Source organism: Enhydra lutris, unplaced genomic scaffold, assembly GCF_002288905.1.
Source record: "Enhydra lutris kenyoni isolate GAN:26980312 unplaced genomic scaffold, ASM228890v2 scaffoldscaffold6, whole genome shotgun sequence".
In the NCBI taxonomy this organism is placed as follows: domain Eukaryota; kingdom Metazoa; phylum Chordata; class Mammalia; order Carnivora; family Mustelidae; genus Enhydra; species Enhydra lutris.
Window position 1 is genome coordinate 24,328,480 of NW_019154090.1, and position 123,254 is coordinate 24,451,733.

Genomic DNA, 123,254 nt, shown 5'->3' on the forward strand with positions numbered 1-123,254 from the left:
GAGCTGAAGGTAGCTTAATGACTGAGCCACCCAGGTGCCTCTAGAAAAGGCTTTAAAAAGTGAGTGGCACCTCAAACATTTTTAAAGGGAGGGTTTAAATTATCCAAGAGAAGAGAGGAGAAAATTAATTTATAAATCTCATTTATTCATATATTCTTTCAATAAACATTTACTATGCCAGAAACTGTGCCAGGTGTTGGGGTTACAAAGTCTCTCAAGAGCAAAGGAGTAAGAAATGCAATGAACAGTGACAATCCAAGGTGCTGAGTGTACACATGGTGCACTGAATCACTCTTCTTTAAGAGCCTGCTGATAATGTCAAGAAGACTGGTAATCTCTTTTTATGGTGACTCATAAAGAGGATGTAAAGCACATTTCTTTCCAGACTATGCTCATACTCAATTGTTTCAAATGGAATACAGTTGAGAAATTTCTCATTTTCCCTTGGGAAGGAGACTATGTTTAAGAAGCAAAAGCTATTGCAAGTTCGTTATTAGCACTCATACTTATGGGTTCTTTCTCCATACTCCATATGGGTTCTTTCATTCACAAACATGTGCTAGGCATTGGGAAAGCAAGGAAAGATGAATAAGACATAGATCCTACCTTCCAGGATCTCAAATATAGCTACAATTTGAAAGGGCTGTAGTAGGGTAATGAGAGAAGACAAATAGAAGAAAAGAAATCACTTTCACCCTCTAGAGAAGTCATAAGCTTCTTTTAAAAAGTAACATATAGGGGCGCCTGGGTGGCTCAGTGGGTTAAAGCCTCTTCCTTAGGCTCAGGTCATGATCTTAGGGTCCTGGGATTGAGCATTGGGTTCTCTGCTCAGTGGGGAGCCTGCTTCCTCCTCTCCCTCTCTGCTTACTTGTGATCTCTCTCTGTCAAATAAATAAATAAAATCTTCAAAAAAAAAAAGTAACATATAAGCTGGATCTTAAAGGATGGCAGGAGCTCACCTGGGAAGAGAAGGGATAGATATTCTAGCCAGAGGAATGGCATGTTCAGGAAATATTAAGTAATGTAGCGTGGCTGGAACTTACAATACATGATAGGGAATAGTAAGAAGGGTAGAGACAGAGAATAGAGTGGTAGGTAACTGACTTTTAGGCAGGGGAGAAATATGATTGGATATTTAAAAATTTTATTTTATTTAAACTAACATACAATGTATTATTGGTTTTGGAGGTAGAGTTCAGTGATTCATCAGTTGTATATAAACACAGTGCTCATTACATCACATGCTCTCCTTATGGTCCATCACCCAGTTACCACATCCCCCAACCCCTCCCCTCCAGCAAACCTCAGTTTGTTTCTCTTATGGTTTGTCTCCCTCTCTGAATTCATCTTGTTTTATTTTTCCTTCTCTTCCCCTATGATCCTCTATTTTGTTTCTTAAATTCCATATATATAGTGAAGTCATATAATTGTCTTTCTCTGACTGACTTATTTCGCTTAGCATAATACCTTCTCGTTCATCCACACCACTGCAAAGGGCAAGATTTCTTTTTTGATGGCTGAGTAATATTCCAGTGTGTGTGTGTGTGTGTGTGTGTGTGTGTGTGTGTGTGTGTGTGTGTACATCTTCTTTGTTCATTCATCTGTTGATGGGCCTGTGGGGTCTTTCCATAGTTTGGCTATTGTGGACATTGCTGCTATAAACACTGGGGTGCAGGTGCCCCTTTCCATCAACTACATTCGTATCTCTGTGGTACATACCCAATAGTGCAATTGCTGGGTCATTGGGTAGCTCTATTTTCAACTTTTTGAGGAATCTCCATATTGTTTTCCAGAATGACTGCACTAGTTTGCATCCCAACCAACAGGTTAGGAGAGTTCCCTTTTCTCCACATCCTTGCCAACATCTATCATTTCCTAACTTGTTGATTTTAGCCATTCTGACTGGTGTGAGGTGGTATCTCATTGTGTGTGTGTGCTTTTTTAAGATTTTATTTATTTGGGTGCCTGGGTGGCTCAGTGGGTTAAGCCGCTGCCTTCGGCTCAGGTCATGATCTCAGGGTCCTGGGATCGAGTCCCGCATCGGGCTCTCTGCTCAGCAGGGAGCCTGCTTCCCTCTCTCTCTCTCTCTCTCTCTCTGCCTGCCTCTCTGTCTACTTGTGATCTCTCTCTGTCAAATAAATAAATAAAAATCTTAAAAAAAAAAGATTTTATTTATTTATTTGAGAGAGAGAGAGAGAGAGCACAGAGGGAGAGGGAGAAGCAGAATCTCCGCTGAGCAAGGAGCCCGATGCTGGGGTCGATCCCAGTACTCTGGGATCATAACCCGAGCCAAAGGCAGACACTCAACCAACTGAGCCACCCAGGTGCCCTTCTCATTGTGGTTTTGATTTGTATTTCCTTGAAGTCAAGTGGTGTTGAGCATTTTTTCATATGTCTGTTCACCATTTGGATGTCTTCTTCGGAGAAATGCCTGTTGATGTCTTCTGCCCATTTCTTGACTAGGTTATTTGTTCTTTGTGTGTTCAGTTTGATAAGTTCTTTACAGACTGTGGATACCAGCCCTTTATCTGTTGAGACATTTGCAAATATCTTCTCCCATTCTGTAGGCTATCCTTTGGTTTTGTCAACTGTTTCCTTTGCCTATACAAAAGCTTTTTATCTTGATGAAGTCCCACAAGCTCATTTTTGCCTTTGTTTCCCTTGCCTTTAGAGACAGGTCTAGCCAGAAGTTGCTGTGGGCTAAGGTCACAGAGGTTGCTGCCTGTGTTCTCCTCTAGGATTTTGATGGATTCCTGTCTCACATTTAGATCTTTCATCCATTTTGAGTTGTACTACAGTTGATTTTAATTATGTTAGCTCCAGTAATTTTTTTTATCCTATATGATTAAATAAAGGCTCCTACTTCAACTACATCTCTATAAGCAGCAGTTAAAATTTTAGCACTATTGGATTTTTATCCATTAATTTAACAAATTATCCTCAAAGAATTTATATACATTCTAGAAGTGAAGTGAGATTATGAAAATCACAAGTAAACAACCTACCAAAAAATTAAACAAATTGTGTTAAGTGTTATGGAGGAAAAGGTCAAGAGGAAAATATTGTAGTATCCAAGAAAGACATGACAGTCACCTGGACCAAACTAGTGTGGCAGTGGAGATAGAGAGAAGTGGTTGGATTTGAGATTTATTTAGGACATAGAATCAACAAGACTTGATAATGAATTGGATGAAGAAGGTGACAAAAATGAAGGAATTGAGCTGACTCCTAGGTTTCTGACTTAAGCAACTGAGCAGAGAGCAGTACCCTTAATTTGTGAGATGGGGAAGACATGCAGTAGCATAGACCCAGAATTCTGTTTTAAATACAGTGACTTCGGGGCACCTGGGTGGCTCAGTCATTAAGCGTCTGCCTTTGGCTCAGGTCATGATCCCAGGGTCCTGGGATCGAGCCCCGTGTTGGGCTCTCTGCTCAGCAGGGAGCCTGCTTTCCCCCAACCCCTGCCCGACTCTCTGCCTACTTGTAATCGCTCTCAAATAAATAAATAAAATAGTAAAAAAAAAAATTTTAAAAATAAATACAGTGACTTTGAGATCTCTATGAGATGAGCAAACATAGAGAAGTAGGTACTTGGATATGTGAGGCTGGAACTCAGTGGAGAGGTTTGGGTTGGAAATATGAATTTGGGAATCATTAATATAATGACAGTATATAGAGATAGTATATTCATTAGACTATAGCCTGATCAAATTGCTTAGAGTTGGTAATTCCTAAATCTCCTCAGTGACAATATTATCTCATAAGTCATTTTTATATATGGCTAAATAATTAAGAATTCATTCCTACTAATTTAGATCCTAAAGGTTAACTCTATTTAAAATTTCTTTAGCGGGAGCCTCACTATGCCTTCTGCCTACTATGTCAATCCAAAGATTAATTTAATTTCAGAGTTAACAGATGCTTCATTAATATCTCAGTGACTTTTCCCTTTCTTCACCAAAGCTAACTCTTAAAAGACCCTACATAATGAGGTACAAATAGATGAAAGGGTTGCATAGGCTTGGATTTCTATGTGGATTAGAATATCTTCTATTCTCTGTAAATTAAGTATTACTACAGGGATGCATGGACTTGCTTACCAAGTACAAAGAGTATTGGACTAAGAATCATGAGATCTGGGTTCCAGTTCAAATACTACTACTATTTAATTTTATTTCATTCATGCCCTCTATTTTAATTATTTTAACTCATAGCCTCTACTAAAATAGGCCTGCTATTTTATGGGTCAAGTGAAGAGACTATGGATTATTTTAAAGCCTATGAAAACATAAAATTTAGTATACACTTGAAGGATTATCATTACCTTACTATTGAGTAGTGGGAGATCTGGAGTGGTGCTGAGAATCAGGAATGGCCCAAAGTGAAGATTTCAATAGTCTATTTCTGGATTTCTTACTATTTTTTGTGGACTCCATAATTTGGCTTCTGTATCTATAAAACAGAAAAATTACAATGATTTCTCTCACTGTTATGAGAAGAAAACTAATAAATGCCTATATATTTTGCAGAGATTCCTAGATGAAAGAGGTTAGGAAGATACAGGTGATTATTTGCACTGATGCTCTTATTAGCTTAGTCTAAGTAGGATCGTCTCTTGGAAAACCTGGAAAAGCTTAGCTATCATTGCTTTAGGACTTTTGCCTGCTTTCCAGGGAACCTTGGCTTTCCTGGAAAACAAACTACTTCCTTGGGGGGAATGTTTGAAATCTCTGAAGAGTCTCATGCAAGTAGCCAGTTCAGAGAGGTCAGACCTGGGCCCCAGGAAGGTCAGACCTGGGCCCATGCTGTAAAGGAAAAGAAGTCTTTTCAGAAAAGTGGCCAAGGACTATTTGCTAAGCATAACAGCATTTCCCAAACAGGGAGCAGAGGTACTACGAGGCCTCATTAAGACTTTTCGTGTCTTTGTTATTGTTAACTGAATAACTTAAGGGTGATTTCTACAGAGGTCCTCTCCACTTTCATCACTGGTCTTCTCCCTCTGTTTCTTCCCACTTCATTTGTCTTTGCTTTGTCTCAGTCTTCATTGTTCTAGTTGAACAGGTTTTTCAGAATTCTAGGCCACACAGTTTCTCTCTCTTTTCAAGATCTCTCCAAAGCGGTTTGGGGATTCTCATGTGGCAAATGTTTCTTACTTTCAAAGACCCAGGAGGAGATAAATGGTATATGCCAGTGGCTCCCAAACACGGGTGATTTGGTAATGTTTGGAGACATTTTTGATTGTCACAACGAGAGACAGGGTGCCACTGACATGATGGAGGCCACGGATGCTACTGAAAATCCTAAAATGCACAGAACAGCTCCCAACAACAAAGAATTATCTGGCCCCAAAGGTCAATAATGTTGCTGTTGAGAAACCCAGGTATAAGCAGATATCAGTAGTTGAAGATTACTGAGCAGGTACTGCAGCCTCCTTAGGGATGCAAAGTTTCACAGTGGTAAAGTGACAGCCACCGTCATCAGAATGTTTGGACTTGGATCCCCAGGTTCCCCGTTTTGTTGCCTGTATGATTTTGGACTAATTACTCAATGCCATGAAAGCAGTTTCCTCATTTGGAAAAAGGGGGCGAATAAACTATTCTCATAAACTGTAAGCTTCCTGGAGGCAGGGTCATAATTTTACCTGCCATGCTTAGATTAGGAACTAGTATCCAATGGGGAGTACTACATATCTGGGGATTATCTCACATAGTTGTTTTGAGGTCTAAAGCACAGCACATTTTTAGGCGATAGGAAACAGTGAAAAGGAGAAAAGCAGGCCCTGATAGTGGGAATTAGGCTGGCACCATAACCTGGGATGTGCTGCCCTGTTGAACATAAAATATTTCATGGAACACCAACATCAGACAAAGCCACTCTGACCAGGATAACCAAAATCATTCCAAAACCACGTCTGAATACAAACAAAAAAAAGAACACTGTCGCGATCACACACACACACACACACACACACACACACACACAAAACAAAAATGCCCTGTCCTGGCTAACAGGAGGGACTGCTGGTTCATCATCAATCATAGCTTTAGCTTCTCTCGGTTTCTCTCCTTTTGTAGATAAGAATTAAAGGGGTACCTGGGCGGCTCAGCCGGGTAAGTGCGGACTCTTGATTTCAGCTCAGCTCCTGATCTCAGAGTTCTGACATGGAGCCATGCATTGGGGGCGGGGGTGGGGGAGGGGATGTGTGTCCGTGCTCAGTGGGGAGTCCCTTCTCTCCCTCTGCCCCTCTCACAGGCTCACCCTCTCACTTTCTCTTGAAAATTTAAAAAAAAAATCTTTAAAAAGAATTATTAAAATATCCCATCATTGGGGCGCCTGGGTGGCTCAGTGGGTTGGGCCTCTGCCTTCGGCTTGGGTCATGATCTCAGGGTCCTGGGATCGAGCCCCGCATCTGGCTCTCTGCTCAGCGGGGAGCCTGCTTCCCCCTCTCTCTCTGCCTGCCTCTCTGCCTACTTGTCATCTCTGTCAAGTAAATAAATAAAATCTTTAAAAAAAAAAAAATCTCATCATAGAATTACCTCTACTTCCTAACAGCATCCAGTCCAGACAGACCGCGGGCTTCCTTGAACACTCCTAGAAGTTACCTAACACAAGCCCAAATCCTGTCAGTTCTTCCAGGCACCCTCTTCCTGAAATGTCTCTGTCCTTCATGGTGTGTCTACCTCCTTGTAAGGAGACAAGAAGCCCAACTTTGTTCAACTCTAGTGGTGGTGTTAGTGGTCTTTGGCTGGAGGCCATCCACAGTCGTGACAGCCCCTTCAAAGATAACTGCTGTTATTATGGCTCAGGGGGGACTGCGTGATGCCCCCAGAGCATTCAAGCAGAGATTTCACGAACAAGTATTTTCAGGCTTCCTGACAGACTGGGGGCAGGCCGACTCTTCTCAGGAGACATCTTCTCTCCTCGAAACTACAGAGGAGACTTTTGGTTTCTGACCTCCCAACCTGGAATCCAGCACGTCAGGTTTAAATTTCTCATTAAGTAAAGCCTCTCAGTGAGGTGCGCGCCTCTAGCTCCAACTTTTGAGTTCCTCAAACACTAACATACCTCCAGGGCGCATGGAGTAGGTAGTAGCAAAGAAACTTAAGCCCTACCGGGTTCTTATTACTGGGCGTCCCACCCACCACCCTAACTCAGGAGAAATGGCCCCGAATTCACTCCACAAGCCCTGCAGAACAACGCGGAGACTGAGGTAACAGCCGTCAATTGCAAAAGCCAACCTTCAGTCCGGCTTCCTTAGACGTCGCACAAGCGCACGAACCGCTGGGCGGCTGTCCGGTGAGTGCCCGCCGCTTTTAGGCGGACTACAAGTCCCAGCTTGCCTGCGGCCGCGCCGCGCCGTCGCCTGGTAACTCGCGCCAGACCGAGCGCTCTAGGTCGGCTCCTCCGCGCGCCTGCGCCTTGGCAGGCTCTGCGCAGGCGTATTTCCAACGCTTGGGAGGAGAGGGCGGGGTGTCGTTCCCTTTCGCTGATGCAAGAGTCTAGTGCGGTGGTAGGAGAGGTGTCGGTAGGAGCAGAGCTGCCACCGGGGCCTGGGGCTGACCCGTCCGACTTCCCGTCCGTGCTGAGCCCACTCGAGCAGCAACCATGTCCGGGGACGAGGTGAGGGCCTGAGCCTGGCTCTGAGGCTAAGGACTGAGGCGGAGAGCCTAACCCACCCCGGTGTGGGAGACCGGGCCTGCGGCCTAGCGGCCGGCCTCCGCCATGTGGGGCAGCCGGGCCTAGGCGGCTGGGAGCGGTAGAACCGGTGAGGACTTCGGAGCCGCGGGCCTGGTGGCGCCCGGCTCTTCTCAGGGCGGCGGCGCCGAGGCCTGCTTCCTCCTGTGCCCGGCGTTTCCGGACTTGAGAGCTCGTTGAGTCGCCCTCCCAGAAGGGGGCTTGAATGCCCGGGTAATTCCCCGAAAGAACGAGATTGGGGCTGCCGACCCCTGCATTCCTTTCGATTTGACAGTGCGGCTCCAACTCTCCTCGCTGGGCGCCGGGAGTGCCGAGAGCAGCCTTCCTCAGCTCCGGCGGAGCGCCCTCGTTTAAAACTTTGTAGGCTGGCATGTCCTGGCCGGTGTCCGCCCTTACTCTCATCTCGAGCATTATTTCTTTAAAAGACCGAGGGGTGAGGGAGATAGGACAGAGGAAGAAGACCCTTCAGCCTCAAAAAGTGACTCACCTCGGAAAGTTTTAGGGCGGGAGTCCCTGAGCCTTCCTGAGCAGAGCTCACAGCGACGTGAGCGGGAAGATGGGGCTACGAAGCTGGCTGGATCTTATTCCACCGTCGTGCTTGTACCTCAGCAAATTTTCTCAAATCCTTTTTAGCCAGATTGATTCCAGTTCATGTAAAATCAAACGGCTTAAAATGAAATCTGATTTTAAGTACTGTCAGTAAGTATTGATTGAGGAAAACTACGGCTTACCGGCCAGGTCTCCCCGCCAAAAAACAAAAAGCTCTTGAAATGATAATAATTCACTTCGTAAATATTGGGGTGCTTGGCCTATAGCGCCTTGGAGAGGAGGAGGAGGAAAAAATCAGGGCTTTCTCGAGCGTTGGGTTTTTATTAGGTAGGCCCTGAACGAATTTCCACAGTAGTGGAAAGGCCTGATCATAGAGGAAAGAGAGTGGTTAAGAAGGCAAGTACATGTGCTCACAGAAAGGATATTCTCCAATTTGGTTAGAGTTAATTCGCTTGAAATGTAAGTGGCGGCTAATTCGTGGAGGGATTTGAGGACCAAGTAAGAAATTTGGATTTTTTATTCTGGAGGAGTAGACTTCAATCTCACATATGATTTCACCGCCGTGTAAAATTGGTATTATTGTTATGCCCATTTTAGAGATGAGAGAACTGAAGCTTAGGAGTCGTATGTGTAAGTAAGTAAGTGGTGGATTGAGTAGTAGAATACCAGATCTGTGCAAACAATACTGCCTCCATCTAAGTCACTGGGAGGCTCTTGCTCTGTTAGGAAATAACTGAGAATCTAAATGAAGTCGGCGGTTCTTGCTTGGAGGTCATGCTCTGAACTCCAAGACATTGCTCTGGCTACTGTATTTTTCAAAAGTTCTGAGAGTGGCAATGTTTCATGCTTGTTTTTTTTTTCCTACTCATTTTCTAAAATTTTCATAACCTTTAACAGTGCCTTTTTAGGTACTGTGTGGTACTATTCTGTGTATGGGGTTTTTGGTAAAGCACTCACAAGTGTTGGACTTAAGAGATCTACTACTAGCTACAGTGGGTAGAAGAAATAGGGCCATTTCAACATAGCGATTTGGGGAGCTGGAGGATTCAGTTTTAGCAGTGGGGTCAAGTTTTGAAGGAAGTGGAATGTGAATAAATTATTGAAGGGTGAACAAGATTTTGTCAAGCAAAAATGGCAGAACCAGAATTCCAACAGAGGGCTTTGGAAGCCAATAAAGTGTTAAGTAGCTTAGCACTTCGCTGATCTACCAGTCCAACTTCATTTTATAGGCAGGAAAACTAGGGCCTAGGGAAGTTAACTTGTCCAAGATCACACAGCAAGTTAGTGGGACTAGAAACTCAGCCTTTAGCTTCCACTCTGGAGGTATGTGCAGGATCTGGTTCCTCAGTACTGTTGACTAAATTAGTATTCTTAGGCAAGTCCTTAACTTCTGACTACTTTACAGACTTTAAGGATCAAGTGAAAAGTTGTACGTGGAAAAGATTTATAAACTGCCAGGGTCTCCCCAAGAGACCCTGGGCCTAAGATAGAGGGTTAAAGAACCTACTGTTAGTTTTGGGGTTTTTTTTTTTCCTATTTTCTCACATTTCCTTCTTTCTTTAAGTACTTTATTGATGGATAATTGACATAAAATAAACTGCATACATTTCTTTCTAAACCTGGTAATTAAGCCAGAAACTCACCAAAATATCTTTCTTTAACCTAGTGGAACCATGACCTTTAAAAAGCAGTCTTCTAGAATTATGGAAAAAATACCCTAATCTTCAGGCATTCATTATTTTTCAGACCATTTTTTTTTGAAGTGCTGTTAATAACTAAGATTACCTCTTATTACTAGGCCTCGTTTACAAGTTGTCAGAACTATTGGGTTTTCACACAAGGTGGTAGGTTGTTTTACAAAAGAAGTTTTAAACTAAAAAAAAAGTTCCTGATTAAAAATGGAATGTGTGTTGTACAAAGTTTACAAAACACAAAAGAATACAAAGAAATAAAAATCTTGTCACCCAGAGATGACAGTATTTAGCATTGGTTCTCACCTTTTTTCTCTAGGTTCTTTTGTAACTAACACTTGCTTCCTGGGTGTGGTGTGACCATAAAGTTATCATTTTGGGTAAATTCTGATGGATGAGAGTAGGTTACCACTTTTCATGAAGCATTTTAGCATTCTCCAGCCCAGCCCAACCTGGAAGTTGAAAGTGAGAAGCTGGTTTTGAAAGCTTTGCTGTGGACTTAAAAAAAAAAAAAAAAAATCTCAAGAGATCTGTGGTTTTTTCCTAAGTGTACTGTCAGCAACTATTTGCTTCTCAAATCCAAACTAGTCTCATAAACATTTTGAATGTAATAATTTGTGAGACATGAAAATCTTAAAAAAAATATTTTTTTACTCAGCACTGACATGGCCTTGTATTTTAGGGGAGTCCCCCTCTGGGCACTACTGTGAGATCCCTGGTTTCCTTATTTTTAAACCCTACTTTGCTAGGTGGTGTGAGTATATGAGGGAATGACTATATGTCTTAAGTATCCAGAGATAGTAATGGAGAGAGATGTTAATTATTTCAGTGTATAATTCCTGCATGTTTATTACTCTTTACAAGGCTACAACCAAACTGTTTGCCTATAGATTTAAGTATGAATGTTTTTCAGAGAGTAGGAAGATAGCTGTGAGGCCATCCTCTGTTTGAGAATCCCTCCTATTTTTGGACTGTCTTGCTAAATAATAGTTAAAAGGTAATTAGTATTCCAGGGAACTTGATACTTGGGCGGGGGGGATGCAATACATTGTAAGCCCTGCCAGACAATCAAATTTCTAGTGCCTTGTGTGTTCTCTGTCCTTTTGCCAAATCTCCATATTTCAGGAATGAGGATAAACTGGATACCTCCTTGGAATAGACTGCAACATTCATGTAGAGTGACCCAGGACCTAATAGTTAGCAGTGGGGAACTTCTTCCTGTTTGTTCAGCCTTTATTTTTTATATCCTCTTCTTTAAGTTGCTCAGTAATGTTCTTCAGACTGACTGCATTTCAGAATTACTCATTTGCTACACAATTAAATCTTTGTGAAGGTGGAAGAGGAAATCTTTGAAATGAGGCTGTGTCAGTTTCCAAAATATCTTGCAGATCCTTTTTCATTGGGTGAGGACGATAACTACCCTACCTTAATTACAGACCCTAGTTTGGTTTCAGTGTAGCTCAATTTCTCTGATGTACTTGGATCATAAATTTAAGTTAATTGGGGGTGCCTGGGTGGCTCAGTGGGTTAAAGCCTCTGCCTTCGGCTCAGGTCATGATCCCAGGGTCCTGGGATCGAGCCCCTCATTGGGCTCTCTGCTCAGCAGGAAGCCTGCTTCCCTCTCTCTGCCTGCCTCTCTACCTGCTTGTGATCTCTGTCTGTCAAATAAATAAATGGGATCTTAAAAACAAACAAATAAATAAATAAATAAATTTAAGTTAATTGGAATCAGTTTAAGGAAATTTTTTTGAGAGTTTCATGATATGTCTTGAAATTTGATCACCCCGAGTTGATGAAACTGTAGTGATAGGAATCAAAAGATATCATGCTTTGTGAACTATAAAGCATTATATAAATTATAATAATTGCTAACATTTATTGAGTACTTTTGTTCCAGGCACTGTACCAAGTGTTTTATATTTAATTACTCATTTAATCCTCCCAATAATCTTGTGAGATTTGTTTTTGGTTCTGCTACTGATCTCCATTTTATAAATGAAGCATGCAGAGGGCAAGAACTTATCTGGAGTAACACAAGTAAGTGCGTGCCAGAGTCAGGATTTGAATTCAGTCAGTTGGGCTCCAGACCTTTGCTTTCAAATACTTCTCCGTCACAGCAGATCATTGGGCAAAATCCTAAATTGAAGCATGGTAGAATTTGGACAAAGATTGGTAAGGGCTTAAAGAGAAATATTTGAGAGTTGAACCCAATTCTGCTTGACTTCAAAGACCTCTTTCCATTTTACCAGGCATCTACTCTAAATGTTGTTAAACTCTTGTGTCTAAAATAATGATCTAGTCTTTTTTTTCCAAGTGATCAGTGTACACAAGTTGCCAAAAACAAGTTATAAATTAGTTTTTCACTTACTCTCTAGTGGACATTAGATTTAGAATGCTAAGAAAACTTAATGTTCCCAAAACAAAAAGCAAAGTAAAAGCTTATGGAACTTTCTCTCATTTAGAGATTTGCTATAGGAAGGGGGGCTGATGGATTTTCTTAAAGATTTGTCTGAGCTTGGGGAGGAGTGTCGGGATGGGATGAGAGAAGTTTTTGTTTTAATTATTTATCAGGTCAAGTCTCTCGGCATAGCAAACCCAGATTACCAGCCGTAAATAAAACTTGCGTAAGCTGCCGAGGCATTGGTTTTCTCATCCATAAAATGGGGTCATAGCATAAGTTGTTGCTAAGGTCCCTTCCCAAGTTCCATGATACATTTATAAAGTCTCCAAATTTGTTCATGAAATTTAAAAGTGAAGTTGCTGTATCTTGTGAGGATTTACAAATTTAAAGGCATGTGCACGTGTTCCTGAACCATACCCCTCCCCCACCCCTTTACTAATAAAGGTAGGTTGTTAGATGGACTTCCTGTGTGTGTTTGTAAAATCCTTTTTGGTACTTTAATGCACCATATATTGTATTTTCAAGCGCATACTTTCTGAGTATACAATATTTGGAATGTGAGTATCTTTAAACACAATCACTTGGTTCTTTTTTTCCTTTCTTTAAACAGATGATTTTTGATCCTACTATGAGCAAGAAGAAAAAGAAGAAGAAGAAGCCTTTTATGTTAGATGAGGAAGGGGATGCCCAGACAGAAGAAACCCAGCCCTCAGAAACAAAAGAAGTAGAACCAGAGCCAACTGAGGACAAAGATGTTGAAGCCGATGAAGAGGACAGTAGGAAAAAAGGTGAGTTGTAGATATGAAAGAGTCACTGTTGTCCTGTGAGACCTGGTTCTCTTCTGTGAGTGTTTTGGATTTTGTGCCTACAGTGACCTCTCAGCCTGGTAAGTGAAGTTGAGGCTATTAACATGTTGTAGGCACTGGATCTTGTCAGATTTCTGATAGATTTATTCCAGAGAAATTCCTACCAATCCCCAAGTTGCAGAGATGACAAAACCTCATCATCTCAGGCCTGGTTTTTCCAGTCTAACCCGTCAGGTCTCTATTTTCCAGTTTCCAGTTGTAGTTGTATTTGAGTGTAGGCAGAAAGACATTGGAGCAAAATAGGCATTTTTGTATCTTAGCAAATCTGAGAATCTATAGAAAAGATTAAAATTATAGCTTAGGGACGCCTGGGTGGCTCAGTTGGTTAAGCAGCTGCCTTCGGCTCAGGTCATGATCCCAGCGTCCTGGGATCGAGTCCCACATCGGGCTCCTTGCTCATCAGGGAGCCTGCTTCTCCCTCTGCCTCTGCCTGCCATTCTGTCTGCCTGTGCTTGCTCTCTCTCCCTCTCTCTCTAAAAAAAAAAAAAAAAAAAATTATAGCTTAAAATGTTTGGATTTAGACACCAGTGTTTTAGTCCCTCTTGTGCTCTAACATAGACACCATTTGATTACTAGAAATAAATGATACGGTAAACATGATTTATGTCTGTTGAACATACTACACTGCTGGCGATGGGGAGAACTGACATTCATTGAGCATCTAGCATGTGCTAAGCATCTTTTACATGTTTACATGTTTAAAACAAACTTGAAAAGTAAGACAGGGGCTCCTGAGTGGCTCAGTGGGTTAAAGCCTCTGTCTTCGGCTCAGGTCATGGTCCCAGGGTTCTGGGATTGAGCCCCGCACTGGGGGCTCTGTTCAGCGGGGAGCCTGCTTCCTCCTCTCTCTCTGCCTGCCTCTCTACCTGCTTGTGATCTCTGTCTGTCAAATAAATAAAAAAAATAAAATTAAAAAAATAAAAATCTTAAAAAATGAAAAAAAGTCCACTTCCTTTAAAAAAAAAAAAAGAAAAGAAAAGTAAGACATTTTTGTAATAGGACAAATGAATTCATAAGTAGCTCCTTGAAAAACTGTAGCAGAGGGATCCTAAAGTATTCTTAGTGTACAATAGGGCAGGACAAACGGAAGACTTATTGAATAAACCCATTATTACTAATGGTGGATAAAGTTTCAAATTGTAGGCTTAATGAATGTTATATACTTTATAAGGCCTTTTGTTGATGGATTGATTTTAGTAACAATGAGCTAACCTCTAGGATTTAGATGAAAAAAATATAGCACCTTAGTAGCCAATAGGGAGGTAGATAAGCCGTTAAGTATCTCTGTTGGAGTAACAGAAGGTTCTGTCAGGGCACTTAGGAGGCATCTAAAACCCAGTTGGGGGATAGGGTTAGAGAAGGCTTCTTGGTGGAAGTTACTTGTAACCAAGATCCAGTGAGATGAAGTTAAGTGCCACATGAGAGGGCCAATGGGAGGCTTAGGTAAGAGACTATACACACGACACTAAGAAGTAGAAGTAGTTTAGCTGGACTGGAACCAACAATGAAGGGTTGGTAGATGAGAGTATAGCCAGAAATGGAGAGAGAAAGCTAGAGAACCTTGGAAATTGTGTTAGAACTCTGACTTTGCCATAAGAAAAATGAGGCATTGTATGGTCAGATTACTAAAATATTCCCAACATGGGTCCCCTGGCCAGGTTTTTCCTACAAAGCTTTGACTTGACCTGCTATTGAGTTTTTCAGAACTGTGATCTTGGGTTGTAGAGAGACCACTGTACTAATTAATACCAAATCTGTCTATTCTGGTCACTTGACTAATTAATAGCTGAAATGTTGGTTTAACTCGGTTTGTGCTATACCTTCTGCTAGTTGTTAATAATTTTTACCCCTAATTATCTGTCTTTTTAGATGCTTCTGATGATTTAGATGACTTGAACTTCTTTAATCAGAAGAAAAAGAAGAAAAAAACAAAAAAGATATTTGATATTGATGAAGCTGAAGAAGGTGTAAAGGTAGTATTGCTTTCTTATTGAAGGTAAAATTTGACCTCTCGAAGGTTGTTAATGGCTGATGTTTCTTTTGCCTCAACAGCTTTGCTTTTGTTATTAAGTACTTGATCAGTGTTAAGGTCATTTTCTTGGGATTGTGTCTGACTAGGTATCTTAAAGGAATTATGGTTTAAAGGAATATCAATTGAGTTTTACATATTGTATTGCAGGTGCCATTAAAATGATTACAAAATGGTCATTAACCACACTGAGACTGGATGAGGAGAGGTATTTGTATAAGTGAGAAATCCTGTGGAGCATATATTCATATGGTTTCTTCTTTTAGACTTTTGGTAGCATGTTGAAGATACACAAACTTATGCATGTTCCTCTGAGCAGCAAAAAATGAACCCTAGCTTGTGATGGTTGGTGGCTGATGATTTTATGGTCTATAGGAGAATGGGAGCACTTGGTTTTGTGGGGTTCTCTAGTCTTGTAGGGACATGAGGCCCTGTGATTATCTTGTTACTCTATCAGTTTCCAATATAAATATCTCAAAATTCTTTTTAACAAGGATAGATTAAGAGGTGGGTAGGTGGGTAAATAGAAGGATGGATGAGGAAGGAGATGAAAGTCTGTTATTCCCTGATGAGGAAGGAGATGAAAGTCTGTTATTCCCTTACTTAGAGCTATTATTTTAAAGACCCTGTCCAGGAATCTTGAGCAGAGCCCATACATCTGTTTTAAAAATCCAGGATAATAGCAATTTTATGTATATACAAGTGAGAAGGATTAAGCATGAGAACACACATACACATGTACTAAGTGTCCCATTTTATGCTCTTTACCCCAATTTTTTTTTTGTAAGAATTGGTTCCCTTTTTTTTTAAATTAACATACAATGTATTATTTGCTTTGGGGGTACATATCTGTGAATCATCAGTCTTAGACAATTCACAGCACTCACCATAGCACATGCCCTCCCCAGTGTCCATAACCCAGCCACCCTGTCCTTCCCCTCCCCCCCACCCTCCAGCAACCCTCAGTTTGTTTCCTGAGATTAAGATCTCTTATGGTTTGTCTCCCTCCCCAGTCCCATCTTGTTTCATTTTTCCTCCCTACCCCCCACAACCCCCTCCCTGCCTCTCAGATTCCTCATATCAGAGAGATCATATGATAACTCTTTCTTTGATTGACGTATTTTGCTTAGCATAATACGCTCTAGTTCTATCCACATTGTTGCAAATGGCAGGATTTCATGTTTTTTGATGGCTGCGTAATATTCTATTGTATATATGTACCACATCTTCTTTATCCATTCATCTGTTGTTGGACATCTAGGTTCTTTGCATAGTTTGGCTGTTGTGGACATTGCTGCTATAAACATTTGGGTGCAGGTGCCCCTTTGGATCACTACATTTGTATCTTTAGGGTAAATACCCAGTAGTGTGATTGCTGGGTCATAGGGTAGCTCTATTTTCAACTTGTCGAGGAATCTCCATACTGCACCAACTTGCATTCCCACCAACAGTGTAGAAATTTTCCCCTTGCTCTGCATCCTTGCCAACATCTGTCCTTTCCTGACTTAACTTGAGCCATTCTGACTGGTTGTACCCCAATTAGTTTATTTGCTCAAACTCAAGAAAATAAAGTGTATCCCACATGTAATAGGAAATAGATACAGTAATTCGTTCAGTTTTGGAAATGGTCACAATTTTGATAATTTGGTTAATTCAGCAAAGATGTATTGGTAATTACAGTGAGTCAGGCATTGTGTGCTAATTGCTAAGGAACAGAAATGAATAAGATATTTTTCCTTTTAAGAGATTATTTTAGGGCACCTGGGTGGCTCAGTGGGTTAATCTTTGCCTTTGGCTCAGGTCATGATCTCAGCGTCCTGGGATCAAGGCCCATATTGGGCTCTCTGCTTGGCGGGTAGCCTGCTTCCCCCTCTCTCTTTACCTGCCTCTCTGCCTACTTGTTCTCTCTCTTTCTCTCTCTCTCTCTCTCTCTGTCTGTCAAATAAATAAATAAATAAATCTTTTTTCTTTTTTTTTTTTTTAAAGATTATTTTAGTTCAGGAATAATTTAGACTCCTTTAGAACAAGATGGCTTTTTGTGTTTGTTTGTTTTAAAAATTTTATTTATTTGACAGAGACATAGCAAGAGAGGGAGCACAAGCAGCGGGGAGAGGGGAGAGGCAGAAGCAGGCTTCCTGCTGAGCAGGGAGCCCAGTGGTGGGGCTCAATCCGAGGACCCTGGGATCATGACCTGAGCTGAAGGCAGATGCTTAACGACTGAGCCACCCAGGTGCCCCAGAACAGGATGATTTTACCTGGATTTATCTTATTGTCTCCCTGTTTGGGGATTCTCTTCTCTTCCTACTATTGTAGGGAAACTGAGAAAGAAATGTTCAGATTATACTTAACAAATGAGGTTTAAATATCCTAGGTAACAAAGTGACATATCAGATGTGCTATAGAAGGTCTTGGTTAACAAGGTTTTGTTGGTCAGTTCCTTTAGTAGCTTTTGTCCTAAAGAGTCATGTTATAAGCTCTCCTCTTACTAAGTGCTTAAATACTTTTTTCCTGCTATTGAAGGTATAACATAGCTTGTTACTACAAGTATCCTCATCAGGTAAGGCATGAAGTTTAACTTGAAACTGAAGTGTTTTTAACGTACTGGGTATTGGGTTACTCATCCACCTGAATTTTCAGACCATCACAGGGCTTTTGAAAAATCTTGGAAAAGCACTGCTATTTTCTGTGTTTCACTGGGTCTTTGTTTCAGTTTGGAAGTAGATCTTACTGGAATGAAGTCAATAAATAGTATAGGACTAGAAATTAGTTGTGTGCTAATTTATATAAGCATTATCTAAGTTTCTCGTTTGATGACTGTCATCTTAGAGACTAAGTTAATATCCTTTTTCTTGTTTATGTGTTATCCAGCTAATACACATGAGCGGATTGGTTTTTGATGGCCAAATGTGGCATTGCGACTACATACTTGGATTTGGGATCTCAAGGCTGAGCGTCATTTACTCCCAGCTATTCCAAATTTTTCTGCTAAGATTTATGAAATTACAGTGGCCAATGTCAGAGTACTTCAGGATGTAGGCTTGCAAAAATAGACCTTGATAGGTAATATTGACAACATACTTCAGGGTGGGAAGCCAGATAAGCTGGTCAAAGGATGGAGAGATTAGAAGACTAGAGACTGAGACTGGCCCTTTCTGATCTTCTGGGGGTGTGTCTGACTCATTTCTAGTGCCCTATTTACATCCGTAACTACAGCAGCTAATCTTGGGATCCAGGTTTACCTTGTCTCCATCCATTCATCGGGTGACTGTAATTCTCTGGGTTCTGCCTTTTCCCCTCTTTCATGATGTCATTTATTGAAATGATGCCTAAAGACCTTTTCACAGTCTATGCCAGGCTGACTGTGATATAATAAGAAAACAAATATTTGGTCTTTGTCCCCAGTTTCTGGCATAAGACTTCTAAAACCCTTGGCATCTCTGGAGTGATAAAAGTATCTTTTGAGAGATGACTAGTGGCTGGGAGCTCCTGGATAGTTTTAGGGTGGGGGCTGGTTGTCAGAAAGATTAAGCCGTGATTGAAGGATTGGAACTTTGACATACACACTCCTCCAGGGAAAGGGGCTGGAGACTGAGTTCAGTCACCAATGGGCAATGATTTAATTAATCTGTCAGCATAATGAAACCTACATAAAAGCCCTTCAATGGCGGTGAACACGTTGGGCGAGTGGTATAACCAGAGAAGGCTCTGCAGCTGCCTCACCATGTATTTGGTGTCAGGAGGGAAAAAAACACTTCCATTGATTGCATCAGAATACTTAGAAACTCTTTAAAATACTCCTGAATGCTATTGCTGCTGAAGATTGTCAGTCAAGATACAAGAATTTTTTTTAAAGATTTTATTTATTTATTGTAAAGAGAGCCCACATGAGCCCGAGGGACAGAGGGAGAGGGAGAAAGAATCTTAGGCAGACTCTGCATTGAGTGCGAAGTCCAGTGCAGGGCTCGATCTCATGACCCCAAGATCACAACCTGAGCCAAAACCAAGAGTCAGATGCTCAACTGACTATGTAACCCAGCTGCCCTAATACAGGAATCTTTTAAAGATTTTAGGTGATTTTGACAGTGGCCTGGTTTGGAAACATGGGCAATAATTATAAGATCTCAAGGCTGATAGATAAAAGAAAGGAAAATATGCCACAAAAGTGTCTTAAGGAGAGATGCCTCTCTGGCTCAGTCAGAAGAGCATGTGACTCTCTGATCTCAGGGTTGTGAGTTCAAGCCCCCACATTGGATGTAGAGCCTACTTTAAAAAAAAAAAAAAAAAGGTGTCTTAAAGAACTTCCAGTTTAAATGACAGACTTTATTTATTAAAATTTTATTTATTCTGAGAGAGAGCACAGAGGGAGAAGGAGAAACAGACCCACTGAGCAGGGATCCCAGCACGGGGCCCAATCCCAGGACCCTGAGATCATGACCTGAGCCAAAGGCAGAAAGATTTTATGTATTTATTTATTTGAGAGAGGGAGGGAGGGGCAGAGGGAGAGGGGAGATAGGCAGACTCACCACTGAGCACAGAGGATGACACAGAGCTCATGACTTGAGCTGAAGTCAGATGCTTAACTGACACAGCCATCCAGGTGCCCCTAAATGGCAGACTTTCTGAGCCAGTTTGGTTCACCTGTGAGAGACATTGCTTATCTATAACTTCAGTTGTGAATATTTGTTTTCCTCCAAAATGATGTCAGCCCATGTAATTTAAAAAAAAAAAAAAAAAAAAAAGTCTTGGTATCAAAATGTTGATTCTTATCTCAATTTCTTAGGATCTTAAGATTGAAAGTGATATCCAGGAACCAGCTGAACCAGAAGATGACCTTGACATTATGCTTGGCAATAAAAAGAAGAAAAAGAAGAATGTTAAGTTCCCAGATGAGGATGAAATACTAGAGAAAGATGAAGGTAATACTGGGGCTCAGCAGCTCATTTCTAGGTTACACAAGACTTTGGCCTAGTCTCTTTGATGACTTACTTTTCTCTTCTCCTTATTTGCACTGCCTGATAATAGAAACTGAAAGTTAGAAGAATTTAACTTGATAAGGAGACTTCAAGATTTCATGGGGGGAGAATTTGGCACTTGGGATTACATTAACTGTAACTGGATTTTAAATAATCAGAAATTTTTTTCATTTTTTTGTTAAAAGTGCTGTTTTATTAGCTCTAAGTGCCAAAGTTCTTTAGAGAACTTCAGTGTAGGTAGCAGGTGGATTTTTATGGATGTGGATATTTCTTAAGTGCTTCAAAACAGCTGGACTTTTCCCCTCTACTTATCCCATTGCATTATGTTATCTTGTGTTTGTTAAATCAAGAAATAATTTGGTGTGTCTATTATCACAAATTCCTAATAGAGATGTTTCTGGTAAGGATTATTCATGAAAGTTGTAACATTGTTGTCTTGAAGGAATAACAGGTTGGTTTTGAGCCTTGATGCTTTTGTGTGGGAGGAAGACAAATGTCTTAGAAGCTTTGATTTCTCTAGATCTGACTCCCCCCACTTTGTTACTGCCCACCCCTCATTCTTATGATCTTTATTATCTGTAGCTTTAGAAGATGAAGACAGCAAAAAAGATGATGGTATCTCATTCAGTAACCAGACAGGTCCTGCTTGGGCAGGCTCAGAAAGAGACTACACATACGAGGAGGTAAGATAAATTCTGTTATGAAAAAGGGCTAAGATGTTCACTAGAATTCAGAGAAGAGCAAGATCTTTTATTTACTTTTTAATAATTACTTGAGAGTGAGAGAGAACGTGTGCTGTGTGGTGGGGAGGGACAGAGGGAAAGAGAATCTCCAGCAGACTCCTGACTGTGGAGCCTAGGTTCCATCTCATGACCCCTGAGATTATAATCTGAGCTGAAGTTAAGAGTTAGATACTTAACCAATGGAACCACCCAGGGACCCCTGACGAGCAAGATTTTTATACTGAATTGGAAGGGTCATTGAAGAACAACAGATCATGAAACAGACCCAGAGAGGTCACAGTCAGTGCACAGTGTTGCCTGATACCCTCAGATGCCCAGAGTTCAGCAATCATTATGGTATTCACTGTTCCATCTGAATCCATGAACTTCTGAGGACATGGAGCCCCTTAATGGGGAGAGCAGTAGAGGAAGGGGGTGAGACTAATTTAGGGCCAAGGGTGAGTCGAGTTCATTTCTTTGGGTTTTCCTGAATCTTACTTTCCCATGTATCCTATACTTTCCCAAAGAAACAGCAAAATTAGTAGGGCTTATTCATTCATTCATTCAACTTTGAACTCAGTATTGCTCAGCATCCCTAATAGACCAGATCCTGGTTGAGGATTGAGTCCTGCTGTTAAGACGCTGCCAGAACATGTAGTGATAAATGTGTGTGTTTAGTAAAAAGTGTGTATGTGCTGCTGAAGTGAGCACTGTTTAGTACAAAGTGATGTTTGCTTTGAAGGTAAAACAGTGACTCAAGTGGGAATTTTAAACTTCTGCTATTTATACAAATGTATGTGAATATCATTTGTTTCTCTATAGCTACTGAATCGAGTGTTCAACATTATGAGGGAAAAGAATCCAGATATGGTTGCTGGAGAGAAAAGGAAATTTGTCATGAAACCTCCACAGGTTGTCCGAGTAGGAACAAAGAAAACTTCTTTTGTCAACTTTACAGATATCTGTAAACTGTAAGTTGGTTAATGGGGAGTCCTTCATCCCAAATACTGGATACTTAGTGGAGGATATGTTAAAAATCCTTATTGGGTACTTTGTTGCAGATAGAAGGAAAGAATGCACAAGTGTCAGGGTTGGTTTGAGTAAGGTCACAGTTTAAGCCTGTCAGTTCTTCCTAAGGTGAGAAAAGCCAACTCATGCTGACCCATGAGAATGGATCCTAACCAGATGGAGTGAAGGGGGAGGAGGTTGGATGTAGTCCTCAGACAGGAGCCTGGGGAGCCCAGCTGGGGAGGTGGAAAAGCGCATTAGGCTGGGTGGGCCTGCCACACAACTGGAAGAGTGAGTGCCAGGACAGCAGCTGAATTTGGAGTGCCTCCTCTTTGGATGGTCGTTACCAAGACATGGTCGATGGGATTGCAGTTTTCTTAATGACCATCACATTCCATATGTATCTCACCCCCAGGTCACTCCCTGGGCCTGTCACTTCTCCTACCTCAGCTACATCTTTTCTGACAGGCTCTTAAGGGCAGCTGACCTTATCTACTGTTTGTTGCTTAGTTTCATAAATGATACATGCTTACTGCAGATAAAAGGCAAAACAGTGATGAACACAAAATAATTACTAAAATTCTACCACCCTGAGGTAATCATTTGGTTTCATTATAGCCATTACTCAAAAGGTTTTAGACTTTTTGCTGATAACAGCAGTAGTATATTCTTATTTTAGAAAAACTAGAAAATACAGACATGCTGAAGAAAATAAAAAAATCATCTGTAAGTCTACCATTAAAGATAATCAAAACTTAATACTTCTATGTTTAGCTAGTATTGTGCATGTAGATATTTTAAAATAGATTGGTATCATACTGGGGTTTAACAGACTTTTCTCAATATATCACAAAACTTGTACCCATGTCATTAAATAGTCTTCAGAAATGTTTTGAATAGCAACACAACATATTCTAACAGTTCCTTAGCTGGATATGGTTGCTTCGGAGTTTTCATGATCAGTGGCAAAGCTTCAGGAAACATCCTGATACGTGTATCTTGACGGTAACTCGGAATAGAGTCTTAGGGCAAAGTACTGCCGAACTGAAAGGATTGGGTTATTTTTGTGGCAAATGTTAGCAGATTGCTTTCCAACAATCTTGTACTAATTTATATCCCACTAGCAATGTAGGAGCTTGCTTGTTCTATTATATTTTCACCAACCCTTACTACACTTTGGGAAGGAGTAACTTAAAAATTTTAATAATACCTGGTTACTGGAACAAGTTCAGACAATGCCAAGTGAAGAGAATGATTTTTTAGAAAAGAATTATTTATTTTAGAGAGTGCACAAGCTGTGGGGGTTGGGGCAGGGAGCAGAGGGGGAGGAAGCAGACTCCCCTGCATACGGGGCTTGATCCTGTCAGGACCCTGACATCATGACCTGAGCTGAAAGCAAGATTCAGACACTTTTAACTAAGCCACCCAGATGCCCCCCCCCCCACCAATGAGTAGAATTAAGTTTAAATACTGAATAGCATTGCTCTCTATTTGCTTTTTCCTATTTGGGTAGGGAGGGGGTTTGTAATAGACATATCTGCCTTGTTCTAAAAGCAGGCTACCATAACTTAACTGCTCTTCAGTTGCATATTTAAGCTGTTTTCAATTTTTCTGCCCTTGTGCTACCATGAAGTGTGTGTGTGTGTGTGTATGTATAAATGAAGATTTTTCAAAAAGGAAATAACACAGGGATTAGCACAACAGCCAAGTGTCCCATTGCCTGGGTTTCATATATTTTGACCTTTGACATTTGTGCATCAGATCTTTTTCTTCTTTAAAGGTTTTTGTGTTTTTTGTTTTGTTTTTTTCTTAGAAAGAGAATCCCATGCAGGTTCCACGCCTAGCACAGAGCCCAGTGAGAGGCTTGATCTCACAACCTTGAGATCGTGACCTGAGCCAAAATCAAGAGTCAGACACAACCAGCTGAAACACCCAGACACCCCTAGATCTTTTTCTTCTTTAAAAAGAGGGTTTTACAGTTACAATCAAGGACATCTGTGTATCTCTTTCTGATCCCTTTATCTTCCTTCTCAGAAAAAGAGGTTAACCTGTAATGTTGGTGTTATTATTTTTTTTTTTTAAAGGATTTTATTTGACAGAGAGTACAAGCAGGTAGGGTAGCAGGTAGAGAGGGAGAAGCAGGCTCCCTGCTGAGCAAGGAGTCCAATGTGGGGCTCTATCCCAGGACCTGAAGGCAGTCGAGTAACCTAGCCATCCAAGCACCCAAGTTGGTGTTATTTCAGGATTTGATGAACTAAACACTAAAATTCACCAAATAGTTGAGTACAGATAAAAACAGCGAATAGGATGGTTTTTTAAAAGAGATTTGGTAAGATTTCCAGTGAAAGATAAAGTTTATATATTCCACTTTCTTTTTAGATTACATCGTCAGCCCAAACATCTCCTTGCATTTTTATTGGCTGAATTGGGTACAAGGTAAGAAACTGTATTCACATTTATATACAGTGAGAGCAGTACTAGATGTTTCAAAGGAACTTCTCGTAATTTGAAAGGGATACATAACATACTTAGAAAAAATATTCACATGATGATAATCAGAGGAACTTTTAGGCCAGGGAGGGAAGGAAACTGTTTGAGAGTTTAGCTGCTTAGGAATAGGGAATAGAGTTAAAGTGGCTCATCCATACAGGCCTGCTGGTGTTCCTGTCATTAATTAGAATTTTTGGGTGTTCTTAGCAAATGCATAGACTTTTAGGCCAGAATTTATTTTCTGAATTGTTAATAGGCTATCGAAGAAATAGACTGATGAGTGGCACAGGAGAAAACACTGAAACAGAGATCCATAATTAGTTATTTCCCAGTCTTCAGGGCTCACATGTTGAAGGCACTAAGCCAGTCCATTCCCATTCAGGGAGATCATTACCCCATGGGGCCCATCCCAATGAATATGACCATAAGTACTAGGAATCCCAAAAGTTCCTTTAAAAATAAGTAACATAGACTTAAAGCATGATAATGATGACTAACACATACTGAGTGCCTACTATATGCCAGGTACTATGCGAAGCACATTTTGGGGCACTGTCTCAGTTAAAATAGTCCTATGAACTGTAAGTGGAAATTAATATTACCCCTCTTACAGGCTTGGAAACAGGTTCGTGTGAGTTGCTCACATAGCTAGTTAATAGCATAATCAAGATAGTAAACTCAACTCTGCCTGTCTCTAGAGCTTGAGCTCTTAAAAGGCTTACAAGGATTAATTCAGCTTGTTAGAACGGACTACACTTGCTGTGGAGTTAAGGGGTTAATTTGACTAGTGGTAGATAGGTAAGCTCTGTTGTAGAATTGTTTTAAATGTAAATTTGTTACATTATTTTTAACGTATAAACTAATGAAGGAATAAAAACTAGCGGTGTTCTATTCTCAGAATAATTTACAATTTTTGTAGAGGTGGGGTATTATAACAAGTTGTGACCAGTGAACTTGTGGTCAGTGGGCTAAATATTATGGGGTTGTTGAGAAAATTCAATTTCTTTTGACAGTAATGAAAAAAATTTCCTACATCAAGCAGTGGAATCACCATAGCCTGGAAATTAAGGGTTATAGTACACGGAGGATGATCATAAAGCCTTATAGTTAAAGGAGAATCACAGGAAGGGTTCTTAAAAAGTCAGTTTTATGAGATACAAAACAAATATAAAATTAATGCTACCTGGCTGAATTTTGTTTCACTTTGTGATTTGTAACAAATGATAATGTCTATCACACAGCTTTACCTTATCAAAGTGCTTGTCAGCATCTTCTTTTTTTAAAAGCACCATTGACAAAATGTGACCTGTGATTTCAACTGTACTTTATTGGTAACAGCTTTAGAGATACAATTCACACATGTAAATGTACAAATGGCTTTTAATATGTTGACAGAGTTGAACAACCATTACCACAACCCATTTTAGGATATTTTCTTCACTCAGTGACTGAATCAAAACATTGGGTGCTTAGAATTTTTAGAGACAGCTCCCTTCCTATTTTTATATTTATAGACTCCTCACTGTCTTGTCCATGGCATACACTCAGTAGAAGCGTCCTTCCTTTACCTTGGTTGAATAAGCCATCACACAGTTAAGGAATCAATTTGTTAGACTTAATCATAAATTTGTCACTGGAGATTTAATTGGTTGAAACTGGACTTAACGGTAGGAAAAAGGAGTAGGTCATCAGGCACCAACTACTTAAATTTTGAAAAATCACGTAGTACAGCACTGCTCCTAGAACTTGCCTATGCCATTGAATATATTTTAAATAGGCCCTGGAATTTGGTTTCTTACAGGAAACAAAAATAATGGAGATACTTTTCTTTTCTCTTATAGTGGTTCTATAGATGGTAATAATCAACTTGTAATCAAAGGAAGATTCCAACAGAAACAGATAGAAAATGTTTTGAGAAGATATATCAGTAAGTGTGTATTTAATTATATTACTCTGAAATGTTCTCAGTCAGGCTGTAATATTTTAGGGGAGATCCACTGTTTCCTTAACGAAGCTAGAATGGGGGACCTTCTAAGAGGAGGGAAAATGATGGGAAGATGGGACAGCCCAAGGGGACTCTTGGCTGCTGCTTAGGGGTACGAGAAGGGTTTGGATTTCTTAAGGCCCATCAGATCAAGGCTGTTGGTTGGTTCTAGGCTGAAGGCCAGGTTAGGGAAATCAGCCTGGCCTGCCTTTATCATCTTCCTAAGCACTTGAAATTGGCAGGTGGTATTCCCATCTAGGAAAGCTCTTGTGTTCTGACTGGCTCTCCTGCAGACAGAACCAGGAATGGCATCTGGCAAGCATTCCTCCTCCTCGGACATTTGGAGTCCTTGGTTTAGTACCTGAACCATCACAGCAGATAGCTTGTCTTTTTATCCCTAGAATGTCTAAGTAAGGCTAAAGCCTTCCCTGGTCTGGGTGCCAGCCTGGGCTTGTGGAGTCCATTGTAGATGTTTCAGAGGGAAAGAAACCTCAGGCTCACTGCAGCCGCCAGGTAATTTTGAATGTTGCTTTTCCTGCAGAGGAATACGTTACCTGTCACACGTGCCGATCACCGGACACGATCCTGCAAAAGGACACCCGACTCTATTTCTTACAGTGCGAAACTTGTCATTCTCGATGCTCTGTTGCCAGCATCAAAACCGGCTTCCAGGCTGTCACAGGCAAGCGAGCACAGCTCCGTGCCAAAGCTAACTAATTGGCTAACCACCACTGATTTTGCAAAGTGTGTTGTGGAGATTTGGCTGGACAGGTTTACCATCAGAGTGGATATACCACTGTATTAAAAACAAGATAGAAAAGCTGCCAGGTTCTTTGGCGTGTGGCTGGTTGGTCTGAAATCCTTGTGAGATGCCGATGCTCAAGCTGTTGACATACTCATTGCCACTTTAACAACTGTCAGAAAAACGTGATGGGGTAAGGCGGTGCTTTTTTAAAATCGTTCATAGACTTATGTAAAATGCAAGATAAATTAAAGTTATTATAACAGTGATTCTTTCAATTTGGTTTGTCAGTTTTCTATAAAAGTTGTGCTTAATGAATTCAGCAAAAATAGTTTGTGCCTGGGCTCTGGTGAGGTCTATCTTTATCCTGAGAAACTGGACACTGGAGGTCGTTTTTCTCGTCAGCTCCTTTTGGGATAAAGCTTCACATGAGAGGGTGGTTGGAACAGGAGATCTGTGAGGACAGCCTGTTGTCAGTGTCCAGGGATTGATTACATAGATTTGAATTCTTTTCATTAGGTGAGGAGTTGTTGCTACTACCTCACTACTAAGTCATCCGGCTGTTAGCACATGAGGAGAATACAAGGTGCTGGGTACCCTCCTCCCCTCCCTCAAAATTATTTCTTGCTGGCACTAAGAAAATCTCAAACAGCCTTTAATGTCTTCTAAACAGCACATGAGAAAAACCCTACTTGGGCAACTACTGGTGAGGAAGGCATTGTGGCATGTGATTATACCATACAGAGAACTGAATCCAAACCATGATGCTAGAGAAAACTTCTTTTTCCCAACTTCTGTTCTGGGTTTGAAAAAGACCCACCACAAATGCTTTTACTTTCTGTATTAAAAGTAGCTTTTTGGTGTGACCATGAGAAACTGAAGAGGCAATGGTGCCTGTTTGGTGCTTTAGGTGCCTCCAGTTCTGCTCCTGAGGATTTGGCTGAAAGCTATTTCTCCATTCAGCACAGGGGGGAAAGATCATTTCATGTGTCTACTGGGATCTGCCTTGCACATACCTGACGATAAGGGCATAATGCTGCTCTCATGGTCTCACTGCCAGATTCCTAAGTGGCCCCAGGAGCATTCGCTCAGCCCTGAATGTCTTAACCCTGTTTTTAATCACTGTGACCTTTAAAGTACAGGCCAGAAACACCTTGGCCATGAAATGGTGGAGGGAGCAGAGTAATCCCTTGACAACAGGTCCCAGGGAGACCACATACACTGGCTGAGCTGCCACCACTGCCCTGATGAACTCAGCTGTTTATGATGCCATCTTCCTTCTTTTGTATCTACGCCCACACAATTCCCAATGTCTGATGTTACTGCGTGAATAAAGCAAGGATTAGTGCCTCTTGTGTAATTAGCGCTCCATTGCTTTTGTGTGTATCTATTGTGTTTCATTCATTTTTTACTTTAGTGGGACCCCCCTAGGGGAGACAGGATTTTACTATTTTATCTGTGTGACAGGTTGGCACACAGTTGTTGCAATTTCAACCCAATTGTAACTTCATTCTCAAAATGATTTCTGGACTGATAACACCCTTTAAGACTGTTTGATTAAAACTGAATTAACTCTTCATTAACCCACTCAGTTTTGGCCTGCCCTAAATTACCCATTCATAGTAGCCTCAATGCAGGTCTCTACTACACCTCATACCAACCAGCTTAGCTGCAAGGAATCTTCTGTAGGGTGACAAAAAAGGCAACTAGAGGGTTTGTGATCAAGAGCCAGGTTTTGGTTGTAAGAAAGGAACAAGACCTTTTCCAAGTTAAGACCATTTTGAAAGTGTCTTAGGAGACAGTCCTGAGGAATGTTCGTAATTATACAAAGGGGGAAAAAAGAAGGGTTCCGTTGGTGGTTTAAAAAAGTTTGAGACTAGAAAAACAGGTTACATGACTGCTTCAGTCTTTAGTATGCTCATGCACATGTTCTTTCTGACCCCATCCTGGCTCACTCCCACATTTCCACTGCCCACTGCATGTAAAATAGCCCACCATAACATAGGCACCAAGAACAAGGGGTTTTGTTAACTCAGGCACCCCTAAGTACTGAGAGCAACCAGTTGCTAGCAAGTTGTAGGTGTTCAGTACTTGAGTTTTATCAAAGATTTTTGAGACAGAGCACAAGCGGGTGGGCAGAAGGATAAGCAGACTCCCCGCTAAGTGGAGCCTAATGTGGGGCTCAATCCCAGGACCCCAAGATTACAACCTGAGCTGAAGTCAAGACACCTAATGGACTGAACTACCCAAATGTCCCTTGAATGAGTTTCTTTAAAAGAAAGAAAGAATGGGGGCACCGGGTGGCTCAGTTGGTTAAGCGTCCAACTCTTGATTTCGGGTTAGTCCTGACGCTAAGCCCTGTGTCAGCCTCCATGATGGGCACGGAGCCTGCTTAAGAGTCTCTCTTCCTCCTCCACGCACCACCCCCCATGCTCATGCTTATTCTCTTATACTTTAAAAATGGTGGGGGGGGGGCAAGAATATGTAGACTTTTATAGCCCCTTCTCCCCTGACATCTTGCAGTGTAAATGCTCTGCAGAAAAACTTTGGCTGGACATCTTAAAAGAAATGCTATTTTATGTGAGGCCCAGTTCTGACCTGACCTTCCCCCATCCAGATCCTTTGCCTTGGCAGTTCTAAGGTTTCACATTTCAACAGAACATTAGATTTTTGCAATGTGTTTTTAGAGTTTGGGCTTTGTAGCATTTGGTCTTTTTCAAATGAAAAAAAATGGCTTTATAATTAAAAACTTAATCCCCATAATCCTATCAACATTTTAGTATCAAAAACATTTTTCCAAGTTAGTACAGTCTTCATAATTTTTTAAAACTGCAAAGAAGTCCATGTTATACCATAGTTTATTAAATCAGTGCTTGGATGGATATTTGCTAATTCTTAAGACTGCTAGGAGTATGGACTCTGAACAGTCTAAAATGGCTTCCCATTGAAGATTGCTCTTGGGTTGGTCATCTTGTCTCAGAACCTGATAAACCCTGCCACCCTTGGCCATCGGGGCATCAAACTCCCCCAACAAAAGCATAGTCCTTGGAGCTTTGTCACATTAATGGTGCTTTTTGAGAAGAAAGGACCAAACACTTGCTGGGTCCCCTGTGGCCCCCATGGCTCTTGTCCTTTCAAACCTTCCCTGATAACAAATTTCCCTGAACCCTTTTCATCACTGCCCTTTGATTTAAGCTTAGGTTCTGTTTTATTAATACGACATTGGAAATTACTGGAGGACAAGCTGTTATAAAGGATAAGTATTAATGGATAGCCTTCATATTAAATACTAACATTTTAATAGCCATCTTTTTAATTTATCCTCATCAGCTACAGATTTTCATGAGCTTTTTAAATGGACCAGAAATAAGATGAAAGCCAAAATCTTACAGGGGAAGCTGGCCAAACCTCATCATATAGTGAGCCAATAGCTTCAGTATCATAACTGTTTTGGCCTCTGAGAATTGAGTGATTTTTCAGTCCCATATATATCCATGCATTCAATATGACTACTGTGGCGCAGAATCTGGGGTATTACTAATTTTTTAAACACTTTTTTTTTTAAAGTAGGCTCCATGCCCAACATAGAGCTTGACCTCATGACCCTAGGACTAAGAGTCACATGCTCTACCCACTAAGTCAGCCAGGCCAGGCACCCCTATTCTTTTTTAAGTGTTTTATTAGGGGCGCCTGGGTGGCTCAGTGGGTTAAAGCCTCTGCCTTCGGCTCAGGTCATGATCCCAGGGTCCTGGGATCGAGCCCCGCATCGGGCTCTCTGCTCAGCAGGAAGCCTGCTTCCCCCTCTCTCTGACTGCCTCTCTGCCTACTTGTAATCTCTGTCAAATAAATAAAATCTTAAAAAAAAAAAAAGTGTTTTATTATATTCTTAAATAATTGTGAGCTATTCCTAAATATTCTTAAAATAATCCTTCAGGTAAGTGGCTAGTACTACCAAAGTCCCAACTTTGTGCCAGGCCCCGTTCTAGTGTTCTTCACAGCAGCCCTTTGAGGAAGGTATACTATTCTCCCCATTATGGAGATGAGGAAGTAGACTCAGAAGGGATAAGCAACTTGCCCAAGACCCCACAGCTGGTAAGTGGGGAGCCATGTTGCAGGTCCTGGCATTTCTGGACCTCTGCCTCTCAGGGACAGTGTCATATGTTTAAAAGTATTACCTGAGTGTGTGCAGCAAAAGGCAGTCAGTCCCCTATCCCTCCAGGAGCTTAGAGTTCAGTGAAGAGGACAGATGAGCAAACCAGTTGTAAATGTAATCTGGTTAAGAGGGGTGGTGATAGAACTAGCATTACGGGAAGGGCCAATGCTAACTCAGATCAGGAAGGTGTGTGAACTACAGATAATGAACCCAGTGGAGAAGACAAAGCGTACTGCAGGAGGAGGTAATGGCGGCAGCTGTAAAGGCACAGAAGTCAGATAATTCTAATTCTTTTCCACCACTGGTTCCGTGTGCCTTGACAGTAGGGGTCAGATTGGGAGATGGGAGATGTTGAGCTGGAAAGAGAAAGGAAGGGGTCCAGAATCTATTGACTGGGCAGTGAATAACTGATGGTGGTAAAGAATGGCGTGGGAGGGGTGCCTGGCTCAGTCTGACTTCAGCTCAGGTCGTGATCCTACGGTCCTGGGATTGGGCCCTGCATTGGGCTCTCTGCTCAGCAGAGAGCCTGCTTCTCCCTCGGCCTCTGCCTGTCACTCTGCCTACTTGTGTTCTTTCTCTCTGTCAAATAAATAAAATCTTTAAATTAAAAAAAAAAAAAAAAAAAAAGAATGACCTGGGAAATAAGCATCAGGGAGGCTAGTTTGGAGGTTATAGATAAGAGATAAAGTAAGAGTAAAGGGCCTAATCTAAGGCAGTGGGATAGAAAATGAACATGACCTGACCAGTAGAAGATGCTGGCATGGGAAGTAGGTGGACAGTGGTGCCATTCCCCAAGATGAGGACTCATGAAGAAAAAGATTGGTGGCCTCACAGGGCAGGGCTTGACTAAAATCCTTATGGACATCCAAGTACAGCTATCAGGTGGGCAAATATATGTATCCCCTGGTGCTCCTGGGAGGACTAAGTTAAAGTTGGAGATGGGGACACACTACTGTAGAGTTGGTTAGCCGGGAAGCTGTACAGAAGAAGGTGGTGGTGAGGCACTGACCTACAAGGAAGAATCAGCAAAGGAACAGTGTACAGAGGCAAAGAAAGGGCCAGGAGAGATCGTTGTCCCAAGAAGGAGGAGTGGAATTTCAGGGTCAGTTTGTGACAGGCATATGGGAAAGGGCTGCCCAGGTTTGCATCCTGCCATCCAACTCTTCCAAGACAAGATTCACAGTCAAGACATCATCTTGGGCAAACTGTTCCACCAAAGGTCTCAATTTCCCAACCTGTAATCTGGGATGAGTATCTCCAACTCTGGGGAGTTATTGTGGGAGTTAAATAAGATAATGCAATCCCGGTTAAAGAACTTAGCAGAGCACCCAGGAAATGCTAACACAGACGTGTTCAATCTCTCTACAGAGTCAAATGCTGCAGGAAGGGTGGGGGGGGCACATAATTAAGAACACAAAATTAGCGGTGCCTGCCTGGCTCAGAAGAACACATACCTCCTGATTTCGGGGTCATAACTTTAAGCCCCACGTTGGATGTGGAGATTACTAAAACCACCACCACCACCCACAAAGGTAGATACAGAATTAAATTGTTTACATATGCTTCATAGTTATTTAACTGACCAAGTCACACACTGCTTTTTAAAACCCATATGGAAAAGAACTAATGAGACAGTCTCTGGCCTTAGCTCCCTGTGTGGTCAAGGAACTGGACACGGCTGTGCAGGGGGTAGAGAAACATTGCAGGTAGGTTTTACAGGTAAGAGGAGACTAGAGGATGGACAAGAAATGGGGTCCAAGTCAGAAAGTGGGAATGGGTAGCCCTGTCCGTTTCTGTTCTGTGCACCTGTAAAAGCCAAACCCATGCGCTTGCCAAACAAAACTTGGCTGCTACACCTTTATAGGAGGACACCCTGATCACCTCGGTTCCCTCAGGAGGTAGACTGAGGCAGGGGTACAGGGAGGAGGACATGTGCACCAGGGGCCCACTCACCGGTCAGAGGAGGCAGGTGTCCATTCACTCGTATATACAGGAGGGCCGGCTGGGCTTGCTCCACAGGTTTAATGACCAGATGGACACATTACTCTTGACTGCAGTTAATTCTTAGATGTAGGGGAAAAAAGCTTGCTAATGTTTTCCCTTTGCCTCCTTTTTATAATATTCTATTTTAAAATACTCTATTGATTTTCTCTCTGTAAGCTGTCTGAAACTATTTTGGAACAAAGTGGATATTGGGGGGGGGGAATGGAAAGAAAATTATAGTCTGTTAGTTTTTAAAGAGAAAACCACCTGAATCTCCATTAGATTATAATAAATGAACTCATTAAGTACTGTCATAACAACGTTCTCTTTTCTGCTTTTCAGATGAGAAAGAGGTGACTCAGAGAGGTTAACTGACTTTCCTAAGATCATACAACAAATTGTGTTCTAGTTATCTACTGATAGGGAACAAATTAGTCCAAAACTCTGTAGCTTAAAACAATGACAGTCACTGATTATTCCCCCTCATGGTGCTGGGCTTTAACTGAGCTCAGCCAGGCAATTCTTACTTGGTTTTCAGCCAGTGGCTGCGATGGACTCGTCTTGAAGGCTTCCTCACTCACATCTGACAGCTAATGCTGGCTGTCAGCTGGAACATTCCACAGAAGTGGAACTTGCTAGTTCTTAAGAACAGAACTGTGAGACTGGCACATCATCACCATCACTGTATTCTGCTGATCACAAACAGCATGCCAGAGTCCAGATAAAGGGGAGAGGGTATAGATACCAACTGTCAATGGGGCCAGGTTTTAGAACCCTCATGCCTATAAAATCTGCAAAATGGGCACAACTACACAATGAAGACCTGTTGTTTTTGTCAGCCCAAACCTCCCTTCTTCTAGCAAGAGAATTCCTATCTTCCTTCTGGAGGTTCTCCCCTCCCCCTCCACACTCAGACCCTGTGGCCATGCTCTGCCACCACGGAGAACGAGGCCCATAGAGGAAGCAAAGCTGAGGAATAGAGAAAAAGATTCCTGATGACTCCTGAACTCCCTCCACCCATGGAGTCTGAAAGACTATCCTCAACCTTTAAACCTGTGAAACAATAAACTTCCTCCTGCTTAAGCCCGGAAGCTGTAGCTCAGTTCTAAAACGTGTAACCGAAAGTTCACATTACATAGACCTAAAAGGTGGTTACAGAGATTAAATAAATATGAAATGTGCCTTTTACACAGCAGATACACAGGAAGTGGTTTACTGTTGTATGGCCATAGCTGTAAGGATCTGTATTAGCCCAAAGTTAATCAGTGGCCCACCTGGAATTCAAACCCAGGATGTCTGTCTGAATCTTTTGCCCAGCTCTACCTTCCATTTTCTGTGGTCTTGCCAGATGGTTCACTATAATGCTACTAAATATTCTGAATGGCAAACGAAATAAAACCTGAGAGGGATTAAAAGCAAACTGTGGCCCTATTTTTGAAGCTCCTCAATTTAAGAGGAGTTCAGGCTTAGCCGTGTGACTTGCTTTGGCCCATAAAAGCTGACAAACATGACCCAAGTAGGAACTTGAAGAGCTCTTGGGTCTCAGGGCTTACCTGGTCTTGCCTGCTAGATGCCGGGAACATACGTCCTGTTGTCCCGCCAACCACTTGGCAAGTAGGTGAGATTATCTCTCCAGCCGATTACCACTTCAGCCACATCGAAGCCCAGATGAGGTAAGTAGAAGAAGCCCAGCTGAGCACAACCCAAATTGCCAAGCCACTCAATCAGAAGCTAATAAATGTTATTAAGGGTACTAAATTTTGGAGTGGGTTTGTTATACAAGTTAATAACTGATGTAAGGCCCATTTACTATCCCCGATCTAGGCCAACCCCTCATACAGATGAGGAAACAGAGACCTAGCAAGGAACAAGACTTGCCCAGGGTCACAAAGCTTACTGGCAGCAGTACAGGGAGGAAAGCCTTGACTCACAATCCAGTAAACCCACTGATTATGAATATTCCGTCAACACAGCTGCCAGGATCACAAATGAAGCCTCAGATCTTCAGAACACCTAGCAAATACAAATCTTTTGGGCAGAATCTGGTATCACATTCCTTCATCTCCTTTTGGTTTTCAGAGATTGAACAGATAAACAAAAACTGATGAGCAATGGAAAGGGAGAGATGTTCCCCTGCTCCAAACGTGGGGAGGATGGGCAGGGGTATGCAGGGTTTTGTGGATGTGAGTTTCCCACTCAAGTTCTCCCATGGATTATGTAGTTCTGGAGCTTTTCTGGGGCACCAGGATGGGGATCTCAATCTGTCTAGGATATGTTCTGATGCCAGGGGGATTAGGCAGGGCCTCTGGGTAGGACAGATGCTTCCTGCCCTGGAAGTGATCTTCCCTGCTTTTCTGCCTAACATACTATAGAAGCCCACAGCCCCTCCTGTTCTACCTGTTCCCCAAGCACTGCAAAGTGAGTGCCTTGGTCAAGCACTACTGAGTAAAGCATTATAGAGTCTGACAATGTTATTACAGTGCAACAGGCACAGAGCACTGGGCTCTGGGGACACAAGAACCTGGTGCCACCTCTCAGTGTGAAGTCCACAAAGGTCCAAAACCCCTTCTTTGCACTCTGCCCAAGTTCCAGTCCAGGGCAGTGTACAGGTAGGGACATGAAGACCTGTTATGTGTATGCAAGTGGGTCACTAGAACTTGGCTCTGGCCTTCTGAGCAGCAAGGACAGACTGAGTTCAGGACTGGATGGGTATGTCCCACTGAGGCCGCTTCAAAAGAGATGGGACACTCCCTGTAGACCTAGCCCCTTCCACTGGACACCTTCCTTAGCTCTCCAGACTGAAACCTTTTGGTCTAAGTTCCAGGGGCTATTTTTCACCCCAAGTCTGAATCTCTCAGATTGCAGGCCACAGCCTCTATCCTCTCTTTCCTTGCTGCCCAGGGTCCCTGGCAGGCACACATAAGGGGACTGAGATCGCACCGGGCAGCTAAAGCTCCAAAAAGGCAGAAACACTGCTCCACATCATGCTAAGAGGCAATGGCCAGCAGCGATGGGAGCATTTGACACAGCTGTGGGTCCAGAACTCTGGCTGCCTTGTGGGCTGGCTAGTCAGGACCCTGCCCAGCTTGGGAACACAGAGCCGCACTCAGGCTTCAGAATGCTAGCCTGCCAATGGCAAGCAGGAGGGCTGCCCAGGGAGGGCGCCAGGAGACAACAAAGACTTTCCTGGGTGACTCCATACCCAGGGTAACCTAGCCCAAGCACGGTCTCAAGCCCAGCCTCTATCCTCCACCAAAACCTGGAGCCAATTCCAGGGGAGGTTTGATGGAGACGATGCTGGAGAACTGCTAGTGTGAGAAGGATTTTCAGTAAGGACTCCGGCATGCCTCAGACTCTGAGGAACATATAAAGATGAGGGAGAGCCCAAATCCCAAATTTGTGATAAAGGGACCAAATTTCCTGTTTTGGGCAACTGCCTGGAAAAAAGAATGAACAATTTCTGAAGAACAGTAAGCCAATCAGAAATACTTCTCAAAGATGCCAGCACTAGAAGAGCAGTTTGAGGAGGAGTGGGTATTTCTCAGGTGGAGAAAGTAGAAACAAGAAGAGTACATGCCAGACTTTGGAACAAAGCTCCAGACCAGAGAGACCAGTCCAAGTGGCCACACCTTTATGACCCAGTTCAGAGGGGAAGGTACTCATAACCTAGGAGTGACTCAGAAAGATCCCCCGCAGCAGGTGATCTCTCCTGGAAATCTGAACAAAGGGAATTCGCTCAACCTGTGGGGGTGAAGTTAGGACAGAAGTGGAAATCTGAAGGAACATCACCAGTTGTCAGAGAACAGAGCAAACACCTAGACAGGTGACCCAAGACAGGTAGAGGGAGGCACAGCTCTTCTGATGGCAACCTCCTATTGCTTGAGGTCAACTGGACTGGGGCTCCATTCCTTGCTGCCTAGGAGAGTGAGGGACCTGTTCTCAGTGGGCCAGAAAAGAGAGGTGGTAACAAGGGAGAGGAGAGGCCAGGGAATATAGCTCATGTACGGGAGTTGGGGTTTTGTCCTGATGGTGAGCAGTCAGGTAAGGGTTTTACAGGGAAGATACATGACTCAGATAAAGCACTGGGAAATGGGGCAGGGAGAAGCTAGGGACTGGGAAGCCGGTGAGAGGACAAAGCCCGAGTGAAAAAAAATACTGTCCTAAACTAGAACAGGGAAGGAGAAGAAGAGGTGGACTCTAGAACCATCTCAGAGCTGGGAAAAACAGACTTGAGTGAGAAGCTGAAACCTGGACCTACCGCTGCCTAACCAAAGTGGGTCACAACTGCCTGACACTTAAGCCAATTGGGGACAGGGACATCTGACCCTCCCCAACAACCTTACTGGCCATTTTTATCCCCATTTTAGCTGTGGAAACTAAGGCCCAGACACACAAGTATTAGGCACCCTAGCCAAAGCTCCCTAGCCAGGAGGAGTGAGGGAGGGAAAAGAATGGGGTGAAACAGACTAGACCAGACTATGGCTGGGCAGGAAGGCCCAGGTACCATAAGAAAACACAAACCATCCCATCTCAGAGCAAGTTGGGATCCAATCTCTTTATTGTCAGGGTACCCTCCCTGTGACCCTCCCCTCTCCAAACCTATAGAAAAACCCCAAGCCTGGGAGTGTCCTGGGAGGGGAGGTAGAGTGTAGGGAAACCTCTGTGCTCTGCCCTCTGGCCTGGACAGTGCCAAAAGGGAGGGCACTTGGGAAGGGGAGGCCAATAACTCCACCTGCAGAGGATGTGGCACTGGCTGGGATGTGTGGGGGAGGAGGTGCCTGCTGCCAGCTCTCCTGGGACCCGCTGGGGGCAGTTTCCAGGGGTGGGTGCCCAGCTTTAGGCCTGGTACAGTGCATGCCCTTCTCCTGCCGGTGGCCATCACTCCTGCCAGGCTGAGAAAGAGAAAGACAAAGGAGAGACTGAGGCTGAGAGGAAGAGCCCCCAGTACTCTTGATAACTAGGGTTGGGAAGACAAAGGGGAGAATGGTGTTTGCTGTTAGCAGACAGACACATGCCTGCACTCTGGCTCTGGTCTTCTAATTTTCTGGACATGCAACTTTGGGTGAGTCCCTCCCTCTCCCTGAGCCTCCATTTCCTGACCTGAGCCCTGCATCTCATCTGTGAACTGGCTTCACGAAGTCCAAGTTAGCCTCTTTGGCAAAACAAACCAGGAAGCTCCCGAGAGGATAGACTACAGATACAGAATTTCCTAAACTGTCTGCTGGTGGAGCATCTTACAGCATGATGTGTCTTATGCAAAGACACCTATGCTGCTTTGAGGCCTTCCGCCACCCAAACCTGTGTTACCGTGAACATGGCCCCCAAAGGAATGGAGCAGAGCAAGGTGGTGGACACTGCCCGAGAGCAGGCTGCGAGGCCACACACCCCTGGACTCAAATCTAGGCTCCACCAGATTAACACCTTGGGACTGGTGAGACACGTTACCGGCCTGCCCCTCTCAGTGCCTCAGACCCCACATCTGGTACACCGGCCCCATCACAACCTTTCCTCCCAGCAAGATTAAGTCCCGGCCCTTAGCCCAGCACAACCAACCCTCTCTGATGATGAAGAGCTGATAAGGAACTCGCCCTGACCATGCAGAGCCAAGACTACCGCTGCAGGAGGCTCCTGGCTGACTCCCGCATACTGAGGACCACCAGAGCCCCTGAGCTTGGCTAAAGCTGTTCCCTCAGATGCCTCTCCCTCAACCCTCAACAGGCTCAACTACGTATTATCAGCTCTTCCACCGCATCCCTCTCTGACCTCCTGGCTCTCTAGCCCCTCATGAGGCTCACACTGGTAACGGTTTGTGTCTTCCCTCAGACTCAGAGCTCTTCAAGGGCAGAGGAGATGGGCAACACACCCGGAGTGCACCGAGGGAACCCCTGCAGGGCTGGACCGGCTAGCCCATCCACGGCTGCTGCTCCCACAGCCTACCAAGCTCCCACCACAAAGGAGCACAGTAGAATGGCTGAGGATGGGGGAGCCTTCCTCAATGGGCATAGCACGACCCTGACAGGTCTGTCTGACTTCACCCCCATCCACCTGGACCCCCGTACCTGCTTACTGCAAGGCCCCATCCTCCGCGTCTGTGTCCTGGCTGTGCTCCTGATAGGGAGGAGGCAACAAGAAACCACTCATCACTCACTCCCAACTCTGAGTCGTCCCTGGGGGCCCAGAGCACATCTGGAGGCCAAACTCCAAAGAGGGACAGAAAGCCAAGGGGAATGATTATGAACAGTCTCAACACAGCTGGCTTGGAATTCCGACAGGATGGTCTGGGGACCCCCCAGAAGAGAGAAGGGACCAGTCAAGGATGTTCTAGCTGCAGCAGAGGACACATTTCTGCATAGAAAGGCCTTCTCAGACTGCAGCAGGCTGAAAGCCTAGTAGACTGGTGAGCTCCCCATCTTTGGGGCACCTAAGCCTTTGTTAGGGTCTTTATAGAGACTGCTATACCTAAGAGAGTAACTGGGTCAAAAAAAGAGAGATGAGGTAGGGGCATGAGGAGGAGGGCCTCCTAAGTATGGTGGCTTCTGTCCTCCTGCCAGGACCCAGCACTGATGAAAGGATAAAGTTCCAGACCTGGTGAAGAAGTCTGGGCTTTAATTCTGGCTCAGCCCTTATTATTTATAAGGCCCTGAGCAAGTTACTCTACTCTTCTGAGTCTCAGTTTCCTCACTGGGTAAAAGCTGGGAAGAGTAATACTTTGCAAAGCGAAAGGCTGTTGTTAAGGTTAAATGAAGTCAGAAACTACAGGGCCTGGTGCTCACTGAGTGCCTTTAGGTAAATGGGCAGTAAGCACACAACAATTGTCTTACACACTCTGAATCTGGTCTACCTTGCTACTTTATATAATAATAAAGCTTCTTGCCAATGGCTTCCCAGTCTCACTCTGAAGAGTTCCAGTAACGGAGAGCTCCCTCCATGACTCCATGCCTCCCTGCCCTTCTTTCATACTTGGGCAGTAATGGCTTTTAGAAAATCCTCAGGTAGGGTGGATACCCAACCTTCCAGTGGCTTCCCTAGGCAATCCCAGTCCTGCCCTCTGGAGCTCTGCAGACCATGTGCACTCCCTTGAGCCCGATTCCTCCCTCCTCCAACCTGTTCAGAAACCGAATCTAGAATGGGCCCTGGACCGAAGAGAGGTCTACCTCAGGCCTCAGTGGGACTTTGGACTGGCAGCTGAAATAGGCATTCCCCTGCTCTTCTTCACAGGGCTAGAACCCCAGGGAAAGAGGAAGGAGGGAGCTCACAGGGCCACCAACCAGCTCAGAGGCTCTGCTCTCCACTTCCCCCACCCGCTGCCCTCCTGCAAGCCCCTCTTCTCCGTGCCCTCACCAGTTCTTCCTCACTGTGTGTCAGCAGCCCCTCCTCATCGCCGTCGTCTCGAGTCTGTGCTTCTCCCTGGGGCGTGCCTGCCTCAGAAGCCGTGTCCTCTTGGGGGGCTGGTGGCCGGCTGCTGCCACCACTACTACCCCCACCACTGCCACTGCTGCTTTCGCCCTTCTTCTTGCCATCTTGAGGGGAAAGGGGAGGGAAGAAGGGAATAAAACTCAGCCTGGGGCAGCTGCCCAGGGCAGTATCTTACTAGAAGCTAGGCCTCATTACAGTGGATCCAGGTGGCACTGACAGCCACAGCTCCTCTCTCTGCCCTATGCACTGTCCTCCCCACACTCTGCCCTCCGCTCACTGAGCTGGGCAAAGACCCTTGGAAGCTGACCTGGGTTGGCCTTCTGCTCCTCAGCAATCTGCTCCAAGCGGCCCAGCAGAGCGTCGATGTTGGACTTGATCTGTGTCAGCTCTGTCTTGATGGTCTGCAGCTCACTGCTCTTTACTGGGAGTGAAGGGAGTAAAGGGTTGTCACCCAGGGGCTGGGAGCTTGACACTAACGTAAGACCCCAGCCCCATTCAATCAACTAGGAAGGCAGGCCAAGGCAGGAACTGTCCTCACCTGCATTTCTTTGGCCAGGGAAAAGGCTAGAGCCGTCTGAGGCTATGCCTACAGTAACCAGCTAGCCTTTCTGAACTTGGGACCTTTCCCCTGAAAGGGACTGGAAATGGAGAAGAGTGCAGGTGTGGTGTGCACCTGAGCAAGCTTATGTGTTTGTCTTCGTGTTATAGGATGATGCCCAGATTTCAGGTGTATAAACGCAGGTCTTTTACCATCAGATTTTCTGGGTGCCTGACTACGGCCATGTGTACACCAGAATGAATGTGGAGTAGGGGGCCTGTGCAAACTTGTCCTTACTAGAGGAAAGATGACAGCTTCTCCTCACTGGGTTCCATGTCACAGCACTGGACATTTCTGTGTCCAACCCAAGCCCCTCCTCCTCAAAAGTCAGCCTTTTCCTCTTAGAAATGCATAAAAATACTCACTTGGTTGTGTCAGAGCAGCAGAACTGTGGGAGATTTGTTCCTTCATCTATTTTCCAATGTAAAAATATGTGATTCTGTTATTTTGCTAATAAGAAAAACAAAAAAGATCTAGGAAGATCTAGTCACTCACACTTGATCTTGGCTGAGCTGGCAGTAATGGCTGTGGAGCGGGCAAAGAGCTTGACAGGTATGGTGGTTTTGACGCGCCGGACCAAGGGGACTGTGACCCGGGGTCGCTTCACAGGGACGGCCCTGGGCACTGGCACAGGTGACAGGCGGCCCCGATAGTCGAAGAGCCTGTAGGGGCAAACGGGCCAGAGGCTGCAGCATGGCCTGTGGCCACCAGAGGGCACTGCGACTCTAGACCAACATGGGGCCGGTGGGCAACCTGTGCTACACTCTTCTGCCTGCTCTCACCAAGTCCTGGGGGGTTAAAAGGAAAGGCTTTTCGGACCTTAAAAGCTGCTGGGAGTCTCATTCCATCCACCTTTCCTGCCAGTCAGGTAGGGTAAGGGCATGTGGGTGGTAATGGTTATAGCCCCAGTTCAAGAAAGGAGCCAACTGAGATGACCCCCAGAAAGAAGCCTTCCCCAGATCTCCTGTATTACCTGACCCGGCTTCTGCTCAGTCAACTGCCACCTCAACCTCTGGTCAGAGTTTGCAAATGTCCCTAAACCAATGCAAATTGCCAGCTGGGAACAGAAAGATATGGGAATGGGGAATCCCTAAGTCTGCCAGAGCCTCAGTTTTCCCATCTGCTTCATGAGGATGGCTCCAAATTCTGTGCCAAGCCCCCATCCCTCCCAAAGGCTGCTGTGAGGGCAGAGAATGAGAACACTTGGTTAAAAACACATGTTAAAAGGTGTGATAGGTGGAAGGCCAGGGTACTGAGACTCAAACCAGGAGCCTATGATCTCAGGGGCATGAGAATGGAGTCCAAGCCCTCATCCTCATTCTGGGCTCCCTTAATCACCCCATCCCTCTAGTCTACTTCAGAGATGGAGGGGAAGAGATCGGCAGAATATCAAGGTTCGGCAGCTCAAATCAGAGCCCTGGGCTCCAAGACTATAGACTGGCCCCATGTCAACACACAGCCCTCTCCAAGAGGGTTCTTAATCCTGCCCATCAGGCAGAAGCTTGTAGGCTGAGGTGGGGGCGGGGGGTGTCTCTCGCACCACATCTGCTACTATTACCTTTCTGCAGGGAACAAGTAGCCTTAGGGGTACACTATGGGCTCACTTTTGAGACAGCCAGAAAACATGCCATCCCTAGGCAATTCAATGTCCCATGGCTTGGCACTCATTTATTGAGAGAGCCCCTGCCTTGGGGTGGTGATGGCTGGAGATGAAGAGTCTCTGGGAATGGATCCAGTCCCGGACCCTGCATTTCTGCCCTAAGGGGAGGGGGCGGCTCTGGCCTTGGTCAGAATCACTGAACCACAGAATCCCAGAGCTGCAGGAGCCCTGAGGGATCACTTGGTGCAAAAGCCCATTTCAAGACTGGGAGGGCATCTGCCCAAAGTCACACAATCCATTCAGTGGCAGAGCTGAGATTAGCACCCAGGTCTTCTGACTCCCAGGCTAGGGCATGTTCCACTACACCATACTATCTCCTGAAACCATTCAGAGGTGAGAAAACCAAGGCTCTGAGAGGTTCTGTTCTTCCTTCCCATGGGCCAAGCAGGAGAGAGGAAGAGAGGGAGGGAGGAAGAAGTTTGGAACAGCCTCATCATGATTCAAGATCAGCCTCAAGAATGTGGCTGGTGCTATGGAATGGAGCCCACAGCTCAAGGCTGGGGTCTGATGAAGGGTGGGACATAGGCTGCCGGGGACTAATTCAGACCTCCACAGGACCGCTGGCCTCTTCGCTATAAATGAAAGGCCAGGGGCTTACACTGAGCTCTGAGGTCCCTTCCACCTGGCTGAGCACCTCCAGTAGGTAAGGAGAGTAAACAGCAGGAGCATGAGGGCTCAAACTCCCTGCACCTACTCCTGTAACCTGTTCTGTAATCCAACGTGCTATGTTTACATGTCCCTTGCTATCGAGTCCCACCCTAGGATTAGGAGGAAGAAGGGCAGCCAGAAAGTGGGAAACAGCGTGAGGTGGGGGAAAGCTCTGACCTGGGCACCTGCAGAACTAGACCCTAGTCCCAGCTCTGCCACCCATTTGTGAAGCAGACTTGGGCAGATGCCTGTCCACACCTGTGGGCTCTGGTTCCCACTTGGAGGACTGAATGGGCTGCACCAGCAATCTCTCAGGACCCTTCCAGCTTGGCTGTTTCATGCCTGGGCACGCCCCTCCCCTGCTCACCTGTCGTAGAAGTCGTCCCGGTAGTAATCATAGTCAAAGCTGTAGCCACTGGGGAAACAAAGGGGAGAGGGCCAGGGCTTAGGGACAGCCATTCAGCCCACTCTCCACAGGCCCTCATCTCCAAACGCCTCCCCAAATTCTAGGCTCAGCACACTGTCGCCAACCAGTGTTTTCTCCCTCTGTGCGAAGAGGAACCAATCCCACCCAGATGGAGACAGACAAGACAGAGCGCCCCACCTGTATATGGCAGATGCCGCTCTCTTTAGCCCCTTAGGTCTGTTGGGCTTGGGCTCTCCAGCCATGTTGATATCTGTGTGGAGGGAGGAGGCACAGTCAGGCGCTGGCAGCACATGAGCAGCGATTTCTATGTGCTTATGTGAGGTACACGTGGACTGTCCTAACTAAACGGCCAACAGAGGTCTTCACACATTATTCACACCCACACATCACAGAGACAGGCCTATTTACAAATCAATATACATTCAGACACCCGCATGCATGCTCACAAGCTTATCATTCACACGCATGCCATGGACATCACATGCACTCTCAGGTACACTCGTGCACATAAAGACTTCAAATATATATCTTCATGTATATCTTCACACGTTCATGTATCCAGGTAATCAAGTCACACACAAAAATAACAACTATACTCTCAAGTACGTGGAGACTTGACTCCAACATCTATATAGATATATAGATATAGATACAGATATAGGTATGTATATGTATGTATATATAGGTATGGAAATCTGTATCTATATGGATATCACATATACGTATGTATCACCAAGGCCAAAGGCACATACTTCACCTTGTGCTCCCAGCCCCTCCTCCCAGCTCTCATGAAAAGTTCTAACCTATGCTATCTATAGCCCAACGTTATAGGTTATGCTAGTCCACTCTGTTCCCTTTTTCTTAGGAATCTGCATTTTAACTGGAACCATAAGAGACAACACAGAAGCAATTCTGAGAAGCTCCGAAATACTCCCCTCTAGGCAGATTTTATGACTACCTAATTTATAACTTACATGTAATTTACAACTATTTAAAAGTTGTAACATTTCAGATAAAGGCAGTGGGTAGTAGCAAGGGAAACAGAAAAGGGCCTAAGAGAGAAGCTAGAAAGTCAACGGTGGAACCTGCTCAGGAGAACACCAGGAGCAAGGCCAAGGAGAGACGCTTACCCAGGGTCTGCCCGGCCAGCACCCGCCCATTCTCTCCCAGCACAGCTGCCCGGGCATGACGCTCGTTGGCATACTGGACAAAGGCATAGCCTTTGTGCACAGAACAGCCGGCCACACGGCCATACTTGGAGAAAATGGTCTCCACATCTGACTTCTTCACCACAGCTGTGTTGAGGTTTCCGATGAAGACCCGAGAGTTGATAGACTTGGGGTCATTCTTGTTAGTTACGTTGCTTGTCTGGATCTTCAAGGACATGGTAGCCACCTGAAGAGAGAGAGCCACTGTGAAGCTGGGTCCCCCAGTTAGGCTCAAGGGCCACCCATAGCCCACATCCTGGCTAAACTGGAAGGCTTTGTGCCCTGCTACACATACACGCCTATAGCACCCAGCCTCCCCTTTTTATAACTTACTGGACTGCTGACCTCATGGTCCCTCATTTGGTACTGGCAGAAGCAGAACCAGACCAATTCACAAAGGAGAAAATGCACATTCAGAGGACACAATGTCAGTGAGCAACAGGGCTAGGATTTGAACCCTGGTCTCCTGAGTCTAATTCTTTTAAACCCATTCCTTCTTTAATGCTTATTGGAAATGTTACCCCTTGCAGGATCTAAATTTGAAGACCTTCCATCATTTTTCTTCTGTTCCTTTAATGTAGAACCATGGCAAAGAAGTCACAGGGAAATTGCAAGTAAAACCTGCTCTGAGTTTGAGCAGGTTTGAGTGCTCAGTACTACATTATGAAAATTGCTCAGTCTGATCCAGACATTGACCTAGCTTTGGCCGTCTTTACTGTCACCAGTCATTTTTTTAAAAGGTGAGCTAAACAAGCCTCCCTGAGCACTCACTGCAGGCTAAGGGTGGCACGCAATATTGAGTAATCAGAAAACCCTATAAACAGTATTACTATTGTTGTATTTTGTTAGAAATAGACCCCAGTAAGTTCTTAAACTTGCCAGGAATGAGCACTCAAACCCAGGTCAGTTGGTCCCTATAGCCCATTTTTTTTTCCCAGCTCTATCACTTTCCTTCCCAGAGCTAAAGCCAATTTAAATACTATAATATTTACCAAAGAACTGTTTTTAATAAATTAATTTTTTAAAGTTACCCATTTTTACACTGACTCATTCAAATTTTGTTGTTTGCTTAGGTATCATATCGTACCTACTCTTTGCTCTCTACACCCTGGCAATGTCTTTTCCCCAAAGGACTCTACAAATCTCTCCTACCCATGACACAGGTTACATCAGAGGACAAGCTCCAGAAGGGAAGAAGAGGCTTGAAGACAGTAGGAAAAGCCTAACATTAAGTACTGGTATTTATACTTCCTGGACCAGCCTTCCGCTCACTGGCACGGTACAACTCCCTTTTGGAACACTCCTATTTAAATACTCCTGCTGCTGAGCTACTACAGAAGGTGCTAAAGACCCCAAGCGGTAGGGGTCTTTAGCACCAGCCCAAGCTAACCGTAAACACCTACCTACTAAGCTAATCTTTTTGGGCAGAGGGAGCTTCTTTTCAGAGAATTAGAGCATAGTACAAGTTGGGAAAGCCGTATTTATTGCTCCACTAGGATAAGAGACCCTTTTCTTCCATCCTTCCTGCCTGGAAGCTGGCATGTTCTGACCAGCAGATGGCAATGACTGCAAGGAAACCACAGGCTGGCCCTGAGAAGAATTCTGAAGAAACCTATTCCTATGGTGGGCTTGCAGTAGCTCCACGGATATACTAGGGTCACGTGTGCACCATCCTAAGTAAAAGACAGGGGCTGAGAGGGCACTGCTATTGATGAAAGGGTTGCTGCCAGCTTTGGAAAGGGCCTGGAAGGGACAGACTCTTTTTTTGTTACTCAGTATACTTCTGCATCCAATCACCATTTATTAAGCAGTGAAGAACACAAAAGACCTCACCCATGAAAACACTTAATACTTACTGTCCATGTGCAGTAGAAAATGCTCAATGTACGTGGGTTCCCCTGGGGACCCCATTGCTCAGTCCTAATAATCCCTCTCCTACTTGGATGACAAGGCATTCCAATGTTAATTCCTTGTCCATCCATGGACATACACAGAAGTTTGTGGGGCTCCTCCATGGCCATCAGATAACTCTCCTGGCTGGTTCAGCTCAGAGCCATGAGGGGAGGTGTCACCTACTTTGGCTGGAAGGAACCAACCACTGGCCTGGGGTGTAGACCAAGATAGAAGGAGAGGGTGATGATGGTTTAGACCTGTTGGTGACTACTACCTCTGCACTGTCCTGGCAGGGACATGACAGGTGCTAGGTTCCCCAAGACCTCTGTCAGGAGCCTGTAATACCACCAAGCTGTAAGCATTTGTTAAACACCTGTGTTTAGTGATACAGCAGGATCAGCACTCACTCCTTGGCTGGTGAGTAAAGTTGAGGTTTGGCCATACTCCGTTTTTTCTCTTGTCACCTGGGGTTTGGGACCATGTACAGAAAAGGACTTTGCAAGTAGTTAAAGCTCTTTATGGGATCTAATAAATGACTAGCTGAACTTCTCTGTTCTAGTAACACTGCCACCAGTAAGGTGGATTCTAAATGAGGGTCAAAATCAGACTGGAGCATTCTGCATAATGCCAAGAAAAGGCAGCCAGAAGCCATGTCACACAAAGGCTACGAAAGAGTATGCCTGTGGCCATTCTGGGTGAGGCATCTGCAGGACCATGAAGAAATGCCCTCCCAAAGCATGCTCCAGGAACCAACCCCTCCCTATCTAATCAGCCCTCTACTGCTTTCAAAGACAGTCTCCAAGGGCTGTGTGTGCTGCTATTATGCATACTTCCTAAGCCCAAAGGGACAGCTGTCTGTGGGGATATGAGAAACCTTCTGTGTTTAAACATGTTTATGAGATTCCTGCAAGTGAGGGAACAACTTGGGGGTAGGAAATGAAGAGCATGCCCAGACCAGCTCTTCTGGAACTGCTACGTTCAGGTACAGAATCCCGAAGAGTCAAGAATTCTAAATTTGGACACGGTCTTCCAGGTTGTTATGAACCTTAAAATCTGTTAGCTTCACTTACAACCTTCAAATATTTAGACATATAGTATCTAAGTCTCCATCTGTACTCTTTGTTCTGCCCTGCAACTGTTAGAGGCAAGCCTGATGAAGCCTGGGACACACACAGTAAGTGCCCAATAAATATTAGGAAGAAAGCAGTAACAATAGTGTCCCAGGAGCATAGCCCTACCTAAAGGGGGCGTGGTGCACAGACCACTGGGGTCGGAGGTCCCAGACATTTCTTAATGAGACTTAATGAGACTAGAGTCTGACCCAAACACCCTCTACCCCCCAACAGACCAACCACCCCCAATTCAATCTTCCCCACACAATTCTTTCTTGGTTTTCCCAGGCTTCCCCGTAGCTTAAGAGTAGGAATCCTAGAAAATACTGACATCCTATTCAGCAGCAGCAGCTTGATTTGATAAGCTATTTCCCCGTGGGCCAAGCTCTGCCTCACAGATTAGCTGTGTAATTGAGAGCAAGGTGTCTACAGCCCCTAGAGGCCCCATGCTTAGCACTGAACCAAGAAAAGGTGGGTAGAGAGACTGTTCTTGATGGTGGTGGAGAGAGGAAGAAAGAACCAGACTAATCTCCAGAGACTTCTGCAATGTCAGATTAGCAGGGACTTCAGTGAACAAGGAGTTTATAGGCCCTCGCTCTGAGGAACAGAGGGGAATGGCCTTGGCCACAATGCCCCAAGCCCATGAGTAGCAGGGCCAAGAATCCAACTGTTCCTTTAAGTCTAGGGTTCTTATATTCCATTTCTTCTTCTGGGAGGGCGAGAGACAACCCTCAGGACAGTGAGGGGCTGGGAGGGGGCAATCCAGATATGCTATTTTTTTTTTTTTTTGAAGATTTTACTTATTTATTTGACAGAGAGAGAGTGAGGTCACAAGGAGGCAGAGGGGCAGGCAGAGAGAGAGGGGGAAGCAGGCTCCCCGCCGAGCAGAGAGAGCCCAATGCGGGGCTCGATCCCAGGACCTGAGACCATGACCCAAGCCGAAGGCAGATGCTTAGCCCACTGAGCCACCCAGGCGCCCCCAGATATGCTATTTTTAAGGAAAACTAGGGACTGGCTCCCAAGTATGTGTCTCTACCTTTACCTGCTGGAGACACAATTGCTGCATAAAAGCTGGGCCCTTAAGCTAATTAAAACCCACCAGAGACGCAGGCTTTGAAATGCAATTTACAGCTAGAAGGGATGGGCTCACTTCTCCAAGCTAATAAGAAACAGAGGAAATCTGGCAAAAACAAATCGTTTTTCTCAGCTGAAACTTTTAGATGGAAGCTATGTTTTAGAAACCAAGAGCCAGCCTGAACATGTGGTAAAGTGACAAGACTTTCTAAAGGTAGAAAAACCCTAAAAGGTATGACTGCCCCTGAACTCTGGGTAAATGAGACCCCTCAGAGAACCATCAAGGTTAAGAAGAGCCTCTAATTACTCAGTGTCAGACTTTATATATCCAACCTTATCTAATACTCACAACAGCCCTGTGAGGAGGTATTTTAAATATGGGAAGGAAGACTCAGAGAGGCCAAGTAATGGGTTAATAGAGCAAAGCCAGAACTGGAACCCAGGTCGGTCTGACTTCTGACCATAGTGCCTATTCATAGAGATGCCTTGGGTACTGATTGCCAAGGTGAGAGAATACTTCATCCTGATTAAATAACAGCCTCTCCTTCGTCCTCATCCTTTTCCCTTTCTACTACAACATCTCATGTCTGCACAGGATTTTATTTTTAAAGATTGTATTTGTTTACTTGACAGAGAGATCACAAGTAGGCAGAGGCAGGGGAAGAGAGAGGAGGAAGCAGGACCCCTGCTGAGCAGAGAGCCCAATGTGGGGCTCAATCCCAGGACCCTGAGATCATGACCTGAGTTGAAGGAAGAGGCTTAACCCACTGAGCCACCCAGGTGCCCCTGAACAGGATTTTCGTGAACAAAACCAGTTTATATTCTTGATCCAGACACTGTCAGTCTCATCTAATAGATGAAAAGCTGAGGGATCAGCAAGGTAAGTGACTTACTTCAGGCTATCCAACCTAGTAAAGGGAGTAGCTAAGGGACTTGAATCCAGGCTTCTACACACCATTTCAGCAACTGTCCCAGGTCTCTGGCTCTGCCATGTCAATCCTTTCACCCTCCCAGTTCTGGCTATCAGGTTCGAGTCTAGTCTTCAGCATGACCTCGGAGGCACTTAGCCATCAGAATGCCCACTGCCCCAACTCTAGTTCCTCCCTGACACTGGATCTCTTCTTTTTTTTTTTTTTTAAAGATTTTATTTATTTATTTGACAGACAGAGATCACAAGCAGGCAGATAGGCAGGCAGAGAGAGAGGAGGAAGCAGGCTCCCCGCTGAGCAGAGAGCCCGATGTGGGGCTCGATCCCAGGACCCCGGGATCACGACCTGAGCCGAAGGCAGACACTTAACGACTGAGCCACCCAGGCGCCCCCTGGATCTCTTCTTCTTAAAAACACCAATTTCAAAAGAAGAGCAGCTGCTCTTAGTCCTGATGCACCCCAGTGACTATTTAAAGCCTCTGTCTAGGCCAGTCCTGCTCAAAAGCTCTGGCCTTATTCTCTAACGTGCAGATGAGGATCACACGAGCTTGTGGCCAGACCTCTGCCCTTAGTTAACTCTAGAGATATTGGGTGGTTTTGAAGGAAAATAAATACCAGTGGTGGTGAGGCTATTTCTGGAGAAAGCCAAACAATTAGACTGATCAGTGCCCAGGGCCTCCTTGGTCCAGAGGCTCCTGGTTAACAGGCGGCCAAGGATGACAGAACATCTATTAATCTCATTAAACTCACCAGGCCCCAGCTCATTAGCATTGCCCAAATGATCATTACTGGCCAGACAGGACTAATTTCCCAAGGAATGCTCTTTAGTTCCTGACAATTCCCACTTCCCTGAGAAACCCTAGCCCCCAATATGTGAATAGTGGGGAGGAGGGGTGTAGGGGTGAGGGGTCCAGGCTACAGGTTCAGCAGGCCTGGCCTGAGCTCTGATGTGTGACCTGCAACAAGTCACACCATTTCTGAGACTTATCATGCTGCTTCTGAAAACAGGAATAATCTTTGTCCTGATTACCTTTCAGATTGGATATAAAATCAAATGGGCTAATCAATGTGAAAGTGCTCTGTTGCCTCTGCAACATACTCTAAAAGGATAGAGGACTGTAGTTATTACTACCCAATTCCTATCCCCTTCACTCAGTCAACAAACATTTCCTAAATATTGCCCTCTGTGCTGGCACTGAGGAGATGCTGGGAAAGAATACTCACAGGCCTTGTCTTCTACTTCCTTTTCAACAAAGCCCACTTTCCAGGAACCTGTTTCTTAACTGTTTCCTAACAGCAAAGGGGGAAATGCACCTCAAACAGTGGAAAATAGGAGATGTAAACTTGGGACATGTCCCTTAAACTAAGTCTCAGATTCTTCAATTGCAAAATGGGAATTATACCAATGCCCACGATTAGGATTAGAGATAACGGCTATAAAGTGCCTGATACAATGGCTGGGACCAGTAGGTATTTACATAAGAAACTCAAATGCCCTGGGCCCAATGAAAACTCTAGATCATTCACATTTCAGTCCTCTGTTCTTTATCCTAATCATCTTCCAGTGCTCCATACTCTGCCTGAGAATAGGGGAGTCAGGGGTAGAGGGCCTACACACACTCTCTCCCTTGTCCTAGTGTCTGGAACCAAATCTAGAAATTTCATAAAGGTGCCCCCAACCCATGCCTGATTTGACAGGCACTACTCTAAGGAGCTGGGCGGGGTGTCAGGCCTTCTCAGCCAGTGACTCACTCCTCAGCTGTACCATGAGATTTCGATTCCCATACTGTATCATTGGTACCAGCATCTGATAGGCACTGAGGGGAGACCCCAAAGCAGAAGCAGGGCTGGGGCCTCTTTCACCTCTCCCGACAGAGTACCTGGGTATATATCCTATCTTCCCTCTATCTTGCACCTTAACTCTACCCGACTGTAGCCTCAGGCTGAGGCTTAGTTAACACTGATGACAAGCAGCCCTTCTAGCTATGGAGGAACAGGCAGCAAGCACCGGGTAAATACAACCCTGAGCCTTCAACCCCCCATACTAAATTACAGTTAGGGACCCAAAAACAACTGTCAACCTCTTTTTGTCAAAGGAAGTCATCCAAACACTACCTACCCATTCAATCATAATTATAGCTATCCAAATACTCACTGGGCCAACTCATTCATCTAGCAACTGGTCGAGTACCTGATCTCAAAAACTCCCAGGACATCAAGGGGACATCCACCAGGACCACAAAGCACATGTGCCCTGGGCTCTGGAATCCACTGCCCCAGAAGCCGCCAATCCAGGATATCAGTGAATGGGAAGGAGCACTATAGAAGGCTCGACAAAAAGGGACTATGTTTAAGGTGAATTCCAACTGGGTGGTGATGTGGGGAGAGGCTATGCCTGACAGGAGGAACTGTGTGTGGTAGCAATGTACAAAACATGCCCCCCCTTTCTCCTTTCTGCTCCCTGCTCTGCCCTCCCTCCTCCAAGTATATGCAGGGTAGGGCTGGAAATAAATGTTTAAAGTAAGAGAATTTCTTCAGTGCTGCCTCCTCTTCCTTGATAGCTGCATACTAATTCCTGTCTTGAGAAAGAACAAAAAGGGAATACACAATTCAATATGCAGCAGCTTTATACTAGGCACTGGGTTGGAAGTTTTATAGGCATAATCTCTCATAATCCTGACCAAAACCCAATCATTCTTCAGATGAAGAAACTGAAGCTCAGAGAGAGCTTAAATAATTTGTCCACAGTTAAGTGGCATGATTAGGAATGAAAAGACCCTAAAGCTTATCTGGTTCTAAAGCCTGTGCTCTTCCTACTCCACTAGATTGCTCCCACTGACCTGCCCTCTTCCCATAGAAGACTGAACTGGCTTTACTGCTGCTGGGCTACATGACCTCAGGCTCTGGAGCACCTGACCACAAAGGGCCCTTTCAGGGCTAACCATGTGACTGTGATAATCATTACCAACACTTGCTGAGCACTTTTCTTCTGCTGTGGGGTAGGTGATGGTGTGTATTGTGCTCATTTCACAGATTAGGAGCCTAAGGGTCAGAGCTTTGTCTTACACAAGCCAGGAAATGGCAGAGCTGCAGATCAGTCTATTTGAGACTAGAGCTGGTGCTCTGACCTTGGCCGAAAATGGCTTCCATGCTAAGCATACCCTGTACCTGCCAGAAGGTCAGCTTTTAACACTTTCTGATCCTTTGGGCATAAATGCATGGGGTCTTGCTGAGGGCATACTCTCACGTCCAAGAGCCAATAAGCACTTGCTGTGAGCTTGGAGAATGGCCCCCCACCCCCTTGCTACTGCTTAAGGGGCCGGCTCCTCACAGTGATAATGTGGCAAGATTAGTCACTGCTTGCTGTTGGTTGATTATAGCTATTCTTTTCTGTAAATGAAGTTTAAAAGTCATCAAAGGGTCTGTCAGCTGTGACTTATGAGCCTCTTTCCCGCAGGGAAGTCAGGCAGTGACAAATGCCCCTCTCGTTCTGCCATCCATTATGAGTCGGAAGGTGCCATGTTCCAATTACTGGAGATCCCGGTGGAGCTCATGGAAAACCCTGTTCCAAGCTGCGGCCATTATTCAGCCCTGGCAGCGCTGCCAGCAGGGTTACCCTCGGCCCAGGCCCCATTGGTAAGAATGGAGAAGAGCATGTTTCTGATTTTGTGAGCCAGCCCTTACTATCCCTCACTTGTGTTATCCCCGGTGGGTTTATCCTAGACATATTTCACAAACAAGTAAAAATATGGGTACCATGTGGGTGGTCTCAAAGTACCCAGGATCAAGAATGCCCAGACAAACAGACACAAGGAAATAAGGTCATGCTGCCGGGTGGAGAAGGTGCGGAATACAAGGATGCTCAGGCGGGACAGAAGAGAAGATACGTAGGGTGTTCAAAGAAAGGAGTGACTGAAGGGGCCCTTTCAGATCATGTAGTGTCATCAACTACCTCAGTTCTCAATACTCGTTATATGCCAAGCCCCGTCCAGCAAATGCTGAGGGACCAAAGATGAATGAAAGATAATCCCTGCTACTGAAGGTGGAGGAGATAATTCAGGTCTAAAGAAGTGACTTGCCCGAGGTCACAAAAATAAGGGTCAGGGATGGAGTGAGGAAGTAGTCTCCAGACGTCTTGTGAAATAGAGAAATTGGTGACAGCGAGCCTGGCGTGGAGACGGGGAACCTTATGTGCCAGGCTCTTCATGAAGAACATGGCACAATAGTTCAGAGTGTCAGCTCCTGGAGCACCTGGCCGGCTTGGTCAGAGGAGCATGTGACTCCCGATCCTGGGGTTGTTTCAGCCCCCTGTGGGGTATAGAGATTACTTAAATTAATTAAAAAAAAAAAAAAAAAAAAAAAAGAGTGCCAGCTCCTATCCCAGTCCCATCTACACAATTCCTAGAGGTTTGACTTCTGGCAAGCCCCTGAGTTTAACCAAGTCTCAGAAAAATGGGGATTTAGAGTTGTGGTGAGGATTAAACAGGATAATACAAGTTACAATGGCAGGCACATATTAAGTATCCCAAAATGTTCTTTATCATCAGGTAATTCCTGAAACAACTCTTTGAGGTAGGCATTATTCATCTCATTTTTATGTACAAGAAGACTGAAGCTCTTTTTCACTTTGTCACACTAAATAAGCCAGCGCTTCTCTAAACTACGTGGTGAAGAACCACTTTGTTTGTTTTGCTTTTTATACTTCCAATCCATTACAGACAAACACATTTGTAAAATACAATAAAAATGTCAAATTATTGGTTTCTGGGCACTTACTCTCAAGTTCTAGACTTACCATGACCCCCAACAGTTGCGGACTCGCATCCATTCGGTGGGCTATACTCTAGAAGCACAGCTCTAAGCAACTCTTATTACCCACCCCCATCAACCTCTATGAAAATCAAAGAAAGAACGGGTTATTTTATTTCATTTCTTTCAAGTCCTTTTAGCCCAATTCTTTTAGACTTTGGTGTTAGACCGATTTACAAAACGATCCTAATCTTTGTCCTTTTTGCTTCTCTCAAGAAAGAGAGAACAGGGTAAGCAGGCCAAGGATAGTAAGTTCAGGGACTTGCCACCGAACACTTCAGGAGGTGATTTATCTTGGTCATGCTATATCCTGCAAGGGAAGATGATCTAGGCTGTCTGAGAATGCCAGGAAGTACCTTCCTGAGGCCTGGGATCTGAGAGGAGAGTATATTCCTGAAGAGGCTGGTACTTCTGGAGCTTCTCTCCCTGATACTAGATGACATTAGGAAACTAGCCAGGAAGGGGAGGCATGTTGTACCTTTCACAGTCTTATTATCATGGCAGCTACAGAGCAGTCTTCCCTACCCTAGGGAGTTTCTTAAAAATAAGACGGAAAGATTCATTCTCCCAATGCCACCATATACCCAAGAGTATGACTGGTTGAAGCAGGTAACCAGCCAAGACACCACGGTATACCTTGAAATTTTCCAGTTGTATGGCCAAACTCTCATCACCGTACAAAACTTTCTGTTCTGAGCCTATGTCGTGCTACCTTTCAGCATAAACCAAAGTAGAGTAGCTCATAGGATATGGTGTACAGAGGAGTATTAACCTGCTGCTGTGAGGAGGGGCTTGTCACCAAGCAGGAGCCAAAACCTGCATGTTTATTCCCACATAAGAAGCCATGTAATCTGGTCAAGAGAGCAGCCTCTGAGGCCAAAACGCCTTCATTCTGTCATTGAACTAGCTGTGTGACATGACCTTTGGGTAGTGTCTTAAGTTCTTAATGCTTCAGTTATTTCATCTGTAAAACGGGGACAGCAATAAGTATCTCTGGGGTTGCTGAAGAGTAAAATTTAATGTGCTAAGAACAGTGTCTGGCACATTACAAAGTATGCAAATATTAGCTACTGCTGCCACTGTTGTTATTGCTAGAACCTGCAAGAACTCCTCCTTGTGAGTATTAAAGCAAGATGGTAGAGTCTGCTGTGATAATGTCACCCAGAATAGAATTGTGATGAAGAACACTAGCACTGTAGATACAATAATCTCTTCAGGTGTGTCACCAAAACACTAGTATTTGGAAACGTGTCTTGAACTTAAAAGGAATTATAGGAGTAGGCACTCATTAAGTGCTGAATGAGGGGCACTTGGGTGGCACAGTTGCTTAAGGATCAGACTCTGATACTGGCTAAGGTCATGATCTTGGGGTCTTGGAGTCTTGGGATCAAGTCCCAAGTCAGGCTCTGTGCTCAGTGTGGTCTGCTTGAGATTCTCTCTCCCACTCCCTCTGCCCCTCCCATTCATGCGCACTCTCTCTCAAATAAATCTTTAAAAAAAAAAAAAAAAGGTGTTGTATGAATAAATGAGTAAAGCAGCATCCCTCCCACCCCCACGCCCTGCAAGAGAATACAACTTGAGAAGCGGGTCAGGAAGAAGCCCCTCCCTAAGCAAAGATTTCAAAAGGCCTCTCTGTACCTTAAGGACCCAGAAGGCAGGTTAAGCTTCTCTTCTGGGCAACAGGGCCCCAGGGCCCGATATGCAAGAAACCTCTACTTGCTGCTCATTGTTCTGTGTCTCTAATGTAACCTCCACATCCTGTGGCTACTCTATTCTGAATGAGGCTGCAGAAGGCTGTGCCATGGTAATGCATGTATATTATCCCCATTTTCCAGCCTACCTCAGAAGTAGTAAGGGATATGAGGAACACGGAGAGGGAGGGCTAACACATCTCAAGACAGGGCCTGCAATAAGTTAAAACAGCAATAGGGGATTACCAGCACTGGATTTCTGTTTGCCTGTGGAGCCCTGGGTCCTGAATTCCACCTCCACTAGCTGTGTGAACTCGGGAAGGCACTTCACCTCTCTGAGGTTCAAGGTTCCCCATATGCAAAATGGGATAAAAATCCCTGCTCTACACACTTGCAATGCAGGCTGTTGTGAGGGTCAACAGAGATAACATATGGAAGTGTACTCTTTTACATGAGATGTGCTACATAACTATGGACAGGAGTACTGCATGGATGGACTGCTGCTGCAGGTCTTCCTAGACAGAGGGACCTGGGCAGGAAGCCAGGCGGCTGGAGGCAGGGTGTAGATGGTGCACAACCTGGCACTTCAGCCAAGCACTGTGCCCCTCAGGTGTAAGGACAGTTGATTAAAATCCTTTCATGTGGAATCAGTATTTTGCTCATTACAACAATCTTTCCTTGAAATACTGAATTCTACCCCTCATGGCCCCCAAAAAGCTTGATCCTGAAGACAGCACACGAACTGACATATGTATGTTTTTCTAATTTCCTACATTCAGACAGAAGGGAAGAAACCTGACCTCTCTCCAAGATGCCGATCTAAACGCATCTTAGAGCTCACTCTAAGCATGACCCCACAGTTCCATATGTTTGGACCAAAGGGGACCACTGAGAGTGATGTCACAGTCATAGTCACTCTGCCTTTGTCCCTCTGGTAACAAATTAACTCTATAAACATCACTAAGCATCCGTCTCTTGAGTGATAAAGCAAGTGTGTTCCTGCCACCTCCTGTTTAAAACTCTTCTGTGCCTTCCCACCACCAAGATTCAAGTTCAACTCCTTTCATGTGGCTTAGAAGCCCCTTCATGAGTTAAGGTTATCAAATCCAAACACAACAATAGGTCATATTGTTGTATGACCTATTGTAGGTCATACAATATGTGTGTGACCTACAATAACTTATTGTAGGTCATACACACACTTTACAAATGAGTAAACCCCACTTTAGAAAGGCAAAGTCAATTGCCCATGGTCATACAGTGAGCAAGTCGACATGAACTAGGTACTTCTGAAGGGCTGGGTATCAGACTTCAAAGTACAGAAAGTCTAAAACCACCTTTTCTTGGACAAGGCTATATGGGACAAGTATGGGGACAGGGCATCATTTAGCTCAGACAAACCCTTCCTTTCAGGGAGCTGCTTAGATGGTGTCCCCTGCTGGAGGCTGTCAATCTGACCGCTTACACCCTCACAGCAGCACCATCATTAATAAACTAGGCCTAATGATCACGGTGTTTGTTTGCATGTAATATGGCACACATTTTCATACCTAAGCTCAAGAGGGACTGATGCCACCACGTACATCAAGCACAAGCCAACCAAGGAACCACAAGAACTTGGGGTGGGAGGGGAAGCCCCCAAGACAGCAAGCATAATATGCCAACACCTAACGAACTTCTAAACTAGTCTGTTCAACTCATGATGACAGAAGCAACTGTGGTATCTGTAGTCTTTTCCCCTGTCATCACCTTAGAAAGAATTAACTAACCCTTTCTGGTCCCTTTCTCCTCAAAAAAGAGATACTACACTAAAGAAGTTTCTACACTCCAATAGCTGGTTTAAAAAAAAAAAAACACAACAAAAACAAGTTTACCCAAAACATTAATAGAGGTCTCAGCTGTGGAGTAAAAGCATGGGCAATGGAACAGAAAGACCAGGATTTAAATTCAGGTAGTGCATGTATATTATAACCTACTTATTAGCCCTGTAACCTTGGACAAGTCATGAAACTCCCTGAGCCAATGTTCTGTACTAGGCATATACTGCACCCATATACTGAATCATCCATCCTCTCATTCACATAGTAAACCAAGGTATGCTAATTTGGCCTCCTAAAGATTTTTAGAATGTAGCCCTGCTTCCACTCTTATTACCACTCCCTGAATTCATCCTCCACACAGTCACTGGCATAATATCACCATATCACTCCTTTGCTTAAAACTGAAATTAAAGTTTTGCTTTATTATTTTAAAATTCTTAGCCAATAATTTGGATATTTGTACTATTTAGTGTGTTTATTTTTTGAAAATTACCATAAGAAATCACCTAAACCCCTATTCCTCTCTAGGATGGAACTCCTATCAGAATCTTGGTGTAGTTCCTTCCAGTGTTTTTCCTTTTGCATTATATTTGGAATTCAGAGTTAAACCATTTATCCAATTTTGTAGCCTAATTTTTCAATTAACATTATAACATATAGAGGTTATAACATATTTGTCTTCATTGCTGCATAGTTTTCAATAAGCCCCATTTTTTAGGACTACTGTTTTTAGTAACTCATAGTTTTCTCCTGAGTGAACTTATTATAGTTTAGACTGGTTGTAGTCAGGTGATCATTTATGCTTCTCCCAATTTCTCATGATTATAAAAATAACATTATCAAAGGTAAAGTTTATTCTATATATTTGATTATTTCCTTAGGACAGATTCCCAGAAGCGGAATTACTGTGTCAAAATGTATGAACACTTTTAAGGCTCTTGAGATACACTGCCTAATTGCTTTCCAAAAATGCTGTACCAATTTATACTGCTATCGCCAATGAATGCCACTTTCTCTTTTTCCTTTTTTTAAAAAGATTTTATTAGAGAAAGAGAGAGAGGGAAAGCAAGACAGCGTAAGGGGGGTGAAGGTCAGAGGAAGAAGCAGACCTCCCACTGAGCAGGAAGCTGACTCCTGGCTCGATCCCAGGACCCTAAGATCAGAACCCGACCTGAAGGCGGATGCTTTACTGACTGAGCCACCCAGGCACCGTGTGAATGCCACTTTCAGGGCAACCTTACCAGAACTGTGTATTACAATGTGGGGGCAGTGGGAGGATGGAGAAGTGGGGGTTAATTAGGAAGAAAAAGGCAAATCCTCATTGTTGTTTTCATGTATATGTGAAGATAACAATGTCCTGTGTTTATTAGTTTTTGAGTCTATAGGGTTTTAAATGCCACAAAGAAGTTATATAGGTTCCTAGGCAGACGTATAATATGCTGAAAGTTATTTATCTGCTCATTTATCAGAAAACCATTTATTTTGCACATATTCTGCCAGACACTATACAAAGTATAGATGAACAAAGTATAGAGAATTCACAGTCCAGTGGTAGAGATCTCAGAAAAACCAGAACTTAAATTTCATCTTGATAAGGGCTATGACAAGAAGATTTAGGAACTCAAAGGACAGGAGAGAAGGGAGAGAAGTCCGAAAAGACTCATCAGGAGTTCTGATCCTGAGGCGCCTGGGTGACTCAGCTGTTAAGCATCTGCCTTTGGCTCAGGTCATGATCCTAGAGTCCTGGGATCCAGCCTCACATCAGGATCCCTGCTCAGCGGGAAGCCTGCTTCTCTCTCCCCCACTCCCTGTTTGTGTTCCCTCTCTTTGGCTCTCTCTGTCAAACACATAAATAAAAAATCTTTTAAAAAAGGAAGTTCTGGGGGCACCTGGGTGGCTCAGTGGGTTAAGCCTCTGCCTTCAGCTCAGGTCATGGTCTCAAGGTCCTGGGATCAAGCCCCGCATCGGGCTCTCTGCTCAGCAGAGAGGAGCAGAGAGGAGCCTGCTTCCCTTCCTCCCTCTCTGCCTACTTGTGATCTCCTTCTGTCAAATAAATAAATAAAATCTTTAAAAAAAAAAAAAAAAAAAAAAAAAACCAAAAAAAAGGGAAGTTCTGATCCTGTCCAGAGGGATGAGGTAAAGTCAGCCCATACAAAAATGAGAGAGAGAACATTTAGGAAAGAGGAACATGAGCAAAGCTGGTAGCTAAACAGAGTTTCCAAATTCAGGGAACAATAATATGTACTGTGGTTTAGCTGGAAGGCAAAGAAAGCAGAGGGCCTGGCAGAGGCCAGGTTAGAAACGGCCTTGCAAGCCCCCGAAGAACCTAGACTTCAGGAAGCCACCACCCACTCCTATGTCACATGCAGGACAGTGTTCAGTAAGGAGGCACTCCTGAGTCCCTACAGCTCTTGAGAGTCTGAGCCACATAAGTCAACCCCCTGAACATCCCATCAGTGTTGACTCCTTTTTGTCTCATGTATCTCTCTTCTCTCACCAAGCACCATAAAACTTTTGGGGTACTTTTCACATCACCTACCATATTATTAGATACATGGCAGGAACTCCAATAATGCTCATGGATAGATTAAGTAGAGGTACCTCATGCAATAATACACACAACTCATAGTGCCCTTGCTGCCCTGGCACAGCCCCTGCCAGCCTCAGCAGATGCTCGGTCACTGCCTCTCTTGGCAGATGTCCTGCCTCAGAAAGCTACCTCCCCCTTCTTGCTCATTCTGCCAAACAAAAAAAATGTGCCCGGGTATAAGAAGCTATAAAGTCTGTGATAACTAAGGAGCACACAGGGTGGCTGGGGGGAGGCCTGAGGAACATAAATCCTTCCCCACTGTACATTCCTCAAGCCAAGGACTCCCTCAGCTCTGCTGGCAGTTTTGGAACACCATCTCCCCCCTCCCCCCCCCACCATAAAAAATAAAATAGGTTTTTCCAATTGAGCATGTTAAAAGTCTCCTTTGAGCAGCTGCTGACCTTTCTCTAAGGTATTACCTACTTTCTACATTAATAACAGCTGCTTTAATGAAGACAAGGATATTAATAGGATGATTATTTCAACAATTAATGTAATAGTCATTCTTACCCTGCTAGTTGTGGTATGAGCCATGGGCAGTGGGATCTGATGTGCTGGCTAACATCCATCTTACAAAACTGTATTAAAATGGTCTGTTTCTGTGTTATCTCCTCTCCTACACTGACTGAATTACTGATAGCAGGACCACACTCTTTCATTTCTGCATCCCCTCTGCCTTTCAGGATAGGCCCTGGCCCAGAGTGGGAGCTCAGGGAGTATCTGCTGAAGTGAACTTCATGTACCACTGCCCCTGCCACCCCCATCGTCCATGCCTCTTAAAGAAGCAGGCAGTAGAGAGAACACAGCCAAAAGAGTCCGGAGAAAGAGAAAGGTGGCCTTTCTGTAAGGGCCTAATCCACCCCAGCCTTTAGAAAAGTCTGTTATATAATGTAATAAATAAATGATCATTATGATATATTAATTGATTATGTAACAGATGCACTGCTAAGTATTTAACTTCTCATTTGTACAAGTCTTTGAGGTAAGAATTACAGGAAGGTCACAAGAACCCTTTCTGAGGCCCTTCAGAAGAATGACTTTGTGGAGTTAGACAACCTTGGCTCACATCCTAGCTTTGCCATATGATCCTGGATAAATGACTTAACCTCTCTGGGTCTTAATTTTCACATTTATAAATGGAAGTAATATTACAGTATCTTCCCCAAAAGGTTGTTGTGAGAATTCAATGAGATCATGCACCATTGAGTTCAGCATTCAGGAATTTCCTAAATTAAAGTACTATTGGCCCCACTGTTCCAAATATCATACTCTTCTTGGTGAGTAAGGTTAAGAAAGAGATTGCTTCATCAGTAAAGCAGGACCAGAGCCAATTTCTGATTTGGTGACAAAGGCTAGGGCAAGGAGGAGTTCTCTGAGCACAAATCCACTGATGTGATGCCCCTGATGAAAACTCCTCAGAAAAGCCTTTGTTTCCCATCCCCCAAGCAGATCCAGTCATTTCCTCCTCTGGAACCCAATATCCTCTACAGATCTCTGCTGCAGCAACATTTGCTGCACTTTTGTATTCACACACCTGTCTCTCTCCAGGAGACTCTGAATTCCCTGAAGACAGAGACTCTTCCATTAATCTTTGCAATCCAAGCCTCTGGCACTGCCCTGGCAGCCAGTAGATGCCCAGTGAATTTCTGCTAATAAAGAGGTAAAAGAATCCTAGATGAATGCTGTTTCAGTAAATGGTTTCCCAGTGCTCCCGACAGGGCAAAAGTAAACTGTACAGGGCCCCTGAGTGGTTCAGCTGATGAAGCGGCTGTCTTTGGCTCAGACCATAATCCCAGGGTCCTGGGACTGAGTCTCACATCTCACCTCTGGCTCTCTCTGGCTCTCATGAATAAATAAGTAAAATCTTAAAAATTAAAAAAATAAAAGTAAACTGTACAGCTGGTGTTCACGAGATGAGCCCAAGTTCCTCACCCACCCGGAAGGCAGAAAAACAGGTAAGACAGTGATGGGAGCGAAAACAAAGGAGAGACAGAGCAAGAAGCTGGGGACCACTGTGTTCAGCAGACTACAGGTAGCAGAGGCTCTAAAGAGAGGTTGACGGGCGTCTGGCTGGCTCAGTCAGTAGAGCATCCAACTCTTAATCTCAGGGTCATGAGTTTGAGCCCCACCATTAGGTGCAGAGATTAATTTTAAAAAGGGGTGGGGGTGGGGAAGTTGAAGCTGCGGCCCAGAGCCTGCTGAATCTGGGATTTCCACGGGGAAATATGTAGAAGTTCCTCATCAAGTGAAGAGTAGCAAAGGCTAGAAACCTCCATCCCTGTCACCAATGAACACAGCAAGGGACACTCAGCCCTCCCTCTCTGAATTATCTGGCAACACTGAGTAAGCCCAACTACTGAGTCCTACCATGCTGGCTTGCTGGAAAGAACACTGATCAAAGAGTTTGAAGACGGAAAGTTCATTCCTGAGAATATACTAATTTTTCATCTAATAAATACTTCTTGAGTATCTACTATGTCAGACTTGCACTAGGGACCTATAATACAACCATGAATATATCACTAATTCACTGTCAAACATTAGACAAGTCACTATCCCTTCTGAGTCTTAGCATACTTATACACAGGTAGAAGATAACCTCCGTCACAGAATTGTTTTGAGTATCAGATGTGGTCTGAAAAGTCTACTGCACAACTTTGCAAATGCAAAGGCGATGTTTTTAACTAGATCTTAACTACAAAGCTTAGCAAAACGCAAGGATAGTGCCCGCTAAATGTCAAGGACAACTCCCTCTGCCACGGTCTAGACAGAAACCCAGCAGCAGATTTCTACTGCTAAACTCTGTGGTGGAGATTGCGATGGAGGAACAGAAATTTGGCACATTCTCTTCAAACCTGTCTCGAAATCTTCCCCATAGTTACTGGTGTCAGTGGGCTCATCACTGAGAACTCAACTGTGAGCCTCTCAAATGAGCCCTTGGATGCAATGGAAACTTCTTAAAGAATAGACTTTAAGGGGCGCCTCGGTGGCTAAGTTGGTTAAGCGACTGCCTTCAGCTCAGGTCATTACTCCGGAGAGCCAGGATCAAGTCCCACATCAGGCTCCCAGATCCATGGGGAGTCTGCTTCTCCCTGACCTTCTCCCCTCTCATGCTCTCTCTCTCTTCCTCAAATAAATAAATAAATAAATATTTTTTGAAGGAAGGAAGGAAGGAAGGAAGGAAGGAAGGAAGGAAGGAAGGAAGGAACAGACTTTAAAACGTTTTGGATTTGGGGCACCTGGGTGGCTCAGTGGGTTAAGCCTCTGCCTTCGGCTCAGGTCATGATCCCAGGGTCCTAGGAACAAGCCCCATGTCGGGCTCTCTGCTCAGCAGGGAGCCTGCTTCCTCCTCTCTCTGCCCGCCTCTCTGCCTACTTGTCATCTCTGTCTGTCAAATAAATAAAAATTAAAGATCTTTTAAAAATAAATAAATAAATAAAATAAAACGTTTTGGATTAGAGTAACCTTTCCAGACATTGAGCTAGTGACCCAGCCCCTGGTCTGTTTGGAAACATTTGTTGGCTATTAAGCCTGTTGTTTCCTAATCTTTCTGTTTACTGGGATAAATACATCAAAACCAAAAGCTTTACGCTCTGACAAGACTCTGATTACTGGTCTGCAGAATCCTCCATAATCTTATGATTTGTTGGCCAGAAGAGGAAGAATGGTGGACTACAAATAGTAGTGTGGCCCAAAAGGGAGTCAGGAATCCTGAACTTGATTCCACTGTGGAGTGGCTCTGGAAACTTGGTTACAGACCTCAGTTACCTCAGCCAGAAAACAGAGGAATTAGATCAACTCAGTGATGCATGAACTCTTCCATGGAAGAGCAGTGTTCCTCAAGATGTTAATGACAGTTCCTCACAAAAGGGGCTCCGAGGTCAAATACAAATAGGAAAGCTGGTGTAGTCCATCTCCCCCCAACACACTGCTCTGCCAAGTCTCATGCACACTAGGGCTGTAAGAAGTCAGCAGGAAAGAAATGTGCTTTGCCTTTTTTGGTCTGACTTCTCCCAGCTTATTAATATCTCCTCTGAGAAAGACACACTAGGACAGACCTCTGGTTATCTCTATCCACTCTAACCCACTATGGTTTGTATCAGAGGTACTTAGCCAGTATGCCCCAGCACCCCTGCTTCCCATTAATTCAGTTCTCTTTCTTAACCCAGTAAGGCACTTAAATGAAACCTTGGTTAATAGAAATGTATGACATATAGCTCATTTTGCTGTAAAGAGAGTACTAATTTTCAAAAACTCAGAATACAAGAACTTAAAACACTGAGATGGAAAACCTGCAGTTACTGAGCTTCTAATACTTGTTCTATACGCTCTTGGTATTTTCTCATTCATTACACCATTTAATCCTTAGATAACCATAAGACATAAATACTATTATCCTATTACAGAGAAGGAAACGGAGGACTGGAGAGGCTAAGTAACCTGCTTGGTTATGCAGCTAGCAAATGGTGAGCACCAGATTTCAAACCCAGCACTACTGGTCTCTCAAGTCTTCGTTCTGTTTAGTGACTATCAGTCACAAACCTTCCCTGGTCTCAACTATCAAGTGGGAATGGTAATCCTTGCACTGCTTCCCTCACAGAGTTTCTCTAAGACTCAAAAGCAGTAACATGCATGAAAGAGCTCTGTAATGTATAAAGACATGAATCTGAGGGGCACTTGAAACACTGTGAATAAATGTTGGTATTTCCCTCTATGATCTGTAAGGTACCTGAGGTTATTATATGCTTTCCATCATGGAAGTCAACCGCCCTAATCCCAGTCACTCACGACCCCACAGTGCTCCTTAGAATTTTCCAGTTAAGATTTTGGATAATGATATAATAATAATAATAAAATTTAAAAATAAAAAATAAATCAAGACTTCAGATAAATAGGAAACATGTTATTTCTCAGTAATGACTAATGATTTAGTGTTTGTCGAAGTCACATCAAGCAGCGAATCTGCTTAAGGAGTCAATAGTAAAGGCAGCAGCGTAGGTAGGAGGCCTATGGACAGAGGAGAAGCCAAAATAGCTGTGGGACAAGACTCCTTAACCTCATTTTAGAACATTCTGGGGGAAAAATAGGTATACAGGGTCATTTGGAATGGCAGGTCCTAGAAGCCTTTGTATGAAATATATCCAGGAGACCAACAAGTATGTGTGTGTATGAGAAAGGGAGGTGGTGGGGTGAAGGGAGATGGGAGCTTCACTTTGGGCTGGGATAGAAAACTACCTTGGGCAGGGGCCTAGGGACACATGCAGCTGTATACGGATGTAGGGCTCTCAACTCATCCTCTAGCCCTGCCTGGGATCACACCCTCATGATCCACATTGCTATGGCCATCTGCTCCCTCCAGCTTCTGGTGGACTAAGGCCAAAACCAATAGCAAAGCATTCTTGGCACTGGGCCCTGGCTGGGGACAGAGAAATAAATAACAGAAGTCCCTACTCTTAAGGAAAGCACTGGACCAAGATGTTTTGAGCCTAACCAGAGGTTCCCCTGTATAGTGAAGTCTCTGGCTCATGGGGTATATTCAAGAATTATATGAAATTAATGGGGCACCTGGGTGGCTCAGTTGTTAAGCATCTGCCTTCAATTCAGGTCATGATCCTGGGGTCCTGGGATCAAGCCCCACATCAGGCTCCCTGCTTGGAGGGAAGCCTGCTTCTCCCTCTCCCACTTCCCCTGCTTGTGTTCCCCACTCTTGCTGTCTCTGTCAAATAAGTAAATAAAAATCTTTAAAAAAATAAAATAAAAGAACTGTATGAAATGAATCAAAGGAGCCTACCTTCTATAATTTAAGAGTACCTGTTTGGTGTCAGGAGCCCTGGATTCCAGTCCTTGTGAATAATTCAATAAACTCTTAACTTCTATGGCCTTCAGTTTACCCATCCGTAGAGCAGGCTCTATCTACCCCCATAAGATGGTATGTGCAGCTAATTAGATAATGGTTGAGACACATTCTGTAAATGGCATGACATGGAACAGCAGAAACTGACACTGGGAAATAAGGTCCTAAAAATTCAGAGCCCAATCTGGGAAAGACCTGAAATAAGCTCCCTTTCTTTCTCCCCAACCAACTTAGTCTGCCTTTCTCACAATGGAGATGTTCTTTGCATTTCTTGTGATGGAAGAGGGAAATGTGCTAAACAAACAGCGGATAGAAAGGTTGCCATCTTTCTACTTTCAAAGTTTATTCAGATTTACTGTAATAATAATTATTAATATTCATAATTCATAATTCATAATCCTAGCTTTTGTTAAACAAAAGCTGTGAAACCATGAATAGGCCTTAATATCTGTTTTAGTTTCCTCATCTGTAAATCAGGGGGAAGTTTCCAAAGTGATGATTATAGTTAAGATTAATTAATTAATGGTGGAAAAGTATTTTGTAACCCACAAACTGCCACACAAATGCCAGTTATTACAAAGTTGTCTTCCCATCAGCTCATGAGCCACACAGAACAGTGGTTATCACCGCTTGACAGGTGAGATAATCAAAGCCCAGAGAAAATATTGACAGTAACATTCAGCTCTACTCCAGCTTCCTGCAGCAGAGGAATAAATTCTTTTCATTTATTATAATAATATTATATTATTATAATAAATTCCTTGGATTATAGGAGTTGTTTATTAGTCTGTTTGCCTCAAACTGACGTATCTCTGAGACAGGGGACTACAACCATCTCATGCACTTTCATATTTCGATGGTCAGCATGGCACACCTAAAAGATGTTAAATGTTGCCTTAAAGATAAACAACAATGGTAGCAGAAACACATCCAGAACCCAGGATGCCTAATCTAGGGTTCTTATAACCAAAGAGAAAGTGGCCTAAGCCTCACAGATTTGACTCAACAATTCCTCTCGTCTTCAATTCTCCCATTCTAGCAAGACTCAACTTTCCATTCCTGGAGAGTCTTTGGGCCTTTGTATGTGCTAGTCTCCCAGCTTTAAAATACTCTTCATCTGCTTCTTTGCTAAGCTAATTCCCAGTCACCCCTCAGATTTGGAGGCCTTTCTAATCTAATACTGGGTCAGGTTTTCCTCCTGTGACTCTTTTGTTTATCACAGAATCCTGGCACACAGATGTGTCAAAAATACCTCCTCAAAGTAAGTACCAGAATGAATCTAATATTGGCTCTAGAAATCCAAAGGTGATGCAGGGAAAGCTTGCTGGCCTGGAGGTCAGGAAACCTAACCGACTCTTAATTCTAGCTCTACCACTACTGTGTTCAGTGATCTTGAGCAAGCCCCAGTCCTTCTTTGGATGATCCATAGTAAGCTATTATTATCTATTAATTATCTCAAAAGGTCCTTTCAGCACCGACAGCATACCAGCCTTAGACTCATGCTAAATCCTAGGTGTGAGGAAATTTGGAGGCCAACTGTGTGCTCCATAATATGGGAAGCCCAACATCCCCCTTCCACAAGCAGACTTCACTGTCAGCAGCCTCCAGCCCGTTGGTTTACTTAATTCCTCCTGATGAAGTGCCAAGAATAAATCGTGTGTAAGCAGCAGAGCATTTTAATGAGTCCAGAGCCTAATGAATCTTTCCCTTCCTGTGTCAATTAGAATTTCAAAGCTAGGATCCCCAAGGACCAATTTATTGGGAACAGAGAGAAGCCTTTTTGTTCATCAGCTGCCACCTGAGCTACCTGCCCTCATCTCTGTCTGCTCTGTAACAATCCTGCTTACTCAGCTATACTGCCTGGGGAGTCAGAGACTAGCCTAAGAGGCTCCTTCTTGCCCAATATCTCTGGGGCCAGAAACTGAGGAAGGAAAGGAGGGATCCAGGGCATTTCTGGGGGGGCACGTGGGGATGGGGAGGTGGTCAGAGAATCAGAGCCACCCTGGATTTTAAAGCCACCGCCTGAAGACACTGGTCTTCACAGAGGTAATCGCAACAGATCAACTTGCCATTTGCTCAGTATCAGGTATTGTGGGACACCTATCTACCTAAGTATTCTGAATCCTCACACCACCAAAACTGTATCATTAGCACTATTTTACAGACAGGGAAACTGATGCTCTGAAGGTAAAGTAAGAATTAGACTAAAAAACACAATTAGCAATTGGCAGACAGGAATCTGAACTCGTATCTATGTGACTCCAGAGACTGGGCTCTTTCTATCAAACTACAGCAACCTTTTCCAAGGGGAAAAGTCAGGGGCTGATGTCATGAATGGCAGAAATGAATCTGTGGGCAGCCACAGCCATGCTGGGATGCTTGCCACCAATACACTGTCTTTTGCCTAGGCACAAGCAAGGGTGGCTAGGCATTGCTGGTCCTCTCAGTCAATGAAACCGGCAATCCCCTTATCCTCAGAACATAATCCAAGCACAGTCACCACCACCAAGGCTCCTACTCTAGAAATCTTTTGATTTATTTGATTTGAGAGGAGTTGCCAATCCTTGATCTAATGGCTCCCAGGCACCCAGTTCTCTGCCTCCCCATCTAGTCCTCTTCAAGTCATATAGGGCCAGCCCAGTTACTACTGCTCCATCATCAACACATTTTCCAAGGTGAGCAGGTAAGCACGTCAGGTTTCCAAATGGTTACAGGAGGAAATCTTAGAGCTCTCGTGAAAGAAACATTTAAGAATGAGGTCAAGAGTCTTATCCAAGTTTACACAGATAGAAAACAGCAACACCAGAACACAGGCATACACTGAATCTTAACCTGACCATCTATCTATACACACAAAAAGAATACAAATAGAAAAAAATGAGATTAATGCTTTCTACAATTTTTTTTTACTTTGAGAGAATTATAGATTCATGTACTATAATTATTTTTTTAAAGTACTTAGGACAGTGCCTGGCACCAGAAAACCCCTGAGTGTTAGCTATTAGGTAACAGAAAAAAGGGAGAGCATACAGGATGCACCATAGAGGAAGAGTAAGTTTCTCTTTACAGAATCCTTGAGGGGTACACATATAATACCGTAAATAATCTTTCTAATGACTCCATTAAGCAGATATTAACATCCCCATTTTATAGATAAGAAAACTGCTCTCAAGGGTCAAGTAACTTATCCAAGATTACTTTGTCCCAGTGTGTGCCAAGCTGGGATTCAAATCCATATATACCCAACTCCAAACCCTATGCTCTTTCCACATTGCTTCTCTGGAGATAAGACTAGGGCTGGACTTCAAAGACAAGCCTGGATAAAGACTGAAGGGTAAGAGCAGGCTGCTTGCTTATTCAAGCGTGGGGATATCATGAACAAGGGTGCAGAATTCAGCAACATGCTGTCTTTGCAAAGTGTGGTAGTTCAAAGACACTGGCCAGAATAGTAAATTCACATGACAAAGACCAAATAAAAAAGCTAAGGTAAGAGCACACAGCAGAGAGCGATTAAATGCTAGCTGCTCTTGCCAACTACATGGGTCACAACCTGATTCCCTTTTGTTCGACACTAAGAAAGAGAGGCAGCATGCAGAAAATAAAAAGCCAGGGACTGAGTGGCAAAGGAAATCAAGCTCTGCCACTAACTAGATAGGTGGCCTTAGGCAAATCACCTGTCTTCTCTGGGTTTTTAATATTAGGCGGTTGAAATAAAAAAGGGGAGCACCAGGGTGGCTCAGTTGTTAAGCCTCTGCCTTCAGCTCAGGTCATGATCTCAGGGTCCTGGGATCAAGCCCCGCATCAGACTCTGCTTTCCCCTCTGCCTGCCTCTCTGCCTACTTATGATCTCTGTCAAACAAACAAACAAATAAATAAATATCTTTTTAAAAGTGTCCAAGGACCTCCCTAGCTTTGATTTCCAGGAATCATGCTATTAACATGCTATTACCATGTCACATGTGCAAAGGTGGGCCTGGGAAATGCTTATTATGTGATAAAGAAAAGTAGCCTGAAATGAAACACCACAATGGTGTGACAGGAACCCCAGGCACAAGAGGAGAGAAAGAGAGCTGAGTGAGGGAAGGGAGAAGAAAGGGATTACATGAGATCCAAATTAATCTTGGTCAAAACCAGAAGATAGCAGAGAGGCAAAGGCAGGAAAGCTGAACGAGGATGGGAGCAATCCTGGCCTGGCTGATAACTTGCTGTATGGCCTTGGCTATTGATTAGTCAGCCTCATTTTCTCACTGGACAAATGCACCTCAGGGCCCTGTATGTTCTGGCCTCAGGTGTTCCCTCTCCAACCTGATGATCTGCTTCTCTCCCCTTCAGGGTGCTGCTCCAGCCATACTGTGTGCCTTCTAGTTTTTCTACAAACATGCTCTTACCTTGGGGACTTTCCACTTGCTCTTCTATCAGCTAAAAATGATCTTCCTCAAAAAAGGATTCCTGGCCATTTTCTAACCCTTTACTCCTGCTTATCTTTCTTCATAACACATACAAAATGAGAGACTAACTAATGATTTACTCATTTTCTGTCTCCCCCACTATGACAAGATCCATGAAGGCAATCTGTTTTGTTCACTACTATATCCCAGCTCCAAGAGTATAATCAGGCATCTGATGAATAGAGAACTGAATGGATGGATGAACCACTGGTCCTGAAAGTCCAATTCTGGCATACAATGATTAACATATGGGCCTGTGAACTGGAGAACATCTCAGAAGTTCAAACCCAAGTAAGCTTAGGTCTAATCTGTCCTTCTGGGTCCATTTTTTAACGTTCACTTTGCCTCAGTGGATCTTCACAAATTATCTCCAAATGTAATACACACACCCTAACACACAGCTACACACATGCACAAATAGACAAATGCATATCACCTAATTCAAAGATAATTATCACATGCTATGTATGAAACAACACACACACACACACACACACACACACTTCCTTAACTGGAATGTAAGACTTCACACAGTTTAGCCAATTTATTGTTAACTTTAACCCTAATCACACTCCATTCCTGAAATCCTCTAATCTGGTTACACTGGACCGTTTACCCTTCTCTTACCCTTCTCTGAGATATACATGTAAGTATCTGTGTCTTTGTCCTCAATGTCTCATTGCTTAGAAGCTGCAGACGCCTGTTCACAATTACCAATACTTCTTTCACAACTGTCAAAGACCTCATCTTTGAAGTCCTCCTGCAAAACCTCCATTGATCTCTCAGGCAGTTAGTGTCCTCCCTCTCCATCTTCCCAAAGCACTGCACAGTAAGAGCTCTACAAGAATATGCTTCCATTACAGTGGTCGTCACTATAGTCTATTTACCTTACCTGCCTGTCCTCTTTAATCATTTATGGGCTCCAAAGACCCTGACCATGCATCTAACTTCTCCTGAGGACCTGTATGCCTGTGCCCACCACAAATGTTTATCAAACTGGGTGTTTACATGGCACCACAACTAAGAACACTTTCAAACCTTCTTCGGTAGACTCTATCAGGCTTCCTTCACACTGTCCAAAAGTTGGTTTCCTTAAGATTTCTACTCACTAGTATGAACTCCTTTGGAACAAAGAGCCTGAGGAAGAGGGGGATAGAGAAGCGGCTGGAAAGAAAGAAAGAGTCTTTGCAGAGCCTTGAATGACAGTCTAAGGAGATTGGATTTATTCTACTAGAGGTTTTAGGAGCAGAAGTGATAGGAATAAGAAATGTATTTTGAAACCTATGGAGAGGGAAAGGAATTTAGACTTCAGAGGCAAAGACTGGAGGTGGGAAGAGGAGTTAATTGACAATTAAAATAGTCCCAGTGAGAGAGGATTAAGATTTGGCCTTGGTTGGTAACAATGAGAAGATGGGCAACATGTTCAGAGACAAAACCACATAATGAAAGCAGTTCCTTACTTTACCCAAATAGAACTCGGTGCTCAAAACTTCCTCCAGATGGAACTATGTAACCTCTTTGCATCCAAGATGGCCCTAAGGGAAACCAGAAGCAAGGTAAGAGCCTCCTTGACCAGAGGAAGAAGCAAATCTAGGAACAGCAAAGGCCAAGCTCCAAGCCAGTAAGTAGAATTTTAGGAGAGAATTCAAGATCTTGCTGATGGCTGCTACCAGAAGCTTCAGCAAGGAAGTAGGGTCTGTGCCCTGAGCAGAAAGGTGCCTTCCTGGGTTGGGACAGCTCTAACTAGCTTTAATACAAGAGGCTCTGGTAATTTTCAGTGGTGGTAGGTTAAGGAAAATTATCCAAAACTTAGAAACAAGGCAAAAAGATGACTGTGTCCTGTCAGAACATTTTTTATTTTTATTTTTTAAAGATTTTATTTATTTATTCGACAGACAGAGATTACAAGTAGGTGGAGAGGCCAGCAGAGAGAGAGAGGAGGAAGCAGGCTCCCTGCTGAGCAGAGAGCCTGATGCAGGGCTCCATCCCAGGACCTGAGATCACGACCTGGGCCAAAGACAGAGGCTTAACCCGCTGAGCCACCCAGGCGCCCCAGTACATTTTTTAATATATATCTCAGAGTCATCTAATGCTCATCTGATACTTTTGGAGAATGGAATTTTGTTTGACTTAACATTCCACAAATGGATAGAGCCCAAATGTTTTGAAACTGCAAAGTTAGAGGTTAACATGTACAAAACAGAGAAGATGCACTTCTAAGCAGAGAAGATAATGCCAAACTTTACATTTTCATTAGGACATTAATCAATTTTGAATCTAATTTAGCAATCTAATTTCAGCAATCCTTTTATCCACTAACACGAAATCCCGTTTCTCAGCTATTCTCCTTCTAGTTTCCATACTCATGAGTTAAACAAAACTTGACACAAGCTCACCTTATGTATGAAAATTATACCCTGACAAAGTACAAACACACATAGGTCTGCCTATCTCAAAAGAACGAGATACAAGGAGGCACAAGAAGCCTGACATCCAGGTACGGAATGTTAGTCAAGTGGAACAGGTGGTCACTTATGAAACAACATAAAGCTCAGTAGAAAGGACACCAAGCTGAGAGTCAGGAGACCTGCTAATTCACTGTGTGACCCTGGGCATATTACTTACTGACCCTTGCTGGGCCTCAATTTCACAATTATAAAGGGTTTCTCTGTAAACTTGATGTCTGTTAAGGACTCTTCTCACTCTGACATCTTAAAAGTCCATCATTTTATGGCAAATGATCCTGGGGAAAATGCAGAGCCAAAAATATATCCTCTTACCCTATTCCTAAAAAATATATGAGAAGGGAGTCTCATTAAGAAGCCCTAGCAGTTGAGTAGCAACAGGTGAGGAAGGGCACAAATAGCAAAGGGCTGAGAAAAGGGCAGAGACTTAGGGTCTGCACCTTTAGCAACTGAAGACTGGGTGGGACCCAAGGCCAGGGACAGAACCCTTTCAGGAAGGGCTCAGACACACTGACCTTATCAAGACTAAGGATTTGGATTCTAGCTACTGGCTCTGTGACATAAAGGCAGGTGGCTTCAGTTTCCTCACAGTAAGATCTCTACAAATCAAGTGCTTTGCAACTGAAAAGCCAGTAGAGACTGGAGGACTTATTAGAACAATCTTATTCCTAAATCTCTCTTATGTATGTCTCTTCTCCTGCCAGGTCCCCTGAAGGAGACCTATCAAACTTGAGATGTATAGACCCTCTTTCTTCCTTCCCTGCATGTCCAAGCTGCTGTTACAAATGCTTGAAATAGTGCCCTCATTCAATTCTGAAAATGACAAGTACATCTTTATGAGGGATTTAGTGTCCCACGTTGAAGATAGAAACTTGGTCTCTTGCTTAGTGCTTGGATCTCTAGGCCACACACCTGGGTCCTGGAGGCAGGCAAAGAAAACTCATGGGAAAATGGCACTGAAGGCACGGAAGATATTCCCATTATGCTAAAGCCACTCCTGAATAGTCTGGATAGTCCTGAATAGTCTACCCTCGGGGAGGGCTGACACTAGAGAGGCAGTATGGTACTCAGGGAAAAGCTTACAGTGGGATCTATGGGGTTAGGAGGACCTGAGTTCAAACCCAGCTCTTTCACAGACTAGGTATGTGATCTCGAGCAAATTCATGTACTTCCCTGAGCCTCAGCCTTTCCCTCTGGAGCTATTAGTAACTTAAGAATTACAAAGACTAAGGGAGATAACCACAGTATCTAGCACATAGTAGACACCTCAATAAATGTTACTTCCATCAAGAGGGAAAGGGCAAACAGCAAGACAACTGAATGTGATTCAAATGACAAGTAGGGAGGACGTGGGGACAAACCCCAGTAAGCAGCAGATCAGAGCTGGAAGTTCCGAATGGGAATGGGCTGATTTGGAGAGTCTCATGTGCTATTCTAAGAGCATCTGGATCCTATACCAGCCAAAGCAAATCAAAGAGAAGTGCTTATGGAGTGCTGGTTTCTAAAACAAGTGCGGGCTGTGTTACTGACACAAGCCACAGGGGAGCTGAGAAGGCTGCTGGGGAATATGTTAAGAAAGCTGACATGCTTTTGGTTCTAATCTCTGCTACAACATACACACAAGTACAAGTGACCCTGGCTCTAGAGAAAACTCTGGACGGAGACACAAGAGACCTAGGTTCTGGTCTCAGCTCAACCCAGAGCAGGTGACTTTCTCTCTCTCTCCTTTGTTTTTTCTTTCCTCCTCCAAATAATGGTAATTCTCTTGTGCCTCATACTCTATTGTCATCATTTTCAGAAGATGATACCATGGCTTGTGAGATTAAGCTAGTATTGATTGGAATTTGAATTCAAAGTCTGCTGTCAAAGCCTGTAGTCTTTCTACTCTGCTGCATTACCTCCCAATGTTAAATGAGGGGTTGGACCAGGTGGACCAAGGCATTCCTCAGCTTGAAAATTTATGATTCTTAGTGGACTGAAATCATGGTTTCAAGAGCCTTCTAAACACTCTAGGGCTAGACAAAGCTTGGCTTGTAAAGCCTTTGCATATAAATGAAATCAACACCAAGGAGAGCCAGAAGAAAGTAAACAATGAAATTTTAGAGAGCCCTAAAGAAGCCCTTGGAGAATACATCACCTAATTCGTTTTATAGATGGGGATAAGAAGGCTGCAGAAAGAAAAATAATTTGACTGGGAACACAAAGAGACAGGTAACAGAGCACAAACTGGGTCCTATGCTTAACAGTCTGTCTCATACTAGGTATGTACTTGGTCTCCAACCTGGGCCGTTCATATTTGCTCTGGTATTTCTTTTCCGTGTGCTGGGCAACAAGCAGGTCACTGCCCCTATAGCAGACTCCTAGATACTTCCAATACCTGCTCAATGCAGATAATGGCTCTTTCTCTGTAACCGTCCTTGCTGTAGCCTTGAGGATGACTGAACAGAGGCTTCTTTGACCCCCCTCTTGACTCTCTGTTTCATCTTGACTCTGATGCCTCTGAACCACAGGTCCATGTACCTTTAGAGGCACAGAACTAGAAGGGACATCAGCAATTAAAAGGTCAACTTTCAATCTTTCTTTCTTTTTAGAGCAGAAGAAACTGAGGCCCAGAAAGATAAAATGTTTTCCCAAGATGGAGTTAGTAAAACAGGGTTAAGGGCCTGGGGCAGGATATTCACCTTCTATTGTAATCGGACCCTGAACACATGGTATCAGAATTTTAGTCACGAATGACTTAACACCACTCCAGGCCAGGCATGGTTTTCATATTTCCTAATAGCATCCCAATAACCATACAGGCAATTTTGTTCCCCATTTTGCAGATGAGGAAACTACAGTTCAGGGGTACACAGGAAAGGTGTATACTGTAGGTAACTTTTGTCTTCTGCCCTATGCATTTAGTGCATAATCTGACATATTATCCTAATTGGGAAGATGGGGTAGGGGGAGGCAATGGGGGAAGGGAAGCAGTGGAGATTCAGACAATACAAAAGGACAAATAATTCAAAAGAAGCAATTTCTGCTTTGGTGTTAACATGGGTCTTCAGTAGGATAGTTTTATTATTTTTCTTTATCTGCCCCATTAAATCATAAATCCACTCAATTCATGCCCTACTCATCTCAGGGTTCTAACACCACGGTTGGTGATAGACCTTGGATTCCTGATCTATTGTTTCCCAGTTTCACAGTTTGGATTGTTGATCTCTTGTCCTTATTCTTAGGCTCAGGACCCTGCTTCTCTGCCACATCCTTAGAACTGCCCTGTAGCTGATCTGACTGACCTATAGGATCTGTCAGTCCCTCTTCTGTCTGGCTGTTGCTCCAGTGGGACAGAAAGATCTTTTTTAGTTTTAATGAAAACTGGGGAAGGAAGAAGGGAAACACAGGGCCCAAATATAGCTCAGAGCCCTTTACATAGTATTCCTTCCCCACAAGTGAGCTGGACCTTATTGCTTTACTATGACAGAAACCTTCAAGAAAGCCGGCTGTTTCTGGAACCAGAGTAATAGAATACGGGCAAAATTCCTGGGTGGGGAAAAGAACAGGGACAGCTGCTTCTTACACGAGTTGTTCTGGTGGCCTCCCTCAGATTTTCTCCACAGAATTCTCTAGCTGCCATCTGATTATTACACTGACAGACAAGGAACCTCCTGCCTTACTAAGCTACAAAGACCATTTTAGTCAGACATTCATCCCACAACTTGAAGGATAATAATGCACTGCTTTTACCCCTGGACCTTCTCAGACTCTGTTCCTGGTCCCTATCACCAGAATTACTAACATGAACAGTCCCTTACATTTGTATAGTATCTAGCAGTTTTCTATAGCTCTTAGTTGACATATGCCCGACACAGTTCAATGGTAGAAACTGTTACTCGTTGTTTGTAGATGAGGGAACTAAAGATCACAAATAAGTAACCAACAAGCCCAGGTGTTGTTCAGAGCAACACCTCAATGTTACCTAAGGGATCTGCATTTAAGCCTTATTTAATAGAATTAAATTTCTGCTTAGAATCTCAGTCATTAACTGGAAATAGAGGTATTCTGCAAGGTCTCAAAAGCCATCCTGAAGCTTCTGAAGTCTGTGAGGTATGCAACTATCTTGGCCAGCTCTGTGCATCATGCAAAAAATCCTCAGAAGCCTGGGGGAGCTCTGGCTTTCCATGCATCACCTGCCCTCCTACTGCACCACCCCCATCTCCTACATGAAGTTCAGGCCTGACCCAAATCCTGACTTGGGACAGGCAGGGCTGAGGCTGCCTGGCACTATGGGCCCAGCACTATGGGTCTAGCTCTAGCCCCTTTCCTCCCAGTGGGTAACATAAAATGCAGACAAGCTTCCCACCCCACTGTTTCTGAGTCAGGCCCTCTTGGAAGCTCCACATACTGAAAACCACTCGTTTGGGCTGCAAAGCACCTTAAAACACCACACACACACACACACACACACACGCACGCACGCACGCACACACACACACCCAAGTCTTAAGAAACTAGAAAAAGAAAAGCAAACCAGCCACCAAGAAAGTCGAAGTTAGGAAATAATCAAGATTATAGAAAGAAATTAGGGAACAGAAAAACAATGCAACCAAAAGTTGGTTCTTTGGGAAAAGATAACAAAACTGGCAAACATTTAGCAAGACTGACCAAGAAAAACAGACAAGATACAAACTGCCAAAACTAGGAACTAAAATTAAAAATAGAGTGGGGTGCCTGGGTGGCTCAGTGGGTTAAATAAGCCTCTGCCTTCGGCTCAGTTCACGATCCCAGGATCTTGGGATCGAGTCCCACATCAGGCTCCCTGCTCAAAGAGAGCCTGCTTTTCCCTCTCCCTGCCGCTCTGCCTACTTGTGCTCCCTATCTCCCTGTCAAATAAATAAATAAAATCTTTAAAAAAAAAAAAAAAAGAAGAAGAAGAAGAAGAAGAAGACTGTATTTACTCATTTCAAGACAGAAAGAACACAAGCAGGGGGTTAGGAAGAGGGAGAGGGGAGAAGCAGACTCCCTGCCAGGAGCTGGATGTGGGGCTCAATCCCAGGATCTGGAGGTCACAACCTGAACCAAAGGCAGGCACTTAACCATCTGAGCCACCGAGGCAACCCCATGAACAACTTTAAACCAAGAAACTAGTCAATTTAGATGAAATGAAAACATTTCAAGAAAGGTACAAATTATCAAACGTGACTCAAAAAGAAACAAAATCTGAGCAGACCTAACAGAAAACAAAAATTAACCTAGTAATTAAAAATCTCCAACAGAGAAAGCCCAGGCCCACATTGGTCTCCCTGATAAACTGTATCACACAATCAAAAAGGAAATAATACCTATCCATCACAAACTCTTCCAGGAAACAGAGGAGGGAAACACTCTCCAATTCAATCTATGAGACCATATTACTATGATACCAAACCAAAGACATCGCTAAACAAACAAAAACACAAAAAACAACTAATATCCCTCAGAAATACAGATGAAAAATCTTTTGCCAAACAGCAATACAAATCCAACACCATCTAAAAAGAATCATACACTCTGACCAAGTGGGATTTACTCTGGAATACAAGGTTGGTTTGATATCCAAAAATCAATTAATGTAATGCCATGTTAGTAGAATAAAGACCAAAAAACATATAATCTACAAAATCAACATCATTCATAATAAAACCTCAGTTAATTAGGAATAGAAGGAAATTTCCTTAGCCTGGTAAAAGTCATCTACAAAAAACTCTACAGCTAATACCATACTTCACAGTAAAAGACAATGCTTTCTTCCTAAAACTGGGAACAAGCTAAGAGCGTCTGCTCTAACCAATTCTATTCAACATTGTGCTGGGCAACGGAGGTCTTAACTTGTACTATCAGGCACAGGGATTTTTTTTTTTTTTTTTTTTTTTAAACTGGATGTCAGATTTTATCATTCCTCTACTGAAAACAAACCAACGGCTTCTTGTTTCGCTCAGAATAAAGCCCTGCATGACCTGGGTCCCTGTCTACCCTACGACTTCTCCATACTCTACTCTCCCTCTTGCTCACTCCATTTCCAGCCACCTGGCTTCCTTTTGCTCCTCAAACACAATAAGCATGCGATGGTTTCAGGGTTTCTGAACTTGCTGAACTCTATGCCCGTAATGCTATTCCCCAAGATACACCAGAGCTCACTATTTCAGTTCCTGCATATTTCTGCACAGATTTATTTTCTCACAGAAGCCTTTTTTCATCGCAAAGTCCCTCTCTGTTCCCTTACCCTGCTTTTTCTACATACATATTCATTTGTTTATCTGTTTTCCTCCACTAGAACGTAAACTACAAAAGAGAAAACTATTTTCTTCACTGCTATATTTCAAAGCTGTGCCTGGCACATGGTTGACACTCAATAAATACTCACTGATGAATGTCTTAAAAATAAAGTTTTATATAGGAGAATGAATACAAAGAAGGTAGGGGGAAACCAGTGGCTCAAGAAGCTGAGAAAGACCAGGGTTTCAGGTAACGGGAAAGAGCCAATATAAGCTAATAGAAAAAACCTGGTTGTCCAGAGCTGGATTCTTCTGGGTTCTAAGCTTAGCTCTTCCAATCACTGCCTGTTTGTCTCTCTCGGAGTCTTAGTAATTTCTAAAATGAGAATATCACCACCTACCTCCCAAGCTGCTATGGAAATGAAATCAACTTATGTAGAGCATTCAGTATAGCATCTGATAATATAGTAGACATTATAAATCATTTAGCATTTTCTGATAGTGCTGGCCTCAACAAGAATCTAAAACTACCTTAAAAATTACCAACTCCATTCAACTGAAGCACACAGATGTCTGTAGAGCTGCTGCCCCTAAACTGAATGGCCTCCATACTTGTTTTAACTTATCATTCTTCTTTCATCCTTCCCTTACTGTTAGGTCTCAGCTCTCACCTCTCGCTGCTGTTAATATAGCAGCTCCTCGTCCTTTTCTGATATGCTGCTTTGAATCCTATGAGGGTTTAGAAACCAGACTGTTAAACCTGTTACAACAACATATAAAAATAGGAATAAATTACTGCTGTGCAAGGGCTTAAGGATGACAATGCTTTGTTTCCTTTTTAGTTGAAATTTGTTTTTAGTAGAAACTTGAGCATGTCAGATAAATAAGCAAGATACTTTTTTTACATGGAATCATTCATATTTCTAAACAATCAATACTGGAACTTCTTCAGGGGGCAGCTAGTACAAAAACAGTAAGGTCCAAGCTTGGGACCCAGGCCATGGAAAGCCAGAAGCTTTCCATGTAAGTGCCTTTTCCACTAGTAGTTGGAGGGTAAGGGGTGGGGATGGGCAGGGTACTTAAGGCCAAAACAGGAACAGCCTTCCCCTTCTGAGAGGACAGTAGGAGACAAGGCAAAATCTATGTGGAATTGTCAGTGAGTGCAGACACATGCTGGGGATGGGCCCTTGAAAAGTGCTTTAACATCCGTGCTAGGAGTAGCCTTGGAGCCAGGCTGTGTGAGTGCATTTAAACCTGCACTCTGCAGCCCACCTGCTGCAAACCAGGCTGCTGATGCTGCCTGGCTTTGTCTCTGTACCTTGGAATCCCTTCCCTTGTGGAAAGATTGAGCCTCAGATAAAATCTGCGTAAGAAGAAGAGCAAGAAAAAGGCAGAAGATTAGCAGCACAAATTTCCAAAGGAAAATCTTCCCTTTTCCCTCTGGGGAGTGGAGTAGAAATAGGTCAGGGACTAAGGTGCCAAGAATACTTATAATGCTTTCTTCTCACTTTCTCTCATTTCAGTCATGCTGCTTTACAATTCACAGAGCCTTCCAACTTGCATTTTTCATTTGGTTCTCTACAACATCCTGCAGGCTGGTATACACACAACAGACATAAGGGGGTGCAGGGAAGCACCCCGATTTTACAAATAAGGGAGGGAAGATGTTGAGAGAGAAGTTAAAAACCCAGGTTTCCCAACCCCAATCCAGCTGTCCAGTTCCCTATCTCAGAGCTGGCATTTACAGTAAATCATGTGTTACAGGTGTTTTCTTCTCCTTCCAATTATATTGAGCCTGGGCCTCTAACTGCTAGATTCTATCTTTTAGCCTCTTGGCTCCCTCACTGGAAATGCCACTGCATCAGAAGACACCCCCAACTCCTGCCTGCCTGCTGCCTGCTGGGCCCCTCAAAGAACTAGACCTTCTTCCTGAATCCCTAAGGAGGTCTGTCTTCTTGAACTTTGTAAGAAAAATCAGGATTCCAGGGAGATTAGCAGTCCAAGGAAAGCCTGCCAAGTCAGGAAGAGCAATGTTATTTACAATCAGACTGACTGATTCTAACATCAGCTTTATAGATTCTCAGATGTGAACCCCCGGCAAATTATGTGAGCCTCTAGAGCCTCAATTCCCTCATCCATAAAATGGGGTTTGTTTAGATTAAATGAGACCCGTAACAAAATTGGTTCTTAATGTGCAGATCCCCCTTCCCATCTCACCATCTGTGATTTTTCCAAGTTTCCTCTGACTTTCCCTTTACATGGCCCCAATTCTTTCACTCCATCCTCACCACCATTCATAATCACATTTTCCAGGACTGATAAAACTAGTTTCTGACGCTGACCTATGGGCTTGGTAGGTCACATTAAAGACTGCCATCAGTAAAGTTTCTAAGGGCTATATGGTCAAGTTAAGAGAGCTTATAGGAGAATAGGCTTAGCTCCCAGGTCCAGGATAACTTCCAAAACAAAGCAGCTGGCAGAAGCCAGAAGGAATTGAGCCTGGTTTGCCTTATTCACCACAAATGATCCCAAACCATCTCATGGCAGTTCCACAAAGTCAGTTTCAAACCTCCTCCCATTGGGCGCCTAGGTGGCTCAGTGGGTTAAAGCCTCTGGTCATGATCTCAGGATCCTGGGAAATCTCTGCTCCGCAGGGAGCCTGCTTCTCCCCCCACCCCATTGCCTGCTGCTCTGCCTACTTAAGATCTCTGTCAAATAAATAAATAAAATCTTAAAAAAAAATAAAATAAAATCTCCTCCCAGTACAGAAGCCTGCCTATGCCAATCTCTCAGACATAGAGTAGGAGAATAACTGCCTAGAAGTTACCTGTACTAAAGATAAAATAAGCTCTATTTACATTATTAATTCCCTGTATCTTGGCCCAAACTTGCCCAGAGTTTGCCCAAGACCCTCACTCACCAGTACCAAGACTCAGCTCAGCCCACAATTTTCTCTTTTGTGTCACAGGGTCAGCACCAGCTGCCTCTGAGAACAGGGTTCACCTAAAACAGAAAAAGAAGTCAGTCAGGGTCCTGCTCAGAACAGGCATGAACTTAGGTCAGCACAGGTATTCCAAGTTCCTGCTCTCACATATCTTGCATCTTTGTAAAAGACAGGCTGATAATTAAATACATTATTTCAGGCTATGCTAAATGCTATGAAGAAAAATAAACCAGAGTAAGGGAGAAAGAATGACAAGGAGGAGAATGAGGCTTACTTTAGATAAAATGGCTAGGGAAACCCAGGGCACCTGGGTGGCTGAGTCGGTTAAGCATCTATTTGGCTCAGGTCATGCTCTCAGGGTTCTGGGATCAAGCCCCACAAGCGGTTCCCTGTTAAGCAGGGAGTCTGCTTCTTCCTCTCCTTCTGCCCCTCCTCCCCATTCGTGCTCTCTAATAAATAAATAAAATCATTAAAAACAAACAAACAAAAAAGGTCAGAGAAACCTTCTCCACCAGAAAGAGACCTGAATGAAGTGAGGGAGTAAGCTCTGCAAAGATATGAAGGAAGACTGTTTCAGAGAGGGAGAATACCAAGTGCAAAGACGCTACAGCAATAATGGGCAAGGATAAGCTTGTTATGCTTAAAGGAAATAAGAAAGTCAATATAACTAGAATGCAGTGATGGAAAGAATGAGATACTAAATATATGAAGAGGAATTAATTATGCTCCCTATTTTACACATGAGAAAACTGAGGCTCAGAAGTTATGGGACTTGCCCAAGATCAAAGTAAACCAGAGGCAGAACTGGGAATGGAGAAGCACCTGGCTGGCTTAGTAGAATATACAACTCTTGATCTTGGGGTTCTGAGTTCAAGCCCCATATTGGGCATAGAGATTATTTAAAAATAAAATCTTAACAAAAAAGAATGGGAATGGAATTCAGGTCACCTAGACAGCTCTGTTTCTCAATCTTGGGCCAGGTTCCTCCAGCTTAGATAACCTAGACCCCAGTTGGGACAAACTTAAAAGCACTCTTAAAACTGGTTTCAGGTTTCTTTCTTTGTCCCCTCCTCTGTTGGGTAAGGATGGTTAAAAAACAGAGAAATGGTTAAATTTACCTGGAATGTGGAATAGAGGAGACTCTGGGGTTAAGGAGAACAGAAGCACATGCCAAGCAAGCACTGTTGTAAACCCTTTCTTTGTATTAACTCATTTAATCTGCACAAAATCTTGTAAGGTTGCTCTTATTTTCCGATTTCACTACTAAGGAAATTGAGGCACAGGTAAGTAAATTTGCCCAAGTCACATAGCTAACAGAAAGTAGAGCTGAGACTTGAACCCAGAATCCAACCTCCGAGGCCTGCCCTGTCCTCTTAACCATACTATAACAACTTCTGAAATACCAACTTCTGAAAAACTAAAGAAAAAAGACAGGAAACATTCTCTAGTCCTAACCAATATGGCTCAGAGCTTCATTTACCCCCAGCCTGAAATCCTCTCCATTTACTTGCAGCCCAGCTTCTTACTGAATACCAGATGAAGGACTCTTGAGTCCTTCAGTCAGGTGGTTCCAGACACTTCTCTAATCTCTACCTACTGTGAGCATAAAGTGATAACCACAACAATAACCATTTAATAGCCACTAACATTGAACGTACCCTTTGAAATAGACTAGGTACTAAGAATCTTACATGCACTATTGTATTTCAGACAAGAGAGTGACAGTTGTTCCAAGACATGGGTGAAGGGATCTCTGGGGGGCTCCAGGCCTGGAGGCAAAGCAGCAAATACAGGGAACCAAAGGATCTCTGTAGGCCCAGGTCAAAGGACAAAGGCAGAGATACTAGGAGGTGGGCAGTAAGGGGAATAGACTATTAGTACCTCCAATTCAACATGTCAACAAACTGAACTCATCTTCTCCTCTACAGTTCAGCAAATGGTATAACCATTCTTCCAAGTACTGAGACCAAATGTTCATGCTCTCCAATCTCTCCTTTCCTCATGCCCCATTCCCAAAACTGTGAAGTTCTCATGGGTTTTTTGTTGTTGTTCTAAGAACTCTATATCCAAACCGTTCTTCTTTATTCCCTACTGTGACAACTTCCTCTTGGTTCAGGATCCCATTAGCTCTTGCCTGCAAGGCTGGAATATTTCTTAGAATTTATTGACATAAGGACAGACTGTTACTGTAGCCTCTTCTCTGGTCTTCCAGTAGTCTCCCCCTATCCCTTCCTTCTCTAACCACTGGGTCCACACCACCAGACTAATGTTCCCAATGCCAAATCCCATACTCAGAAAAGAAAAAGGAAAAAAGTTGTGGCTTCCAATCACTTCAGCTTTGCTAAGTATGACTTCATCTGGTCATCAAGTATGCCTTACCTCTATCATGGGCTTTCCAGCTCTCATCCTTTTGTCCATGCTGTTCTCTCACTTAGAATGCCTGTCTACATTGGTATATATTCAAAAACTTCTTAATCTTCAAGTCCTAGCAAATCTATGGTTACCCTGAACCCTTTTTCCCACCACTCCTTGTCATGTTCTTGAATCATCACTTACTGTGACTATACCTGGCTCTGGCCTCATCATCAACTAAAGCCTCAAAACCAGTTCCTCTGTTCCTTCTTCCACGTAAAGATTCTTGGTGGTTCCAGAGAATGAAGACCTAGTTGGTTAAGATTTCTGTTCTCATTCCTGCTACACTGGATCTATCACCTAACAAGGGACCTGGGTTCTAATCTGAGCCTCAGATTTCTATAAAAATGGAGATACAATCTCCATTCTGATTATAGGACGAAGATTTCATGAGAATTATTGCAGTAACAGAAGAGGAGGTGGGGAAGAGTTAGGAGGAGAGATTCCAGGCCAGGTCTTTAATAGCTTTTTCTTTTGGGGGACCTGGGTGGCTCAATCGTTAAGCATCTGCCTTCAGCTCAGGTCATGATGCCAGCGTCTTGGGATCAAGTCCTGCATCAGGCTCCCTGCTTGGCAGAGAGTTTGCTTCTGCCTCTCCCTCTCTCTGTTGTTCTGCCTGCTTATGCTCTGTCAAATAAATAAATAAATCTTTAAAAAAAAAAAAAAAAAACAGCTCTTTCTTTCACTGCAAAAACACTGAACATATTTATAGAAGCCTTCTAGCCAATCAATCAAAATATACTTCCTGGACCTGGCTGGTCATGGTTATAGCTCTAAGTCAGGGGTTATAGATGACACAGGGATGAATGACAACACTTCTTATCCTTAGGATTCCTTGCATTCCAGGGTGGGACTATGTGACCTTCCTTCAAAAGGACACTACTATTAGGCAGGATCCAATAGTTTGTAGAGTATTCCATGTATTATAAAAATGAAGAAATCAGGCTGACTGGAGGTGGCCTCCCAAGTTTCATAGGGACAAGGACTTAAGCTAGGCCTTGATGCAGGATGACAGAAAGACACAGGCTACTACTATGCACCAAGCACTGGACTAGGTATTATGAGTATAGCCCTCATAAAACGGGCATGCCATCACTCTTCACAGGGTAGTATATCAAAAGTGACTGAATAATGGGCAAGGTTAAGTGTGCCATTTAAGGTCAAACAGCTAGTAAGTAGCAGAGCTAGGATTTGAACCCAAAACTGCTTTACTTTATTCCAAAGCCTGTATGTGTTTACTTATTTACTTCATCATTCTACCTTAAAAATCCAATGGGGGATCTGGGTGGCTCAGTCATTAAGTGTCTGCCTTCAGCTCAGATCCCAGGGTCCTGAGATCAAGCCCCACATCGGGCTCTCTGCTCAGTGGTTAGGCTGCTTCTCCCTCTCCCACTCCCCCTGCTTGTGTTCCCTCTCTCACTCTCTGTCAAATAAATAAATAAATCTTGGAAAAAAAAAAAAAATCCAATGATTTGGGACACCCAGCTGGCCCAGACGAAAGAGCGTGAGACTTGAGTTCGAGCCCCACGCTGGGTATAGAGAATACTTAAATAAATACAACTTAAAAAAAAAAAAAATCCAATGATTTGAATGGGGGAGGAGGGGAGGAGGTCTGTCTGATGTCCTCCCCATAGGACTGTAATTTTATTGGCAGGTTTAGGTTCTTATTAACTGGAATACCTTAAGTATCTGACACAGAGCCTGGCAGGTTATACTTAGGAGACATTGTGAGTGAATGAATGAATAAGCACCTTCCCCATGAACTTTTGTTCTGAAGTCTAGAAGGTCTAGAAGGTCCAAAATCTCAAGCTCCATGTTATGACTCTCAGCCCCTTTAATACCAACTATCTACCAATCTGTTGTCTGAAGGTTCCCTTTTCCCATTCTTGTTTTCAGGAGTTAAGGGAGAGGGGAAGACAGAAAAGAGTAAGAAGGAAAGCTGGGTGGCTAAGAGAAAAGAGAGGGAGAGAAAAAGGGTGAAAGCAGAGAAGGTAAGGAAGGAGACAAAAAGGAAGGAATTATCTGAGGCCCAGACTTTGGGAAAGGTTTCTTTTCTGGTACCAGAACCAAGGACTCATTTATTTGTTTTGTTTTTTTTAAAGCACACCTGTAGGAATTCCTCTTTTTAAATATCAAATGAAGGGAACTCGCTTATCCAAAACCCCAGACTAAATCTAGCAGCAGGAGGTACAATGAAACTCCTGAGTTTCCATCCACAGTTCTTACCACCATCCTACCCCAGCCCAACTGTCATCTGCTTTAGGCTAAAGCCTGCAGAGACGAGAAGACATACAGGTTCTTCTGCTCCTTCTCCAAGAGTTATTCCAGGCTAGTAAGCCTTGGGAATCCAATCTTCCTTATGAATGAGGGAAACTGACATCCTCTGGATGCTTCCCCACAGTTCCCTGTCATGAAAGCTTTGCTGAACCCTAAGGGGAAAGCACTACTCCCTCTCTGCTGAGTTCCTCAAATGGAAGAACTGAGGTGAAGACGTGGATGAAGGAGACAAGGTCCCTTCAGAACTCTATATCCAAGGTCCTAACACAACTTAACCTTCTTTGCTCTCATCTGCAAATTATACAAACATACCTCTCCCTCTCCCTAAATTAGTAGAGAAAGCACTGGGCTGAGAGTCAGAAAACCTAAGACCTAGTTCCAGCTAAATCACTGTGTGACTTTGGACAAATCCTTTCACCTTCCTGGAGCTTAGTTGCTGTATCTGTAAAATGAGGGAGCCAGCATCTGCTCTTCTGAAGGACCTTCTGAGGGATCAAAAAGACTGGCAAGAACAGTAAATTTACTTGGCTTTATATGAATGGTAAAAAAGGAAGGAGGGGATGGTCTCTTAAGAAAGGAAAAAAAAGGGCTATACCACCTTTCAGTTGAAGGGCCTGCTCTGAGTGAAAGGATTAGGAAGAACTGTGGCAGACTGTCACTATCTGTACCTCCATCAAAAGACAGGCACCAGTCAAGACATAAAACAACTTATGAACCACATGCATGCAAATCCCAATAGGTCCAAGTGGAGAGAAACAAGAACCACTAAAATCACATAATGCTCACGAAAAGTAATAATAGTAATAATCAATTCAGTGATGAAGAGCTCAAACTCTAGAATCAGACACCTGGATCTGAATCCTAGCTCTGTCTCAACTACTTTGTGACCTTAGGGAAGGTACTGACCTTCTGTGCCTCTGTTTCCTACATTTATTAAAAATGGTTCCTGCTTTGGGGTGCCTGGGTGGCTCAGCAGGTTAAGTGTCTGTCTTCAGCTCAGGTCATGATCCCAGGGTCCTGGGATTGAGACCCACGTCGGCTCTCTGCTCAGCGGGGAGCCTGCTTCTCCCTCTCCCTCTCCCTGCTGCTCCCCCTGATTGTGCTCTGTCAAATAAAAAATAAAATAACTTTTTTAAAAAAAGGTTTCTGCTTCATAAATGTTTTATTGGAAAAAATAAATGAGACAGCATGAGAAAGCCCATACCTCAGAGTCTGGCTCAATGATAGGGATTGTTATTCCATTTAAGTACCACAAAAGGATGAATCAGAAGCAATAAAAAGGCTTTAGAGGAAAAAGAAAAGAAATGCACGTTTGCCATTACCTATTATGTATCATGTCCTATGCCCAAAGCCTTAATTATTTTTATTTATTCCTAATCACCTTTTGAGGTCTGTAAAATCCCTATCTTAGTAGGAAACTGAGCCTCAGAGAAATAACTTACCTAATACCACACAGCTAGGAAACAGAACTTACTGGAACCAAGGTCTGACTTCAAAGACTATTCTTTCTACTATATACCTTGTACTTTCTCATGCTCAAAAATAAGCAGCCCCCGCCACTACATACAGACACCAATAATAAAGTTTTAGGAAGTGGACGAAATTCTCCCATTTTGTTTGTTTGTTTATCAGAGAGGGAAAGAGCATAAGCAGACTGAGAAGCAGGCAGAGGGAGAAGTAGGCTCCCTGCTGAGCAAGGAGCCTGATGCAGGACTCAATCCCAGGACCCTGAGATCATGACCTGAGCCAAAGGCAGAAGCTTAACAAACTGAGCCGCCCAAGCATCCCCAAATTCTCCCATTTTGTACTTGAGGAAGCAACTACTGGTTTTGCATGCCTGGGGAAAAGATGGGCAAGGGTGGAATGCAAGTGTACCATCAAGATCCAGACTTGTAGGACTTACCAGGCCTTCCCAAGGGGTTCTCAGCCGGTTGTTGCAGTAAGAGAGGAGAGAGGGACTATTCCCAAACTGGATAAGGTATTTTAAGACTGTATCAAACAGTCAAGAAGCCCAGGCTGAACTCAAATACCTGATCAAAACACCTAATACTGGTAAGGAATACAGTGCTATGAATACCTTTGCAAAACTCAGTATATACTGTGTCCTGGATGTGCATATTGTCTCTATTTCTAGGAAGCACTTTATTATGGTCCAGATGACCACAACTTAGTCTGAAAAGAAGCACTCTTTCCCTTGAGCCAGGTCATTATTTTGGAGCATGCCACCAGAAAAAAAAGAAAAGAGAAAGAGAGAGAGAGAATCCAGAAACTACAGCTGGTAAGTAGGGGAAAGGCAGCAGGAAGTGAATTAAGAGAAGATTTGGGGAAGAACGGCGTCCTGGACATCAAAGGCTTTTGGGAGGGTGGGGAACAAAGCAAAAGGCCAGGGACAAGAAAAAGGAGTGCTTCAGGGAGCTAAGGAAAGATTTTGATAGAAGAAATCATCTTCCACATTTGTAAAACAATTTTCTTTTTTTTTTTAAATAGCATGTCCCTATCAAACCCTTGCTGTTTAGAGAAGAAGAATCTCCAGGGCCTACAGGAAGACTGACTGAAAAAGGTATTGCTGAAGTGTTATTTTCTTCTGGAGAGGGGAAGGAAAATAGAAGCTGGGTTCTCTTGGCCTCTGAAGTGGCAACCAAGGCAAGAATGAGCAACCCTAGGAAATAATCATAGCATTAACAGCTCCAAGCGCAATCAGAAAGGGCTCACCTGCAGGTGGCCTCAGACCCACTTCTGCTCCGATCAGCACTTGAGGGTGTACAACTGCCCACATCCAGCAGAGAATATAAGACTGGCCACTAAGCAAAGAGCCCTTGTCCTAGGAGCCATGCTTGCCAATCTATTTGTTAGTTCTTTTCCAGCTGCACCCTAACCTCTTAGTTTCAAAACTAACCTCTGAGCCTCAAAACTAACTGCCTCAATCCTTGTGAGGCCTGCTTTTCCCAGCCTTGACCAAATCCCTTAGTTGGGCAGTTCTACCAGACTCCTCCCACTCACAAGGATACCTGACCTTGACTCTTGTGACTGACTCTATTGTGTGGCTGCCTATGCCTAGGCATAATAAACCAACTGGCTGTGGTTTGCCATGGGGGCTAAAAAGATGACTCACAACATCATAAAAATGCAGCCAGGTCACAAAATAGCTCAGTAAAACCCTCCTCTCCTCCCCAACAAAGACAGGTGTCAGGATGCCCAACATATCACAGAAGGAGGCCCTCGACGGCAGCTGGTTTCTTATTGACAGGTGATGTTAGGGCTCTTGAGCCTAATCCATGTCCATGTACGAGAACATTATTTATGCCATAAATAGATGAAACTCAATCCAGGCAGTCCCTAGGCTGCCTGGAGGAATGTCCAGAGGATACAACAGATGTGCAGGACAATCATTCTTGCCTCTGAATTTTCTGAACAGCTAATAACACTTCTCCTTCCTTAGCTGAAGCTGTCTCCAGTTTCCCCCTCCTCCTTCCCTAGAAGTACCAACCCTGCAGGAATCATCAAGGGAGGCACCAGTAATTATTGTTTTCTTTTCTCCATGCTAATAAGACAGTTGGATGGTTCCCCTTCCCCCTCCCTAGCTGGAAGGGAGAAATCTATGGCTTTATAAACTGGTAACCCACACACCAAAGCTTGGGCCAGACAGTCCTCTGCAACTGAACTGTGTAGACGCCGACTTAGCTGGAAGTGGCCCTACCATTTTATGAAGGACAGAACAGAGTGGGGAAAGGATCTGTCCAAAGTCACAGAAGGAAGTCAATTTAAGGGCCAGACTCCTACTCCTAAAGAGGATAGTTCCCACATCATCCAGACTTCCTACAACACAGAATGACTTTGGAGGTGTCCTTGGTGTAGAGCCAGGAACTGCAAGTTTCAAGTTCACATACTGGTTTGGTTTTGTTTTGCTTTGTGTTTTGTTTTTACAGAAAGAGGGCACACAATAATGGGGGTGGGGGGTGGAGAGGAGCACAGGGAGAGAAAGAGAAAGAATCTTAAGCATGGGGCCATGCCCAGCGCAGAACCAGACACAGGGCTCAATCTCCAACCATGACATGATGACCTGAGCAGAAATCAAGAGTCAGATGCTTAACCAACTGAGGCACCCCAACCAGTTACATGAAGACTATAGGGTGGGATCCAGAGTCAGCCTTAAAAATGAACTTCAGGTCTGATGACTAAAGGAGGTCCTGAGGGTAGTATACTTGGACCTCAGTCTCCTAGACCAATCCTTGTATGTCACAGATGAAGAAACTGAATCTAGCACTATTGGGAGCTTCAAAGGAGAGGACCCTAGGTGAAGCAGCAGGAGTAAAGGATGTTACAGCCTAGAGCTAGCCACAGCCTGCCTGGATAGCCACAGTCAGAAAAAAAGAAGACAGGGTCTCTGGGAAAAGCAGCCAGCATTTACAACAGCTGCACTGAGAAGAAAATGGATCAAGTTTTTAAGCTGGAATAATATGTAGAAACTAACAAGGGTTATTTTTTTAGCCTGAAGACCAGCTCCTGTCAGTCTCTAAAACCTCTTTCCTTTCCCTCTCACTGTCTATCCTAACTCTATGATTTCAGGTAGGAATCAGCAACTCCAATCCAGTCCATGAACTAACTCTGACTCTAAGCAGGAAATATTTAAATCAGTCTTAGCTGCAACCACCATTCCCTACCCACAGGGCCTGGATATCAACGCTTCCTCATTTGCTACCACAGAGTTAAAGGTGGGCTCCCTGTGGTATTCTAGGATACTGCCAGTACTGACCACCAGACTTCACCTTCTAGAGGTCACAAAATCATGTGCTCTATTCTATAAATGGGCCTAAGTCCATGTGATAACCCCTGCCTTAGTCACCTGCCTAGCAACTCAGGCCCTCCAAGGACTAAAGCCTAGCTTGGAATCCAAGGCCAGATTTCCTCATCAGTGGTCATTCTCCAGGGATTACCTAGGAACGTGAACTTGCACTTGAGTCTGCTGCCCTCCCCACTCTTCAGCAGGGAAGGGACCATGGTACAGTAGAAAACAGCATGCAGATAGGCCTGGGTCTGAGCTCTGACTCTGTTACCTAAACTGCGTATCCTCAGGCACTGTTCCTTAAATGCACTTCTGTATCCTCTTAGAGCTCTCATCACTATTGACCTGTCTCTGTCCTCTATCACTCTCCCCTACTTGGGAAAAAGAAATATTTGTTTCCCCATGTATTCAATGAGTCAGTCACTGTCTACTGAATGATCCCCTAAAACTAAGTTCCCACTGTCTATGATAGAGATAACATCACCTATCTCAGAATTGTGAGATAAATAGGAAAAAGTCCATAAATTGCCTCGATCTACTGTGTAAGGATGCCCAGGGCCAAATGTTTGTCTGTACTGAAGTAGACTGCCCATGCCTTGCTGAACCTCTAGGATCACATGGACCTGAACTCCAGAGTCTGTTCCATTCTGGTAATTAGACTGAGTGCCAGTTCTTGGAACCTGCCAGTAAAAACAGCTAGAGATAGGACTACTCTCCTCACAGTCAAAAGCAGTGAATCTCAAGTAGATGAAGTGTCGAAATATGCTAATATTTTAGACTGAAAGGAAGGAGCAAACACGGAGGGGGGGGGGCCTCTACTCTGAAGTCAGGGTCTCAGAGAAGAAATCTCAAATTCTAAGAAGTGGCTAAAGTCATTTGTACTGGAGCCTACAGAAGGATCAGAGACAAAGGGGCTAAGGTCACACAGTAAGCTAAAGGGAAGTAAATTCAGAACCCACCCCTGCAGTCTCCCCATCTAGTGTTTTTTTCCTATCCTACAGGACAGATGCACAATGTCCTAGGAAAAGGGAAGGCATAGGGGGTTCAGTGTAGTGACAGGGAGCAACTCATAAGGCATGTCAAGTGGTACATATGCAGCTTCTGGCTGGGAGAGGTGATGGGAGAAATAAATCCAGCCTTTGGTTTTACAGAGGCCTAGTATGCTCTGGAAGCTGAAGGGTAGAAGTTCAATGTGGCCAGAGTAAGTGTGAGCAGTTAAGGAAGAAAAAGGGTACACAGAGTCCTCAAAGATCATGAGCCCTCTCCCACGACACCAGCTGCTCTGGGTGATCAAAACCCTCTTGCCCACCCATCCCCAATTTCTCAACTCAAACTATGTTGCAGATTTGAGGATATTTGTCTTTTCTACCAGAGGGCACTCAGACTTATAAACTGGAAGTGAAGCACAGAGAAGTGGCAGAGTAAGAGCTCTGCACCAAGTGGAAGAATCTGAATGAGTCTTTTCTTCATCCTATTTATCATAGTCACTGGAACTTTCGACAAGTTAGGTGATTTGTCCAAGGTCACACAGCTAATAAGGAATAAGTAATAAGCTAATAATAAGCAATAGGCTAATAAGTAAATCGGACTTGGAATCCTGTGTCCTTTTGTGACCATGGTAATTTTCAGCAAATTTGACCTTTATAAAGTTTTGAGAGGTAGGCAGGGCTAGTGTCCTCTGCTAAATCATGCTGTCACTTCTGGAAAGTCTCATTTGATACCTCCGATTCATTTCAGTCCAGTCTCTTAAGGAACTTCGGTAACTGCCTTCTAACTCAGGAGGCCAGCAAACTTTTTCTGTATAGGGCCAGAGAGTAAATATTTTAGGTTTTATGGGCTATAGCAGTCTCTGTAGTATTCAACTTTACCACTATAATATGAAAACACTCATAGAGAACAAACATGTGTGACTGAACCCCAGTACAATTTTATGAAAACAAGCAGATTGGATTTAGCCCACAGGCCACAGTTTGCGGACACCTGCTCTAACTAATCTACTGTCTCTAATCACCCCATCTCCCAATCCATCATACACACTCAAATGAGAAGCCCCATACCCTCATGGATCCCCTTTGTCTACAAGATAAAGTTTAAACTCTACCCCCACCCTCTACTATCCTTCCCCTGCACACTATTCTCCAATCACAGCAGGCTATCACCTGGCAACTTCCTACCTTTCACTTGTTATTCCCTAACACCTGCAATGCACTCCATTCCTCTCCCAATAATGTCTATTCAGGGACAAGTTCAAATGGCAACACCTGTGAAAAGTCCTTGTGAGCCTTACATAATTAGTCATCTATATATGGCTGTCCCTCACCCACCACTGCCTCTCCATTCCCCCACAATTGCCAGCTTCACAGGGGCAAGCACTGTGTCATATTTAACTCTGTATTCCTTGTAGTACCTAACATAGCAACCAGTGTCCACTGACTGAACAGGTTTGGCTTTTAAGCTAAAAGGAGGTCACTAGAACATGGAGAACTTTGTTTCTAACAGAACCATGAAATGACTCACAGCATCAACAGAGCCTTCAAGAGCTGCCCCCTCCCTTCTGTGTTCCTCGGGACTGGCCAAGTAACTGGTTAAGACCAAGCATTTTGCTAGGTGGTTCTAGCCTTTGCTGAGATATGTGAAAAGAGGGATCTTATTTTCAAACCTCTATCCCTGACCTCAAACTGTATTCTTAATATCAGCCATAAAATGATCCCAGGCCCATATTTAGCCCTAGATCAGCAGACAGCCTTCTAACAAGCACAGATCCCTGGTCCCTGAAGGCGGGGGATTTCACCCAGGGAAAGGCTCAGGGCATGCAGTCCAACCTCAAATGAAGAGGAAACTCAAAAGTATGTGCTAAGAATCATCAGAAGCATCACCTCTGCAAAGGGATCTCTATGGAGTGTTAAAGGTCCTGGGCAAGCCTATAGCCCACGAGTATGGCTATCCTAGCCTGGGGAAGCTATGAGGCCAAACACTAAACTGCTGATGGGAAAAAACGAAACAAACACACAGAAGAATTTTTCTCCTAAGCCCACAACACAACAACATTCCATCTGGGTAAGTGAGCTTGTCACAGGCATGGGGTACTTAGCATATCTGCCATTCCAGGATTACGGCTGTCAAATTTTAATTAGGGTAATTAGAGTTAAAAATGTAATTTCATTTCAGGGGTATTTTGAACAGATTCCATTAATTTCCTTTTTTGAAAGAATATAGAAAGGAGGGGCGGGATGAGCGGAGCAAAGGATATTGCCATGGGAGAAGCAAAGCCATGCGCCTGGGCCAGATGAGCTTTCAAACCACCGCCTAGAAGCCCGGCACACACCTCTGCAGGCTTGGCCCAGAGGACAGAGGACAGCTGTTCTTTAGTCTTCTTCCTTAGTTCTCTCCCTGAAACTAAGTCTCAGTCAGTATCTGCTAATAAATCTACCTCCTTCTCCCCACCTCCTGTTCCTGTATTACTGCCACTCAGTAGCTCCTATTACAGCCCCAAGTCTGGCAAGGGGCAAGGGCTTAGGGCTGACAATCTGATTTGCTACATGTTAGGGAGTGCATTAATGACAATCCCTCTGTCAGGAGCTCCTGGTCACATTTTTATGGGTTTCTCTGTACTAATTCCCTAGTCTAGAGTGACCCTCCTTGCCTTGCCTGCCTCAACTCTCCCTCTTCCTTCAAAGCACAAATCAAACTTCTCCTCCCCAGGAAAGCCCACCTTCATGCCTGTAAACCCAGGATCCCTTGCGCATGCCTCCATTAAGACACACAAAGAATAGTGTGGTTGTTTCCTGTTTGACTCTGATGCTAGATCATAAGGTCTTTTCATGGCAGGAACTGGGTCTTCATATGGGAATTCTTAGCACTAGCACAAGCCCTGACACATTTGAAATACTCCGTAAGTACTTATTTTGTTTTGAAGATTTTATTTATTTGACAGAGATCACAAGTAGGCAAGAGAGGCGGGGGGGGGGGGGGGGAGAAGCAGGCTTCCTGCTGAGCAGAGAGCCTGATGTGGGGCTCGATCCCAGAACCCTGGGATCATGACCTGAGCTGAACGCAGAGGCTTAATCCACTAAGCTACTCAGGTACCACTCAATAAATACTTGTTGAATGACCAACTACAGGGGCAATTTGGTCTGACCAAAACTGGTAGCTAAGCACATTATGCCCTCAGGTACTACAATCCCTACAAATACCCAGTCATGAGTCCCTTCCCCCTCCTTGCACAGGGCCAGTTCAGAAACCTGACTCTACACTCCATGCAGGAGGAAGTCCTCCCATTGATCCCAAATGATGATTGATATCTCCCATTACAGCCTGCTCATTCCTCAGGGACCTTGGAAAGGAGATGAGAAAGCAAAACCAAGCAGAGCATCTCCCCCCACCCTCTTCATCAATGATTTTAAAGAATTTCCTCCAGTCTTTGAAGGGCTCCAGGGAGAGGGCCTGACCTCCAGTTCAATCTGGAGAAAGATAAAGGATCGCCCTGGTAGAAAACACTTCATCAGCTTGGAATCAGTGCTGCAAATGCTCAGAAATCTAATGTAGTACAATACAGAACACGCTATGTGACATAGGACAGCCAAGTCATTTCACTTCTCTGAGCTGCAGCTTCCTTTTCAAACCTATCCCAGTAGGTTGTTACAGTAGAAGAAATAAACATACAAATGGGCTTTAAACCAGTATTTAACACTTAGTAGGTATTCAATAAACAATTTTTCCATCCGAAGAGGGCAGCTATACTATGTAGCATATTATGTTTAAGTTTACAGAGATGAGGAAAACATATCAAAGGGGGATACAAGTTAACCATTTCTCTGCTGGGGTAGCCCTGCCTGCTGGTCCCAGGGAAGAAGGCTACACCAGAATTGTGCTGACAAGTATAACCAAAGCCACTTCATGGTAATCAGATTCTCCCCAGCTAGGAGCACTCCAACCTCCTCCCAGGATTCCCCTGGCCTGGCTACAGGCCCATTATTGATCCATTTCTAATCAGGACCTGTGTCACTGCTTCTGACAGAAGGTCAGGGCCTAGGCTGCCTCTGCTGGTCTCTGGCCAAAGCCTGAAATGCTCTGCCCAGGGTAGACCCAGAGAGCCACCACTTCTTTGGTAAAAAAGGATACCAGACTGAATTCATCATAAAGCAGCATAAAATTTTAAGAGATGAAAGGGTCCTTGGGGCACCTGGATGGCTCAGTTGGCTAAGTGACTGCCTTCAGTTCAGGTCTTGATCCCACGGTCCTGGAATTGAGCCCCACATCAGGCTCCCTGCTCAGTGGGGAGCCTGCTTCTCCCTTCCCCTCCATCTGCCGCTCCCCCTGCTTATGCACTCTGTCAAATAAATAAAATCTTAAAGAAAGGAAGGAAGGAAGGGTGGGTCAGTCCTTTATGAGCATGAGCTTTGTTACATTACAGGGGAGAAAGCAGAAGTCCAGAAAAGATAATTTGTCCAAAGTGGCACAAAAAAGATAATGCACGTTACCTCTATTTCTTTCTTCTTGATAACTGCTTCCCAACCTGGCTACACAACAAAAGACTCTGGGAACTTGTTAAAAATATAGTTATCTGGGTCCCGCCCCAGAGAATGGGATATGGAACATATGCAGTGGCTCTCTTTTCCTAAATATGATCATGTTCCAATAAAAGTGAACCCTGAAATCACAGGACCAGTTTGCACCTAAGTTCAAATCTACCTTGGGTCATAATAGTGCCATTTATTTTTTTTTTTAAAGATTTTATTTATTTATTTGATAGACAGAGATCACAAGTAGGCAAAGAAGCAGGCAGAGATAGAGGAAGGAAAGCAGGCTCCTGGCTGAGCAGAGAGCCCGATGCGGGGCTCAATCCCAGGACCCTGGGATCATGACCTGAGCGGAAGGCAGAGGCTTTAACCCACTGAGCCACCCAGGCATCCCAATAGTGCCATTTAGAAGTAATCCTCTATTGTCTGTTCCAGCCTTCCCTCGCCCCAACCATAACAAGGTTATTCTAGGGGCTTCAGAAGTATCTGTCATAAATGGTTCAGACTTCTAACAGTCCACTAGTGTGGCTGTCAGCAAAGACATTTCCTTTCAAAACTATAATGTCTCTTATGATGAAGATTAGAAATACCCAAGGAGAGGCTATGTAAAGAATAGCAGGAGATGGTGTGGTATTGAGTGTGAGACACAGAGCATGGGGAGATGTGTCTGTATATAGGGAAGGACTTGTGTGGATATGTAAGGAAACGGTGTGGTGTCTATAAAGCTTGCAGATACCTCCGTAACACATACAATTCTGAATAGTTGGTTAGAGAACAGTGGGATGGGGGTATTGGAGGATAAATGTGTGGGTACATGGCAAGAGGAGGGAGTAGGTAACTTGAAAATGTAAGGTAGAGAAGCAATGTGTGCACCTTTGTGACTCAATTTTGTGTCTATGTATTGCAAAGCATATGAACTTGTAGGGACAGGAGAGGGAGTATGTGTGGCCTAGACACTTGATACATGAGAAAACAGATCCCTGAGCATCTCTGACTCATCCAGCCCTAGCTTTGCCTGAAGGCTCATACCACTCAAGGGCAGGCCTGTCTGCAGAAATTCCTCATTAAAAATGACATTATGACAGCTACTAAAAAAAAGAAAAATGATAACACCCCCAGCATCGTGGGAGGTTAAATAAAGTCAATGCCAATAAAAAACAACAGACACATAAGAAGCAATTATGCCACGATTATTTTTCAGCTTCACAAGGGGAGGTGCTTATTTGAAGTTAAATATTGTATAGCTGATTCACATCTCAACCCAAAGGACTGGATTTCCTGGGTAACTTGGGAAAGAGGGCAAGAAAGAATAAAGTAGGTAGAGAAAAGTAAAAAGTAAAGAAAAAAAATTTTTTTAAATGTAGGAGGACTGGAGAAACGAGAAGATGAAAGAAAGGGGAAAGGTTGGGGGGAAAAAAACAAAAATAAAAGGCAAGCAGTTTGTAAGAGATAGGAAGAAGAGAAGGAAAGAAGAAAGAAAAAAGGTAGAAAAGACAGGAAAAGACAATTTCCTTTAGGCTGGCCTAGAAACAGCACACACTCTAGCAGGAATTCTGGCTAAAGGGATGGGTGGTGTAGGTGGTGAGGCCTCATCTCTACACTTCCTCATTGCTTTTAGTCCAACCACTGCCTCCATCTGGAATGTTCTTCCCACCATCTTTGCCAAGCTTTTCAACTTCTAAATCTTCAAGGACATTTTCAAAGGCTACCAGCTTTTAGAAGCTTCCAAGATTTCTCCCAGTTAGAAGTTAGCTCTCAAGAAGTCCCATAAACTTCCACAGCACTTTGTCATATTTGACCTGTAGCATTTAACATTCAACTTTACACCAAGGTATCAGTACACATACGTTTCTGTTATTCATTCTCCAAGTACTATTTATGCCAGGACTATTACAAAGACACAAAGAAAAAAGATAAGTACTATACTGTTCCCCGGCCCATAAGATCTTAATTTCATGAATGAGAGATTTGGGTGTGATACAACAGCAGAGTACAACTACAGAACTAGAAGCAAAGTGTAAAGAACTCTGCTTATGGAATGACCATGGAAAGCTTCATTGAGAAGATGGCATTTGAAATGCTTTGAAAAAATGAGCAGGAGCTTGTCTGGTTAAGGGGGCAGGGAGCTGAGAGCTTTCTACTCAGAGACAGTCAAACAACAAAGTCATTCTGAACTGAGCAGGAACACAGGGAATAGTGGGTGTTACCATGCTGCTGACAAAGGCAGCATAGTAAGGTGGCATGAGACTGTATGAGCCTTGCAGCCAAACCCAGAGTTGAGATTTTATCCTTTCCAACCTGGGGTGAGGTGGAGAATGGGGACAGTTTCAAAATGTTTAATCTCCTTTATTTAGTTGCCCTACTTTAGAGCAAGTCCCCTCAAAAACCCTGCAAACAGGTCCAATCCCAGGCTCTGCCTATTACAGAGGCATTATAAGAATTTCCCATGGAGGAGAAGGGCAGGCAACAGTCAGAAAAACAAGGAATAAAAGGGTGGGGATTAGGGGTTGGGGGGAAGTGATGCACAAAGTAGGGCAGTAGGGTCAAGGAGAAAGTAGCTGGAGGAGAGGAAACAGAAGAAGCAGGAAAGCACGAGGAGAGAAAAATCTTGGCACTGAGGTTTCTTGTTGCTCAGCTGTCCTGTATATCTTTCTAGGTAGAAAAAATAAGGTCAATCTGATGCCAGTGACAGAAATAGACCCTCTGTGCTAAGACGGAGCACATTACTAACCGCCACCTCAACCCTCCTTTGCACAAAATGACAGTTATGCCAAGAAACGGAGTTTGCCCCAGCTCTACTAACCACTCTAAAGTAGCCAAAACACTTTGCATGCCCTGAAAGTGTGTGAGGCAGAAACACCAAATAAAGGTCTGGAGTTTGACGCAGGGCCTGCCCAAGACCTCAGAAAAGTTCTGCTTCCTTCCCTGGACCTCAATTCCATCCGCAAAACAAGGGTAATAAAGGTGAAGCTCTCTTAGGGGTTAAGATAGCCTATGAATTTACAGAATGTGTTTCCCACAGAGGGTGATATGCAATATGGGAATTTTCCTAACCTACCAAGGCATAACTTCATTCTTTCCACTCTGAGCTATGACCAGTATGAAGCCAAGGAGAAGTCAAACCCAGAATGGCAGCTGTCCCTGACACTATCATCCATTTGGCCCTGTCCAAAGTCTAGCTCCTTGCTCAGACCTGTTTATCTCCTAGGTCACAAACAGATGCTCAGGCCCAAAGATGTGTTTTGTCTGACCCACATAAATTTGTTTAAAAAACCTTTCAATTAATTGCTAACATTCCAATCAGATCTCGTGTTTTTGGTTTGTTTTTTAAGACTTTTATTTATATGACAGAGATCACAAGTAGGCAGAGGCAGGCAGAGAGAGAAAAGGGGAAGCAGCCTCGCTGCTGAGCAGGGAGCCCGATGTGGGGCTTGATCCCAGGACCCTGGGATCATGACCTGAGCCGAAGGCAGAGGCTTTAACCCACTGAACCACTTAGGCACCCCAGATCTCGTTTTTAAAAAGTTAGTTTTCTTGCTTCTCAAAAATATCAGAGTTCTTAGGGCACCTGGGTGTCTCAGTCGGTTGAGCATCTGACTCTGGGTCTCGGCTCAGGTTGTGATATTGGGCTCCTAGCTTCAGGTTCCTCGATCAGCAAGAAGTCTGCTGGAGATTTCTCTCCCTCTGTCCCTCCCCACACTGTGTGTGCTCTCTCTCTCTCTCTAAAATAAATAAATAAATAAAATCAGAGTTGTGGCAACCCTAGACCCCGTGGGGTAAAAGTCAAAGAGCCTACTGTAATCCTGTAATTTATCTAATGCCTTCTCATCTTTAAAAAAAAAAAAAAAATCCATACCAACATGATTTAATGAGTAAACTTTTCAATTACCAATTATATTTACACTAATTCACCTTCAAAAAATCTGAGTACATTGACACTTCAGGAAGTATGTTTTATCCCATGATTTCATGTATCACCCAATATGCACCCATGTGTCCCATTTTGAGAAACTCCAACATAGTTTATCTACTCACTCAAAACATACTTAGGTCCTATGGTAGGGACCAGGAAAACAGTAATTAACAAGACAGGCATGGTTCCCGCCTTTGTGGAGCTCATGGTCCAGTAGGATATAATCGAAAAAAGCCATAGAGTAGGGAGCACAAAGGAACACTAAGCTAAGGATCTCAAACAGGGACCCGTCTATAAAAGGAAAAGGTTTAATTAAGACTTTGCTCCTGAAAAGTCCTTTCCAGTTCAAAATTCTACTAGCATCACAAGAACTTAGCCCAATATCCTTTTTGAGTTCCTAACACTTATTAGCTTCCTCCCTTTATCTGGGAAATCATGACCAGTTGTCATGGAAATTACCATGATGCTCCACATACAAGATGATGTTACAGTAATTGCAAGAAGCCAAAGGGAACAGGCAACAAGAAGTCACTCAGAAAAAGTCACCTACTTTCAACACACAGGAGTTGCTGCTCATTACAGCTAGGTGGGATAAAGACCAGGGACTAATTCCTAAGTAAAACAATTCTGTATTAGAGGTCATGGTTTCTTTCATGAGGCACTGGGACCCAGCTTCCATACCCCATCCACCCCTGCCACACAAACTTGTGAGTTTCAGAGATTGCAAAAAAAAAAATGCTAATTTTACAAGGACATGGTTCACTGAGCCTTGACTAGTTTGCTGTCCTTGTGAAATCCTAAGACAAGCCAAGAGACAGACTTACTAGCCTGTAGGGATACCAAAGTTTCTAATAAAATGAAGATAATTCATCTAGTCCCAGGGGACTAAGAAGCACGGTAACTTGGCTAAGTCCCTCCAATATTACAGAGTTCCATCTAGAGCAGGGTTGGCCCAAAAGGACCAAGCAGGTAGCAAAAATAAGCACAGCTGATTGAGAGTTTTGAAGAAAAAAGTTCTAGTCTGGTGGTAAATGGCAATTGGCACTGGACTTGGGTATCGTAGAAACAAAAGGAAATGGTGAGAGCTTTGACAAACTTGAGAACAAATATGCCCTATCTAAAGAAGCCAAGCCAAGGGGCGCCTGGATGGCTCAGTGGGTTAAGCCTCTGCCTTCAGCTCAGGTCACGATCTCAGGGTCCTGGGGCAGAGCCCTGCATCAGGCTCTCTGCTCAGCAGGAGCCTGCTTCCCCCTCTCTCTCTGCTTGCTGCTCTGCCTACCTGTGATCTCTGTTTGTCAAATAAATAAATAAAATCTTTTAAAAAAAGTAAGTAAGCAAGCCAGCCAATAAGACGACAGGATGTGAAATAAACAGAAATGAAGAACGTATCTCTTTAACAAAAGCATTTTTGCCAAACTAAGCTGGTAATGCAGACTTACCCAAAGATCAGAATCACATCCTTGTGCCAAAAAATAAAAAAAGCCAAGCTACAAGCTTCTTAAACATGGAAAAGACAGTGCACAAGGAGTCACAATACAATGAGTCCCTGGTAGTGGGCTCAAGGAGTGAACTCTTCCATAAAATAGCAGGGTGCTAGTCCCACTTCTGTGAATAGGAAAATTGTTCCAGCCCCTGATACTTCCTCAAAAAATCCTCCTCCCTCTTCAGGAACAATCAGTCAACCTCATAGCCCACACCAGGATCTCCACTGAAAGGCAGCCCTAATATCCGCAGGCTGGGGTCCAATTCAAAACAAAACATAAAAACACTGGTCAAGTCAAACAAAATATGTATGCAGGCCAGAAACACCCCAAGGGGCTGTCAGTTTGCAATCCCTGATCTAGAGGATAAGATTCTCTGACTAGAGGCGCCTGTGTGGCTCAGTGGGTTAAGCCTCTGCCTTTGGCTTGGATCGTGATCTCAGGGTCTTGGGATCGAACACTGCATCAGGTTCTCTGCTCAGAGGGGAGCGTGCTTCCCCCCTCTCTCTGCCTGCCTCTCTGCCTGCTTGTGATCTCTGTTAAATAAATAAATAAAATATTAAAAAAAAAAATCCTCTGACTAGTTCTGAACAGGAAGGATTTAGGAGTCCCCTAAGGATGCCTAACTTTTGTCAGAGGAACATTGCTTTTCTAAGGAGCTATCCAGGGTCCTAGACCACTTGGCTTCTGATCTTTAGAACCCATTGATTCCACAGCCTTTGGCTTAATCAACTGCCAAAATTTTTTTAAAAATAAAGATTTAAAGGTATTAGGTACCTATTACATGCAAGGCACTCTAAGGATACAAACACCCTGAACCTTACTTCTCTGGACTTTTGACTTTACTACTTACAGCTGTATGCCAGTCTGGACCCAGCGCCGACTATCTGCCACCCAAATTACTACAGACTCAAACCACTGCTCTATATACCACATTCACTCCTATATACCACATTCATTTTAATGGCTTGGCTAGCCAGTAAAATGAAGGCTCAGCAGCTTAGTTCCCCTCAAAGCGATATCTTTAAAACTCTTGTCCCTGATTTCCACAACTCCAAGTTCCTTTTCTTTGCAAAAGAGCACAACTGCCCCATTAAGGTCAAACATCCTTGGTGTGAAGAGTACAATGCTAAATGTATGCTCTCCCCTGAATCAAGATGGTATTCCTGTGCTTTACTCCATCATTATTCTATCATCTCCAGATTTCCTCAGCATTTCCATAAAAGCAGTAACACCTATGCCAAACAGAAAAGAAAAAAAAAGACTAGCTGCCCTTGAAACAGTAACTCAATCCAAGGAGGGAAGGTTTATTGCTGGAAAAACTTTGTTTCTTATTTACCAAGTCTCTCAAACTAGATTTATGAACAGGGGAGAACACAACAAAAATAGTTTTTAGAAAAAGGCACCTGGCAGCAGGGAGGAGCATGGCATGGAAGAGGGCAAGAAAGGATGCAGGGAGGCTAGTTAGGAAGCTCCTATAGCCTCGCCATGGCCAAAACAGGCTCCATGTCTGAAACAGGGTATGGTCCTACAGTCCCTAGCTATCTGCTCACTGAAGACAGTCTTATTCATCTGAGCATCACCCTCAGCATCTAGTACCATGCCATCATCACGTGGTAGGCACTCAAATGGTCATAGATATATAAACCACCAGTCCTGTGGAAGTTCTCAGTATACATATCAAAGAAACTAAGGCCCAGAGAACTTAAAGTGATTTGCCCAAGCTTTGGAGGCAAGAAGGTCTGTGTTCACATCCAAGGTAGCTGTGAGGCCATGGGCAAGTCACCCAACTCAACCTTTCTCAGTCTGTTTTCTCATCTGCAAAATAAGAATACCTATTTTTTTGTAGAGTTGCCATGAGGATTAAGACATACCGCCCCCTAGATACAACCACCAATTTACAGGAAATTCAGAACATGGAAAACTACAGGAAAAACCCAGTTACTTCAACAAATAAAGGTAACAACAACAAAAACAGAAGTGAAATTACGAATTAAGAGACTTAAGATATGTAACAACCAATTAAAATGTGTGGATCTTACATGAATCCTAAGTCAAACTAAAAACAAGACTGTGAGGGACGCCTGGGTGGCTCAGTTGGTTAAGCGGCTGCCTTCGGCTCAGGTCATGATCCCAGCGTCTTGGGATCGAGTCCCGCATCGGGCTCCTTGCTCTGCAGGGATCCTGCTTCTCCCTCTGCACTCTGTCTGCCTGTGCTCTCTCTCTCTCTGACAAATACATAAATAAAATCTTTAAAAAAAAAAAAAAAAAAAAACTGTGACATTTATGAGATAATTGAAAATTTGAACACAATCTGGATTTTGATGGTATTAAGGAACTGTTAATTTTATAAGGTATGAAAATGGCACTGTGGTTGTGTTTCATGTTTTTTGTTTTGTAAATAAACTTTACCCCCAACCTGGGGTTGGAACTCACGACCCTGAGATCAAGAGTCACATGCTCTCCTGACTGTGCCAGCCAGATGCCCCTGTGGTTGTTTTAAAGTCATCCTTTAGGGGTGTCTGGGTGGCTCAGTCGCTAAGTGTCTGCCTTCGGTTCAGGTCATGATCCCAGAGTCCTGGTATCAATCCCTGCATTGAGCTCCCTGCTCAATGAGAAGCCTGCTTCTCCCTTTCCCACTTACCCTGTTGTGTTCTCTCTCTCGCTGTCTCTCTCCATCAAGTAAATAAATAAAATCTTTAAAAACAAAAACAAGTCATCCTTTAGAAATATACTGTGAAATATTTAAGGGCAAAATAGATTAGCTGAGATTTCCTTCAAAGCACAGGAAGAGGAGAAGCAGGTAGGGGTATAAACAAAATATGATTGTGAACTGAAGCTAAGCAATGGGTGTATCATGCTTCATTAACCTATTCTGTCTACTTTGTGTATGTTTAAAATTTTCCATATTAAAAAGAACTGGTTAGGTTTAAATCCTGGCAACTCCATTTACTAGCAGTGTGATTATAGGCATATGTCTTAACCTCAGAATGTCTCAGTTTCCCATCTATATAATGAGGATCAACAGAACCCACTTCTTAGGGATGAGGTGAGAATAATTATGTTTTTATATATATGTACATAGACAGATTTATATACGACATATAAAATTTATGTAACATGTAAACGACAGAAATTTAAACTTAAGTTTTATAATACGTAATTTATAAACACTTCTATATACACAAACACACAGAGTTTAGCATATAGAAACTTTCAATAAACATCAGCCCTATTAGTATGAACACAAGGTACAAAGCATGGTATCTCAACGCAGTGGGTACCCAACACATGGCAGCAATTATTTTTTTTTTTTAATTTTTTTATTTATTTGACAGAGAGAGAGAGAGCACAAGCTGGGAGAGCGACATGCGGAGGGAGAGGGAGAAACAAACTCCTTGCTGAGCAGAGAGCCTGACATGGGGCTCGATCCCAGGACCCTGGGATCATGACCTGAGGTGAAGGCAGACGCTTAACCGACTGAGCCACCCAGGCGCCCCCATGGCAGCAATTATTAATATGAAACACAGACTTGGGTGTAGAACCTAGGTTCAGATTTTTAAGTACTCAACTAGTCTCCTTGACAGAAAGCCAAAATACCCTCTGGTAAATGTCCCCAGTGGCAGCTCTAACACCCCCAGTCTCTCCTGACAAATACCCCAGGATGTGACATAGGATCAGGACCAGACTAATGTTTAACATCGAAGTACTGCTCTCTGGGAGCAGTCAGGGCCACCTATTTCCCCCAACCAGGTAATTTAAGGTCCATTTTCTAATATTTACTGACAGAACAAAGAGGAAAGGCTCTAAGAAATGATCAATGTTCACACCAGCCTTCAAAGTGATTTGGTAAAAGTACAGAAAAAAAACACCCAGCTAGGGTCCACCCAGCAAGATAAAAGCTGACAAAGAAATGGCAATTCTTCCCTGAGCAAATATACAAGTAATACATGAGCTCTGAGAGACTAAGCTCTTCAGGTTTTGGCATTCCTCTCTCACCCCCTCCCCCTTCTTTTAAGAGAAGACAAACTCTCAACATAATTCAAGTATGACTGTTCACTGGATTAATTTATTCCCTGAAATGATGTAATTATGGGCAAAGAGTCATTCTTATCCTTCTACACAGTTTAAATACAAATCGGCTTAGGAACAGCAGACCTTTTCCACCTGCTCCAGAAGGCTATGAGAAGGCATCACCCACCCTTAAAGTATGAGACACATCCTCCCCACCCCCAGCTCATTAGCAGGAATAGGGATGCCACTCAATTTAGTCATTCATGTGTTTCTATTCAAGATGTTCCCATCATACAGAATGTCCTCTCTCCATCTCTACAGCCTAAAATCTCCTGTGACCAAACTTTCCGGGGAAAAAATGGGAGGAGAAAGGAGAGGGGCACAGCAACTGAGAAGGGATATCTGGATGCTGCTTCTGGATAGTCTGGGAGTAGAGTCCAGACACAGAAATACTGATTCACAATTTATAAGCATAACCCGACAGAATATTAGAATCTAAGTGGTCCCAGATAACATATGGTCACTATCTTTTTCCTACAAAATCCAGCAAAATGCTCACACCTCCATAAATATTCCCTGGGTATCACACCCCCACAGATGAAGCAATCTCTCCCTCCTCTGAAATCCCAATCCCTTTACCTCTTTTATGGTACCTGAGAATTCCTAACATGGTTCTTAAAACTCATTTTTGTAACTACGCACCAACCAGCAGGACTTAAAATGAAAAATACAGACAATGTTAAGTGCTGACATGGACATGGAGCAACAGGAATTCTCTCACATACCAGTGATGAGAGTGTGATCTGGTATGCCTCTGAAAACTGTTCGGCAGTAACTACTAAAGCTGAACATACGCCCACCCTGTGACTTGAGGTTGCAAAACACTAACTGCTCTCCCTGAAATTTTTCCTAGCCTTTTGCCTCATCACTACCCCTAAATGCTTCCACCACTCTTTTCTCCAATCCTAGAGGTTGATTCAGACCACTCTTCTTGATCCCAAACAGATCTCCCCTTCTATGGAAAACTCTGCCATTTACCCATTACCTCTGACAAATGACTCATGTATTCAAATATAAATTGCATCATCTTGTTTTATAATGTACCTTTTTACGTTTAGTAACATTTTCTAACTTGCTCCTCACAGTAACATTGTGAGGAAGTTAAGATATGAAATATTAACCCCATTTTTATAGATGACAAAATGGAGGTTCCAAGAGGAAAAATGACTTATTTCCATTTACCTGGCCAAATCAGTACCAAGTAATAAGAGTACACCTTGGTCTTCCAAACCAAGCTATCTATACCAAACTGCCTTACTGTTAGATTACATATTCATGATAATCTTATCTTCCCAAAGAGACCATAGGTTCCCTGAAAGCAAGAATATGCTATACATGTTTACATCCCTCACAGCCCCAAGAAGGCACTAGGCGTGCTCCCATTTGGATGGCTGATCTCAGTATTGTCCGCAATACTTCAAGAACAGGCATAGACATATTTCCTCTTCTAGACCTCATAGGCAATGCTAAACTGTTGGGAGAAATTATGAACACAACACAGCATCCCAACAAACTTTGAGTATAGGGACCAGGAAAGAGGAAGATCTTACCCTTCAAGATCAGGGTAAACAGTCCCTCCATTTCCCAAAGGCTCTGTGCTGCAAAATGTCAAAGTTGGCGGACACAGACAGTGGCAGTGGGCTTCAAGAACCACAATTTAATCACAACTCATAAGTCACAAATTGAGCAAATACCAGAAGCCACACCTCAAATAATTTACTTACGCGCAAAATAGAAAACTATTTTACTTCAAAACTGAGTATAATAAAACTTAAAATAATTCAATATGAAACTTAATTTTCTTCCTTCCTAAATAAGAACCTAGACAATATCAAATCTTTCTGGAAGCCATCCAGAGAACTGATGTGAGGAGAATAGGGAAAGCACTAGGCAGATGTCTAGACACCCAAACCTGAAGGACAGTGTTGTCCCCTACCCTAACATTCTTCACTCTACACACTGCATGTGGGACACCTCAGCAACAGAGGATAAAGGGAGGCAAAATAAAGGTGGGGAGGGCACACCTGGGTGGCTCAGTTGTTTAAGCAGCCAGCTCTTGATTTTCGCTCAGATCATGATCTCAGGGTCCTGGGATTGAGCCCCATGTTGGGCTCTGCTCAGTGGGGAGTCTGCTTCTAGACTTTTTCTCTCCCTCTGTCCCTCCGCCTGCTTGAGTGCAAGCTCTTTCTCTCTCCCTCTAAAATAAATCTTTCTAAACACTGGAAGTCATATTCAAACAGGTCTCCTTGCCTAGTGATACATCCATCAATTCTGCTATTTCTAGTCTGAACCCTCAACCCAAATTTCAGGAGTAAGAAAGAGCTAGGATCTATTGTACTTCTCGGTCTCCCTCTCAAAACTGAAAGTAATTGAGGGCAGGAATTATGTCCTGCTAGGTGTTTATGTTCTCCATAGAGAGAACACAGCAGGTACTCCAAATTCATAGAAATGAATAACTGAACTTTGAGATGGAAAGCAGCTACACAAGCATAATCACACTACAGCAGCTAGGTAACCTATTTGGCATGGTAACTCTACCAAGCCCCTAATTTTAGTAAAAGCAGATTTTAATTGGTGTGAAAATCAATTTAGAATGAGTCTTTAAGGTTTGAAGAAAAGATATTCTTATGTTCAACTGATTCAGGCATAGCTATCATTATTATATTGACAACACTGTCGCTCAGTGCCAGATTACAGCTATCTGGAAGAACAAAGTCCCAAAGCCTTAAAATGGTCTGTGTAAGCACGGAACAACATTTGATGTCTCAATGCAACATGATCATACTTCGAGAAAGGAAACCCAGACCTAGAGAAATAATGAGTTACGAAAATGATTCTTTTAAGTCTACTGCTGAGCTTGCTTTCACTGGCACAAAAAATTACAAAGGAAACTAGAAAAACAGATCAACAGACACCACACAAACAATACCTTTAACTAGGCTTAGTAAAATCCTTAATAAAACAAAATGGAGAACTGCTAAATACCAGATAAATGCCTCTAGAATGAAGAAAACCTGGCCAATAATACTAAGCTTATAAGCCTGGCCTTCTAAAAGAGAATACTTACTTGGAATAAAACAATGATTCTTACCTTGACAAATAAACAGAACTATTCACTCTCCACAGATGGCATTTCAAGGGCCAGGTAACCTCAACAGAGGTATCTATCTCATAAACCTAAAGCTCTAAGGAAATGCAAATTTTTAGTCTAGTGTTTTTCCAGCCCTAATACTGTTTGGGCATATTATTTTGTGTGTGTGTGTGTGTGTGTGTGTGTGGTGTGTGTGTGTGTGTGTGTGTGTGTGTTTAATTTTCTCTTTATTCTGTGATTTTAAACAGTTTGCTACATACTTAAATGTAATTTTTTTATAGTCTTATACTCCCAAGTTTGTCCATGGGACCACAGCTCCAAGTTTATAATGGAAATCAGCAGACAATTTGATATTCATTCCACAAGCAATTTTTCAGCAATCTGTCCACTCTAAAAAGCAATATCCATCTGTTTATACACAGAAAGTTATCTGTGAACCCAGAATTTAGCCCTCTGACACACTCTCAATGCTCTAGCAAAGCCCCTTCTCCTTCCAGAGATGAATTCTCAAGCCACTTAACGTAAAACTAGAAATTCATACAATTAAGGGGGAAAAAAAATCATTCAAAATTATCCAGTCCATCCCTGTTGTTTTAGACAGGAAGACTGAGATCCCAGAGAATATTAGGTAATTACAATTTATATGTCTTTACCAAGCATCAAATGCCTGCTATTTCCCCCAATGGAACCACATTGGGCATGTTGGGGAGAATGGACAGACTTGCACTTTAGTCAGTGGAGCACTCCAAATACAAGTGTCTGAGCCTCAGAAAAATCTAAGTATTCAACCACAACCTCCCTCCCTTTACCCCTTCATGTAGAGCAAAGGACAGTGGACAGCCTGAATGCCTTTTTGGGAATATAAACTAGAATCTAGTGATATTCCACCCTTCCTCCCTCCTCTATGAGGTACAGCCCATTTATTCACATCAAGTCCATTATGAAGTAAAAGATACTAAAACCAAGGAAAAAGAACGGGTTTTAGAAACAGAAAAGATAACTAATAATGATACTTGGGCAGATGCCTATCTCTAGCTACTCACTTAAGCAGAGAGATGAAACTGAGTAGAGAAGGACCTCCAAACTTCTCCGGCTCCGACCCTTTTGGTCTTTTACAAAACTTCAGGGAGGTCTGAGATGATTTTATGATGAAATGAGGCCAGCCAGAGAAGGAAAGGAGTTGGCCAAGTATACAAACTGAGTTAGTAGCAGGAATCAGACTGAATGGTCCTCAGGCTCATGACTACGTTCCCAGTTTATCCCACTGCCCCCTTCTCTCTAATTCTGAGTCTAAAAGCTGTACTCCAGGGGTGCCTGGGTGGCTCAGTGGGTTAAAGCCTCTGCCTTCGGCTCAGGTCATGATCCCAGGGTCCTGGGACCAAGCCCTGCATCCAGCTCTCTGCTCGGCCAGGAGCCTGCTTCCTCCTCTCTCTCTGCCTGCCTCTCTGCCTACTTGGGATCTCTATCTGTCAAATGAATAAATAACATCGTTAAAATAAATAAACAATTAAAATAAAAAATAAAAAAATAAAAGCTGTACTATACCTCAGGTCTGAAACTATTGGGTAGCTGTAGATCAGCAGGCTAACATTACTAGTCATCTTCTCCCCCTTCCAGTTACACATTTTATACATTAAGCTAAAACTGAAAAAAAACTAGGTTTCTATAGACATTCATGTGAAAAATCCTATCTCTACCCTTTCCCCTACCATTGCCTGGGGCAAAAAAAAAAAAAAAAAAAAAAAAAGGAGAGAAAGAGAGAGAAAGGAGGAAAGAAAATGTCTCTCCAAGAGATACACTATCTAAACCATCATCTAGAATCAAAAAATGTTATTGCTAGAAGGGACCCTTGTAGTCATCTCATCATTATTTTCTATCATTACTGACAGAATATCATAGATGAATAAACCTTTTGCCACCTGATGAAAAGACTAGAGTACAGAGCAGGGTCTCCTGACTTGTCCCAACAAAAGTCCCTTATGGTCCCTCTCCATCCTGTTCCTTCCTGACCTGCCCCACCCTACCCTCTACCTCCACCACTGTTATCTAAGCTACTGAGAACTGCTGCCTTTTTGAATACAAGCTCCTGAAGCTACATTTTATTTACCTTGTTTTCCCAGTGCCTAGCAGGTAGTAAACACAGGTGACTTAGAGAGGGCCACATTAGCAGATGGAAAGAATCTCAGTACCAAAGGGCACTGTCTAGGAAAAACGTAAGCCTTCCTTGGCTTAACGTAAGCAGTCTTCAGGGTTATGCAGGGTCTAAATGCCTGGGATCTAGTACGTCCTCCGTTTCTAAACTAGTGTTTACATCATCTAGTTTAGCCAGGAATGGTTACCAAATGTGTTGCGCAATACTGTCCCTCATGCATGCCCCCACCCCCAACCCTCCCTATGGAGAACTAGATCAACAACTAGAAGGTAAAGGAAAGCAGATATAAGACGATCCTGCATGAGAAATACACCTCCTCTCTTATGTCTTCACCTCAATAAACAGCATCCCCATCTACAGAACTGCACCAGGTAGAAATCTAAGAAGTCATCCTTGATGACTCTCCACACCAATAACTGTTATGTCTCAGTGCTCAATTCCTTCTACATATACATAATTCTTCATTTGAAACACCATCATCTCCTACTTGTATTACCACAACAGCCTCCTCCTTACTGGTCTTTTTGCCCATGGTGCTCTAGTCCTCCAAACCACTCCCCAAACAGGTAGCCAGAGATATCCTTCTAAAATGCCCACAGGAGCATGGCCCCCCTCACCCTGCAATGAAGTCCAAATTCCTCAACTGGGGCAACAAGGCCCTTTCATGACTTGCCTTCTGCTCTACCTACCTTACCAGTCTCATCTCCTCTCTTGTCACATTCACCCATCTTTTGCTTTATGCTCCACCCAGGAATCTTGAGCAACGAGAGAGATGTATTTAACCCCTCTGGGTCTGCTCCTCACCTACAGAATAGGAATAACAATAGTATGTACTCGGGTGGTTATAGGAAAAAAATAACACGTGTTAAATGCTTAGAGTAGCACCTGATACCGGAAATGGCCAAAATTCTCAACTATTACCACCACCATCTCGAAACATGCTATTCCTTCTGCCTAGTCTTATCTTTGTCTCCTCCTCAACTCTCCAAATATCTTTTCCTCCTGCCTTATGTCTCTATTTTTCTTGAGATCTGAGCTCAGCCAACTTCTTTGAAGAAACCTCCAAGGCTGGGTTAGTTACCACTCATCTATGCTCTAATAGTGTTTATCCCTATTCACAACACTTCTCACATTGCCTGTTTCCTTGCCTGCCTTCCCCACAAGGCTGTATAGACTCAGATCCCACCCAAGCTTAGGACTGTGCATGGCAGATGCTTAATAATTTTTCTGTAAATGGAAAACTTTCTAATAATGAAGTGTCCAATGGAACCAAATCCCAGCAAGTAGCCAATTCAAATGTTGGCCAGATGGCTGGCTGGTGGACAGGGCTTTAAAAGCCCTTCAACTACAAGATCTTATCCAATAAACAATTCAACACATTCAGACCTCATTATCGCACTCAGGGGTTTGGACTTAATACATAGGTAATGTTAAGCCATCAGATCTTTAAGCAAAGTGCAACATGCTCAGATCTGTTTGTTGCCCTATTATCCATCTCTGGAACACCTCCCACCCCACCCCGCTGGTATCAACACAAAATTCCAACTACCTTTCAAAAACACCATATTCCACCATGTCCCAAACACAGAGAAACCGTCAATCCTAAGGGAATTTTGTAAGGCATTTAACTCCATCTTAACCACCTGCAAGCAGTGAGTATTCATAAACACCCTCTAGGAACCCAAAGCTAATCCTTTTTGTGTGACTTTATGGAAAGAGGAGAGCAGAGAGAGTGCATTTCATAAAGGTAATCCATTTAATCGTCCTCTGAGTAGTTTTGATCCCAGCTGCTGTCACAGCACTGCTATTCTTCATCACTGCAGCCTGATATGCCCAAACCCTGGATAGTCGGAAAGGCAGGTGCAAACAAGGCCAGGGTGGAGAGTCCTCTGTGTTCTATTTCAAGGGTAGGAGGTCTCTTTGGAAGATACAAAAGGGGCAGACATTTCCAGAAAAGGCTTCTGTGATAAGAACTCCAATCTACAGCAAAAAAAAGCGGGAAAAGAGCTTAGCCAGAAGTACCACCAGGCCTCAGTTCCAGCTCTGGGGCTGCATGCCACACCCTACTGCATATAAGGACTAATCATTTTGCATTTACAAAGCACCCTGAGGTAAAGGGAGGCATTAAAAGTGCCAGCTTTGCCAGTCACTAAAGGACCAAAAAAAATAAATAAATAAAAGTAGGATTCCACTTATATGGGGTTCTTAAAGTAATGAAATTCAGAGACAAAATATGACGGTGGTTGTCAGGAGCTTCGGGAACGGGAATAAGGGAGTTGGTGTTTAATGGGTACAGATTTTCAGTTGGGGAAGATAAAAAAGTTCTAGACAACGACAGTTAGTGGTGATGGGTGCACAACAGTGTTAATGTACTTAATGCCAGACAACTATCCATTTAAAAGTGGTTAAAATGGCAAATTTTACCTCATGTATGTTTTTACCAAAGAAAGAAAAGAAAAGAAAGAAAGAGAGACAAGAACAGAACAACACCCACACTGGCTTCAAAGTTATTTTGTTTGAGGTTATCAATTACATGACCCTGAGCAAGTCCATGTAACCTCTCTAAGCATGTTCCTACCTCTGTAAAACAGGGATAATGATACCTAATTCAAACATTCCGCTCTGAGGAATAAATGAGATACCCCACAGAAAGTCCTTAGTCCAGGAACTGGTACCCGGTAAGTACTTAATAAGTGTTAGGTATTATTTTTCCTCCTCCTCCTCCTACTACAATAGACTTTCACAGCCATTTCTCAGTCTCCACACAAACAGCATCACAGAGCCACAATGAGTGGCTCAGTTAATGATGCTACATCAAATCCTCTGCCCATGAAAGGTGTCCTGTCCTCACCACTTGTTACTTTAGTGACTTACCAAGGCAAGTGCCCCGATCTTGCTGTGTCTCAATTCTCAATTACAGCTGTAAAAAGGAGACTTAAAGCAAACTCTCAAGACCTCTCACAGAACTGGGTTAGAAATCGGATGATTCCAGAAGAGTACTATACACCATAAACAAAGTACCATATGATAAAAGTAATGACTAATGAGAACTGGTACACCTGTGCACAGAACCTTAACTCCTTTTAATGCTAAACCTGAGGCATGGAGAGAGGTTGGAACTAACGAACTTTCTGAAGATCTAAATTTACTCAGGATTCCTGGTCTGTTAAGGCCTGAATAAGTAATTTAGTGCCCCTTCCAAAGGTGTCAAGGGATGGCAGAAATAAAACTATTACTGGTCTGCAAACCAAAAGACTGGGAATTATAATTGATTCTGTCACTAAGGCAGTCTGTAAATTTAGACAACTTACTTCCCCTTTCCAGTGCTAACAGGGTAGGGGGAACAAGGCAGATAAAAAAGACCAGATGGTAAAGACCCCTTCCAGGTGCTACATACAACTCCTAAATGCAGAATTTTGGAAAGAGGAGAGCACAACAGACCTCCAGACTGCAAAGAACAAATACAAAACATCAGAAGACTCCTTCAAGATGCGGCCCAGGAACTCGTATTTTTAAACATTCCCCATAATAGAGATCAAACACACTGGAAAACTAGAAACTTGCCAAAGTTAATTTTAGTTCACTTTTACCCACTCTTGGTCTCAACTGAAAAAAGGAAAAATAAAACCCTATTTCAAGCAGGGAGTTGAAGCAGTTGACTTGAGCCATTTCCTGCTTCTCCTTCCCCAAGTAGGAGCTAGAAATCTAAACACTATAGAGAACACAAAAGGTCTGGCTGCGGGGGAGGGGGGGAGGTACATCCCACAAATAAAGGATAGACCTCACTAAGGACTTAAGCCTTCCTTGAGCCAAAAACCCAGAGAACGTCAGCTGAGCTTGAGATCTGGAGTCCCCTACATTCATCAAATTCTACGGGGCAATACTAGCAAGAAATTCAGAGTAATTTCCTTCCCCTCGGACTTCCCGTATCCCCAGAATGGGATTTCATCCATAGTACAACGGACACTACCCTAGGAGTCAGGGAAAACTGAGTGACCCATGGGTAAGTCAAAATCCTCTCTGCACTAGGGGATTACACAAGCTCACACTAAGAAATAAATAACAAGTACTTCTAGTACCACGGCTTTACACTTCTGTAGCTACTAACTGTGATTGGGAGCAAATTATTTTACCTCTCTGCGCCTTGCCTTCTGCTTTTGTAAAGGGGAATACCCAGAAGGCCGTCCTGAGAATTAAATAAGATTTACTAAATTCCTCGTCAAGTCCATTAAATGTTACCTGTTGGTATTAAACGCTTCTCTCACATACTAGTTCCCTAAATCCACAAACATCCTGCGAAGCGACTTTCTTTTCCCCATTTTAAGGAGGGGCAAACTGAAGCTCGGCTGCACGGTGGGGCTTGCGTGAAGTGCGGAACACCGCCCCAGCTCGAGGGCGTGTTGTTGCTCCTCTCCGAGCCCCAAGGTGTGCAACGAGCCCAGCAACGGCAGCGCTGGGGTCCAAGGCGGCGCTGAGGCCCGTGGGGAGCGAGGCAGGGCCAGCTGTGCGCACCTCGGGGAGCCGGCAGACCGAGCCCGGGAGGGGGAGCCGGAAGAAGCCCGGGCCGGGACCAGAGCCCGGGCCCGGCCCGCCCAGGCCTCCCCTGCGCGGCCTCCGCTCCTCTCCCTCCTCCCCTCGCCGGGCGGGGCGGGGCGCGAGCACAAAGACTTCAACTTCCGAGCGGGCGCGGGCCCACCCCGTCAACTCCTAGCCCAGGCCCGGCCCGCTAGGAGGAAGCGGACAGGGAACGCCAGGCGGCCGGGGGCAGGCGCTGAAGGGCCGGGCCAGCGACACGGGGTTTGCTGGGGGGAGGTGCGGGGGGGGGGGGGGGGGGCCGGGAGTTACTCCCGCTCCTGGGATGCCCAGAATGGCCGAAAAAGAGTGTTTCTAAAAATAGGCAGCAACCCGCGCGAAGAGGTGGGTGGCCGAAAAGGAACAAGGAACAGTCCCCCATACCCCTAAGGAGGCGCCCGTGGCCCCCACTCACCCGCGCCAAGAGGTCTGGAGGAAGCCGCGCGGCGCGGAAGGAGGCGGTGCCGCCGCACTCGGGGGCGGAAGGGAGGGAGAGAAGGAGGAAGAAGGCGGCCCCGGCCGCTGCGTGAGGAGCTGAGCACACGCGCGGGAGTCGCCCCCGCCGCCGCTGCCGCCCCCTCAGCTTCTCCCCGCTGCGCCCGCCTTAAGCCCGCACCGCTCGCGTGCCCCGCCGCACTGACAGCGGCGCGAGCCCAGCAGCCGCGAGTCCTTCCCTCGGCCGGCACCACTGAAGCGCGCGGGGGTGGGGGCGCCCCGAACGGCTCTCCTCAGCTTGGCTCCGCCCGCCGCTCCGGCCCTGGTCCTGGGCCCTCCCTCCCCACCACCGCCTCTGTCTCCAGAGGAGGACACGGGGACACAGCGCTAGGAGTCCGCAGCCCCACCCTGACAGAGCCCGGCTTCCCGAGTGCACGAGCTCTCCCCACCCCCTCAGCCTCGCTTTGGAAAGGTCCAGAGCTTCGGCGGGGAGAAGAGGAAGGCGGGGCCAGGGCGGGGCCTTGACGGGGAGGAGGGACTGAGGAGGGCGCCTGGGGAGGCGGGGCTAAGGACTGGAAGGGTTGGGGTGGGAGAGACAGAGACTCTCCTACACCAATAAGCGAGCCGAAGGGGGGCAGGGTTGAGAGGGTGGTGATGCCGGAGAAGAGAGAAGCGCAAAGCAGGTATGGAAGACGGTGGAGGCCACGCGGAGCCAGGAGCAGGGCTGCACTTGGAAGGAGGGGTTGCGGGTGGGGCTAAAGGGAGGCCGTGCCCATAGGAGGAGTCAAGGGTGGAGGGAGACTGAGGCGAGGCTGGAGGAAGCGGAGCCCTCAGAAGAGGGGGCGGGAGACGGTGCGGAAGAGAGATCCAGAAGGGAGGAAAAACTGAAGCGGGACAGAAGAAGGCAGGCCCGGAAAGAGAACAGGGAGGAGGGGGCCCAAAGGTGGCCACTATGGGGATGAGCCGGAAGGAGGCGTGACCAAAGGCGGGTCGCGAGGCTGGAGCTGGAGATGGGCGGGGCCTGGAGATGGGACCCAAACACGTTGGCGGGGGGCGGTGCCCGAGGAGTGCGTAAGGGACGCAGTAGGAAGGAGCTCCAGGTCCTCTCACTTTCAGGGAACCGGGTGGAGTGGAGGAGGATAACTCCTCGCTGCTTAGTCTAGGACTGGGCGGAGAGGCCGCAATTGGGTTGGGTTTGGGGAGGACGTGCCACTCCCACCTACAAAGGAGGTTTCAAGTACCTTTACCCTTCTAGGGTGCCGGAAATGTTTTATAACCCGATCTGGGTCGTGGTCCTCTCTCCTGAAAATTTCTCCTGCCGGAAAATCTGACCCAAATCAGTGTTCCATCCTCCACGAAACAATGGTCTTCCAAGAGCACACGAAGACCATTGCCCTTCAGTCCTCAGCTGTATAGACTTCCTTGAGGGCTGTCGAAAGTCTCCATGTGGCCGACTTGTGATTTCATGATTGTATTTTTCACATTGCTACCCCCAGAACCTGCCAAGTCCTAAAAACGGCAGAGTTTGAATGGAATCCTGGCCCTGCCACACCAACAATTACAACTCTGCTATGTTGTTTGATGACCTCCAAGTCTCCCTTCAGAGGAAGAAATCAAATTAGAGAGATAGTAACACTGAAGACCAAGGCCAAGAACATTCTTCCCCTGCCCCTTCTAACTCCGCTTAAATATCACCTCCTCAGAGAGTACTTTCCTGAACACCCCACCTAAAGATGTTCTCTAATTTGGACTCACTCATTTCCTTCATGGCATTTCTTAGTCTTGTCATTTATTGGTGTGTTTGTATGTCTTTGTCTGTCTCCCCACTAGAAGGTAAATTCCTTAAGACCAAGAATCTTTGGTTGAGTACATCACTGTTACCAGACCTGGTGCAATGGCTGGTATAGACCTAATGTCCAATAAACAATTCAATGAATCAATCAACCCATTAAGGAATTGATCCCTGCCAGTCTCCTCTGCTCTGCTTCTGGCCACTCCTAGCCACTGGCCTCCCTCCCTTTGTACTGGCCTTACCATGTTTACTTGAATACACCACAGTCTCTCAGCAGCTTCTGCTATAGCATAATTCTCTCCTTGGACTGCTCTTCCCCTTCTGCCTAGATGCCTCCTGTTCATCCTTCAAAACTCAGTGTGGGGGGGGGGGGAGCTGGGTGGCTCAGTGGGTTAAGTCTCTGCCTTCGGCTCAGGTCATGATCTCAGGGGCCTGAGATGGAGCCCCGCATGGGGCTCTCTGCTCAGCAGGGAGCCTGCTTCCTCCTCTCTCTCTGCCTGCCTCTCTGCCTACTTGTGATCTCGCTCTCTCTGTTAAATAAATAAATAAAATCTTAAAAACAAAACAAAACAAAACTCAGCGCCGGAACCACCTCTTCTGAAAGGCTTTCTCTGACCTCCCATCAGCCCCACCACCAGCTGTTCACCCCTCCCTGTTCATAGCCTCTATTATAAAACTTGCCTGTGCAGGTGATAATCCTCTTCCTGCTGGCACTGAGGATTCTATTTACAGCTTCATAGGTCCTGACCTGCCCTCTGCTACCATTCTGACCTTATCCCCTCCTGAATTGCTTTTGCCTCCTCTTACTCTCCTCCAGCCACACTGGCCTTGCTGTTCTTCTGACATGCCAAGCGTACTGCTAACTTCAGGGCCTTTGCACTTGTGTCTGCCTCAAATGCGCTCCTCCTCGAATGGGCATGGCTCACTCCTTCAGGTTTCCACTCAAATGTCACTTCCTCAGAGAGGCCTCCCCTGGCCCACATTTAAAATAGCGACCCCATGGTGCACCTGGGTGGCTAAGCCGGTTAAACGTCTGCCTTCAGCTCAGGTCATGATCTAGAGATTGAGCCCTGCGTTAAGCTCCTTGCTCAGCGGGGAGCCTGCTTCTCCCTCTCCCCTGGCCTGCTGCTCCCCCTGCTTATGCTTTCTCTCTGCCAAATAAATAAGTAAAAATAAATAAATAAATTAGCAACACCCTGGAGTGCCTGGGTGGCTTAGTTGGTTGAGCATGACTCTTGGTTTTAGCTTAGGTTGTGATCTCAGGATCGTGACATTGAGCCCCATATCACACTCTAAGCTCAGGGCAGTCTGTTTGAGATTCTTTCTCTCCCTCTCCCTCTGCCCCTCCTGCTGCTGGCTCACTCACTCTCCCCAAAATAAATAAATCTTAAAAAAATAAAATAGCATCACCCTACTTCTCTGTACCCTTTCCTGCTGGATTTTTCTCCATAGAACTTACTACCACCTGAAATATGTGTTCATTTGTTTGTTGTCTCTTTTCTGTCCCCACCTTCCACTACATTTTTTTGTGATCTTTACAAAGACAGGGTTTTATCTGTTTTGCTCATTCCTCAGTCTCTAGAATGAATATTTGTTGAATGAATGACTATGAATTAAATAGAGATGTGTTAGGAATACTCTGTGTTGTCCAAAAGAACCCCTGAAGATTAGAGCATGAAGGGAAATGACCTGAGGTCTTGAGATCAAGCCCCACATCAGGCTCCATGCTCAGGCTGGAGTCTGCTTGGGATTCTGTTTCCCTCTCCCTGCCCCTCTCACTTGTGTGCACATTGTCTGTCTGTCTGTCTCTCTCTCTCTCCCCCACCTCCTTTTTTTTTCTCTCTCTCTTTCAAATAAATAAAAATTTAAAAATATAAAAAGTTTTTTAAAAAATAAAGAATAGACTGATGATAGGAATTGTCTCACATGGTTATAGAGGCCAAGAAGTCCCATCATCTGCCATCTGCAAGCTAGAGCTCCAGCAAAGCCATTAGTATAATTCAGTCCAAGTCCAAAAGCCCAAGTTCCAGGAGCAGTGATGTCCAATGTCCTGGGCAAGAGAAGATGGATGTCAGTTCAAGCAAAGAGCAAATTTGCCTTTTTATTCTATCCAGTTTTCTTTTTTTTTTTTTTTTTTTTTTAATTTATTTATTTGACAGACAGAGATCACAAGCAGGCAGAGAGGCAGGCAGAGAGAGAGGAGGAAGCAGGCTCCCCGCCGAGCAGAGAGCCCGATGCGGGGCTCGATCCCAGGACCCTGAGATCATGACCTGAGCCGAAGGCAGCCCAACCCACTGAGCCACCCAGGCGCCCCTCTATCCAGTTTTCAACAGATTGGATGACACCCACCTCCATTGGTGAGGGTGATCATAGTGTACCAGTTCAAATGCTAATCTCTTCCCAAAACACCCTCACAGACACACCCAGAAATGTTTTACCACCGATTGGGCAGGCCTTAGCCCAATCAAGTTGACACATAAAATTGACCATCACAACCACCACGAGGAAAAGCCAGCCAGAGAAATAAAGCCATCACAAGAAAGAGGGCAGCACTAAGAAAACATTGTTGAAAAAATGAGCCAGAGACCTGATATAACCATACCAGAAGCTTGACCCACCTTTGGACTTTTCCATGAACCAATAAGTCTTTATGGTTTGAGTAGCTTTAGTTGGGGTTGTTGTAACTTGCAACGAAAACAAATTTCCTAACAGATGAGTAGGGTTCAACAGGTGGGGTACAATGCCTTACATTTTTATAGGGAGTTTGTTTACAGAATACTGGAGGGTATTCCAAATAAGGGGCATAGTAAGTATAAAGGCAGGAATGTAAGAGCTAGCACAAGGGATGAGCTGAGCTGGGAAAGATGAGATATAAAAGATAGGCTAGAACTAGTATCTAGAGGAACTGCTTTCTACATTCAACTTGGTACATAGTGGGAATCACTGAAAAGTTTTGAGCTGAGGTTGCTTTAGTATGATAATGTGTCAAGGTCAGAACTAACTTTAGAAGTAATCTGGTTCAACTGTGAGTTCTTTTGTCTTCATTTCACAGATGAAAAAATGTAACACTGCCAATGTCTCACAGATGGTGGTAGGTAAAGGAACCAGGATTTAAACCCAGAGCCAGCTGAACCCCAAGGCATACATTCAACCTCTTCCTCTCCCCGCCACTAATTCTGCTCTGTGAGCTCACCCTGAATGGGTGGATCTCTCTTCAAACATTTGACCATGAGGTTTGTAGAGCTACCGGAGCCAGGATGAGAAAGATGGATGTGAAAGAGGGGAGAGTAGAAGGACCCACCGGGTATCTTCACTGGAGACAAGGAATGAAGGCAGATGAGGAAGACAGGTGAATTAGGAGGAAGGGATAGGTGAGGGAGAGGTGGTAAGGGCGAATTAGCAGGACCTGGAGAAGGAGCAAATGGAAGGATATAAGGAGTCATTGAGGAAGACCCAGTCTTGTCATTAGAACAGGCTTTGAAAAATCAGATAATAATATAATAATATATTATATTTTATTTATATAAACTTATATAAATAAAATATATAATGATATATTTATATAATTTTATATGTTATATGTTATATATTTTATATATAAAATACTATATAATAATAATTTGTTGTTGTTGTTGTTGTTAGC

At 44.0% G+C, this 123,254-nt stretch overlaps 2 protein-coding genes across 8 annotated transcripts; one reads left to right on the forward strand and one right to left on the reverse strand.

Annotated features, from left to right (window-relative positions):
• Positions 1-7,405: 7,405 nt before the first annotated feature.
• On the forward strand, positions 7,406-27,428 carry LOC111141910 (eukaryotic translation initiation factor 2 subunit beta). Of its 4 annotated transcripts, none has more exons than XM_022494749.1 (9): positions 7,406-7,620; positions 12,947-13,124; positions 15,072-15,175; positions 20,012-20,147; positions 20,787-20,887; positions 21,749-21,897; positions 24,314-24,370; positions 26,266-26,355; positions 26,950-27,428. In XM_022494749.1, exons 1-9 carry the CDS (start codon positions 7,606-7,608, stop codon positions 27,119-27,121), a joined length of 1,002 nt encoding a protein of 333 aa, XP_022350457.1. In that variant the 5' UTR covers positions 7,406-7,605; the 3' UTR covers positions 27,122-27,428. The 4 variants fall into 4 exon arrangements, with proteins under 4 accessions (XP_022350457.1, XP_022350456.1, XP_022350459.1 ...); XM_022494748.1 differs by having other exon boundaries at positions 26,266-26,351; XM_022494750.1 differs by having other exon boundaries at positions 7,482-7,620; positions 20,021-20,147; positions 26,266-26,351.
• A 10,388-nt stretch (positions 27,429-37,816) lies between these two features.
• Positions 37,817-118,311, reverse strand: LOC111141387 (RALY heterogeneous nuclear ribonucleoprotein). Of its 4 annotated transcripts, none has more exons than XM_022493893.1 (10): positions 117,800-118,311; positions 83,087-83,169; positions 45,166-45,430; positions 44,213-44,285; positions 43,976-44,023; positions 41,796-41,962; positions 41,010-41,123; positions 40,628-40,806; positions 39,346-39,394; positions 37,817-38,178 (listed from the first exon to the last, which is right to left on the reverse strand). In XM_022493893.1, the coding sequence occupies exons 3-9, from the start codon at positions 45,419-45,421 to the stop codon at positions 39,350-39,352; spliced, it is 882 nt and encodes a 293-aa protein (XP_022349601.1). In that variant the 5' UTR covers positions 45,422-45,430; positions 83,087-83,169; positions 117,800-118,311; the 3' UTR covers positions 37,817-38,178; positions 39,346-39,349. The 4 variants fall into 4 exon arrangements, with proteins under 4 accessions (XP_022349601.1, XP_022349602.1, XP_022349603.1 ...); XM_022493894.1 differs by lacking the exon at positions 117,800-118,311 and adding an exon at positions 117,052-117,309; XM_022493895.1 differs by lacking the exon at positions 43,976-44,023 and having other exon boundaries at positions 117,800-118,307.
• Positions 118,312-123,254: the final 4,943 nt, after the last annotated feature.

What these genes read in the sequence shown, in the direction of transcription:
- LOC111141910 (XM_022494749.1), top strand. An exon ending in AATACTAGAGAAAGATGAAG is followed by an intron (nt 20,148 to 20,786) that starts GTAATACTGGGG and finishes TATTATCTGTAG; the next exon opens with CTTTAGAAGATGAAGACAGC. An exon ending in TTTACAGATATCTGTAAACT is followed by an intron (nt 21,898 to 24,313) that starts GTAAGTTGGTTA and finishes CTTTCTTTTTAG; the next exon opens with ATTACATCGTCAGCCCAAAC.
- LOC111141387 (XM_022493893.1), bottom strand. Translation starts at nt 45,421, where the DNA reads ATGTCCTTGAAGATCCAGACAAGCAACGTAACTAACAAGAATGACCCC. An exon ending in GCTGGCCGGGCAGACCCTGG is followed by an intron (nt 44,286 to 45,165) that starts GTAAGCGTCTCT and finishes CCCTCCACACAG; the next exon opens with ATATCAACATGGCTGGAGAG. An exon ending in GGAGCAGAAGGCCAACCCAG is followed by an intron (nt 40,807 to 41,009) that starts GTCAGCTTCCAA and finishes TTTCCCCTCAAG; the next exon opens with ATGGCAAGAAGAAGGGCGAA.